Source organism: Myotis myotis, unplaced genomic scaffold (assembly GCF_014108235.1).
Source record: "Myotis myotis isolate mMyoMyo1 unplaced genomic scaffold, mMyoMyo1.p scaffold_m19_p_17, whole genome shotgun sequence".
NCBI lineage: Eukaryota > Metazoa > Chordata > Mammalia > Chiroptera > Vespertilionidae > Myotis > Myotis myotis.
Window position 1 is genome coordinate 12,664,027 of NW_023416321.1, and position 141,795 is coordinate 12,805,821.

Sequence of the window (141,795 nt, forward strand, 5' to 3'; positions counted from 1 at the left end):
TTGTTCACAACTTAAAATAATGCCAGGCACATAATAGAGCTCAATAAGTATCTGTGGAATGAATAATACCCACATAGCAGAAAGTTGCTTGGAAAAGTGGTAAAAAGACCAACCTGACTCTTGGAAGTCAGAACCAGAACAAAAGTCCATTGAACAGCTTAAAGGACGTAGAAATCTTTTCCTGGCACATGAAGCCCTGACCTATTCTGAGGGAAGCAGCATAGAGCGTACACAACAGGCCCTCACCTATAATGGGCCACATCTGCATCTAGCAGCTAATAAGAATTCCTCATGGCACCGAACAAGCAAAGAGGGATGTCCATATGTCAGCGGGAGCTAGTGGGCAGTTCTGACTGCCTAGAGGCCTCTTAGTGGAGAAGAGGAGGAATAAAGTGAGTCAGTGGCAGAGTGAGATCAGAGAGTCAGCAAGTACACATTGCCTCCCAGCTGCTCTCAGTCCTCAGTCCCCTTCTCTGCCATCACCATTTTGTTTGGCTCATTTTGCCTGTCACTTGGCAGAGCACTCAGCCATCCTTCAATGAAAGCACTGCCAGTCTGTAGGAGGAAGGGGTTCCATCTGGCGGCACATCCACTTTACTAACAGCATTTGGCAGGCTACAAGCGCACTGGGGAGCCAGCGGTCACCTTTAGGGGAGTTCACAGGACCACACTGGGTGGTTGATGATGGTGGCTATTGTTTTTGGGGTGTGTGTGTGTGTATGGTTTGTTGCTCTGCCAAGAGTGATTATAAGAGAATATCAACCAAGGTTGTCAGGTTATTAATAATAGTTACCACTTACTGGATTCCTACATGTGTCTGGCAGTATGCTAGGGCTTGACATACACCCTCTCTGATCCTCACAACCACCTTGTATATAACCTCTTCATTTTACAGATGAGGAAACATGCTCAGAAGTGAAGGAACTTGCTCAAGGCAACAATTCGAAAGTTCCTACTATTACCCTCATCATTATTTAACATTATTTATATTTTCAAATCTCAACACCTCCAGAGTAAGTAAAATAATCATCACCTCTGTTAGGTTGCTGAAGGAGGAGCGCATAAGGCCAAAAGTGGTAAAGAATTATAAATTGATTAGGTCATCTGAAGGCCAGATGAGCTGAGCCCAAAAATGGTTCCAGCACCCAGGGATGAGGAGTCAGATTTTAAAGGACTCTGGGCAGGCTTTTTCTGGGCAGAGAATTCTCTAGGCTGGTCCAGATCCTGGGAAGCCGGTGGGAGTGAGGGGAGAGAGAGATAATGGTCTTAGGTCAAGTGGAATGTGGTCTAAGCGAAAGGGAATGCTGGTTGTGATGTAGTTTAAAGGTCAGCTCCCAGGGGAAGGGGTATTGATTCAATTATTTGATCAGAACTAACAGCCTCCATTTTAGACATCTTGTCAAAGGTCACTCAGCAAATTCATTGCTAAAGTAGGACAAAGATGTAACTTGATTCCCAGTCCAATAGTGTCTCTACTATTTAATAATAAAATGTGGAAAATGGGAGAGGATCCCCCCAAATAGCAAGAATTAAAATTAAGTTGATGCCAAGTTTAAGGGTGCTGTTCAGAGACTTTAGCTGAGTTGGAACTCTCTGCCGTCTTCCCCTGTTTCACCAGCAATAAATTTTACTCCTAGTAGTCTCTGATGGGAGCAAGAATAATGACTTCATTTCCCAAACATGCCAACTGGGAAACAACAGTTACACCGTGCCCTGTGCTCCACCACTTTTTACATGCCTTTGGGTAAGTTCCTTCACCCTTCATTTCCTCAAGTACAAAACAGGGAGAGTAATAGTTTCTACCTTCTGGGATTACTGAGAGGATTAAATAAGTTAAATGCATGTAAGTGCTTTTATTTTTTATTAATATTTTTTAAAATATATTTTTACTGATTTCAGAGAGGAAAGGAGAGAGATAGAAACATCAATGATGAGAATCATTGATTGGCTACTTCTTGCACACCCCCACTGGGGACTGAACCTGCAACCTGGGCATGTGCCCTTGACTGGAATCGAACCCCGGGACCCTTCAAGTCTTCAAGCCAACACTCTATCCACTGAGCCAAACCAGCCAGGGCGCATGTAAGTGCTTTTAGTACAGACTCTCTAATAATACTAGTTGAATACATGAATGAAGATCTGACCCTAGAATCCGGTTGTGTGTCAACAGTATAAGAAATTGGGCACCCAATTATTTAATTATTATTAAATAGGGCTGACCACGTCTGGAGTCTGACTTCCCTCTCCCTAGCTATGTGGTGTCTACCTAGTCAGTTTATTCTCTGAACCTTAATTTGATCCCCTCAGGGCATTACGCTCTCTGGGTACTCCCTCCCTAACAGCCCTCCCACCTGTGTATCACTGTGATACTGTGATCTGTAATAAAAAATATCTGTATTTTGGCTTTCCTCTGGTTTCTGTCACAGAGCTCCTAAAACCCTTGGAATTTCCTAAACGATTAGAGTGGTGAGAGTGATAAAGGTGTCATTTGTTATTCAAAACAAGCCCCTTTCAGCCACACTGGAGTTTATGTTAATGAGGTGACCTTTGGAAAGCCCCTATGGGTGGGTGCTGGTTGCCAGTGAAAACTGTCTGATTAGAGGGTTAGAACTTTCAGCCCACCACCACCACCTCCCTCTGGGGAGGGGAGGGCGCTAGAGATTGAGTCCAATCACCAATGGCCAATGATTTAAACAATCATGCCTGCATGATGGAGCCTCCATAACACCCCAAAAGCATGGGGTTTGAGCTTCTGGGTTGTGAACATGCAGAGTTGCTCTGTGCCCCTTTCTACATACCTTGCCATTTGCATCTCTGACATCCGGCTGTTCCTGAGTTATAGCCTTTTAAAAAAATATGTATTTTTTATTGATTTCAGAGAGAAGAGAGAGACAGAAACATCCATGTTGAGAGAGAATCACTGACTGGCTGCCTCCTGCTCGCCCCCTACTGGAGGTGGAGCCCACAACCTCTGGCATGGGCCCTGACCTGGAATTGAACCTTGACCTCCTGGTTCATAGATCAACGCTCAACCACTGAGCCACACCCACTAGGCACTATAGCCTTTTTTAACAAACCAGTGATCTGGTAAGTATACTGTTTTTCTGGGTTCTGTGAGCTTCTCTAGCAAATTAAACCCAAGAAGGGGAGGGGGGAGCTCTGGCCTATAGCTGGTCAGTCAGGAGCACAAGCAACATCCTGGACTTGATTATCATCTGAAGTGGTGGGAATGGGTACTCTTGTGCGAGCCCTTAACCTATGAAGTCTGACATTAACTCCAGGTAGATAGTGTCAGAATTGAATTAAACTGTAGGACACTCAGCTTGTGTCACAGAATTGCTTGGTGTAGGAAACTCATGTCTGGTGTCAGAAGTTAAGTAGTATTCAGAGAGTGTTGTATGTAATGGAGATGGAAATGAGTTTCTTCCCTTACAATCACCGAGACCAAGGCTGGAACTGAAGGCAGGAGAAGGAGGGCACACTGGGCTGCACAGCTGGAAGGCTTCAGTAGGAGGGCTTGGGTGGAAGCTCCGAGAAGGAGAGAAAAAGGGTAGGGGTTCTCCTGGTAAAGGAAATGGTGTGAGGAAACAGGAAGGAGTGTGCAACCTGATCTCCAACCTCTGCCACATCAGAGCTAGAAAACCAACTGTCACCAATGATACCTAGCAACCAGCCCGGAGTCCAGTGGAAGAGACAGAACTGAAGTTTGCTTTCCAAATAGGCACATCTCTGTGTAAAAGACATTTGCCCTTTGAAATTGATTAACCTGCTTCCTAAAAAATGTAACCACCAGGACTTCACACCAGAAAACCCAACCTAGAAATTCAGGGGAGATGGTAGCAACTTTGCCTCCCTCACTCCATTTCTGTGACCTCAACCCTGCACTAGAAGCCCGTCCCTGTGCCATAGCAGCTATTCCCAAAGGCATACTGGACTTGATTCCTCTCTGCTCTGTCCTACCTCAGCCTGGCAGCCGCAGCACAAAGATATTCACAGGAGAGACCAAGAAACCGCTCTGGTTAAGAACCAGCCTCAATAGCCTTTATTAAAAAAGCCATGGGCGCCCTAGCTCATTTGGCTCAGGGGATAGAGCGTCAGCCTGTGGACAGGGGGGTCCCGGGTTCGATTCTGGCCAAGGGCACATGCCTGGGTTGTGGACTTGATCCCTAGTAGGGGGCATGCAGGAGGCAGCCGATCAATGATTCTCATCATTAATGTTTCTATCTCTCTATCCCTCTCTCTTCCTCTCTGAAATCAATAAAAATATATTTAAAAAAAAAAGCCATGGGCTGCCCGACCAGTGTGGCTCAGTGGTTGAGTGTCCACCTATGCACCGGTAGGTCATCGGTTCGATACCCAGTTGGGGGCATGCAGGAGGCAGCCAATCAATGATTCTCTCTCATCACTGATGTTTCTATCTCTCCCTCTCCCTTCCTCTCTAAAAATTAATAAAAACATATATTTTTTAAAAGCCATGGGCTGATTTGAATTATACATCTTTCTACAGTTGTTCCCTTTTAAATATGTATCCTGGCAAACACCCCCACCATTTTTTACAACGTATTTTAATTGTGTGACTATTAAGCAAACCAAACCATAAAATCAGTTCTCGGTGTTGAGATTTACATGATTCATAGACCAGAGCTTATTAAAAAGGGGATTCGCCGAGAGCAAACTAGCCTCATGAGTGTCCTGCATCGTCTCTCCAAAGATCTGCAGCCTTTTCCCTATTCCTGCCTATGGCTGCCGAGCTTCCCAGAGTAGCATAAAAAATAAACAGAATCTACCCATTTTCCAGTGATTTTTTTTTTCTTAACAATTCTGATGAATCTAAACTGGCAGTCACGTCATGCTACATTCCTAAAGGGGTGGCCGAGGCTCTGAGAGGCTCACAAACAGGATTAGTGCCCTGGAGGATTTGGGATCTAGGTCTGAGGAAAGGACTTAACCCCTTTGGGATTTTGAGTAACTAAGAATTGACAGGAGGCATCCTGCTTATTTGCCATCAAGGTTGTTCTTGATTTGGATCATGAGTCTTCATCTAATAAAACTCCCTTCAAAAATGCACTTACACATAGATGTATAGATAAAACTTCAGGAGGTTCGATACCCCAAAGCCTATCCACAGATCCCCTAGGGGTCCATGAGCTTCACATTGTTTCTTACTACTTTGTTAGCACCCAGTGTCCCTTATTTCTCCCCTACATCTGTACAGTAGCCACTTAACGCATTCCCAATTTCTCTACACAGCCAGAGTGATAGCAATTCTGTTAAACTCTAAGTCAGTCCTGGCCAGTATGCTCAGTGGGCTGACCATCATCCTGTGCACCAAAGGGTTGCTGTTAGATTCTCAGTCGGGGCACATGCGCAGGTTTCGGGTTCATCCCCAGTCGGGAGGCGGCTGATGGATGTTTCTCTCTCACATTGTTATTTCTCCCTCTCTAAAATCAATAAAAACATTTTTTTAAAAAATCTAAGTCATATCATGCTACTTCTCTCTTCAATAAAATCCACTAGCTTCCCATTTCACCTGCGATAAAAGCCAACATCTATAAGACCCTACAGAATCTATCCTGGGATACCTTGCTGACCTCATCTCCACCTCTTCTCAACCTTGACTCCCGCTGCTTCAGCCACACCCACCTCCTTGCTAGCTGCCAACATGAGACACATCTGGCCTTTGCTTGCTGCTCCCTCTACCCCAGAGCTCCACGTGGCTCTCTCCTTCATTCTTCCAGTCTTTACTCAATTGTCACTGCATTCGAAAAAAAGGTAAAAATAAAATTGAAATGAACTCTAATGGATTTTTATTTAACCCAATATATCCAAAATAATCACTTCAACATATAGTCAACATAAATGTTATTAATGAGATATTCTGCAGTCTTTCTTGGGTAACACATCTTTGAAATCGGTGTGTACTTTACACTTACAGCACATCTCAATTCAGACTAGCCACATTTCAGGAGCTCCAGAGCCACATGTGCTGGTGATGACAGCATCTGACAGCACAGAGCTAGGGAAAAAGATACAGTTATGGGGATTTTCAAAACAACACTTAAATGCAGTAATAGTGTGTGTACAGGATCACTCAACTGCCAGAATTAGGACTTAAACCTCCAGTGACCTTCTAATCCCAAAGACCTTGTTCATTCTGGGACACATTAGAGACTACCTCACTTCAAACAACGGGATGGTGGGTGGCCTCAACCCACCAAACTTCCTATCTCCAAAACAAAACTCATCCTCTCACCTTGAATGCCTCCTCTGCCCTTCTCATCTCCTGTCAGCTGATGGCACCATTATCTACCTGCTCACTCAAGTCATCCCCATTTCATCTTTAGGTTAATGAGCACTTTGTCTAGAAGATCATTTAAAATCGAAATGTTTATCAAAAAATGCTCCTTTCTCTCCACCCCAACTGAGCTTGTTCAGGCCACCTTCACCTGTCACAAGAACCTCCCCGCCCCATTCTACTGAGATATAACTGACATACGTAAGTTTAAAGTTTCAGCATAATGGTTTGGCTTACATAATTGTGAAATGATTATGAAAATAGGTCTAGTTAGCATTCATTATCCCATATGGATACAATAAAAAGGAAAAATGTTATTTTTCCTTAAAATCATGGACTGCTTCATGAATTTGCTTGTCATCCTTGGACAGTAGCCACGCTTATGTGTTATTCTCATTTTAGTATATGTGCAGCCAAAGCCAGCACCAAGAACTTGCTAATAGTTCCCTTACTCAGCCTCTCCCCTACACCCAGCTCCAACAGTAGTTACTACTCCCTAACGGCCCTCAGGGCTCGCTCTCCATCCCCTACAGATAACAAGGCCCTACATACAACGTGGGCATAACTCCTCGAGGACCTCATCCTGGCTCCCTCTCACAATGCCCAATAGTTTGCCGTTTCTGGAACCTGAACAGGTTCACTGAACCTCCTGAGCCTGCTACTCTTCTGTAAAAATAGCCATCCTAATCTCTCAAAAAGCTGACCTGAGGTTCAAAAGAAATCATATAATACATTTTAAACTATACACAACCGGGATTGCTCTCCCCATCACTTCTTTGCATGTTACACCTGCTATATCTATCTAGACTCTTCTAGAGCCTCTTTTCAATTCAATGTCTGTAGAATACTGACTATGCGCTATGCCCTGTGTGCAAACAAGACAGAGGGTACACAGAAAAGCAGGCTGAATGACATAACCGTTGCCTTCCTCAAGCTCATTACAATGCAGTTTCGCAGCCCGTATCTTTAAAGACTAGACAATCTCTAACATTATCAGCAAATCAGCGAGTCCTCAGAAGTCCAGGCTGGGCTGCGCTCCCGGGGCCACCACGTCCCGGAACCTCCGCCTTCCCGGCCAGACCAGAGACAAGGAGCCCCGCCACGCGGAGCCCAGCGCCGCCCCGCCCGCCTCACAATCCCCCACGTGGCAGGCGCGGGGTGGGCGGGGCCGGGTGGCGCAGGCTGGGCCCGCACCTTGGCGCCTGCGCGCTGCGCCCGGCTCGAGGACCCGGATTTAAAGAGACAGGCGATACCACCGCGGTGGCAGAGCGCGGCCTGTGGGCGCCGGGTCCGCGGCCTGCGCTGTGGGCCGGAGCTGGGAAGGCAGGTGAGCAGCGGCGCGGTGGGTCCAAGCAGTAGGGAGGGAGGCGGCCCGGCGCGGGGCTCGGCGCGGCCCGGGAGGCAGCCCCTCAGCTCCTCCCCCGCCCGCCCGCGGAGTGCGGGGCACACCCTCAGTGACGTGGCGGCCCCCCGGGAGCCCATGGGGTTGGCGCGTGGCTCCCCGGACCCCCACGGGTCCACGCCAAGCAGGATGCCCCGCGGGGGCCGCCCCGGACCCGGCCGCGTCCCTTCCCCAGCCCTGGCTGTGTCCTCGGCCCGAGGGGCTCGCTTCCCCGCGTCCCCGGGCCCCCCGGTGTCCGCCGGCCGGGAGCCCCTACCGACTGCCCCGCAAGCACCGCGGAAGGTGCTCCAGGAAAGGCGGCGGAGGCCGCCACTTCCCCGCCCCGTGCAGCCCGCTGAGCCGCGGCGGCCCGCTGCGTCCGGGCCTCCGGTGCCTCTCGGCCGCCTTTGCAGCTGCTGAGCCGGGACTGGGACCCACCGGCTTCCCCCGAGCAGCGCCGGCTTCCTGGTGGCCCCCGCCCCCGGGGCCTCCCACGCCGAGGGCAGGGCGCGGCGAGGGGCTCCTTCCCCGGCGGGTGTGGGCTGCTTTCGTAAACACTTCGCGGAATGTTCTCCGCTCCTTAGGGGAGCCTGCCGCACATATTTCCCTGCACTTCACCTGCGTGGCTCTTCATTTTAAAAACTATGTTTATTGACTTTAGAGAGAGGGAGGGAGAGGAACAACAATGATGGGAGTCATAGATCGGCTCCCTCTTGCACGCCCCCTGCTGGGGGTCCAGTCGGCAACCCAGGCATGTGCCCTGCGCGGGAAGGAACCGTGACCTCCTGGTTCATGGGTCCGTGCTCAATCAGGCTCTGTGGGTCTTAAACTTTTGGAGATTATTTTTGTGAGTTTCATGAAAATCATAGAGTGCTCAAAAAATAAAGGTGCATTTATGAATATGCACATTTTGTATACATTTTCAAGGCGTTCACAGTGCACCCCTCACAAACACACACCAGCCCATCCATGGACTCATTTTAACTTCCCCCACCATTCTGTGAGGTAGGTTTTATTTGGCCTGTTTTAGAAGTAAGAAAACTGAGACCCAGCCCTAGCGGGTTTGGCTCGTAGCATCCAGGTCCCACCTACCTCGGTTGCAGGCTCCGCCCCCAGCCGGGTGCGGGACTGGGGGGAGTGTGCGGGAGGCAGCCAATTGATGTCTCTCTCACATCGATTTTTCTCTCTCTCTCCCCTTCCCTTCCACTCTTTCTAAAAATAAATAGGGAAATAGCCTTGGGTAAGGATTAACAACAACAAAAAACAAACAAGAAAACTCTAAACTCAGACTCGGGCATTTCTCAAAGATAACATAGCCCCTAAACCCGCGGTTCTCAACCTGGGGGTTGAACGACCCTTTCACAGGGGTTTCCTAAATACATCCTGCATATCAGATATTTACATTACGATTCATAACAGTAGCAACAGTACAGTTATGCAGTAGCAACGAAAATAATTTTATGGTTGGGGTCACCACAGCATGAGGAAGTGTATTAAAGGGTCGAGGCATTAGGAAGGTTGAGAACCACTGCAACTGTAAGGGCACACTTGCACTCTCATCCCCAATTCCCGTCCACCTGCATCACATTGCACTGCGTTAAGTGAAGTCTGTTTTTCATTACATGTCACCCAATAGCAATGTCACACAAAGCAGTGTACAGGTTGGAATGATTTCCAGTATATTTAAAGTCAGGCCTATGAAGATAAATAGGAATCTAAGAAGATGAGGGGATACCATGCACGTATTATTCCTGCTTCCATTGGGATTGATTTATCAGCTCCTTTGATTCTGGCCGCCCAGATACTTCAGCATCCCCTGATGCGAGTTTCTGAAGTATAAACAGGCTAATTGCACCTAGGGAGCCTCTCTGTGTGCCCAGCTCTGTTCTAAGGCTTTACTCTTAGAATGACAAACCCTTGAGTTTGGCACAATTATTCACACTTTACAGTTGAGGAAATTTCAGAAAGGAGAGGTTAAGTAACCTACCAAGGTCACACAGCTAATGAGCTAGGATTTGAACAGTCTGATTCTAGGCTTCCTTCAATTGCTTCTCGAAATAGGGCTTCTGATTAAATCACAGATCTATATAGATGTGGCTTAGTTTCCAAGGGTGACCTATATCTATACTTCACATTAAAAACATGGAGCCCGGCCTGCCTGGCTCAGTGGTTGAGCATTGACCTATGAATCAGGAGGTCACAGTTCAGTTCCCAGTCAGAGCACATGCCCAGGTTTCGGGCTGGACCCCCAGTAGGGGGCATGCAGGAGGCAGCCAATCAATGATTCTTATCATTGATGTTTCTATCGCTCTCTCTCTCCCTTCGTCTCTGAAATCAATAAAGATATTTGTTTTAAAAAACAAAACTTCATGGGCATGTAATTTTTCTTGGTGATTAAAAAAAAAAAGCTTCAGGTCTTGTAATACTTAAGGGTTGTCATTTATTTTGAGTATCGGGTGTTGCTGATGGCCTGAGAAAAGCTTTTATGTTATTTGGATTCTCCTGATTGTGATTTACTAATTATATATGTGTACATTAGGTAATTGAATACCCTTTTGCAGACTGAATTTTACTGTATTAGAACTCTTCTTCATCCTCAGAGGCATTAAATCTTTTATACATTGGAAAGTGTTTGATGAGTCAGCATAGACTATATAGGACCTTGGCCTTTGAGAATTTGAAAGCCTAGCTCCTCATTTATATCTCACCTTTTCTGCCTCTTGCCCTTTCATGCAGCTGTATGACTTTGGCTTTCAAGATCCTCTTCCCACCAACCCTCCGTGTACTCAGCCGAAAAGAAGTGCGTCTATTCCGAGAACATCTCTGGCCAGACGTAAAACAATTCAGCCAGTGGTCAGAAACAGGTTGGCTTCCTGGGCGCTGCCTCCTCCAGAAAAGAAAGCCCATTCTGTCATTTCAAAAAGGCAGTCTAAGACCACGTGCCACCTGCCTTGCCTTCTTGCCAGGGTCGCATGTGGGGCTCTGCAGCAGGCCCTGTGAGATGGCCGAGCAACGGTTCTGTGTGGACTATGCCAAGCGTAGCACAGCTGGCTGCAAAAAATGCAAGGAAAAGATTGTGAAGGGTGTATGCCGAATCGGCAAAGTGGTGCCCAATCCCTTCTCAGAGTCGGGGGGTGATATGAAAGAGTGGTACCACATAAAATGCATGTTTGAGAAACTGGAGCGGGCCCGGGCCACCACAAAAAAAATTGAGGACCTCACAGAGCTGGAAGGCTGGGAAGAGCTGGAAGATAATGAAAAGGAACAGATAAGCCAGCACATTGCAGGTGGGGTGAATACTGCTTTCTCATCTTACTGGTGCTGAGAAAAAAATGATAAGGAGAGTAGAGTCCAATGTTTATCTATTTGTCTTCTGTTAACTTTTCTTGAAAATGACTTCGAATTCAGAGAAAAGTTGCAAGAATAAAAATAGTACAAAGAACACTTACATTCCCTTTACCCAGATTTACCTTTTGTTGACATTTAACTGTCTTTGGTTTATTGTCTATGTTTATGTATGCTCTCTCTGTTACTCTCTCCTTACACACACACAGTTTAAGAATAGGAATATTCTCTTACATGACCATACTACATACAGCTAGCAACTTTAGTAAATGTATTCTTTAGTAAATTTATAATACTGTAATCTACCATCTGTATTCCAGTTTTATCCAATTGTTAAAATAATCTTTTATAGCACCCCCCCCCCCCCTCCAGGATAGAATCCCTATCTTATGATGAGGTATTGCATTTAGTAGTATCTCTTTGGCCTCCTATAATCTGGAACATTCCATAGTCTTTTATTACATTGACATTTTTGAACAGAATATTTATTGGTACATCAGTTTTGTCTATCAATTTATTTTCAGTTTGGACTCATAGATTACTTTTTACTGGTGGCTTATAATTTTATTGTACTTTATTAATTTGGTGCTTTAATGTCCCATACTTGGCCAGTTGGGAGACACTTTGAGCTGGTTTCTATGTCCTGAGGGCCTTTATCTTGTTTTGTAAAATGTTTTCAAGTACTCCCTTACTGTCTGGCATAACAGGATGCTCTTAGGTTTACCTTCTATGTATCCTCTGCCTGCCCTGGGATCCGCCATTTCTCTGAAGAGTCCTGGTTCCCGTTAGTGCGGAGTGACATTAGAGACCAAAATCTGAATGCTACATGTCCTTGTTGCCACAAGTTTTCTTTGCTTTTAAGCCCTTTCAGCTGGCTAGAACTAGAAAATGTGTATGTATAGACATAAAACACAGACACAAACAGATATAAATAGTAAAGGCTCACATACATGCATATTTATATTAATGCCTATTTTAGAAATCATATACTGATACTTCCAAATCCAATTAGTCCTTTATGACCATCAGTGAAGTAATATTTAAAGTAATATTCATATCTTCAATTAAGTATAGTTTTTGTCACTGTAGGAGGACTCTGTGGCTCTAAAAATGGACATCTATCCTTATTTTGTTTTGTTTCTATCCTTGTATTTTGAGAGTGGAAAAAGACATCCAGGAGAGAAAACTTCTTATCTATACCTTTCTCAAGCTCTCCATCCTCCTCTGCCCTCCCTTAGCCATTGGCCTCAGCCTGTTACTCCTGGACCCATCTCATTCCAAGGAAGGAAAACATAGTTGCAGCTCCAATAACTCAGCAGCCACAAGTTTTCTTTGTCTGCCCTTTTCACTTACTTTCTTGTGCGTCTATAAATTGGGGCGAATTCCATGGAACTGAGGTTCCCAAGTATTATCTATTGAGATATGATTTCTGATTTCCCCCAAATAATCTGGAGATAGAGAGTGTTGATGAAAATGTAAGTTATTATAAAGGGTAACTGGGTCTTTGTCCCCAGAACACCCTTTCCCAATACCATATGACCAGGTACCTCCACCTAGGCAGCAACCAGCCTTGGGGTAACTTACCAGGGTGACCAAGCAAGGCTGTAAGAGCCGCTCATAGGTCCTTTGGAAGCTTTCTCGGGGCTCTTCCACTGACGCATATTTTCCTTTCTTTTGGGGTCCTGCAGATCTGTCTTCTAAGGCAGCAGGCACACCGAAGAAGAAAGCTGTTGTCCAGGCGAAGCTGACAGCCACGGGCCAGGTGACATCTCCAGTGAAAGGTGCTTCATCTGTTCCCAATACCAATCCCCGGAAGTTTTCTGGCTTTTCAGGTAAGAGGTTAGGTCTACGTTAGCTGTTATGGTCCTCCTTTTAATTTGTTTTCCTATTTGGGACTGTGGCTAAGAGTGAAATTCTGCCTCAATAACTTGCTTCCGTCTGAGCAGAGACAGATAATGCTATTCGCAATGCTCCACCTATATAGCATTATTTTGTATACTTTATTGTAACAAAGATATTTGCTTTGTGACGATATTTCCCTTTGAAGTAGTTACTTGGGTCAGACAACTTATTATAACTTGCCCTTTACTGCCTTGTTTTTTTGATAATGGAAAGAATTTTGAAAAATTGCTTCCCTAATCTTGCCCAAACTAGAGATGAAAGGGAGCAGGCAGGTATCATACGTGCCTTATGTAACTGATAGCATTGGGCAAGGTAGGGCCTTTACATATGCAGTTTTGTTTGTTCTTCAGTTAACCTTGGGAAGTTCTTTCATTAGGTCTGTTTTATAATGAAAAAGTTGATATTCGGGTTCATTATGGAATTGGTATGTATACTGAGGTCCGTTTAACTCCAACACGCGTGCTCGTTTTCCCTACCTCCTCTTGTGTCTTATTTGGAAACTTTCTGTGACCAGCTCAGGGAAGGAAAATGAAGCCAGAACACACGGACACGGGAGTTGTTTGGGAGGATAGCTTTATGTGAGTAAAAGAAGCCTAGACTTGAGGTCAGAAGACCTGGGTCCTGGTTCCAGCACTGAGACCCAACAGCTTGCTCAGGGGATCGAGTCACTTCACCTCTGAGCCTCTGTGGCCTCATCTGTGAAGTGGGAATGGCAGCACCTGCCTCCTGTATCCCACAGTGTTCTCACGAGACTACAAGAGAGAAGGTTGTAAAAGGGTGCCTGAGTCTGTGGGATCTTGATTAGTTTAAAATTCTGAGGTGCTTTTTTTGTTGTTAATGGTAGGCCGAAGGTAGAGAACAGGTCAGGTGACCATAAAGACAACATGTTTCTGCAAAGGCCCTGGTCCTGGGGAGGGAATTTGGGAGAAGTTGAGGGAAACAGTGTGTTCTGGTTCTTGCAACCTGCTGAACATCGATGCTCTGGAGACTTGTCCACTAACGTCCTCTTTAGGCTCCAGGTCAGAGGTGAGGATGCATTTATAATTTACAAAGCCAGACAAGCAGCAGTTTCCATCAGCAGGGTGCTTGCTAATGACTCTGCCGCAAGCTTGCAACGTGAAATTTGTTTTGTAAGTTGTCACAAAGACATAGAGGGGATCACTGAAGAGTTGTACAGTTATTTTGGGGTGTCTGGAAGAAAAGCCCTGCTCATTGGCAACCTTTAAGAAAGAAAAGAAAGTGGTGATGGGGGTGGCAAAGGGCTGGGAATTCTCTCTTCTCAGGCCTAGGTCTTCTCATCAGGAGGAAGAGATTGAGCTAGTTGATAATATGGCTTCTTCCAGCTCTGACAGTCTGCGGTAGCAAAGATTTCACATTGACTAACACGTCCTTTTCTTCCCCCTTCCTCATCCCAACTTTCCTGGGGTCAGCTTCACATACAATTGCTCTGAGATCCTCCTGGCCACTTTGGCATGAAGGTGGCTTTTGTTCTCTGAGGCGCTCATATAAAGAGGCTCCTCACCTGGTCCTCTGCTTGGGTGTGTAGCCACTGTTTCTTTGCCATTAATAGCTGTGAGATTTGGGAAGTTACTTGACTTTCATTTCTTTACCTATAAAATGTGATATATGTACCCCAAAGAGCTATTTTGTGGGATTAAGTGAAGCTACATATAGGGCACCAGCAGAGTGCCTGTTACTTTCCCTTTCTTCCTTCTCAGCAAAGAAATGTTTCCTGATGTTTCCTCTCCAGCAGCCAAGCCCAACAACTCTGGGGAAGCCTGCTCAAGCCCCACCCTTAAGACAAGTCTGTCCTCAAGCAAATGTGACCCCAAACACAAGGATTGTCTGCTACGTGAGTTTCGGAAATTGTGCGCCATGGTGGCTGAAAATCCTAGCTACAATTCAAAGACCCAGATCATCCAGGACTTTCTTCGGAAAGGCTCAGCTGGAGGTGAGGCCTGGAGCATTCTGGGTGGGCTTTTCCTCAAGAGAGCTCAGAGCCATAGCCGGATTCATGGGCATGTGAACTGTACAGTTGCACAGGTTGAATTCTCTGCTATTGCTGGCTTGAAATTCTTTTTTTCTTATATATATATACATATATATATTAAAGCCCGATGAACAAAATTCGTGCAAGGGGCTCAGCCCCTGCCACTGCGGCTGCCTCAACCTGCCGGGGAGTTGGGGGGGCCCACTGCGGCTTCGTCCAGTCTAATTAGCATATTACGCTTTTTATTATTATAGACTTATTGATTTCAGAGAAGAAGGGAGAGGAGAGAGAGAGAGAGAGAAACATCAATGATGAGAGAGAATCATTGATCAGCTGCCTCTTGCATGCCCCACACTGGGGATGGAGCCCACAACCCAGGCATGTGCCCTGACCAGGAAGCGAACCATAACCTCCTGGTTCATAGGTCAATCACTGAGCCACGCTGGCAGGGCCTGGCTTGAAATTCTTAATACATTTTTAAAAATACATTTTTATTGATTTTGGAGAGGGAGGGAAAGATAGAAACATCAATGATGAGAGAGAATCACTGGTTGGCTATTTCCTGCATGCCTCCTACTGGGGATCGAACCTGCAACCTAGGCATGGCCCTGATGAGGAATCAAACTGTGGTTCATAGGTCGACGTTCAACAACTGAGCCAAGCCAGCTGGGCCAATTCTTAATAATTTTGAACAAAGAGCCCCACATCTCTCTTTTTTCACTGGGCCCCGCCAAGTATATAGCCAGTTCTGCTTCGAGCACATTGGCATCTCTCTTCCCCTGCCCTTATTCCACCCCAGGAGGCCAGAAACATCCATCCCATATGACCAAGGGGAAGATTCACTGTCCTGCATGTTTGATTAGGTTTTTGTGAATCATTGCACAGCTTGGAGTAGAAACTTCCAACTCTGCTTCTTTCATTCATCTAACAAGTCATCATTGAGCATCTATAATGTGCTCATCACTGGGGACACTAAAGTGACAGTCATGGCTCTGCCCTGTGGGAGTTCATCCAGGGGCTACATTAGGGGAGGCAGACACATAAACCCCCCAAACCCTATGACCTCTACTACTGTCGTGAAGTGCATGGGGTGCTGTAGCAGCACAGGCAGCAATGTAGACATCTCTCCGTTCCTTGAGTTTATGTATTTATTTGTTCAAGCTCCTTTCTTCTGTCTCCAGATGGTTTCCACGGCGACGTGTACCTAACGGTGAAGCTGCTACTGCCGGGTGTTATTAAGAGCGTTTACAACTTGAATGATAAGCAGATTGTGAAGCTTTTCAGCCGCATTTTTAACTGCAGCCCAGATGATATGGCACGAGACCTAGAGCAGGTCAGAGGAAAGGGAGGGTAGGCGGCATTCCAGGTGGGGTTCTGCCAAGCCAGGCACCTGCAATCTCTTTTTTTCTGGTTGGGGCACATGCTGTTTTAGGAACCGAAACCCATGTGAGGAAGCTTCCGTTATGAGAGAGCGAAGGGGAGGCCACAGCTGTTAGTTTCGTAAGGTTTTGAGGATTGAAGTCATATTACTGCTGAGCCACGAAACCCAGCACTCGAAGATCAGGATTTGAGACTTCTGCTCTCTCTCCTGGGGCTCTTTTTGGACCCTATTTTTCTTGCTTCTCCTCCTCTCCCCCATAACTTGGGCTTACCATTCAGCTTTAGTGTGTCCATGGCTCTAGCCCTGGCACCATGGAAAGTTTCTATCTGAGCACCCCCCATTATCCGATGACCATATTTGTCTCTTAGTTCCAATTCTAATGGGAATCAGATTGGCTCAGCCCTGAATTAGTCCTTGTGTCACTTTTCAGCTAAGGCAGGTGGCCTGATCCTTTGGTGAATGGAGGTACTCTTTCCAGAAACTGTGGGTGGGATAGATTCTCTAAGAAGCGAGGTCAGTGTGTGTAAGCTGGGGATAGAAGCAGTGATTGGAATCTCCTCAGGTCCTAGGGGATTGGGCAATACACTTGGCCACGTTGGGGTTGCAGCAGTGGCATTTTGGTTTTTGGAGACAGGGTGACGTGTCAGAGACAATCAGAGTCTTCTTTGAGCAGAGCAAGTCTTTCCCCCCAGCTGCCAAGAGCCTTCTCACCATCCAGGAGGTGGACGAATTCCTCCTGCGGCTCTCCAAGCTCACCAAGGAGGATGAGCAGCAGCAGGCCCTGCAGGACATCGCCTCCAGGTCGGGGAGCTGCCCAATGGGGATGGGCTAGGGAAGGTGGAATCACTAGGGAAGGAAGGTTTGGGGATTCAGAGCTCTTCAAAGACCAAGTTGAATGTGCCTCATCCCCTAGGTGTACAGCCAACGACCTTAAATGTATCATCAGGTTGATCAAACATGATCTGAAGATGAACTCAGGGGCAAAACATGTGTAAGTACTAGCTCCTCTGACAGCCTAGGCTGCCAGTTTCCTTTGTTGCCAGCTGGTGTCAGGACTTTGGAGTCCCGATCTGGATTTGAATCCTGATTCTGCCTTCTTCCTTTCTGGGGGTCCTGTCACTTGGCCTAGCTCGGCCTCCATTTCCCCATATGTAAATGGAGATAACAGTACCCGTCTCCCAAGAGGGAATTATGTTCAGTGAGCATAATACGAGTCAGTTACCCACTCCAGCCTCCTCTTGGCTAGAGTAGCGTCCACATAGGCACAGTGTCTCAGAAGAGCTGCGCTGTCCAAGAGCTCTTTTCTCCTGTGATAGCCTTTAGACAGAGGACACAGCCCTTTCCCCTCTCTCCTCTGTGAGGACAGCCTGCTAGCCAGAGCAATAAGGTCAAAGGCAGGGTTTGTGTATCTGTGCTCCTGTCCACATTGGCAGGTTAGACGCCCTCGACCCCAATGCCTATGAAGCCTTCAAAGCCTCGCGCAACCTGCAGGATGTGGTGGAGCGGGTCCTGCACAATGAGCAGGAGGTGGAGAAGGAGCCAGGCCGGAGACGAGCTCTGAGCGTTCAGGCCTCACTGATGACCCCGGTGCAGCCCATGCTGGTGAGGATGCTGCTCGGGCCCTGCTTCTCCCCCTCTCTGGGTACCCTCTCCTTCCTTGGGAGATCTAGGAGGGTAAATGCTGATGGCCTTACGAGGTGATTGAGGAGTTTGGGGAAGGAAGAGTGGAGATGTAGAAGGATGTTTCTCAATGGGGAGGTAAAGGCAAAGAAAGGACACCATGATCTCGTGGGAATACCTGAACTCTAGGCCCAGCTCTGCCATCAGCAAGTTAGTGTTCTTGTCTGAATGATGTATGAAACCCTCTGAAGCATCTCCCTAGGATGGTTTTTCCGTCATCTTTCCTGAAGACAGGTGGGTTTGTAAGGAACTCCTGAGGTTCTGTGACCTGCCTCAAAATAGCTCGTAGCTTCCCATGGCAGGGTGACTTGGGCACCCTTTTCTTCTGGAGAGAGGAAGCTTAGAGAATGAAGTCCAGCTCTGACAGATCATCTTGGGCCTCCGCTCATTTCTAAGAAATAGGGTTTCCTTTCTGGCATCGGTTTTCCCTATATGTGTGCTCCATGCCTACTATGAGATCCTTTGGGTTCATTCGTGCAGTGCTTTTTATGAAACTGTCTTGTGTATTCTACTGAAGCCTAGGTTTAGGATTTTATGTGTGGGGTAGGGAAGTATTCTCTCCCTCCCTCCTAGGAATGTGCGAGGGACAGCCAGCACCAAAATAGCGAGATCTCTATCCCAGGGATGTACCCCGGTCATCTGCAGTAGTGGCTTTCTGACTTTTATTAGAATTCTTCCTGGAGTCTGTTCTACAAACTGTCATTTGAAGAGTGGCGTGGGTTATATAGCTTAGTGGTTAACCACACACCTTTGGAGCTGGGCCCAAGTTCACACCTAATTCCTGCCATTTACTAGCTATGTAATCTTAAGTGAGCATTTAACTTCTTTGAACTTCAATTTTCTGACCCATAAAATGAAAACAGTATTATCTATCACATAAGATACTACATCGAAGATGAAAGGCAATGTGTATGCGATCTGACACATATTAATATCCCCCAAATGGTAGCCGTTATTGTTTGCATCTGGATGGCACAGGTATCTGATAAGCACCCCTGTGTCCTGTCCTGTCCTAGGAACCCCTGGTCACTGCCACCCTGCCAACCTTACTGTCACCTGCACTCTAATCTTATCTCTATGTACCTCCTGTGCTGAGATAACCAGTATGTTTAGTAAGCCAGAGCCCTGCAAGGTCCTAAATTATTGTGGGTGGGGAGAGTGAAATGCTGTTTCAGTGGAATTCTGTTAGCTCTACAATGAATTGCATTCATAGTCCTCAAAGTGCAAGCTCCTATGTCCACTCCAGATAGGACATTACCCAGCCTTTTCCATCCCCATCACCTCGTCAGTGGCCTGCCCTGAGGGTGTGCTTCAGTAGGCATCCCAGGACCCTTGGGCTGTCCCTGCTGGGCACCCCTCATTGGAAGAACACCTGTAAACCTCCAGGCTTTTCTCCCCCACCCCCGAGGCCGAGGCCTGCAAGTCCATTGAGTATGCGATGAAGAAGTGTCCTAATGGCATGTACTCTGAGATCAAGTATGATGGGGAGCGAGTCCAGGTGCATAAGGACGGAGATCACTTCAGCTACTTCAGCCGCAGTCTCAAGCCCGTCCTACCTCACAAGGTACGGTCCCTTCCTTCCTACCAGGACTGTTTTTCCCTTCTGCCTCTTAAGACTCAGGGCCAGAGTGCCGTCGCCATTCCAGCTCTGCTGTGCAATAGGTTTGTTTTGTATTTGTTGAGTGAATGAATGAATTCACTCATTCAGCTTTGGACTCTTCTAATGATGAGGGGTTGCTTGCTCAGTCGGCCAGCCAGAGCCCAGACTTGGGTTAGTCAGCACAGAGCCCCAGAGGACATGGATGCTTCCCCTGCCCACAGTGAAGGTGGGACAGAGAGCCTATCTGGAGAGTGACTTGTGGTTGTTTTTTGCGATTCCATTTCCTGTGTGCTCCCCACTGAGGTAAATTATGGTTCAGGTACAAAGGGGCTATTGGGTTGTCAATCGTGAATTTGTTCAACAAATATTTATCAAGTGCTTAGTCTGTGCTAGGCACTGTTCTAGGGGTGGACATAGAGCAGAAAAAATACAAAATAGAACCAAAGCCCTGGTCCTCTGGAAGTTACATTCTGCTGTAAACAAAGCCCCCTGGGGGGTATCTGGGAGCCCTTAACCGGGGCATTGAGAACCTCATTCCTCAGCCCTCTCAGCTCTCAGGGCCTCTGGGAGGGCTTCCTTCAAGGAAAAGCAGCTGGAACATCTGGCCCCAGTAGCTAGTGAGTATATGGACCTCCTATCCACGCTGCCCCTTCTGTCCTGGCTCAGAGCCCCAGGGTGAGAGGCCGTGGTGTGTGCCTCATCCTTCCCTCAGCGGGGCCTGCCTGCGGCACATGGAGCAATCAGGTGTTTGTCTCGGGTGTCCCAGAGGACAGCCAGGAGCCGCTTCCCCAGGGAGCCTGAGTGCAGGCTCACGTGCGCTGGGCACACAGGGACACTGCTGAGGGACTGCTCCTGGCAAGGTGGCTCAGTGGGCACCTCCTGTTCCCCGGGGAGGAGTCGGAGCCCAGCTCCCCAGAATGCGAGCCCTTTCCCTGCTCTCCTTTATAAAGTTCACTCACCCCTTATTTCTCCTGTGGTTTTGACTTATAAGGGGATTGAAACAGAGTGAAACGGATGTGCAGGCCTTTCCTGTCCCCCCTCTGTAAGAATGACGTGTTTGTGGTCTGCCCCCTGCCAGGGAGAAATTGGACCCCAGTCAAGGACCTCACTGCTGGCATCACTGAGTAGGGCTGCCATGGATAGCAGTGGGCTTCTCCCTCTCAGGAACTGTTGGAAACCAGGGCTCTGCCTTGATCAGGAAAAATCCAATTCCAAGCTTCCTTTCTTACTCTATCTGAAGATGGCTCTGGGTTCAGAGCTCCCACTCAGAGAAGTCTCTTCTCGGGTTTCCTTGCTGCTCCTAAGGGGGTTCATTTCTTCCTTTCCATCTTTTTCCCATCCAGTCTGTTTTCCCCACAGATCTCTGCCTGCCCACCTTTCCTGACTCTCGTCCTGTTGACCTGCCCCCAAGTATTCTCTGTTTCTTCCTTTTCCGCCAAACTCCTCCATAGCCCATAGAAAAGGACTCAGCATGGGCCAGCCTCCTCCTGGGCCTGGACAGGGTTCTCAAACACACCCCTTCCTCTTGTCCAGGTGGCTGACAAGGCCCAGGTCTGTGTCTGCCATTAGCTGGGCTTCCATGTGTTGGTGTTCTGTGTTCCTGCTGGGGCCTGGGCTTTGCTTTCTGTGGCTTGGCTTCAGGTCCCTGCTGCCTACTTCTCCCTCACGTAAGTGACTCTTCTGACTCCAGGTGGCCCACTTTAAGGAATACATCCCCCAGGCTTTCCCTGGGGGCCACAGCATGATCTTGGACTCTGAGGTGCTCCTGATCGACAACAAGACAGGCAAACCATTGCCCTTTGGAACGCTGGGCGTGCACAAGGTACTGGCTCAGGGCAAAGGTGCAAAAATGAGTGTGTGTGTGTGTGTGTGCGCGCGCGCGCGCACTATCGGTCTGAAAGCGGAGGAATCGATCACTCACTTAGGGTTGGGCTTATTCTTCATTTCTGAATTAACCAGAGTTTAAGTCTTTTTTTTTTTTTTTTTGGCATAAAAAGGAGCTAGTATTGGGAACTAACTATAATTGGGTTGGTTTCTATTCAGGACCATCTGCTAAGTGCCCTTACAGACCAGGGACCTCAAAGCACAAATAGGAGTTTTCTATCAGGTGCTTCAGAGGGTCTCCAGAAGTAACCGGTGTTACACATTTCTCACTCCCTCTTACCTATTTCTCCCTCTGTACCTACTACCCTCCTCTGCCCTTACAGAAAGCTGCCTTCCAGGATGCTAATGTCTGCTTGTTTGTTTTTGATTGTATCTACTTCAATGATGTCAGCTTGATGGACAGGTGAGGAACCTATTTTCAGTTCCTGGGTAGGGAGGTGGGGAGTTCAGGTTGGAAAGGAGGGTAGAGAAGGGGCTGGATCGCATACCCCTGTGCCCAGGAGCTGGGCAGGGCCAGGGCCAGCGGCAGGAGAATGCTGAGAGCTAGCACACGTGCAACACAGTCAGCTCCCCATGCAGTGTGAGGAAGAGAAGATCTGCCTAGGCCTCGTTTCTGAGCGCCTAAGTCACCATCCCGCCCCCAAACTTTCTCCGCTACAGCAGCATGGACTGTTGACAGAAACAGACTGTGAGCACAGTAGGGTTTCAGTTTCTTTCTCCAACAGCACCCATGGGGACATAAGGCAGATGGTTTTCAGCTCAGAGGTTTTTGCCTTCAGAAGAGGCTCACAGCAGGAAGCTCATGATGGGGCGGGGGGGGGGGGGGGGGGGAAGGGAGAGCTTGTGTACCAGTGCCACCATCCCCCACACTGGCTGCCATCCTTGAGCGTGGAGGGGAAGGGCAGTGGAAGGGAGAAAGAGGTGTTGGGGGTAGGAGTTGTGGTTTGGGCTTCAGGTCCTGAGGCCGAGGCCTGCTGACCCAAAAAACAGCCAGCCTTGGGCCTGGGATGAGGCAGGTGCCAGGGATAAAAAAAAACAAAGAGTCGGCTTCCTTTTTTGGGTGGGACCAGAATTCATACAATCTGTTTGGGCTAGACACCAGTTCTCCCATGATTCAATAAAGTAGAAACAGGAACTATAGGATGATGTGGCTCTATGCCACAGCTCACACTGTTTTTGGCCACAAAAGGAGCCTCTGTGGCCCTTGATGGGCAGAACTGTTAGACACGAGGGCTTGAAGCTATGGCAGTGTCATGAAGCAGTATGTCATTGTGTCTCTTTCCTCTTTAGAACTAATGGGGGTGGGAGGATCCTGGCCTGAACTCAGCTCTCATGCCCCCTTTAGGCCTCTGTGTGAACGGCGGAAGTTTCTTCATGATAACATGGTTGAAATTCCCAACCGGATCATGTTCTCAGAAATGAAGCAAGTTTCGGTGAGAGAATACCCCACCTAGGCAGCACCTAATGGTTTGAAAGCAGGGCAGAGACCCCTTGAGCCCGATGTGACTGAGAGAATGAGTTATATTATGGGGGCTGCTGATGTGCATATGTTGTCTCCTAGTCTCCACCTAGGAGGGCAGGGCATGAAACCTAGGTGGGCTCCCTGTGTCTCAAAGCCACAGCATCTTGGCAGGGTCCCTGCTTTGCAAACCCTTTGTTCTATATATTCAAGTCAAGGTGTTTCCACATAGCACCCTCTCAATTCACATACCCTCTCGATTCTCAACATCTCTCCTCTTGTCCCTCAGAAAGCATCCGACTTGGTTGACATGATAAACCGGGTGATCCGAGAGGGCCTGGAAGGGCTGGTGCTGAAGGACGCAAAGGTAAGATGGTCACAGGCTTTGCCTTCTGTGTACTGCGCCCTCCCTGCTGGGCCTTTCCAGCCCTGGCCAGGAGATGGCAGTGGTGGCCTGAGGTGTTAGAGATGGGTGCTGAGGGGCATCTTTCCAGGGTTTGGACAGCGCTGTTCTGGATCTAGAGAATGGGATGCTGTGTCTCCTGTAATGCTGGGGCCCAAGAGCTCTTCCCTAGAGTGAGATCGGCAGTGGAAGGTCTGATATGTTGTGTGAAGAGTTAAATCCCGCCCTCATGGCGTTTCCATTCTAGTTTGTGGTTTCTCTCTTGCTTCCCTTCAGGGTACATATGAGCCTGGAAAGCGGCATTGGCTGAAAGTGAAGAAAGACTATCTGAATGAGGGGGCCATGGCTGACACAGCTGACCTGGTGGTCCTTGGGGCCTTCTATGGGCAAGGGAGCAAAGGTCAGGGTGGGCTCTGGCAGATACTTCTTTGAAAGGCACCACTCAGGGTACAGGCTGTCCTTTTTACCAGCTTGACTTGCCAGCAAGGCCAGTATGACTTGCAAAGTTCTGGATCAGCGGTCCCCAACTCAGCCCATGTCACCTCAGCAGTCAGCGACATCTGAGAGCTAAAGACTTGGGCAGGAAGAGGTCAGACAAGAATAGCCTGTGCTAGCCCAACACAAAGAAACTCACCACCACCTACTCAGGGCCTGGCAGCCTTCTCAGAGAAAATCTCAATTTCCTGACTAGAGGGAAAGTTGGGGTCTGAAGAACTAGTACTTTTAGGACCTACTGTGTGTCAGGCACTGTTCATTTCCTTTTAGTCCTCACCAGAGCCCAACAAATTGTGTGATCATCCCTAATTTACTGAAGAGGAAATTGGGGCTCATGAAGGTTAAACTTATACAGCGAGTAAGAGTCAGACCCGAGCGGTGAGCTCGCACTCTGATGCCCGCTGCTCTCCAGCAGGCTGACTCACGGGTGGGTGGGGCTGGCAGAAAGGGCTCCCTCCACCCACAACTCAGCCCTCCCTCCTCCCAGGCGGCATGATGTCCATCTTCCTAATGGGCTGCTACGACCCAAGCAGCCAGAAGTGGTGCACAGTCACCAAGTGTTCAGGAGGCCATGATGATGCGACGCTCGCCCGCCTGCAGAAGGAGCTGGACATGGTGAAGATCAGCAAGGTAGGGAGAGCTGCTGGCCCTGGCCTCTGAGACAGGCCGCACTTTGGGGACCGCAGGTAGCGTTTATCTGTGTTCCTCGGAGCAGTGTTAGGCCTTCAGAGTCTCGGAGTGCCTGCCTACCTTGTGGGAACAGCTGCAGGCCCTCAAGGTCACACCCTCTCTGGGCAGGGAGGACCCCAAGAGCTGAGGGTCAGCCTCTGTGCTGAGTCACCTCTTCTCCTAGTCCCATGACCCGGAGAGGCTTAAGTCTGGTTTTAGCTTGGGAATAGTCCAAGACAACATCTTTTTTCCTCCAGGATCCCAGCAAGATACCCAGCTGGCTGAAAATCAACAAGATCTACTATCCCGACTTCATCGTCCCAGACCCGAAGGTATCAACCCAGCGGCCTGCGGACCTTCAGCCCATAAAATAAGCTCGCAAATCCTCTAGGTCCATAGAGATGCCTTCTCAACCTCACTGGCAGTCTACCCCAGGGCAGGGATCTGGGCTGCGCAGCCCACACTGAGGAATCCTCCTTAACAGAGAGGGAGAGAGACTACCCAACCCCAATCACAGAGGGTCTGCTCTACAAGTGACCTGGCCCAATCCCTGCTCTCAATCAGAGAAACTGAGACCCAAAGAAGACAGTACTTCCTAAGGTAGCGGTAGCAGCAGCAGCAGCAAGACATAACCCACTCCCCGCCAGCCAGGGCTCAGGTTCTGTCTGCACTGCTGGGTGGGAGACGTTGCCTCTTAGCCGCGAGTGACCCAACTTCCTCCTGACAGAAAGCTGCCGTGTGGGAGATCACAGGGGCTGAATTCTCCAAATCCGAGGCTCACACTGCCGACGGGATCTCCATCCGGTTCCCTCGCTGCACCCGAATCCGGGATGATAAGGACTGGAAATCTGCCACCAACCTCCCCCAACTCAAGGTGCCAGCTGCATGTGTGTCCTCCACCCGATTGTCCCAGCCTTGAAACCGTGGGCATTTGGCCTGTTCCCATGTGCTCTGTCTTTTTCCCATTCCACTGAGACAGGCAAGGACAGGTAGAAAGGGAGACCAAACTGCGGCAGGGCCTGGAGCAGCAGCGCTGGGCATCAGGCCCCGCTGGGTGCTGGGTCCTAGAGCGAGAGCTCTGCTCTCACAGCATCTGCTGAGGGCTCGCCCCAGGCTAGTCTCTACGCTGTTAATAAGAACAGGGAATAGTACAGTGATTTGTATGGATTACTCAAGAAAACAGCCAAAGTTTAGAAAGGTGCCCAGGAGGCCAGCTTTTCCCTAGGGATTTTCTCTCTTCCCTGTCTGTTCCCCAGCCACATGTGCCTAAAACAGACCACACAGACCACCTCTGAGGCCATCCTACCCCCTCCTCCACAGGAACTGTACCAGCTGTCCAAGGAGAGGGCGGACTTCACTGTGGTCGCTGGCAACAAAGGGAGCTCCACTGCAGGGGGCAACAGCGGGGAGAATGAGGGCACCTCGGGGCCTGCTGTGCCTCAGAAGGCCAGGACCTCTCCCAAGCAGTCCTCCCCCAGTGCCAAGAAGGCAGGAGGGAAGCTGTGCCATCCCAACAGCAAAAATGGTAAGAAGGGAAGGGCAGTGTGAAGGCAAACATCAAAGGACAGGACCCAGTCTCCCATTCCAGCTCTCGGACCATGATTCTTTGTCCATGCAGCTGACATTGACTGCACTCCTGTTGTGTGTCCAGCCATGGGCCAGAGTCCATTCTGCTGGGCACTCCATTGCTCAGTAAACCTATGACAGGACCCTGGGAGAGCCCATCTCTGGGGATTAGCTACCTCTGAGCTCTCCCTTCTCCCCCTGCTCACAGCAGAGCAAGCCTGGCCCTGTCTGCTGCCCTGACTTCAGGGACCACTGTCAGCTCCCCTGAACTTCTCCTTAGCTCTTACCCCGCGTGCTCTCCTGCAGGCCACAAGCCAACTGCAAAGCCTTCCTCTGTGAAAGTGGGGGAGAAGCTGGTCACGAAGTCTCCTGTGAAAGTGGGGGAGAAGCGGAAGGCTTCTGATGAGACTCCGTGCCACGCAAAGGTGAGGGTGAGGAGTGTACCAGGGGCTGGTTTGGTCCAGGGCCTCATGTTCCCAACACCCTGCACTTGAACTTTGAGAGATGAGCAAAGGTGTTTTGGGGACTAAGGCCTAACCCCTCCCCTCCCGCAGCTGCTCTACCTGTGCCCTCTCGTTGCCTTGCAGAGGCGGCTGGCCAGTGAGCCGAGAGGAAGGAGAGCTGTGTCTGCAGGCAGGAGGTAGACAGCCCAGCTCAGCCGAGAGGCTGCAGGGACCCACCACAGTTGACATTAAAGGGGAGAAAGCCCAGTCTGGGTATGGGAGTGCAGCAGTGTGAGTTTGTGCTCAGGGTGGGTGCAGGGCCAGCCAGCAACGAGGGGAGAGGGCACCATTGGCTTAGTGCCTGTCCTCGCACCTAGAAGCCTTTTCCCTTTGGTGCTCCCTCAGGTTTCGATTACACTCAACCACTTACTGAGGCCGGTAACTAGGCTCAACCCTGGAGGAGCTGGTGGCCCGAAGGGCAGATAGAGAAGCCAGCCTTTGGTCACTGGAGAGAGTGATCACACCACCCACACCCTGCAGGCCCAGCAGACCTGTAGGACCTTTGCCATCTTTTCCCTACCTGAAGCCCTTGAATCCATCCAGCAGTGAGCTGGGCTCCTGGCCCCCGTTCTAGCTATCTGTGCAGTGCACTGCTTGAATGAACAACATCACTGCCCACCAGCCACTGGATGGTCCTTGGAGACATGTACTTTTCCCTTCAGGTTCCAGTGCTGGGACCTGTCCCCTCTCCCTTTCCTCTCCAGTAAGCATGTCAAGCTCACGGCCAGCAGGCCACATGCTTGCTCTGCAGGGATGGAGGAGTGACATGGCCTCAGCCACACATGTGTTAGGTAGCAGGCATAAGAACCCAGCAGGTCTCCATCCCTGTGTACTCTGAAGTGGCTGGAGGGTGGAGGTGTTGATATCTGCGCCTTTTCCCCAGGAAACCTTTTCCAGTCATGTCCTGACCGCTAGCGAGGCTCCCTACGTCTCACCTCCTATTCTAACCCTCCTCTGGTCTATGCTCATCTGCGTGACCTACCTGCCCCCCAGCACAGATTGCCCCACTGCAACCCCTCCCTGATCCTGTGCATTTGCAGGTGCTGCTGGACATCTTCACTGGGGTGCGGCTCTACCTGCCGCCCTCCACACCAGACTTCAGCCGTCTCAGACGCTACTTTGTGGCATTTGATGGGGACCTGGTTCAGGAATTTGACATGGCCTCAGCCACACACGTGCTGGGTAGCAGGGACAAGAACCCTGAGGCCCAGCAGGTCTCCCCAGAGTGGATCTGGGCATGTATCCGGAAACGAAGACTGGTGGCTCCCTGCTAGGACTGCTGCCTTTCCTCTCCCTCCTGCCTACCCTTCCCGGCTGGGGCAGAACCCAACTGAGCAAAGATGGACTTTCTTCTCCAAGCAGCGCGTCTTCCAAAACCCACCAATTGTGCATGGTCTCTCCCCAGCCAGGAGTCAGGTGCTCGGGGTGCCACCAGGGCAGTCGCCCTCTCCTGCGGGCTTGTATAGATCTTCCAGATCTAGGTGCTGGTTTTGTTGTCTTTTAGTGTTCTTTAAAAAGGAGCTCTTCTTCCTTTTTAAAATAAAATATCTTGCAGCTATCTCTGCCCTTCCCCTACTCTCACCCCCTGTAATTTCCCTAGTGATTAAGGAGTGCAGGCTGGGCTACCGAAGGTCTCTCCTTCCTTGCCTGCCCCTTTCACCTCCGTGCTCATTTTAAAGTTGTGTTCCTCGGACTGCCCTCCCTCAGAAATGCTGCGTTTATATTTGTGCATTCAGTCTGGCCCTTTTTGCCAGGAATGAAGCCTCATCTGAAAGGAAACAAAATTAATTTTATGACTTAATTGTCTGGTTCTCCTGGTACAGGGTGTGGGTCTGCTTGAACCAGGATCAGGTAGGAAAGTGGGGCCTTTATGAAAAAAAGGGAGGTTTGGGCTACTCCTTTGGGGGATACAGGCTCCAGGAGGATCAGCCTCCCCAACATCTGGAAATAAGACTGCTCTTTAGGATAACCCCGAGGACATCTACGCAGCCTGCTTAGAGGAAAGACTCCTGTGCCACCCAAGGCTGGTTTTTTTGAATAAAGGGAAACAATTTAGACGAGTGATGTTCAATAGAACTTTTTGCGGCAACGGATGCACACGAGTTAGCCACGTCAGCTGTTGAGCATTTGAAAGTGGCCAACACAGCTGAGGAGCTGTGTTTTCATGCTAACCCAACCTGAAGTGATCACATGTGGCTACTGACTACCACACTGGAGAGTGCAGGTAGACCTGGTTCAAATCCAAGTCCTGATATTTAATAGCTATAACTTTACACAAGTTATTCAACATCTATGCCTCCAAGAGGAATGGGGCTAGGAATTGGCCCTAAATCATGGGGTTACCTTAAAGAGTAAATGAACTCAAGGTAAGTTCTGAAAGCACTTAGCACAGCCCCGCTGAGTTGGGAAAATCAACAGTGGCATGCGTGTTCAGACGCTACCCAGGAGAGGCCTGGCTCTAACCACTTCCACAGCCTCTTGCCTGTGTGACAGCTCAAGCTGGTCTGAATGCAGCTCATCAGGTGGCCATCTGGTTCTACACTGGCTCCTGTGTTCGCAGGCTTGCTGCCTTCTGAGGGTCAGTTCCCTTTTTTCATATTAAGCTAGTAGGCTGGTGTGTCCTCCCCTATGAGTTAGGTGAATAGGACTCAACCTCTAGAACTTTTGTCTGGGCCTGTAGGTTGAGAACCACTCCCTCCCTCCCACCCAGCCCCCCTCTGGTTTGCTCAATGAAGGCAATATACCCTGCTGGGAGGCTGTTTGCCAGTCAGCTTGGAGGCCAACTTTAACCTGATGGACTGGGTCTCCACCTGTTGGTTAAAATGTGTGGGGAGGAAGGAGCAGGAGGGGGAGGTGCTGCCTTGTCTCTGGCTCAGGACAAGGGGTGGTTTTGAATAGGCACCATTCAGTCTGGCTTCAGTATTGGGAATAAGACACCCTTTTTATTCTACCCTCAGTGGAGACAAAAGCTGATCCTCTGAGCACTGACCTACATAAATTTCCACCCCCTCTCCAGCCTCCAGGCCAAACAACTGGACAGGGCAGCAGAACAAGGCACTCCCCTGGAGAATTTGCCAAAGGACACACCACTGCCCTTTGGCCCAACTGACCAGCCCCAACCCCACCTGTCCTTACTGGGTGCTTACACACAAGGCGCAGCCTCACAGCTGAGGGGTGTGCTTGCCGGGTGTGCTCTTCCATTCACTGTTTAAAGAGTTTTCCTTCCAGTCTCTCTGACATGAGATTTTTCTGAGCTGCTGAGATTACACCATATATACGACTTTGTATCCTTTCATATATTTCCATAGACCTTGAGCCTTTGTAAGCTGTTGCTTGGCAGCAGATAGAGGTCATCACAGTGCTCAACGGGTCAGCAGCCCAGAACAATGAGGACAAAAGGCTGTGGCTCGGCCTCAAGCCTTTACACACTGGACAAGTCTCCTCAGTCACAGGGCAGAGCTGCACACAACCTAGCTCTCCCAAAGGCTGCATTCTCACGAGTCCCCTCCCCTGGGCACTTGATCAAGGAGGTGTTTGCAGGCCTGTGTGCACACAGCAGTCTGTCCACAAGGCTGGGCCAACCCCTGAGCCTCTCCAACTACCGCAGCTGCCTTTCCAAAAGCCACCATATCTCAGGGTCACATGAAGACCTGACACACTTGCTGTCCTCAGACTCCTTTCTATACATATCACCTTTTTAAAATTTATTTTTATTGATTTCAGAGAGGAAGGGAGAGAGAGAGAGAGAGAAACATCAATGAGAGAATCATCGATTGGCTGTCTCCTGCATGCACTCTACCTGCACGCACTCTACTGGGGATCGAGCCCCCAACGAGGGCATGTGCCCTGACTGGGAATCCAATCGTGACCTGGTTCATAGGTTGACACTCAACCACTAAGCCATATCGGCCAGGTTATATGTATCTTTAAGGCCCATCTCTCACTAAATCAGTGGCAATGTTTGCTCTCACTGCTTCATATCTGGTCTTATGCTTGGTCCTTTTTCTACCCAGCTCCATCCTCATCTAGGCTGTCCCAGGCCTCTCCCCCATCGTAGCGAGCTCGCAAACAAGTCACAACAACACTTCAGCTTCCGTTTCCTCCCCTGTCTGTCGAACAGGGCTATCCTGACCAAAGCCACAAGACATGAGCCAAGCATCTCCAACAATAATGCGGTCTCAAGTGCATACCTGTGTGCAAACGCCTGGGATTAGCTTGTTGGTTGATCAACTCTTGTCAATCTTAACTATCAGATCTCTGGCAGCCTCACACCAGGTCGGACAGGCATCTATAATGAAACTTTATTACAAAATTAAAAAGCAGAGATCTGTAACAAAAAATACACATTTGGGTTTGTATTACACCCAAGTCTGAGAGAATCTTAATATAAGCCACTTGAAGTAACACATTCACATCCAAAAAATTTCAACAAATTTATACAATATTATTGAGCACTAATTCCTGTACAGCTTATTCTTACTAGTTTGGATCCAAGTATTCAAACATTATGAATCAGTCAGCTCTTGTTTTAAAAGTCTCAACTGAAGTTTCTCAATCACAGCAAAAGCCAAGAAATAACTGGAAGAATCATGTTTCCATGATAAAATTAAGACCAAAGATCCATGAGGGGCCGGAATGAGTATTCAAGGATAAAAATCAAGTTTTCTACCTACATTAGATAGTAACTAAAATGGGATCCTGGAATTCCCAACTTTTATTTGGTGTAATAGAGAAGATACAACAAAAAGAAAAAATCAGGGTTGCTTGACACTATTTTTCTTAAGTGAAAACCGTCACCAAAAGAGGTTAGAAGACTTAAAGGCAAGTTCTTTCTCCAAAATGAGTAAATTACATCAGTTCTAATTCTTACTGAGGTTTCAAACCAACCATCACCATAATATCTTTAACTCATGTTAGGAGGGAAATTGGGAGGCAGGGGAAGGTAAGGCCTGAGCAAGTTTTAAGTAGGAAGAGAACCAGCTTCTACCCTGAAGTTATTGCTAGAGTTTAACTGAGTTGCATATACATTGACCTGCTTCACAATGGAACTGAGTAGCTGAATCCTTTGCTAAACTGGCAGGCATTGTAAACTATAGTATTGACTGTCCAGCAGAAAAATGTCTTCACAGGGAAATCTCCATTCCCCCAGTTCCTACAAAGGCTGTGGCCCAGAATTAAATCATCAGGACTTGGTATAATGTCGAGGTAAGTGGCCCAGTGTTTAGCTGACAACTACTTGATGAAATTTGGTTTTCCCACAGGGGATTAGTGGTTGATGATGGAGGGAAAGCCAAGCATGTCTGTACCAATAAATAGGTCCTCTTAGAGGTTTTCCACTGCTCTCCAGAGTTACGATTGGTTCTTATCTTTGCTGCACTGGGGGGCGGGGGGGGGGGGGGTCTGCCAAGGCCCTTGGCTGTTTAGGGTTTGCATAGATCATCCATTGGTAATGGCAGCACACACAGCTCCTCAGAGCATGTATGTTTGTGCTTGGCCAAGCTGGTCCAGCGAAGTTTTCTTTAGCCCTTTGGTTCTTCCAGTGCTGTAAGCCCCTAAGAGGGCTCGAGAACACAACCTACTCATTGCGCAATCCTTCCTAGAGCCCAGAGAATGCTTCTTCCTCACCTACCCCCAAATCAGGAGACTGAGAAGGGAAATAGGAGGAGGGAGTCCCCACCAAGCTGGGGAATGAAGGCTTCCAGCTATCTGCTCAAGGGCTGAAACCAGCCTCACTCAGTGCCTCTGATGCCTCGAAGGGGCTGTGTCTCACAGATTTGGTCCCAGGAACTTATGAGAAGTCTGGCTAGAGAAGAGCCAGGCTCTTTGCCTAAGTCTTGATGCCTTGAGTGAGACCATGTTTAAACCTTGTGGGAAAGAGAGGGACTTCTTTCACAGAGGGAAGGGGTTTAGAACTCCTGTCTGTTGGAGAAGTTGAAGTTAAGCAAAAGCCTTTGATTCCACCCAACACTTTCCCTTTTCTCCAACTAAAATGAAGGAGGTGCTAAGTCAGCCTCAAGAGAAGCAGAGATGATCCAAGGCACCATCTCACAGAGACACTGGAACTTCCCAGCAGTTTGGGAACCAGATGTTTCGTTGGCTCCCAAGGTCAGGTTGGGAGACAGACAGCTAATCCCAGCACTGAAGCAAGCAGCTCTTAATGACTTGGAAGTTTTTCAATAGCATTTGTGTTTCATTTTTCACCAGAGAGAAGCTGACTGGTCCAAATTCTGTCCTAGGGAGAATCATTATTGGTCTAGTAAGCTAACATCTTTTTGGTCTAAGGAAACAAATGGATTTTAGGCAATGTAGCAAGAAACCTTAGCAAAGGTAGGTTAAAGCAGAGAAAGCCAGCGAAACCAGAAATAAATCCAAATGTGCTGGGGAGGAAGAGAACCATTTCTACCAGGACTTCTGATTGGTGAAACAGCCAGCAGCTTAGGAGGTGGGGTACAGGAGGAAAGGGAGAAGATACGGACCAAGTTCTGGAAAGTCCTCTCTCCATCAGTGATCATCACCCAAGATCACTGAAATGGGACTTGCCCAAGCGATCGACACCAGTCCTCACCGCCTCGGGCTCTGCCAGCCAGGAGGGGCTCCTCGTGGCAAGACAGGCATGCTCAGAGGTGACAGCATCTTTGCTTGCCCTGGTCTTGGGAACACTGCAGGTTTTCTTGTCAGCCTGCCCCTCTGCAAGCTGCCAACCCTGAGCCCAGAAACCTCGCACTGTGTCCCTGTAAGGCACTGAAGAAGCCGGTACCAAGCCCTCAGGACCGGAAGACGTGCACGGCTCGGACCACATACTGCCGACAGATGGGACACTCGTTCATACGCTTGCCACACTTGGTACAGGTTACCATGTGGCCACACTCCAGCAGAACACAGTCAATGGGTGAGTCCATGCAGATCCTGCATAGGTTCTCCTCCAGGCTGGGTGGCACTGCTCCCCCTGGACAAACACAAGGCAGGAGAGGGGCAGAGTAAGTGTGTGGAGGTGGGAGAGCACAGGCACACTATGAACAAACCCTAAATCCACACACCGCCCCTCAAATAGGACTCCAAGGGACCACTCCTCCAGTAACCAGTTCCAGTTGCTCTAATCCGCACCTCCACAGACCAGGCTTTAGATGTGAAGAACAAAGTATCTGTAGATCAAATACCCCCCAGAACAGAACTAAATAAGCCAAGTCCTCAAAGCTCAAAAGAAATCATTTTCAGACAATTGATGCTGTAATACAGAGAGTCAATGGCACTTAGGGACTCATTATCCTCTGAGGCAAAACATGCTGAAAAGATAAAAAATGGTTCAGAAAAGTTTAGGTATAAATGCAACTGTAATGAGTGATTAAGGATCGCAAGGCTTATCTGTAAACATATCCCCAATTTAATAAAGCCAAGGACCAGGGGGCCCTGTGCTATCCACAAACTGCCCCCGCCTCCCAGGCTTCCTCAGAAACTTCCTCGTACAAGAGCCCAACAGATGACACAGGTCCCTCTTCTGGGCTGCACCCACAGGACTGTATGCGAACCTCCATGAATGCTCAGCGCACTGGGTTAGAATGTCTGAGTTTGCCTATTTATCTCTCCCACTACACTGTGAGTTCCTTAATTCAACAAATTCATTCCATTTCTACAATTACATGCTTAGCATTTGCTATGTGCTCTGAGGTCAGGTATTCATCTTTGAATCCCTAAAACGCCAGTCATGTGGTAGGTGTTCTCAAAATGTCTAATAAATTAACATCTCCCCAGGGAATAACAGCTCACACTTACGGAATGCTTGCAGGTACCAGACAAGCACGGTCCTGAGAGCTTTGCATATTTTAACTCATTGAATCCTCACAAAACTACGAAGTACATTCTCTTACTACTCATTTTATATATGAAGCAACTGAGGCCAAAGAGTTACGTGGCCTGCCCAAGGCACACATCTGCTAAATAGAGAAGCCGGAATTCAGATCCCAGGGGGCCTTCTGGGCAGTGGCCTAGGGGCAGGGACTACCACGATGGTATTAAATGCTCAGTGCATAGAGTTCCTAACAGCTCACCCTCTTATCTGAGTGGTGAGATACAGTGGGCATGGGCAGTATCCTAGTTTAGCTGCACAAACAGAAAAACCTTCATGTCCAAAACCCCAGACACCCCAGGCAGGCAGCCTGAACGAGGCAGCCATAAATGGGGAACTGGACTGACCAGTCACCTCTACCATTCCCAAAAGGCTCTGTTGCTTCTGCACTTTCTTTTCCTGTTTCCTGGACTATTCAAAAAGTTAGGAAACACTTGCAGTGGGCTGGCTATGAAAGGTCATGAAACCTATTTACCCTTTTGAGGAGCTATTAGCCCTAACAAGGAAGGTTTGGAAAGGGCTGAACTACACAAACACCTAAAGTGAGCAGGAATAACTTACAGAATTTCATCACTGACTACTTCTCTCAGGAATAACAGTAAACTCATCAGTGCAGGGAATCAGAAAAAGAAAGGAAGACACCAAGGAGATTAGCATGATCTTGGCACCAAGGCGAGGGAGGAGCTCTAGAACCTCAAATGGTTTGGGGGAACTGACAGGAGCTCAACTCTTGATAAATTATCAGCCAGAAGACTGTCCCATTTTAAGCAAAAGACCATTTTACTAAGTAATTTGGAGTCTTCTGAAAGTTTTAAAATGCTCTGCAGTCTCCTACACTACTCAGAATGTTCTCTCCTGGGGAAAAGCTCACAACCATACAGCCTTGAGGCTTTCACAAAGGTATACCAGAGCGTTTTAGAATTATGCCAAATCCACTCAGACTCCCGCAGTGCATTCTGGGAGTACCCAAAGGCTCAGGTGGTCTTTAACACACAGGTGGATGTGTAGCAGCTGAGATGGGATATGCATCTTGTGCCTACAGAGCACCATGTGTGACACCTTCTGATCTGTCCCTAGTGCAGCTGGAGCCACTGCTCAGCCCTGGACAAACAAGGCTCTCTCAGATAATCCCTTCTTCTTGGTGGGTATGGGAACTGTTAAACAACCCAAGTGATTTCCCTAAAGGCACACAGAGACGAGAACCGAGTGTAGGGGAAGGTGTGCCTTAGTACTAGGAGTATGAAAAATGAACCGAATGTGGCACATGCCAGCACTCGCTTTGGTAAGTATTTCACAAATGCTGGCTTCTGAGTTCCGGTAACCCAGAGATGTGCCAATCAGTCTGCTCCCAGATATGCTGTCCTGGGAATTTCAAAAGATGCCAAGAAGCCCTGGCTCTCAGTGAATTTCCTCACACCCTCTGTCCAGATGTTGACATGCTCAGACTTCTTGAACTGTTATCAGGAACTGGGGGGGAAGGAGGGGAAGGAGAGAAGAGCTAAGAGCATGAGCCATTCACAAACAGAAACAAATACATACCATTTTGGTCTTCGGCACCACACACTGAAAAGGAAAGAGAAAGAAGACGTCTGAATATGTGATGATCCCAGGAAAGCCTGCAACCTCCCTGACTTCATTTCTGATCTCTGCTCTTTCCCTGCTGGGAACCAGGGTGGCCGAGAGCCCAGAGAAACACCTGCCCTCCCCACTCACTGCACACGCTGAGGACTCAGAAAGCTCCTGCTGGTGTGTCTGGTCTAGTCTCAGAACAGAGGGGCTCTACTGATTTGATGAACAAAACTGCCAAGCAGGAAGGATACGGCATAAGCACAATATCCCTTGCTATTTTTTTTTATTGATTTCAGAGAGGAAGGGAGAGGGGGAGAGAGAATCATTGATCGGCTGACTCCAGCACGCCCCCTACTGGGGATTGAGCCCGCAACCCGGAATTGAACCCGGGATCCTTCAGTCCACAGGCTGACTTTTATCCACCGAGCCAAACCAGCTAGGGCCCATTCCTATTGCTTTTAAAGCTAGCATTAAGTCAAGAAAGAAGGTACAGTCTGTTCCAGTCAGCCAGGGCATCCTGATGAAGTTCCCCTCCGGAGTTCCCATCTCCTATTCTCTCTGTCCTCACAAGTCTAGGGCGATTCTGGGGACAGTCCCAAAGGAAAGAGTGAGCCTGATCAGGTGACTGGCCAGACGTCCCCTAACTCTGATGAATTTGAGCTACTGGGAGAGGAGAGCCTGAAATCTGACTTCAACTACCATTAGCATGCAAGGAATCGAAATGTTGATTGGCAGGAACTAAATCAATTGGGGAGGAGAGGGAAGGAGGGGAGGGGGAGAGAGTTCTAAGTGACATCATTTCAGGAAATGCAGAGTTCAAAACAGCTAAACACGTTTCTCTTCTGCAGGACTTTCTGCCTTTACTAGTAAAGCAAATTCGTAGTATCTACCACGAATCAGTAACGGGGAGTGGGGGTCATAACAAAGTATTTTTTCCAAACTAACTTGATCACAGACCTAGATACTATACTGGCTGTCACCTGAAGATGATACCATGTAGAATGATTTGGGAAATGAATAAAAGGAAAAGCCCAGGTATGACGGTCTCTTCACAGTGTGCGCAAACATTTGCTTCCTAATCTCCCTGCTGGTTAAGTATTGTTGGAGGTAGTAGGGAGTGGTGGGGCGACATACAGTGGGAAAGGCCATGAACTTAGACCAGGAAATTCTCAATTCAATTCTGGGCTCTAAAACAGAGAGGCGATGAATAATGCCTATGTCATAGGCTGCTCTGAGGACTAAATAAACGTATACAACGCCTAACCCAGTCCTGGCACTCAACTCCAAATGACAGCTATTACTAGATGGGGCAAACGTGTAAGGAGACTCCTTCCTTGGAAGATGCTATAATGCTGTGGAGTGACAGCTGCCACTCAGCCCCTCACCCAGGTGCTGGAGGCCTTTCTGATCCTTGTACAGCCGCGTCACCCTCTCCATCAGCTCCCACTTCTCACAGCAGCCCTTGTAGTTGACGAAGTTACGAGCCAGGATCTCTTTCAGCTGCCGCACATTGAGACCTTCAATGTCTTCCAGGTCGGTCAAGTCAGACAGAGAAGCCCTCCGGCCCGGGACGAAGCTGTCCTCGGAGTCGACGGACTAAACAGGCAGAGATGAGACTGGTAGGCTAAGCTCTGAACTCCCCTGGCTCTCTCCCCAAGGACCCCAAAGCACTCTCACACCATCTCTGGTGACTGACCTCAGAAGCAGGAACAGAGGCAGGGAGAGTGCCTGGCACAGTGCTTTGCGCTGAAAAAGCCCAGTCCCTGCCTGACCCACAGCTCTGTGCTCAGGCCCAACAGCCACAAACCAAGCAGTGCATGTAAGAGAAGGAGCACGGATTGGAGTCTGATGACCCTACCTTTGAATCCTAACTCCTCCACTGATTAATGCTAAATAATATGTGGTGAGCTGCCCCTCTCTCAGAGCCTATCTGCCCCCGCATGAAGGAGAGAGCAGTGCTAGCACACTGGGTTCCTGTGAAGATTAAATGTGGCAGCACAAGAAGCCTCCTCGCATGGTGCTGGCCTTTCTCTCCCCACTGCAGAGATTTCTGCTTTCCCAGGGAAGAGGCAGACTTCCCTGGGAGCACTCCTCTGTAGGCAACCTTGACCGTAACTCCGTGGCCCCAATGGCTGTGTCCTCTGGACTGGCTCCGCCATAGCTGAGGCCTGCCTCCCTCTCAGCTTTCCTCCTGATTATCTGACCTCCTTCCCCTGACAATGGCTACTGTGTGCTTGAAGCAGAAGGACAACGAGATCTGCACAGCAGCACCAGGAGCCTGCACTCGGGCAGCTCTCAGAAAGTCAAGAGACTGGAAACTGAGCCGTAAGGGGCCATACGGCATCCCAGTCTCCGCTGTGACCTTACAACTCCGCACTAACACTCTGATAGTTTCAAAGGAACACTAGCACTAAACCCCAGCCCTGAAACAGAATTTCAGAACTATCATCACAGACTGATTCTTCTCTCCGCCTCAGAGTCTGTTGAGAGGTTCCTAATAACAGCCCAAGAACACGAGGCAAAGGGCAAAGGGCAAAGACAAAGACCCACACCCAGACCAAGCAGAGACCTACCTGGGTCTCATCCTCAGCAGGTGCCCTGGCTGTGCTCTCCGGACGGATGGGTTCTTCTTGGTCCTGAGACACGTGGCCATTGGCCTGTGGGAAGAGAAAGGTGCCATCACATCTGCAGAGATGCCCCAGGGATTAGCAGAGCATTGACCTGTCCTGAGCTCACACCATGTCCCATGACTCCCACCTGCTCCCGAAATCTGTAGTCTGGCACAACAGCCTGACAAAAGCTTGCTCTCTAATACTGACTGTGTTAGGCAGAGAACCAGAGTGCATGAATTCTGCCCACCGCCAGGATGGCATTAGCCCACTCATTGCTGAGGTACCTTCAACACTCTGGTGGGAGGAAGATCCTGTGTCCACTGCAGGAGGCTGCTCGTCAACTGTCACTGAATTGTTTCTTACCACTGACCCCAAACTGCCCTTTCTATAACGTCCACCCTCTATCCTTGGTTTGCCTCTCAGACCAATGTCCACTGCTTTCTTCAAACTGTTCACAGCATGTCTTTCCTTCCTCAATACTAAATCCTCAACTGGCCCAGCTGAAACAGTTTCCGGACCCTCACCACCTTACTCCCTCCCTTCCGGCCCACCACACGCTCACATTCTGGAAATGGGGTCCAACCAGCCCGGCAGGGCACACTATTACTAAGAGCTGCCTGAAACCTGGTCAAGCATTTATTGTAAAGCATCTAAGAGCCGACTAGCCTAAGACTACAAAAGACAAATGCTTATGCTTACAAAGCTTCACTCTGCTTAGAATTCTAACTTCTCAAACAGTTCTTCTTAGGTGCTTCTTCATGTTTCACCAAAGACTACTCAGAACTATGAGTCTCTTAATCCCATCACCATTTAAGCCACAAGTCCCTTAACTAGATCCTTTTCACCCAGTACTCCCTCCGGGCAAAGCCTCCTGTGAGCCCAGGGCAAAGAGTGTCTGAGCCCACAGGCCTTGTCCAGCAGTGAGGCACCAGCAAAGGGACAACCTAGGAAACCGGTCACCCGCTGGCCCCAGCCACTCCTCCGCGATTAGGATCCGTACATGGAGCTAATTAAGAAGAGGCAAGCAACTACAGCAAGAATGGAAAGGAGAAATCGCCGCCACCACCCAAAATGCCAAGAGAGGATACAATCGTGTGTAGCAGAGCAGGTACTGGGAGGCACCCAAAACCATGTCTTTATCAACACTCTCGTTCTCTCTGAGCTTTATGCAGATGTGTACGGACTGGCCTCCTAGTGTCACCTGGGAGTTACAAAACCATCTTCCAGAACCTAACCTGTTTCTAAATAGGCAGCTTTTGTAGGTCCTTTTTTTTTCTTGGAAAGAGAAATTGGATTTCATGCTGCAAAGCATATTGCCTTGGCCCACTGGCTAACTCAAAATCTACAACCAGCATCTGTCCAGTTTTGCTTATTCCATACACTTCCCTCCCTAGCAACGACTGCCAGGGCACTAAAGGTAAAGAACCCCGGTGGAGCAAGCACTACGAGATTTGCACACTAGTGCAGCTCACTGTGGAGCTGTCAGGTGGCCTTGCACAAGTTACTTGACTTCCCCCATGTGTGTTTTTCTGGCTCTCACCAGAACAGAGGATGTGAGCTGACGTGAAGGCCTCCAAGAACATCGGAGATCAGAGAAGTGCCCAATTAGATCTGGCACATACTGTAATCTGTAGGTGCATCTGAAAATTTCCAGTTAATGACAGGAACCTTAAAACCTATTCCTTTCATTGAAAAACCCACCTGAAGGTTCTTTAGGGGAAAATAATTTACTCAAGTTGCTCTCCCAGGTCCCCCTAAACAGAGAGGAGTGCTCAACTAAGCACAGGGAGGAAGTCACAGCAGGAGGTAAAACCTGCCCAGCAGAGAGAGCCAGAAATTAGCAGAGAGTAAAACTCCAGTTGGGTAGAAAACATGCTCAAGCCAACAAAGGAGTAAATGAGTTCACTGCAGGTAAAGTATGCTATCACGCTGGCCTTCATGCCTCAGTGCCCGTCAGAGCTGAACCAGGGGGCCCAGTCCTGGCAAAAGAGATCATCAACGGGCAGCAGCCATCCACTCCCCGGGTGGGAATGTGAGTACTATGCCAGCTCTAAGTAGCTCAAAGCTCTTTGGGCGTGACATCACACTAGTCAATCCTCCCACCATCTGGCGAGAACGAAAGTGGCCTGGGATTACTAACCTCATCTCACTGTTGAAGGCTCAAAGTTCACCCGGGGTGACCAGAGAGTCAGTGACAAATTGGGTGTGGAAACTGCATGGATCTTCTAGGTCCTAATCCCCCCACTAAGGCACTTAAGTTCATCCATAGGACACCATCACTCCTTACACAGTGGTCAACTCCACCTGCCTCACTCTTATCCCACTTAGGTCTGTGTGCCCACCTTTCCTCTTAGAGAGGCTTTCTGAGGGCAGAGACAACGCATTACTCATTTCTGTACTTCCTGTGCCGGTTCATAACTCAGTCAATGTGCTGCTCTTAGCTTACCATTCCCAGGCCCCACTGGGATGATGACAAGCAGTGTATTTTTCATCCGATGCCAACCACCCCTGCCCAAACAGTGAGTGGCCAGAGAAGCAGTGCCCTTGTCTTGGTTACTGTGCTTCCTGCTCTCCCTTCCCTCTACATGTTCCTTTCTTTCCTATGCGTCTTGGGATGGTTACTAAGGAACCAGTTCCCTACACAGCTAAGAAAGCCCACAATAAAGGTGAGTCCGTGGGAGGGCAATTTGAACAGAACTAAATTTGGAGAGTTAACTGAGTTTTCTCAAGTATTTCTGGAACAATGAATTTTTTTTAATGTCTAACTGGGATATGTATGTATTAAAAAACACCAAAAACCTGGGGCTGTGCATTATCACCTCTGAAAAAAGCCAAAACCTGAGTGTGGTGTCAAGGAAATACCACTCATGCAGCAGTAGGCAGAAAAGTTTCACATCATCAAGACACTTAAGCTCACACCCCACTCCCACAAGCAGGCAGGAGGGGAAGTGAGCCCTCCAACTGGCAGAGACTGCAGAGCCGTACCTGCTGATTTTCCTGAGCCTGGGCAGGGGGGACAGAAGTGGCTTGTGAGGGTGCAGAAGGGAGGTTGGGTGAGGTAGGAGGTATTGTGCTGGCATGAGGCTGGGTCAGGAAGGCCTGCTGCTCAGGGAAGTCCGGGGAAAAGGTGGGGGCACGAGTCCTGCCCTCCTGGGAGATCACAGGCTGCTGGCCAAGCACCAAGAGCACCAGCTCCTCTTTTTCCCGGCACATTTCGGTAGAGATGTCATGGAGGTTGAGATAGTCCCGCAGGTCCTTCACCTTCATCTTCATGAGCTCCTCCCGCTGAAAGGCTGTTGCTCGGAATCGTTGGCAGAGAAGGCAGAGGCGGGGCCCATTTCCCACTTGGCTCGAACAGGTCATGCAGAAATTCTTCTTACAGTCCAGGCAGGTCTGCTGCTCAGAGCAAGAGGCAGAGGAAACCACATCAGATTCTGAGAACAAGACAGAGTGGGCTGGGAGCTTAGGGCTGCCAAGCCTAGCGAGACCGCCAATCACGCGATAACTAAGCTATTTCCTATATCTAAGGATGCAAGCTAACTTGCAGATTTCAGGTTAAAAGCACTCAGATGGCAGACCCTCTGTATGCATCTGTGTATCCATGTACAGGACACTATGTTTAGTATCCCATGTGAGGCTTTATTTACTTTATTGAGAGAGAAATAAAGGCTATTAAGATTACCAGGTTTAGAATAAAAAATCCCTACATTTTGCCCTGGCTGGTGTGGCTCAGTTGGTTGGGTGTCATCCCATGCACCGAGAGACTGGGGTTCAATTTCCAGTTAGGGCACATGCCAGGGTTGTGGGCTCGATCCCCAGTAGGGGGTGTGCAGGAGGCAGCTAATTGATGTTATGCTCACATCGATGTTTCTTCTCCCTTCCTCTCTAAAAAAAAAACAACAACAATAAACTATTCTTTAAAAAAAAAAAAATTCCTACATTTTTATTGTCTCCCTCCTCCATTTCTTGTGGTGTCACCTTGGGTGTGTAACTTAGCTTCTCTGGCCCTCAGTTTCCTCATCTGTAAAATGGGGGTAGTAATAATATCTACCTCATAGGATTGTTGTAAAGTTAAGAGATAATGCATGTAGCATAGGGGTCCACAGTAAGTGTAACTGTTTCAATTATTATTATTGCTAGGAAATATAAGCTAATGATGAGAGGCAGGATTCAAATCCTGAACTATGATTGTATTTATTGCTGAGATAAGAAAGCAAACGTAGAAAGGTTGTGGTGGTGGTGGTGGTGGTTATTATTACTATCATTAATTAAATTTACTGAGGGGCCATTATATGCTAGAGCTATATCTCGCTTGTCATTTAGATCTCAAAGCAACCCTGCAAAGTAGGTATTCATGTACCTCCGTGTTTCACAGACAAAGCAACTGAGGCCTAAAGTTCTGTGGGCAGGTAGCAAGCAGCAGAGCTAGGATTCATACTCAAGGTCTGTCGGAGTTTAAAAATGCCCACAGTCATGCTCTTTCCACCAGGCCATGTTGCCTAACTCAGTCCCATTCAAGCTGACAGTGGTACTGGGTCAAGAGCCTGGCTCTCCATCTCCAAACTCCTAACCCAGTGCCCCACCCAGAGGCTGGTGCCCAGGCTCCCCCACCCCAGGAAGGCCCACTCAGAGTGCTGGGAATTCAGTGGGGCAGGAGAGCACATTCAAGACAAACACTGAGATAGCTATGGGAGGCCCTCTGGACCTGATTGAGGGAGCTCTCAGAAGGCAACAAGAAGGCCTGGCAGGCAAGCTGGTACCGCCTGGCAGCAGCAACTCCCGCAATCACAGACAACACAATACACGGTGGCTTGCTCAATTCAGGAAGCAAATCCTCAGCCTCTTGCCCCACAGGCTGAGCGAGCATGGTGACATCTGACTGAGCTTTTGCAGCCAGGAGCAGGTCACACTCCAACAGGAGAGGTCATTCCTGGGCACACTGGGATGATCCTAAAGGGCACACTCACTAATAGTTTATAGAAATAAAAACCTTTTCATCCTGTGGTGACTGAAGTATTAACCTAAACATTTCTGCTCCCCCTTTTCTATTCAAGCCAACAGGAATGCCCAAGAGACTTAGATTCTTGCAGGCAAAATCACAGACACTTGTGTGGGGCTGAAGCACAAGTCTGCATAGCGGAGACAGCTATATTTAGTCTTGTCTAAGTGTCATTCATGTAGTAAGGGGAGGAGGGCATAATGTTTACCACCCAGTTTGACTATAAATACTTAGAAGGCATTGCGAAAGGACACATATCAAGTTCCCTATTCTCCACACAGTTATAACCAGACAATAAAATGTTCAGAAACTGACTTCAAAGGACGCATGGCTGCACTCGCTTCCTAATGGTCTGGGACCAATGGCAACTCAGATGGAAAACAGATATCTTGGGGTTTGGGGGTTCATTCATACCAGAAGCTTTTCTACTGGAAAAATAAAATGTGTTTAGGATGACTGATAGTGAAATGAAGAGGCTTCAATGTCATAACACTGTAGGTCCTGACATGGACCATTACTTGTCAATGCACTTGGACAAGACCTAGCTTGACACAATTAAAAAGCCCTGAGTTGCTCAATCAGCCCAGCTCTAAACAACGCTCTACTCTTTCTTCAAAAGTGTGTGGTTTAGGCCAGCCAGTGTGGTTCAGTGGTTGAGCATCAACCCATGAACCAGGAGGTCGAGGTTCGATTCCTAGTCAGGGCATATGCCCGGGGTTGCTGGCTCACTCCCCATTGTGGGGTGTGCAGGAGGCAGATCAATGAATCTCTCTCATCACTGATGTTTCTATCTCTCTCTCCCTCTTCCTTCCTCTGTGAAATCAATAAATATATATATATTTTTTATTTTTTTTAATGTGTGTGGTTTATTGGGTGCAAGATCAGCAACCCAGCTTCTATGCCCACCACCCTCCAACAGGGACTCTGAAGTCAGCCTGCATCTGCAACACACCCTAAAAGAGAAAGAGAGCTCGAGGCTAAAATCCCAGTCGCAGAGGCAGGAGAGAACAAAGGGAAGGGAAATGCAGCTGGCCATCAACAAATGTGGGCAGAACGAGCCAAGAATCATGCACGTATGAATTCTAGCAAAGTGTGCAAGCCAACTGAGTAACAAGGCAGCATGAAAGATGAGTTGGTGGAGCCAACGTGGCTGCATAAATGCCAAGAGGACACACATATCCAGCATTTAAAAAGCCGGCAGTGGAGCCTCAGCTAGACACTGCCCTTCATGGTCGCCAGGTGAGATGCTCTCCTTTCCTAACCCACCCCTCACTTATTCCTCCTCCTCCCACCACCCATATTCCCTGGCACTTTCTCAGCCTCCCAGTGCCCCCTCCTCCTGGCCCTTCGTATAGGAAGGCATTCATTGCTGCATCCCCCTGGGAGGGAAAAGGGCAGCCAGGAGTGACACACGTAGGGTAAGTCCTGGCTGTCCGCTTTCTAGCTAAGGGAATTTGCACAAAACAGATAACCCCCCCAGAGCATCAGATTCCTCACCTGAAAAGGCAGGTGGTCTGTCGGCCTAAGGACTACTGGAGGTATCACATGAGATCGTGTATATGAAACCTTAGCATAAGGTGATATGGTACTCACAAACAGGTTCCTTTTTGCCTCATCTCTGAGCTTTTGCAATACCTAGGAACCCAGTCCCTCTCTTTCCACTCTGAGATTTGAATACCTCATCCATATTTCCAAACACAAACTCGTCTTCCTCCTCAAATTGATCCAGCTAAAGAGGCTGAATGCCAAACTCGCTACAGAACTGTCAGGGCTGCTAATGCCAGTAGGTATTAGCAATATAGATGGGATATGTGGCTTGTGGCAAAAACAGCCTGCCATTTCTCTACAGGACTGGAAACTCTGGGAAGGCAGGAGATACATCTTTCTTAGGCTCCCTCTGTGAAATCCTTAATGTTATCTGTGCTTTGTACCGAATGAGCATTCAGAAAGTACTGACCACATGAAGAAAAGAAAGGTAGTAGGATCCATGTAATCGTTTCAATTCAACCGCTTCAGACAAGACATTTAAAAAGCCCATGGCTGTTAAATGACAAACCCTTCCGATAAGAATGCTGATCCACTTGAGCATGAAATTACAAATGAAAATTTCTAATAGGAGAAAACATCCTTAATATTCACAAAATTCACTGTGAATCACACAAAATTATTTCTTACTTTTGTAACAAGAAAATATCCAAACTAGAACTTGCCTTCCCCCACCCCCCGCAAAAAAAAAAAAAAAAAAAAAGTATTCTTGCTTTTGCTTTCTTATCTTCTTTGTATGGCTATGCATTTGCTCCCACCTTCTGTCAGACTGCAAGCTCTGTTAGGCAGGCATGACTTACTTCATCTCTGCCTGTCTAGCCCAGGCAACGCCTGACACACAGTAGATATTCAATCATTTATTTTTCCAATAAATAGGGGGGAAGTTCCTTATTTTGATCATTTGCGATGCTCCTAGGCACACTGGCCAATAATATTCTGTCATTTTCAAATTTACCTTCTTCCCCTACATTTCACCTGTGTTCATATTCAAGTAACTTAGTGTCTATGAGTCTCCTATTTTTCATCTGTAAAATGGGTTAACAAGTACTACTTCACAGAATATGGCATGAAGGGGTGCTCACTAAATGAGCTATATGATCAGTCTCAGCCACCACCCTAGACCAGCCTCTGATCACGTCTCGCCAAGTGTCAAATGGGCAAGTGCTACACCTGTTACTAGTGAAGCCATGTCTACTACCTAAAACAGGACTAATCAGGTCTTCCTTTGTTTAAAGTCATTCTGATGGCTCCAAGCTCCTTACTAAGTCAGTCATGGCCCTTCACCACCTCATCCCACCTTCGTTCTACCCTAACTTCCCAAGTATCCTACACTCTGGCCAAACATGCCATTCACAATTCCCAAATAAGCCTTGCACTTGCCTCACATCTGGTACCTTCACTTCAGCCACTGCTCTGCAAATCAATAAACCTTCCTAGAATTATCAGCTAGAATGACCAATTTACCAGCAATGCCTGATTCCCCAGTACTTACCTTACCCAGCTAACTGTTAGTTCTTTGCAAATGTGGGTCTCCTTAATCAGAGAGGAAGCACCTGAGGGAAAGGCCTAGGTCTTTCTTTCCTCTCACCTCTATCTCCACAAGCTAGACCTCTAGCAGCTAGCAGGCTGCCGGTACAGGACTGGCGCTCAATGAAAATCTTCAGCATAGAATTGTCGGCCACAAAGCAACGAAAGTAGAAAAACTCTGGTCTACATTCTCTTTTTGAAATTGTTCTCACCGCAACTGTCCATTATTTATTTAAAATTTTTATTGCCTAACTACTATGTGGCAGTCACTGTTTTAAGCACTGGGGATAAAAGGTGTGAACAAAATGGATAAGATCTCTGTTCCTATGTACCATCTGAGAAGGCAGGCAACCCACAAACATATTTATGTCAGGCGGTGATCACCACTACAAAGAAAAATAAAGTGTCTTCCCTTCCTCACCCAACCATCGTCCTCCTGTCTCTGGGGGAGCTTTCCTCACTCATTCTCATTCTCCCTCTGGATGAGAAATGTCAAGAACTGGCTAGATCCCCTGGTTCTCCCAAGGTTTCAACATACTTAACCCCAAACCTGGATCACCATCACTGTCCTCTGCTCTTTCTCTCTCCATTTCCACGCCATAAAGTATAACTAACATGTTTTAAGAAGGCAGTCACTATCTCCCACAGATACTGAGAAACAGTAGTTAAATTTGGGGTGAGTCAAAAGCTATACATGTATCTAGTATTCATGACTGTACGGAGGATGAGGGGAGGTTGTCAGCGCTCCTAACCCCCACATTGTTCAAAGGTCAACTGTATGTGTGTGTGTATGTGTATATAGAGAGGTAGATAGCTATATATAGATATCCTATATAATAAAGACGTAATATGCAAATGGTCATTACACTGTGAAGCCAACGACCGACCATGTAAGGACCAGATCACGGATCAGCAGGAGGGTGGGGCAGCGAGTTACAAGCAGGCGGCGGAGAGCTACAGGAGGGGGCAGAGCAGCAATCTATGAGAGGGGAGCGGGGGAAGGGGAGGATAAGGGGAGCTACAGGAGGGTGGGGCAACGGGCGGAGAGCTACTGGAGGGTGGGGTGAGTTACTGGCACACGGATTCATGCGCAGGGCTACTAGTTTAATCTCATAAAAGACAAAAAGGGTAATTGACCGTACCTTCACTACGCTTCCCACTGGCTAATCAGGGTGATAATGCAAATTAACTGTCAAGAAAGATGGTGGTTAATTTGCATATGTAGGCGCCAAGCAACGGAACGAAGCCGGCTGGCCCTGGGCAGGAGCAGCGAGCGAAGGCCAGCGTGGCGAGCGAAGAGCAAAGAGGGAAGCCCGCTGCGCCGGCCTCCACCACACCCCTGGGGCCCGCGTGTGGCGAGCGAGGAGCTAAGCCCCTCGCCCACTGCGCCGGCCCCTCCCGGCAAAGAGTGAAGGCCTGGGTTCTGGGCGCCAGAGGAAAACTGGTGCCAGCAGCCAGGGGAAGGGGCCCCCAAGGGGCCCCAGACTGCGAGAGGGCACAGGCCAGGCTGAGGGACCCACCCGAGTGCACAAATTTTTGTGCACCGGGCCTCTAGTAGATATATAACAGTAATGTGGAGGTAACTACCAAAAGAACCAGCCCAAAGAATTTAAAGTAGTTGACTCTGAGAAGAGCAAAATGAGAAGGGGCTTCTATTGTTTGTAACAAACTTTTTGAACAATTTGACTCTAAGTTATATACTTATGTAACTGTAATAATTTTTAAATTGTTGAATAATAAAAAGTTATACACTACCAGGTTAAAAAAAAGGTTCAAATAAGCCTTCTACAAATTCATGCTGCTCATTTACACAAGGGTTTTTCCTATTCCTTCTTGCCAATTACTTTGCCACTTCTATCAGCAGTTGTTCCTACCATTCCTCGCAGTGTAACTGTGAGAACAGCAGCTCTTTGGCTATCTTGATGTACCCGAGGAGTCCTTGAAACTACTACCTTAGATAAAGAGAATAATTTCTTCATCTGTAAAATGGGAATAAACAATAGTACAGATTTCATAGGCTTCTGTAAGGAACCAATGAAGGCATTTGAAATGCCAAACTCAGCACCAGGCATGTGACAAATACCCAAGAGCCCTCCTTCCATCTCAGCTCAGATCCTAACTGCACCCCACCGTCTCCATCACTGAGAAGACTGAGGCCATGTGGCACCGAGTTCCTTCTGTTTTCCACTTCAGTCTCAATTTACTGACTCAACTTTTCATCTGAGTATAAAAGGAGGGGCACCTCTGCCCACCGAGACACGGCTCCCTGACGACCTGCAACAGCCTCTCTGGCTGAGTTCTTGGGTAGCTAAGCAAATCACAATAAAGCTCTGCCAAGTGCCCGCCTTTGCTGCACTACAGTGAAGTGCAGGCAAAATACAACCTACAAGGTAACATGCCAATCCTCCATCATTTACAGACAAAAAGGGTAGGGGGGAGGGGGTCAACACTTCAAGCTACATTCCAAGCTGCAGAAGTTCTGACATGTTGAATGTCTCCTGGGAGACAGCGTAAGGGTCAAAGACTTGGTTTGAATCCTGACTCTGCCATGAATAACTATGTGATCTTGAGGTTCTACCTAAGGAGGGACAAGAAGCAGTATTTTAATGTCTCTTATGCTATTTGTCCGGAACTTCACACAAACACTTTCCTTTTAACTGTGAAACTCTAAGCCTTAGTTTCTTATAAAATGGGAGTTTAGGAACCCTAAAGCCTACATCACAGAGTTATTATTGTGAGGATTAAATGAAACAAATCTAAATTGCTTAAAACAGTCCTGGCATACAGCAGATGGTTTAAAAAGGGTTTCTTCCTCTCAATTTTCCTATTATCACCATTTTAACATCCCATTCTGGATTGCAAACCTCTCCTTCTACCGAGGAATGCAGAATACAGTTCTTTCTCCAGGTCAAGGTTCACCGTCAGCTCTAATGGCGCTTGACCAGAGAGCACACTGCCTCTGGGAGCTGACAAAGGGAGGGCCCACACCCACACACCATTACCCAGCCAGTAAGTTTCCTTCCTGCTCGCTAATCTGGAAAACATGCCATGGAGCATTTCAAATGAAATCGCCATTTGAAATAAGCTCCCGTCTGTGTTGTTAAGGTCTTGATGTACTGAGAAATCCGTGGCATTGCTTTCACTAAAATGAACAAGTTAATCTGCAGTCAGGCTGTTTATGAGGGCAGCTAATGAAGGAAATAGTATGGAGTGCCTGCTACATTCCAGGCATTGTACTGGCCTTTGCAGCTTGTCTCATTTTATTCTCCCAACACTGTGAGATGGGTACAGCTATTACATCCCCATTTTATAAACGAAGAAAAGGATCTCAAGAAAGGTTAAGTCATACAGCTAGTAAATGGCAAAGCTGATATCTAAATTCAGGTCGAGCGGGCTTCCAATCTACACTGAGATGCTTTGATTTTGCTTGGTTAGTTTTTCCTTTATTACTTTTGTGAAACGAATGGGCCTGGGTTATGGGCATTGCATAAGCAGAGGCAAGGCAAGAGGCAGGATAGAAAAGGCAGTGAGCTGGCCCAAGGGCCTGAGGTGGTCAACACTCACCTTCCTGGCCATGTTTGTGAAGTGGGCCCCACAGGCCTTGCAGCTTGGTTCCGAGCCTGTTGGGGAAGGAAAGGAGCTGTACCCAGGATTGGAATAGGCCTGCGCCCTGGCTCCTTGGGGTGGTATGGCCTCCTCAGGCTGTCCATCCACGCAGAACCAGTTGCAACAGCTTGCCCACATGATAAAATCTGGTGAACGGGAGGAAAAGGAAAAAGGTCAGAACTAAGACACACCTCTAGTGCACTCCCATTCCTGAGGGCACAGGTGAGCTGGGACACTCAAACCACTCCTGCTGCCAGAGTCAAGGCACAATATGTTGGGCCACTGGTTTCCTGCCACCTCCTGCACCACCACCTTTGCACATAAGAAGCGACTATAGACACCTGATCTGCCAGGACAGCACGGGCGGCCAAGTTGGCACACTACCTTTGAAAGGTTGCTGATCCCTGTTTGGGTTTAATCTGAGATCTAACTTCAAATAAAATCTCTTGCTGTAGCGATTACAAGGGGCCTAACACCCACTTTATTCAGGAACATGACCTTCCCCTAGAACTCACAGACACACACACTGCATAATTCCATGCTCACATTGACTATGTGAAAGGTTTTATTTCCTGTATATAGGTGAGAAGTCAAGGTCACACACTAATATATAGAAAATCAAGATTCGGAAAACCCAGGTCCTCCTGACTCTAAACCTAAAGTTCTTCTCCCTGCACCATGCTGCTGCCCCTCGGTTTCCCCTCCCACCAGCCAGCAGAACTAACTACTCTTACATTTGTACCTGCAATCCCATATAAGCTTCCATCACAGCACCTATAGCAGCTGGTTGCACAGATACACTCACCCTTTGTTTTCTACCGCTAAACCATACATCCCTCGAGAGAAGTAACCACTTATTCCCGTGTGTACCTTCCCCTAGCAGTGTCGTACACAGAGTAGATGATCAATAAAATTTAGCTTCACTGCTCAATCAGTGCCTCTGTGAGTTTATTAAAAAGTGTTGGATTATTATTCCCATTTGACATACCAAATACAGGTACTAGGGACAAAGGGAATGGTGGTGGTGTTTTTTTTTAATAATCCTGCAAGTCCCCCACTGGGGATGGAGCCCACAACCCAGGCATGTGCCCTCGACCAGAATCAAACCTGGGACCTTTCAGTTTGCAGGCCGATGCTCTATCCAAACTGGCCAGGGCAGGATTGGTGATTTTTTAAGATCACAAAACAACGAGGAGTTAATCTCCCAAATGTCAGAATAACCTAAAGATGGCAAGACAGTCCACTAAAATGCCAAGTAATGCCGTGATAAAGTAAGAGTGTGCTTTTCTCAGTAGACCAAGGCAGTCAACATGGACATTTTGAGCCTGAACTCTATGTTTACCAAGATAATAATGGAACATTTAGTGTTATTACTCAATAATCAGTTCCCATAAAAGAATGGTACTTTCTGCGCTGCCTCCTGACTTCTTGAAAGTGCCTTTGTGAAATCATAGTTCAAAGATATGATAAGCTGGAAGGGACTAAGAAGCCAACAGTTTCAACCTTGGTCCTTTTATAGAGGAAAAGCAAAAGGCCCAGCAGAGGGAGTAACTTCCTGGTTGACACAGCGATAACGTCAGGCCTCTGACTACTCTAGGGCCTTTTTAGCTTCCCAACACTTGCCTCCAATACACCTGTGATATAATTCATTCGCTTTTGTAGGCGGATCCAATTTATATCTGCCCCACCCCAAACACTTGCCTGTGACCCCATGAGAACAGGGACCATTAGTAATACAGTATTCAGCAGATAGGTACTCAACAAGTGCTACTGAGTGAATGAATCACACACAATATTTAAATCTTAACTAAGCACACATTTGCTCCATTTCCTACACATCCCTCTCTGACTCACTATTACTTGCATGAAGACTCTAAGACTCTTACTTTCCACAGACTTGTGGGGTGGGGGGGGATCTGCCTTACTGGTAATTAACAGTTCACATGGAATAATGAAGTAAAGAGCAGTTAGTTAAACGAGTTCTTTGCTGTCAAGAGAATGGAGACAACAGTGGGGTAGTACTGTTGAAGCCCTCTGAAGGAGGGATTCTGTAATTCTTTAAATCATCAGTTGATGGAAACACCTGTGACAGTGTCATAATACAAAGAGCATATAGGATCCGGGTAAAACAGAGGTCCCAAGCCCCGGTGATGGGCTATGCTACCCAAGTCATAACCTTTCTGTACTTCATTTTTCTCATCTGGACATCTCTGGCTGTGAAGCACTAAATAAACATTAGTTGTTGCTACTATCATCATAACAATATTTTAACTACAACTTCTCTGGGAATGCACAGGCAAAAAGCACTATGATTTGGCTTTCTGGGCTTGTCCCAAGATCTTTGCCAGAATTAGCAGTCTGTGTCAATGAATTGAAAAGGTAGGGGAAGGGAGAAAGAAAACAGTCTTGGATGAATCCCAGGGACTCTGACTTGCACAACAGGACAGACAGTGGAATCACTAACTGGGATAAAGCCCTCAGGAGGAGGCATGTACCTGTGTGTGGAGGGGGCAGGTTAAGATGAGGAGTTGAATTTTGTTCTGTGGGACATGCTGATGTATGCACAGCACACAGGGGTTTGGTCTCTGTTGAAGATGAAGGTTTGGGAATCCTTAGCCTTCTACAAGTATGTTAATAAACCCAGAGTGGGGCAGAAGACTGATGGACGGTGAAGGGCAGGAAAGAGGCGGGTCTGTGAGAACCCTTGGGAAGACCAGATCTACAGGGCAAGCAAAGGAAAACTAACAAGCAGGAAAGAGAAAGGAAGAATGCTCAGAGGTGGGAAAACTGAAAGAGTGTTATGAGTTTCAAGAAGAAATTATCCACACTAGCTAATGACCCAGAGGGTAGAACACAATAAAAAATGCAAAACTTTGGACCTAGTTTTAGGAAAATGTGGGTATGCTCTTTGCCTGAGTAGTTTAGGAAGATAACCACAGGTTGGTAAGTGAATGAGAAGTGAGGATTTGCCAGACTCTAAGCATAAATTATTCTTTCAAGAAACTTTTGACTGTGAATAGGAGAGAGAAGGCAGTAGCTGAAGAAGATCCAGGTCACTAAAATAAAGAGAAATGTAGACATATTTGAAGACTGTAGAGGAAACCCCCAAAGATTAGGAAATTATAGAGGAAATAAGCTAGTGATAAATTATGGGAGTAAGGGCCAGAGTAGCAGGAAACATGGCACCTAGTGGTCAGATTCTGGGTGGACACTTCTGGGCAGGAGAAAAGTCACCTCTCACTAGAGAGTGGAACAGAAGTAAAGACAGATATAACCAAAGATAAGCTTACAGCATTAGCAGAGAAAAATGAAAAAAGGAAATAAAAAGGAAAAGGAGGGGAGTGATAGATTTAACCATGAGAAAACACATTTTCTTCCACACTAGGAATACACATGCTGCAATGGTTTCCCCAGAGATAAGAACTCTGCCACAACGGGTAAGTGCACGTGGTGAAGCACAATCTGTAGGAGCCAGTATGTTTCCAGTGAAAGCTGGCCCGCTGTATATTGTTTCAATTCGCGCTTTATTTCAGACGCACCAGCTGTGTGCTAGGCACTGGGGTGACCAAAAGTGATTCTGACAAGGTCCCAGCCCCCAGGAGACTTCAGCCAGGAAGGCACTAGAGCTCCCCCTGATACAAAAGCTAAGAAAGCTCTTCCTCAGTTGGGAGTCAGGAGAATGAATCATCCTCAGCACTACTTTCATTCTAACTTTACATCTAATCTTCACTGCCTCCTCTAGGGAGCCTTGAAAGAATAGCCCTTGGCCTGTTAAGTATCTGGCTACTCTTACAAGGTCTTGGTTCTGTGAGAAGACTTGAAATTTGTCGCTGTTATTCCATAAGCCCCATGTTTGAGTGATGAACAGTCTTACTATCCTGGGGATATGTATGTGTGGGAGAAGGGGTCATTATGAAAAAGGCTAGGTGGAAAGAATCCTCAATGCTAACATACCTCACACCTGCTCACTCAAACAGAACACGTTCACCAGTCAACAGACCAGGCTTTTACTCATTTTGACATATATTTCCATACCAAAAAGACACATGTCCTAATGTGGTCAGTTAAAACTATTCTCTTGCCCCCTGACCAGTGGTTCAGTGGTTAAAGCGCTGGCCTGTGCACCAAAGGGTCATGGGTTTAATATCTGGTCAGGGGCAAGTACCTGGGTTTGCTAGTTCCATCCCTGCCCCAGTGGGAGCATTTGCATGGGCAACCAATGGATATTTCCTTCTCACATAGATGCTTCTTTCTCTCTCCCTCCCTCTCTTCCACTCTCTCTAAAAAATTTACACACACACACACACACACACACACACACACACACACATATCCTTGGGTGAGGGTTAAAAACAAACAAAAGTACTCTCTTGCCAAACTGGAAAACCCTAAGTCTAAAAAATAACTATCTTCAGGGTTATTTTGGGGAGTGAAAGGGTTTATAATTTTAACATTGCCACACAAACTACACATTTTTCTCTTGGGAATATTTTTTCAATCCCTCAGCCCTAAACAGATTCACATACATGGCATCTGATTATGTAACTTAATGGACTGAAAGTGGAACCAATTGTGAGGTGTATAAAGAAGTTTCCCTATGTTGACAACTTTGAAAGTTTCCTTCTCAGATCTGCAAACCTCCTTCTGACCGTGAAAGAAAATTATCAAATCTCCACTGAGGGCTTGAAAATCCCTTCTCCAAATCCCCTCACCCTCTTCAGAAGAGGGACTGAGAGATTTAATCCTCAAATACGGTCTCTGGCTGCTCTCCCACTGAGTGTGTTTGGAAACTGCCAGGCTCGCCTCCTCCACTTTGCCTGCAGGGGAGAAGGAGAGATGTAGGGCTGGGGTGAACAGGAAAACTGACCATTCCCTGGGGAAGAGTCCTGTGGTGTGAGGCAGGACCGGCTAGCTTGCTCACGAGATTTTGTCAGCTTAGTAAGTATTTCTGGGGAGACTGATCCCTGCTGAACAGGAAAATTACAGTGGTAACCCAGGGTAAGATAGAGGACCTATTCCAGGTACAGTCTGTTAGAGGCAGGAGGGGAGGTAATGTGATTTCTTCCTACACCTCTTCACTTGTTCACCTGATCAAGTCAAATAATTTTAAATGGATCAGTGGTTGTCATGGGCTTTACCATGGAGCAGAGAAGGGTCAGAATGGTCCCATGGCCTGGCCGGCGTGGCTCAGTGGTTGAGCGTCAACCTATGAACCAGAAGGCCATGGTCTGATTCCCTGTTGGGGCACATGCCCAGGTTGCGGGTTTCATCCTCAGTGTGGGGCATGCAGGAGACAGCCAATCAATGATTCTCTCTCATCACTGATGTTTCTATCTCTCCCTTCCACTCTGAAATCAATAAAAATATTTTTTTTAAAAAATGGTCCCATGGCCTAGAGGGGTTAGAATGTCAGTGTCCTAGTAAAATTAGTGCTATGTGCAGTGCAACTCCAAAACCATCTTGCTAACCACCAAACTCCACAGCAGTAAAGTCAAGTCCCCAAGGTTCTCATCCAATCTGTTGTAATTTTAATTGACTGGTCTGTGTGTCAAGCCTGAAACAACAGGCTTCACAAGGATGCAGAGACAGCAACATTTTGGAATTAACATATTTATGGTGAATGCACTGTATAAGACTTTATAAAAATCTTTTAAAGACGCCTAATTAAAATGCCCCCAAATCCTCAAAGAAGCACCTTTCTGATCTGGCAAATCAGAAAATGTCTAGATGGCAAGCCTTACAGAATCATCTCATTTATTGAGTGCTTTGGCTACTGTCATACCGTATTCCTGGAATTATTAAAAGCATCTATGCTCCAAGTGCATAAAGAAAAGTGCCCCACGTTATGGATCATTACTACAGAATGGGCTTTGCTTCATCTTGCATATTACCCATAAAAAGCAATTAAAGTACAATTGCAATGGCTTTGAACAGCTATGAAAAGCCTAGCAATATGGCTGAGCTATGCCTCTTTGAAGTAATTGATAAATAATTACATATTTTAACAAGTAAAGAAGAAAGTAGCCATTCATTGGAAGACTGCTCTTATCTGCCCGGCACTGAGCTGGGTACCATCCATTGTTATTTCATGTTATTTCATCCTCACAACAATTCTGGCAAGGCAGATTCGTTCTTCCCATCTTCAGGTGAGACAAGACAGCCAAGGTTTAGAGAAGTCAACTGACTTGCGAAAGGTCACAGCTAACAGATAGTAGCCAGGATTTGAACAGACGGCACTTAAACCCTGAAGCCTATTAATTCATCAAAATCTAACTTACAATTTGTGGACTTCTCTAGTTATATTTCAATTAAAAGTTTATTTAAGAGAGGGTTTTAAAGCATCTAGGGTAATATTGTAATTTGTAAAAAGAACAATAACAAAGAAAACCATATTGAGCCCATGTCCCCACTCCTTGGTAAAGACCTTTTCCTCTGCTCTCCTCTACATCAAAATTTCTCTCAACATTTGACTCCACTTGCTCAACCTAGCTTGGCCTAACCACTGCACCTAATCTCTGCAAGATCACCAAGGAATTCCAGGTGACACTTCTCAATCTCCTGCAGGACACAGGGACCCTCCTTCCCTCCTCCCTGAAACTCTCTCCCTGCTAACCATTTCTGAGCTTCCAGAACTCCGCACTCTTGATCTCCCTCTTACCTTAAAGCTGCTTTGCTGGTTCTTCCCCCTCCCTCTTTTCTTAAATGTTGGGAGTGCCCAGGCTGTCTTTGGTGCCCACTCTCTCTCCCAAGGAGACCCCCAATCAGTGGCTTTAAATACCATGCTTAAGCTGAAGACTCATAAATTCCCATCTCCCCCGCCCCTGACAATGGCCTAAATCACCATCTCTCCTCTATTACATTTCCCTCCTTAGGCCCTTTCAACTTGCTATTTGTTCCTTCTGCCTAGACTCCTCTCCAGACCTTCACATGTTTGGCTCCTTCTTGTCAGTCCCCCCTTAGTCTAAATATCACTTTTTAATCTCATACATGACACTTAGTACCAGCTAGTATTATCTGCTTACTTGTTAACTGCGTCACCTAACTGAAATAAAAAATCCATGAGGGCATGGACTCGGTGCTCTACTGTATTTCCAGTCTAGAACAGCCTCCTAACTAGATTCCCAGCTTCAGTTCCTGCCCCTCTCCGATTCTTCCTCCACAGGCATCATCCATTTCCCTCCTCCCCGCAAAACACACACACTTAAAGCTCTTTAATGGATTTCCACTGCATTTTAGGAGTAGAAGACCCTGCATGTGCCCTCAGGCCCTGCATGTGCCCTCAGGCCCTGCGTGTGCCATCAGCCCCTGCCTACCTCTCCAATTCACCTCATGCTCCTTTCCTCACCACTCACTAAGCTTCCAGCCATGGTATCCTTTCTGTTCTTCAAGCACAGAAGCTCCTTCCTGCAAACTTAAAAAGCTTGTTCTCCTGGCTCCTTGTCATCCTTCAGGTCTCAACTTGAATACTGCTGATTTAGGGGATCCTCCTCAGTCACATACACTCTCATTGACCTTTTCGTTTCCTGCATGATAACTATCATCATCTGTAATTATATTTATTGTGTCTTCACTTTTTTACTGGCATCATCCAAGCACACGACCACTTCATAGCAGACACTCAAATACTTTGTGGACTGAACAAACTGAGACCAAAAGAACATTCGATATTTTATCAATACAGCTGGTGAAGCAAGTACTAGTTATCTCTCCTTAGAGCCCAAAGCGTTTTATCAATATTTATATGACATAAAGTGACTATGGAAAAAAAAAACCCTTATCAAAAGCTAAGGGTAGCTAACCTTGGACAAGTTAGGTAAGCTTTTTAAGTCTGTTTCCTCACCTACATAAAGGAGATAATACCTCCCCTGTTGGAAGGTAATTGTAGGGATGAGAGGTAACATACATAAAGTGCCAATAAATAACTCATTAAAATAAGTTACCACTAAATTGTAAGTTACAATTCAAAAACGGCAACAGCCTAGATGTTCAATAGTGGCGACTGGCTGGAAAGCCAACGTCCGTCTCTATCTTTGTTTACCTAAAGTCTACGTCTCCTACCAACCAAGGGACCTGGGTAGGAGCTCTGGCACCGTTGATCACATCACCCATACAATAAAGAATCAATCATTATTTTGAGCACTCACCTGAAATTTAAAATCATCTCTCCACGTCGAAGGCTGCTTACTTTAAAAAATAAGTTTGTCTTTTTGAAAAGAAACTTGAACGCCCTTTGAAACTGTTTAATTCAATACAGAATCTCAGAATCGCAGTTGGAATTTTCCAGTAAACCTGCCTGAGGTGTCCACCTCGGAAGGGGAAGATTCACAATGCTGGTGGCAACACGAGCATCAAATAGGGCAACTGTTGCATTTGTAAGTAAGCAACCCATGGAGTAAACCATACTGCAGACTGGTCTCACTTGCTGGGTGTGGGACAATGAAGCATGTTCTCTGTGATACTGAGATTATTTCTGAGCTATTTATTTGAGAATAAAGAATTCAGAACACCTAAGTCACAGAGGCTACAAGTATATTGTGGAACTTTAGAACCCAAGGCCTAAATGAGATCCACAGCCCTGCTCAAGTGGTCTATGGGCGGGACATAAACAAGGCTGTTTCACAAGGCTGGCACACAGAGGAAAACAGTCCCCCAGGCTCTAAAACCTAACAGACAATTTGCATAGTCCCTAGATAAGAATTTCACTTTAGGGCTAAATATTTAGAAAACAAACCAGTAAAAAAAAAAAAAAAGTTCCCAAATAAACATTTCACTTTGCTTTTAGACTCAGTCACACCTGACCTTAAATCCTGGCTCTAACACAGTAACTGAATGAGCTTGAGAAAGTTGCCTCTCTGAGCTTTAGTACAACGCGAATGGATGTACCTATTTGTCACAGCGGGAGACAGAGTAGGTGATCAGTAGAGAGCATGCCTTTGCTGGTCAAGCATGAGGCAAGTCACCAGGATTTCAATCTTACAGAAAAAGCAGAAGGCAGTACTTCAGTAAATGGCAGGCATTATCATAGGCATGGGGCTAATCTATACAGTGGGACCTTGACTTACGAGTGTCCCGACTAACAAGTTTTTCCGAGATATGAGCCGTCTCTTAGCCGATTTTTTGCTTTGAGTTGAGAGCTAAAATTCGGGTTACAAGCCAGCTTCAGATACCCCACCGCTAGTTGGCGCAGCGAACGTCACAGTGAACGCCACAACATCAGCCCAGCATCACGTGTCTCACTCGTTCACTTTATGATCTGACATACAAGTAATTTGAGTTACGAACTCCGTCACGGAACGAATTAAGCTCATAAGTTAAGGCCACTGTATATATAAAAGCCTAAGTGACCGTTAGGACTGAATGACCAGAACGACCGGTCGACCAGTCGCTATGACGTGCACTGACTACCAGGGGGCAGATGCTCAATGCAGGAGCTGCACCCTGGTGGTCAATGTGCTCCCACAGCCAACTTCCGTGGCTGGCCAGCAGCATCAGCATCTGGCGTCTGTTCCTTCCACGCCCGACCCAGCAACTGTTGCCTCCTCTCCTGACCCCAGCAGGGCCTTCAGGCCCCAGGCTGGGACAGGGAACTGGGGGTGGGTGGTGACGGACACAGCCCCTTTCCCAGGGGGGCCAAGGGCCGCTCCCTCCTCGGGGCTGACAGCCAACCTCCCATGCTCCATCACTACCCCCATCCAGCAGGTCCTGTCTGGCAGGCCCTGTCTGACCCAGCCCCGATAGGGACTGGGCGATATAGCCCCAATAGGCCCTGATCACCAACCAGACCTAGGGACCCCACCCATGCATGAATTTCGTGCACCGGGCCTCTAGTGTTAAATATGTGCCTCTCGAGAAACTAAGATGGCGACATAGATAAACACCGGGAAATTGCTGCTTCCCACAACAATCGATAAATGCATCAAAAACACAAGGTGGACATCATCCAGAACTACAGGAGGGCTGGCTGAGTGTAAATTCTACAACTAGAAGGAAAGAAAAGCACACTGCGAGCGGGAGGAGCTGCGGAGGTGGCGTGCAGAGGTACGGGGGCTCGCGCGCGGAAAGGGTCTGGCACCTGAGGACACGGCTGTCTTTTTGAATCCGGAGGGAGACACAAGCTCCCGACGGCTCTGAAATCCGGTTCCGGGAAGTCTCTGGGGACCCAGGACTCATACGGGGAGATACTGGACTGTCTGGCAGCGGGCGAGCTTGAGAGCGGCTTTCCCTCAGAGGTGCTTGCAGCCATTGCCGGGACACTGGGACTCGCGACTCCTTAGGGCAGGGCTGAGGCTCCGCCATAGCTGCTTTCTCCGCCCTTTGATTTCTTGAGACCCCGCCCCGCCCAGGCTGTGGCAGAGGCTTTTGCATATGAATGCCCCGGCCATTTGCAACCTGTAATTACCTAACCGAAGCCGGGCCAGATAGACCCAGAGCTTCCAAGAGAAGGACCAAGGCCCCACAGCGGCTTGCATTGCTACACAGCTGAGCATCATCAAGGCAGCTGATTCTCGCTGCCAATTGCCCTGGAGGTCAATTCCTCCCAGTGATCCTACAACAACCAAGGCATAGCTACAACAAGACTGTGCACAAAGCCCACGAGGGGGTGCACCAAGAGTGTCCACCTCAGGTAACTGGGGAGGCTGAGCCACTGGGCCCTACAGGACACCTAGCACACAAAGCCACTCTATCAACACAGGGAAGCAGCCAAAATGCGGAGACAAAGAAACAGGTCACAAATGGCAGAAATGGAGGAAAGCAAACGACTAGATATAGAGTTCAAGGCCACGTTTATAAGGTTTTTCAAGAATTTTATGGAAACCGCCGATAAATTTAATGAGTCCCTCAATAAGTATAGTGAGACCATGGAGGACATGAAAAAGGACCAACTAGAAATTAAGCATACACTGACTGAAATAAAGAATAATCTACGGAGATCCAACAGCAGACAAGAGGATCCCAAAAATCAAGCCAAAGATTTGAAATACAAAGAAACAAAAAATACCCAACTGAAAAAGAAAAAAGAAAAGAGATTCCAAAAATATGAAGATAGTGTAAGGAGCCTCTGGGACAGCTTCAAGCGTACCAACATCAGAATTATAGGGGTGCCAGAAGAAGAGAGAGGGCAAGATATTGAAAACCTATTTGAAGAAATAATGACAGAAAACTTCCCCCACCTGGTGAAAGAAATAGACTTCCAAGTCCAGGAAGCGCAGAGAACCCCAAACAAAAGGAATCCAAAGAGGACCACACCAAGACACATCATAATTAAAATGCCAAGAGCAAAAGACAAAGAGAGAATCTTAAAAGCAGCAAGAGAAAGACAGTCAGTTACCTACAAGGGAGTACCCATACGACTGTCAACTGATTTCTCAACAGAAACCATGCAGGCCAGAAGGGAGTGGCAAGAAATATTCAAAGTGATGAATAGCATGAACCTGCAACCAAGATTACTTTATCCAGCAAAGCTATCATTCAGAATAGAAGGTCAGAGAAAGAGCTTCACGGATAAGAAAAAGCTAAAGGAGTTCATCACCACCAAATCAGGATTATATGAAATGCTGAAAGGTATTCTTTAAGAAGAGGAAGAAGAAAAAGGAACTCTTACCATTTGCCACAGCATGGATGGAACTGGAGAGCGGATAAATACCACATGATCTCACTCATTTGTGGAATATAATGAACAACATAAACTGATGAACAAGGACTGATCCAGAGACGGAGAGGCATTGATTGGACTGTCGGGCTTTGGAGGGAGGGTAGGGGAGGGTGGGGGTAAGGGGGAAAGATCAACCAAAGGACTTACATGCAGGCATATAGGCCTAACCAATGGACACGGACAACAGGGGGGGGGGGTGAGGGCATGAGTGGGGGGGGGGGTAGAGGGTAACGTGGGGACAAGGACACATATGTAATATCTTAATCAATAAAAATATATTAAAAAAAAAAATTCGTGATCAGCTAAAAAAAAAAAAAAAAAAAAATGTGCCTCTCTCCCAAACAGCTTCCAGAGCCTCTATACAAACTGACATGGTAAAGATTTCAAAGACGCTAGAGCTCGGGCTCAGCCTTCTCTCTCCACCTCACAAGTAATCCTATATAATAAAGAGGTGATATGCAAATTGATCATTACACCCTCACACAAGATGGCCTGTAGGGGAGGGCAGTTGGAGGTGACCAGGCCTGCAGGAGAGGGCAGTGGGGGCAACCAGGCCTGCAGGGGAGGGCAGTTGGGGGTGACCGGGCCTGCAGGGGAGGGAGGGCAGTTGAGGGCAACTGGGCCTGCAGGGGAAGGCAATTGGGGGGGGACCAGGCCTGCACGGGAGGGCAGTTGGGAGCAACCGAGCCTGCAAGGGAAGGCAGTTGGGGGATGACCAGGCTGGCAGGGGAGGGCAGTTGGGGGGCAATCGGGCCAGCAGGGGAACAGTTAGGTGTCAATCAGGCTGGCAGGGGAGCAGTTAGGCGTCGATCAGACTGGCAGGAAGAAGTGGTTAGGGGCAATGAGGCAGACAGGCAGGCGAGTGGTTGAGAGCCAGCAGTGTGGATTGTGAGAGGGATGTCCAACTACCGGTTTAGGCCCTACCAGCAGTTGGACATCCCCCAAGGGGTCCCAGATTGGAGAGGATGCAGGCTGGGCTGAGGGACCACCCCCCCCCCACCCCCCAGTGCACGATTTTCGTGCCCCGGGCCTCTAGTACTTTAATAAAAATTATCAAACCTTTAGAACAGCAGTTCTCAACCTGTGGGTCGCGACCCCTTTGGCGATCGAACGACCCTTTCACAGGGGTCGCCTAAATACATCCTGCATATCAGATATTTACATGACAATTCATAACAGCAGCAAAATTATAGTTATGAAGTAGCAACGAAAATAATTTTATGGTTGGAGGTCACCACAACTCAGGGAGTCCCTTTCTCAAATGAGCCATAGAAAATTTCATTTTTTAAGAAAAAAGTAAAAACACTACAACAACACCTAACATGTGCCAAGTGGGTTGTTATGTTTGCATCTATTATCTCATTTAATGCAATAATCCTGCAAAAATCAGAATTGAAATACTCATTTTGTAAATAAAGAAGATTGGGTAGCTGGACCAGGGTCACACAGCTAGAGAGTGACAGAATGTAAGTCCAGTGTTTTAATTAATTTGTAGTCCTACAGAAAGAGGGGTCTTCTTTCACCATCCATACTCCCTACCCTTAGCAATAGGAATTCAAGGGCCTGTGCGCTGGGAGAGCAGATTAATGGACTGCCTGAGAGAGAAGAGACAGAAATCACATAAAGTGGCTAGCAGGGAGGAAATACCTAATACTAATTTCTAGTCCCTTCTAGGGACATCAAAAAGGGATACCTACCCACCAAGCCAACCTTTGAAGACTTGGAGTGGACAGAAAAACCATCCCTAGGAACCCCCAGCATTTTAATTTTTACATCCAGGAAGTCATCTGCATTTCCTACTTTCAACTTCAGGGTACAGGAGCTATAGATAGACCCCAATTTTCTAAAGATAAAGCCCTTAATAGACATTTAGGATGTGTTTCAGTTTCCATTCTGGCCAGCTTTGTTTCAGCTGAGTAGGGGTTTTTGACCTAACTGTGTCAACTACAACTAATGCTCTATTACCCTCCTTTTAATAAATTTTTCACTGGTAACCATTAAGTAAAACTGAAAGGAAATCCTCAGAGCTCAGGGCCTCCCTCTCCCTGCTCTTAGATCCAGCTCCCCTACCTTTTCATTCTTTCAGTCCCTCAAATGCCAAGCTTATTTTGACTTCAGGAACCTCCCTCAAGTTATTTTCTCAGCCTCCCACCTACCTCCCGCAGGTGGCCTTTATTTCCTCAGGAAAACCTCTGACCCTGTCTGCTCTCATGGCATCTTGTACACCTCCCGATAACTTTAATTCATTCATCTGATTATTTAGCAATACTGTCTGCCAAACCTTCTAGGTGCTGGGTATTCCAAGAATAAAAACTGGCAAGGTCTCTGCATTGCATGGTGATTGCATTCGGAGGGGATGAGCATTTAAGTAGCACTATATTTAACAACTGCCTAACAATTTGTATAATTCTTTTTTTGTTGTTAATCCTCACCCAAGGATATTTTCCCCATTGATTTCTAGAGAAAGTAATGGGGGGAGGTGGGAGGAAAACTGACATGAGAGAGACACATCCATTGATTGGTTACCTCCTACACTCGCCCCTACCTGCAACCAATGTACATGCCCTTGACCAGGAATCGAACCTGAGACCCTTTTGGTCCACGGGCCAATTCTCTAACCACTGAACAAAACTGGCCAGGGCTCCATTGATTTTTAGAGAGAGCAGAAGGGAGGAGAGAGACACATTGATTGGTTGCCTCCTGCATGTGCCCAACTAGGGCCAGGAATAGAGCCTGCAACTGAGGTAATGAGGTACATGCCCTTGACCAGAATCGAACCTGTGACCCTTCAGTCCTTGGGCTGACGTTCAAAGTATAATTCTTTTTAAAATATTCATCGCCCATGGTTAGGTGTGGAAAGTGAAACAGGAAACAAGAGTGAGTCTACTTTACAGCATTAGTCCCAGCCTTAGTGCCAGGTAAATGTGATCACCAGGTATTTACTGAAGTATTACTAATGGTAACAGCATTAGAGCTTTAAGGGTGAGGCAGAAATTCATGCTTGAAAACTCCCCAATCATTATTCCAGGGTAATCAGCAAATTAAGGGGTTTAAACACATAAAACCACATAAATATTTGTAAGGAAAAGCCTACCTCATACATGCTGAAGATAATTTTTAAATGTCTACTAAGATTACTTGAGAAGTACCAGTAAGAAAAGAGTGGTAACAGACTACTATCCAAAAGTAACAGAAAAATATTAAAACTGATGGTTCATACAGCATTAGAAAACCAGAGAGAGAGAGCCTCAAAGGTAAACAACAGACCATCACTTCAAGCTTCAATGCCCTCCAGGGGCTTGGGTTTGGAATGGTGCTGTGATGAGAATTGCAAAGGACACAAATAGAACGCTCAAAAAGCAAATGGAGAAGTAAAATAACAGAAAAGAAATCCTAGAAATCAAAGAAACAGACCTCCACCAGATACACCAGGTCTAAGCTGAGCTTTGCCTGTTGCTATTGACACGCACAGCACAAGCAAGGTGGAAAGAGAAACATGACAAAAGGATGTATGAAATAGAACAGAGGGTCTTGGAGCATAAAGTGTTAAGGTGGCACTATGAATAAGGGGAAGAAAAGGAGAGAGATTTCACTTGCCACTGGTAATAAATGAGCTCTTTTCCTGAAGTGATAACTGTTGTAAACAACAGAAAAACATACATAATAATCACAAGTAATAAATGTTCTTGGAAACTCCCTGGTTTCAACTAGTCTATGACAAAGATCTGCAGAGGGGCCGCAGCATCTGCTGTGAAGTTCAGGGAAAAGTAATTCTAACCAATGGAGTTGTGCCAAAATATCACCCTCGGGGTCTGACCAATTAAATGGCTGCTTCTTAGTGTGAAGTTTAGGAGATGACAGATTGAACACTGCAGCAGAGAAACCTACACATTTAATTTCAGCCCAGGCATTTTGCCCCAAAGGGTGAGTCAATCAGGAAAAGAAAGCAGTTCAGAGTAAAATCTCCTAACAATGCTGAAAACAGAATAAACGGACCTGCAGTTTAATTACCACAGGATCCTTCTTCCATCAAAACTGATGACAAAGCTCATCACGAATAAAGAGACTGATCCCCCGCATACTCTCTTGTGCAGGAAACAGGAGTTACTGGATAAGCTTTTATGGACCTTCTAAGGGAAGAAGCTGCTTTCACGAGATATTATCACAGTGACTGACTAATGGGTAACCAGGATAAAAAATGCTCACGAAGCCAGAGACCAGGGGAGAGGATTTTGGCATTCCTGTGCCCTAAGAAAAGGCAGCCTTTCAAAACAGGCATTCGGTCTAGTATCAAAATTAGGCATTTTACCTTTCCAAAGTGGACTGCACGAGTTACTATAGCCAAATGAGCTATAGTATACAGAATTAACAAAGACTAGATTCTAGTGGTATTTAAAGCCTAGCACATAATAGATACTCAATAAAAGTTGGCTATAAATAATTTCATGAATAACTTGTTTAAGGTTCTTTAAAGTTACAAAGTTTATCTGCTATATCCCCCATCTATCTTTTTGTTAGACATGCTGATACCTTTAATCAGACTCAATCTAGTTTTCCAATGATGTTCTAAGAACTAAATGGCTCCAGGCCCCTCCCACCAACTCTTAATTTTCTAATCCCCAAAGAACTCCTCTCTAAAGTCGTCAGAAGTAGTTTATCCTGGATGCAGCCCTAGGCTGTTACATTTCTTCCCAATTCTACCCCAATGCTAAGGAGTTGGCCACTTTTCCCACAGTCCAGGCGGTTTAAACTTTCTCCCTTAGCGCCTCAACCCCTTCTCTCTTACCAAATTCAAAGAACTGAACACATACACCTCTGCCCCCCACCTGGTGCTCCATAACTGCTTGCACTGCACTGAAGTCAGATGGGATTTTGTGATAATCCAGGGTGAATTCAGACTACCCACCCCCTTCCTTCCACAGTCCTTTGGCTTGGTTTGATGTTTGATCTCAATCTGAAAATTATGCTGACTTTCCAAAATGTTTTCTGCTCCTGCCAGGATGTGTGATGCCTAGTACCTATCCCAAGAAGCAGAAATGGAGATTTCTAATTTGTCTAATATCACAAAGGAAACCTCTGTATTCTCACCATATTCTCTCTTGTGACATGTGCTTAACCTGGATCTCTAGGTTTTACTCTTTGCCTATATGTCCCACAACAAAGTGCAAACTGGCTCATCTTTTCTACTCCTTTTTTCCTGAGAAAAAAAAACCTGTAAAGAAAAAAAAAAAGGACACCTGTGCTGATATCAGAAAGTAATGCTATCCTCATCGATGCTGAAATGTGCTACTACTTTGCCCATTTGGTCCTGGAATTACAAAAGTGAAAGGCTTGTCTTCTTTGCAATGTGGCAAGGATACAGAATGCACAAAAAGCAGGACCAGACCTTTTCCTGCCTCATGCTCATTAGTTTATGGTTTGAGACCATCAGAATGGACCTGTTCTGAAATAACTCGAGCAGTTATAATAACCCACAAAGGTCCCAAAATTAGTTATACTATAGCCAATCCAGCCCCCTGATGAACATAATGAAGCAGATTTCACAGTGGGAAACAAGAATGGGAGGGGGGTTCAGGAAATAGGGGTTCCTTAGGCTGTTTACGAGCTTAATGACCCACAAACAGATTACTTATTTAATCTCCTCTCCAGAAACTTGCCTAGGGGTAAAACAATTCAGCATTTAGCTTTAGATCCAGCCTTCAATCCTCAAAGAAACATTTTCAACTCAAAGACTAATTTGTTACATTGCCTAGATTAGGAACTGGAGAAACACTCAAAAGATGTGCTAGAAATCCTGGAATCCAACAAAAGGAACCTATACTTTGAAAGGCTGGTGAACTCTAGGCTAAGATCTTCTACTGTTATTTAAAAAATAATAGCCAAGCACAGCTTGAATCCTACAGCTACCAGACAATCAGTCAATTCAGTGGTTTCATTTTATAAAACACTAGAGAACACTAGAGGCCCGGTGCGAGGATGCAGGATGCATGCACAGGTGGGTCCCTCAGCCTGGCCTGCACCCTCTCGAAATGCAATCCAGGACCCCTGGGGGGTGGGCGCAGCTCCACTGCTGCTCATCCCGGCCCTGCTGCACCTGCCGCCGCTGAGCAGCACTCCTGCTGTGGAAGCCACTGACCACCAGACGCAGCTCCTGCTTTGAGAGTCTGCCCCCTGGTGGTCAGTGCACGTCATAGTGACTGGTTGACTAGTCATTCCAATAGTTCGGTCCTAACGGTTGCTTAGGCTTTTATATATATAGATAGGGATGTAATAATGGTACAAGCTAGGAAAACTCACAATGCCTCAGCATCAGGAAGGAAGACCTGATCCGTAGATGAAAGACATGCTTATAGGCAAGGGCAGTAATGGTCTAGGTACCTTACCTCCTTTTCAAACCAGAAGCAGACACTTCTTCAGCCACACTCAAATACTCGAAGTCTTTTTAACCACAGAAAGTTTCAAAACACAGGCACACAAGTTACAGTAAAGACCAGCACATCCTGTTTGCACTTGACTTCCTGTTCTGGGCTGTCTCTATACAGGGCTGCTCCCTAGCCACAAACAGGTAGGTAAATTTTCATATCTACCAACAACTGGTTCACTGGACAGTATTTCAATGACAATAAAACATATTATCCTGTGAGTCAGGTAAGAGTCACCTGAAAAGCACCAACAAACAAGTATGGGCCTCTCAGTTTCTGGATTTCCCATGCTTCTACTAACATCTGACCTAGAGTAAACAATATAAACACAAAAGTGCTGAGATAAGAAAATTAAGCCTGAAACAAAACTTAGAATATGGGCGCTGGGGAAAATAACAAGAAATAATGGATGTTTTTATTATTAAATGTTGGCCTCTTTTTAAATATAGAAGGAACAATTTTCTGTCAGCCAGTTCCCACTGAGCAATTTCCCAGAAGCAAAACTCCGACAGTGGTCCAACCTGCTACTAACCTGAGTCTACTTTTCAGCATTGCAAAAGCCTTCAGTTTTAGAGACCAAAGTCTCCACTTCAAGCAAAACTTTCATTGCTTTCAAAGAGGAAGTGGTTCCCCCAAGTCACATTCAGCATTGGGAGTAAACACAAGGCAATGAATATCCCCGTTTTATAGACTTGTCATTTAGCCTTTTTGGGTCTATTTTCTCATCTGGAAAGGGTTGGATTACACTAATCTCTTAATGTTTCTTCCAGCTGTAGAAAAAATTTCAGGGATTCAATGCTAACAGTTAGCAGAAGCTTCTGTGGCTTCCTGCATTATTTCTATGGTCAAATACGATGCCTCTAACATCCCAATCCCACAGTGTGATTATATGCATTCATCTACCTTCCAAGTACCCAAGGATGTTTTCCCTTTCCCTTGAAATGTCTGTCAGAACGTTTCCCACTTGAAAGCAACAGGCTAGCAAATCTTAAGGACTGTTCTTGACACATGGTCTTTTTGTTAAGATCTTAATGCAACCACGCCGGTCATATGATTCCTGGAGAGAATAGAGCCAGCCACAAAAGGATGGAGAAAATCTGACCAGCAGCATGTGGCACTCCCACACAGTGACTGCTAATGGGGAAAGAATGAGGCAAAATCTGGGTAAAAAAAGGGAGTGGTGAAGACAAGAAGTTCTGTGAGTCAGTGCAAGAGAAAGCACAGCAAGTTTGAAAGAAAAGGAAATGGAAAAGGAGTGAGAAAAGCAAAGAAAGGAGAAATCTAAACCAACAAGCAGACACTTAAATCTGAAATTCTGTTTGTTCATTCACTCATCCAACAGATATCAAATGCTCACTGTGTGCAGGGAACTGAATTAGACACCAGAGGAGATACAAAGGTCGACCAGATAGACCTGCACAATAAGGTTCTGGTCTAGTAAGAGATAAAGGCATGTCCACAAACAACTAAAATGTATGTACTGTGCCATAAAGGAGACAGAAAATAATCCTTTATTATGAGACCCTGAGGAAGAAAGTGATTACTGCCAATGAGGGATCAGACAAGGAGGCTCCATAGAAAGAATGATATTCGAAGCAGAAAACACAGCAGAACCAAGGACACCCAAGTAGGACAATCAAGGCCATATAGGTACAGTGAATAATTAGATTTGAGTTGAGACATAAGTGGGCACAAAGGGAGGGATGGTAATAATAATAACTAGTGATCCAGAGAGCCATGGCTAAACTGAATAGCTGGAATGGAGTCAGACTGAGTACTTCAAAATCAAACTCGGAATTTGAATTTAAATACAGTGGAAAAGGAGGCAGGGAACAAGGGGAGGTTGACAAGTTAGGAGCTGGAGAAATCTCATAACTTAACCCATAAAATTAAGATAATAAAATCAATACAAAAGCAATATGTATAGATATGTAAAGTCCCTCTAAGAAGATACAATGTCTTCCAAACCAAAAATAAGGAGAGGAGGACAATGGTATTCATATATTTAAATAAAGAATGTGGCCACATCAAAGTGTGGTCAACAAAGAAACTTAGAAAAATCTTTTAAAAAAGAATAGAGGAGGCCATTTCAACTCCAGAATCACCCACGGCAGAGAGATGCTGAAGCTAGGTGACACCCCATTTTCTCTGCAGGGGGATAAGATCCTTCCCTGAAGCTTAAATGGAAACAGCATACAGTAGCAGCCAGGGATATGGGCTGAGTCAGAGGACTTGGTACCCATCTCAGTCCAGCCTCTTACCATCTTGGAGACAGCCCTGGCTTCCTCATTTGTAAATTGAGGATAATTGCGCCTACTTCGCAAGAGGGCCACTGGGAGAATTAAATGTCCTACTGTATGCAAAGCACTTAGTACAATACCTGGCATATAGTAAGCAATCAATAATCTTAGCTTTTTGTAACTGTATCCTTCCCCACAAACTATTTTATCATATTATTCCATGTTCACCAAGCAAGCTTGATATCATTACATTTCATTTCTCAGATCTTGAAAAGCAATATCCTAGCAAAATCCAGAATCCTGTTAACAGGAAAGGAATCCTTCACTCTAAAATAATAAATTGGCATTCCTTTCTCAGCACAGTCACTCAAATCTAAATAGAACCCTGTCTCCAAAAGACCTATCATTTTCAGGTGCAAAACAAAATACATTTTGTGCCCTGAGAACCAGACCTAAAGCATAGTAACCAAAGCCCTCAAGGGTCATCCTGAGAAGCTAGATAGCACCCACCAGGCCAGCCCTACATAATGCCACCCTCAATCTACAACAAGCCAATAGGGATACTACTTCTCCACCTTCCACCTCTATCAGACCCTTCAATCATGGCCTATGGTGAAGCACTATATCTCCCTCTTTAACCATTCTAGTGGTCAAAGATTCCATCTTATCCATCTCTGCATTCTTTCCTCTATATTTCAATATACCTTGCATCAAATAGAACCACAGTAAGTTTATTGTAAGGAATGAATTAAAGCCTGGCTAGTGTGATTCAGTGGTTGAGCATCCACCCCATGCAACAAGAGGTTGTTGGTTTAATTCCCAGTCAGGACACATTTCCTGGGTTGCAGGCTCAAACCCTGGTGTGTGGTGTGGGAGGCAGCTGATCAATGTTTTTCACACTGATGTTTCTATATCTCTCTCCCTCTAAAAATCAGTAATAATTTTTTTAAAAAAAAACTCAAAACAAAAAAGAATGAATATAAGACACAAATTGCAATCTGCCATTCTTGTACCGTGGAGCCTTTTTCTGATTTATTGAACTGTTATTCTGTTTTTCTTCCCCTTCCCTCCCCAACCTCTCCAACACCGGAGCTACCAAGTATTACAGAAAAGTCAGAAGACTTTATTTATTGGATTCCCAACAAATTCATACACTGGGAAAGCAATCACTGGGTTTGAAAATCTTTTATTCACCTCTAGTTGATGTTTCCACATTAACTTTTCAAAGAGCATTGTTGTTGTGAGGGTTTAGGACATGGGGCCTGAAGTCAAAACTGTCTTCCTGAGTGACCTTATTCATGGTGCTTAACTTACCTAGACTTCATTACCTACAGAGTACCTGGAGGTCATTAATGCAAAGCCTTATACACAAAGTGCTCCACAAATGGGAACTGTTACTATCTTCTACTTTATTTAAAGTAATCTTCCAACCCTTATCCCCTCTTCCACTTCTTTGTCAGATAACTAGAAACCTCCTCACCTACTTTACCAAAACAACCAATTCCATCCATTTATTCTGAGGCAACAGTGGTACAGTGGAAAGAACACTGGAATCAGGGGTCCGGTGGTTGTCACATACTAGATATGTGGTCTTGTACTAAGTGTTTCATCTGTGTCAGATTCAATAGCAAAATGGCTATTTTAATATATTTCTTATAGAATCACTGTGATAATTAGTTGGAAAAATATGAAAAAGCATTAGGCAGACAAAGAGGGAAAAGACTAAGTGAGGTGATAAGGTTTTCAAAGGTAACTAGATTTCAAATCCCCATTCTACCACTTAACTCGTTGTATGACTTGGACAAGTTAAATTCTCCAGTCCTCGGTTTCTTGTCTGTAAGATGGAGGAAATAACTTCACAGGGTTCCTAGGAGGTTTAAAACAACATGCAGACTACTTTGCATGTTGATTTCCCATCCTTCTCTCTGCCTCTTTTTCCCTCTCCATCTCAAAAACTCCCCTTTGTTCACTAGACCAATAGAATCCATCATTTTTGGCCATCAGGCTTAATTTTTTTTTAAAATAGCACATCTCCAATATATCTATGTGTAACAGCAAAGTAGACAAGTACTACTATACAAATATACTGCGTTCTATCCCAAATATAACACTAAAAAGAAATTTCAAAGGGTTAAGATAAAAATACAGAAGAACTTACTTTTAATATTTCCTTCCCATTCCCCAAAGGAAGGTCTTACCTTCCCCTATAATTTGGAAATCCATTTTGGAGGTCACTACACTATTAGACAAACTGTTCAAAGACAAACATAAATGGAATAGACTTGGTATAGCTCCTAGCACAGAGTAGATGCTCAGTAAATAGTGGTCCATTACCGTTTTTGAAAAACCTGTCTTGCTTCACACATACTTCTCTGTGCAGGTTTGCACAAAGTGAACACTCTGCTCTGCCTCCCCTTCTGTTTAATTCCTAACTTCCCCAACAGAGTAGCTGATACTCTTCTTCACTTTCACATCATACACGTGTTCTTTCACTCCATTCCACTCTACTGAAAGACCTTTCTCCAAGGTCACCTATGATATTCTGACACCTAAACGCCTGGCTTTTTGCTAGGTCCTTAACCCGCATGACCTCCTCATACACCAATGACCTACGTTCTTCTTTCAGTCTTTCTCACAGGCTCCTTCTTCCCCTTCAGTTCCCACTTAGAGTGCAGTAGCTTGACTCCTTTGACTTCAAAGACCAATCTTCCTCCCTCTTCTTCCCTGGTTCCTTCTTTTGTCCTCTAAATGTCCGCTGGGGCTCCATGCTAACCATTCTTCCTGTCCTTCACTAGTCAATTACGTTGGTCCACGTTTTAAATAAATCCTGCAAATGTGTATCCCCCTCTCACTATGTCCACTGCCATACCCTGCCTTATATGCCACTTTCTTTCTCAAGAACTACAGCAAACACCTCCATAGTTGCCACCTCTTTGCTGCTCTATTTGCTACACAGTAGTCAGGGTAACCTTTTATTTAAAAAATATATCCTCTGCTTTTTACTCTCCTGCTTTAAAGCCTTCAGTAGCTTCCCACTAAGCTTTTTTGTAAAGCCTAGACTCCCTATATAGCCCTCAAAGGCCCCATGTGTTATGGGCCCTGCCTACCTTTCTCACTTTATCTCATGATGTTCTCCCTCTCTACCTGCACCTCACTCTAAGCCCTTGGTGGTCTCCTTTCAGTTCCTCAAAAATAATAAATTATTTACTGCCCCCAGGCCTACACACATGTGGTTCCTTTCCTTCCTGGAACATTCTCCACAGCTCTTTTCACGAAGCTGGTTCCTTTATCAGTCAGACTTCAGCTCACCTTCCCTAAACACAGTTGTCTGACACACAGTGGAAGCTCAAATAAGTATTCACTGAATGAATAGGTTGCATAGTCTTCATTCAGATAACTCCAAATCTAAATATCTGGAATGAATCTCACCCTTCAATTTCAGTACCTCATTTCTAAATGCCTGCTAGATAACCTGACCCCAAATTTAGCATACCAAGTACACTCAAAACCAAACCCTCATCTCTTCTGAAACCAGTTCCTCCAATATTCTGAAATTATATGAGGAATATAACCCACACATTCTGCTTCAGAACTATGATTTTCCATTCATTTGCTCCATCTGTCCAAAATTCTAATCACTCTTTAAAACTGAATTAAACTATCACTTCATTCATTCATGCATTCAATCAACCACTTATTCATTCAACAAATACTTACTGAGTACCTATTATGAGGCAGGCACTATGTTAGATACCAGAAAGCAAAGCAGACCTACTTTGTCTATCACACATCAGCCAAATAATCATACAAATATGTAATTATAAACTAAAAAATGCTACGAAGGAAAAAGTGCTAGAAACTATGAGAAAAAAGTGAAGCATCAAGAAACACTCCTTTATCAAGAAGAAAAGAAGAAACACTCCTTTGATGATGTGCTAACTGAATGAGATGTAACTTACACTAGGCTGACTGGAAGGTAGAGCATGCCAGGTGGCGGGTTCAGCCAAGCCCTGGAAGCAGGAGACCAGCAGGCCTGTCTTAAAGCACCTACGTTCAGCCTTAAATATTATATCTATCCGTCTTGTTCCCTTTCCCAACCCCATTGTCATTTTACTGAGAGTAACCTGAAGGAAAAGACACGGTGTCTCTTATGTGCCAACCCCCTCAGGAGATACCGAGTCACATGTATGGTAACTAAGGAGTCCATGCTTATAAAAAGCTTCCAGATGACTCTGATATGTAGCCAATCATATGCTCAAACTACCTATTCAATAAACGTGTATTGGTTTATTCTCTCATTAAAAATCTCTAAGGTTGGTGTGGTAAAATGTTTCCAAAGTTGGTAACAATAATCCCAACCATACTCCATGCCCTTTTGCAGTGTGACTTTGACCCTCTACCCTTGTCCGTGTCCCCTCCCCTTGGATGTGGGCTACACTTGTGACTTACTGAAACCAAATGCATGGAGCAAAAGTGATGATGTATGACTATCAGACCCAGCCCTTAAGAGGCCCTGCAGCTTCCATTATGGCCCCTTGGAAGCCAACCATCATGTAAAAGGAGCCTGATCTAAATTAATGAATGATGAGGCCAAGAGAGAAATGGACCTCATGGAGGAGAACCAAGATGTCCCAGCCAACAGCCAAGCACTGCGTCCCCAGATATTTGAGTGAAGCCATGATAAATCCTCCAGTCGAATCAATATCACATAGAGCAAAAGTAATATGTCCCTCTTCCCTGAACTACTAAACCCACAGAATTATGAGCAATAAAATGGTTGTCATCTGAAGCCACTAAAAGTTTTAGGGTGATTTGTTACTCAGTAATAGATAACTGAAACAGTCAGAAATTCGACACTCTGTTTTAGCAATCATTCAAACATTTCTCAACTTTGAAGATCAAGAAACACTTCTTCATATTCATTAAAATTACTCCTCCTTCAATTTAAGCCCATTTCCTTTTAAGTCTTTGAAGTACATAAGAACAATTAATCAAAATCCCCCTGGCAGAAACCATTCTTGTATTTGAAGATGATAATCAAGCCATGCCTTAACTTTTCCTTCTCTAGGCTAAAATCTTTCTTTTTTAAAAAACTTCTAATGATGACTTATTTTTTTTTAACTTTTTAATCATCTTTATCCGCTCTTAAGTATATGGGGACCAGAAAAAGATTTCACATACCAGCATCTAACAGATTATTTCCTAGCCCTTATGGTTCATCTCTCTATAATCAAATTCCACATAGTCCCAAATATAGCATACTAGAGGTCCACTGCATGAAATTCGTGCACTTGCAGGGGGGCCCTCCCTCAGCCTGGCTGGTGCCCTCTCTCAGTCCGGGAGCCCTCAGGGGATATCTGACTGACAGCTTAGGCCCGATCCCCATGGGGAGAGGGCCTAAGCTGGCAGTTGGACATCCTCAGCGCTGTCGCAGAGGCAGGAGAGGCTTCCGCCACCACTGTTGCGCTTGCCAGCCATGGGCCCGGCTTCTGGCTGAGCAGAGCTCCCCTTGTGGGAGCACACATTTGAAGCACAAAAGCAAAGCTTAAGAGGTTGGAGTGGGCACACCATTAATTTCCATCAAGGTCTCTTAACATTGTCAGGGCCTTTCCATAGGTGAGGCAGGCTCTGGGTACCTCCTCCTTCTACCTCAAAAATAAAGAGGCCTTGTTAAAGGAAAGAGTTTTAGCATCTACATACCGAGCAAAGGTACCTTTGCTGTAGAACCCAACATTTAACTACAAAGAGACAAACAAGTTGCTTAAGGTAATGTAAAAGCACATTTTCTCTCTGAGTCTTACCTGACTATATGCCTAGATGCCAGAAGTAGCTTTATAATCACCAGTAAAGTAGAAATAATAAAGCCTACCCAACACACGGTATTGTAGGTATCAAATAAAATGATAGAAGGGAATAATTTTATAAAGTACTATAAAAATGTTGAGCCCTAGCTGGTGTGGCTCAGTGGATAGAGCATTGGTTTGCGGACTGAAGGGTCCCAGGTTCGATTCCGGCCAAGGGTACATGTGTGGGCTGCGGGCTTGATTCTCGGTGGGGAGCATGCAGGAGGCAGTTGATCAATGATTCTCTCTCATCATTGATGTTTCTATCTCTCTATCCCTCTCCCTTCCTCTCTACAATCAATTAAATAAATAAATAAGAAAAAGAGATTTTTTTTAAAAAAAATGTTAGGTGACATTATGGAATTCAGTTTTAGCAAGCCCTATAAATCTTTAAACTAACTTTGAATGGTTAGCTAATGGTTTCAGGTGACATATACAGAACAAGGCACCATGGGCTCAAGTTCATCAAACAGAACTCAAAAACATGCCATCTTGTAAGAGAACTTATAAATTTTCTTATACTGCCAAGAGTAATAAAGACATTTGGACTAGTGGTTTGACCCTGAAGACCCACTTCAGCCACTGTCTGATGGAAATAGGTCAGGGGCCAGGAACTCAACAGACTAGTGCCGTGGTCGGCAAACTGTGGCTCACGAGCCACATGCGGCTCTTTGGCCCCTTGAGTGTGGCTCTTCCACAAAATACCATATGCGGGCACGCATACAGTGCGATTGAAACTTCGTGGCCCATGCACAGAAGTTGGTTTTCAGCCTGGATGAGACTATTTTGAAGAAGTACTGTTGATATTTGGCTTTGTTTACTAATGAGTTTGCCAACCACTGGTACTGGAAAAGACCCATAGTGCTGCAGAAATCTAAATAAGAATAACTCTATATGAGAAAGTCAGAAAAGGTGTAACATCTGAACTAAGTCTCCTGGGGGGGGGGGGGGGGGGTGAGCACTTTGCCAGTTAGAGAAAAGGAGGCCACTAGGAAAAAGCAGAGAGTCCGAAAAGGACATTGTATAACCAGGAACTAGAAAGGTGCAAAGTTCAGGAGAGAAATGTCTGGGAAAGGAGGAAATAAGACGGGTAATCGTAACAGGCAGGGCAGGGTCAAATGGTGAAGGACTTTACCTATCAGAGCTAAGCAGGAAATAAGGAACCAATGCCACCCTGAAAACCTAAGACGGAAAAGATTGGATTTGGCCTTTAGGAAAATAACTTTGGCAACAATATGAAGAAGGAGCAGAGAAAGACCTATGGAGTGGCAAAAGTCAGGTCAAGATTTGCTAAGGTCTGAACCAGAAGTAGAAACTCAAATGCCTAGAGGCAGAGTGGGTAAAATCTTTAGTGTACAAGATCTGGGAGAATGGTGGTATCTGTAACCTTTGAAGAGTGCAGGCCCTGCCTAAAAGCATTCGCACACAAAATTGTATGCCACTGGGTTCGTTAAACAAAACATCTAGTTTTCGACCTCTGGTAAATATAGGCAGTACAGTGGGAATAAAGAAAAGACACACCTCAAGCAGTACTTCAATACAGTAGTAAACAAAAGGGTTTAGTAGCTGTGGATTTAGCATACTTACAGAACATGAGGCATAAAAAGAGTAAACAGGAAGATTTTCTGGATATAATTAACAGAGTTCAAACATACAGCAATATGAGCAGATAACAGATACTGGGTAGGGGAGATAATGATATGCATGTGCTGAATTGAAGGTGCTTTTGAACAACCTAGTAGGTTTGTCGAATTAGTCAAAATTTATCAAGATCTGTGAAGTTGGAAGTAAGGCTCTGAAGTTTGGGAGAAATAGCCGAGCTGGTAAGAAATACTGAGCAGAGCTGAATGCATGGGTATATTAGAGATCTTTACAGGAAGGGGTGGGGGAAGAATGAAAACATACTCAAGGCAAGGCCTTGACTCACCTCAACATGTATGGGATAATCAAAAGAGAATGAGAAAGACAAGGGGGCCTCTAAGCCAGATGAAGAGGGTTGCCGGGAACAAAGAATGGTTTAATATTGCCAAGTGCTTTGCAGAGATTAAGTAAAATGAAGGCTAAAACCAGAACACTGGGTTTGGGAATTAGGAATTTACTGGTGATCTTCAGGGAGACATCACTAGGATAATGGAGGTGGGAGCCAAAATAAAGGGTTGCTAAGAGGATCAGAGTTGTGGAAGTAGAGTATGGGCTGTTCCTCATTCTACCCTTATTGAGAACCTACTATTTGCCAAGCACCCTGGATATAATTTTAACAAGAGAAGCTGATGCTCAATATATCATATGACTGGAGTAAACACAGCTTTTCTGAGTACTCATCAGTCTTGGTGAGTAAGAAGAGACTTCATAGAGGAAGTGACTTCCGGGCTGAAGCCAGTTCACTAGGGCTGAGTTGGGGCAGAGTGTCCAGAGAAGGCTTATTTGTGCAAAGACCTGAGGCAAAATAGAACATGGATACTTGAGATCATTGTAAGGAGCAGAAGCAAACTTGGAAGGGGGCAATTACTTAGTGTTTGAAGATTTTAAAAGTTTAGAGGTGAAGAGGAGGGAGATAGGGCAATAGCCTCAATAGAATTAGGGATGATGGGAGGTTCTTCCTGTTGTACCAAACCTGGGTTCAGTAACCTTGACATTTGGATTCTGGCTAGGAAAGAATTCAGAGCCAAGACCCAAACTGTAAGAGAACATTTATTTGGAAAATCATAGAGGTAGAAAAAGTAATTCCTAAAAGAAATGGGCTTAGGAAACAAGTTAAAGAGGTAAAGGAAGGGCCCTTGGAGCTTGGGAGTGAGGAAGCTAATGGCAACAATGTGGAAGGAGGGGGAGCGAGAGAGGGGGTCCTTGGGCTTGCTGCCAGGAGAGAGAGCGCAAAGGGTCCTGTCCTAAGAGTTTTAAGGGTGAGGATTTTAGGGGAGGTCCCAGGGGAAGATCTCAATTGCATATTCAGCAGTTTTCCAGGAGTGTCCTTTCAGGGTTGTGGTCTCCACTGATTGACTGGCCTGCAGCAGGGCAGGGGGTCATTATAGAACGCAGCTGGTCCAGACATGGTTGGTTTTATTGCTTATCTGGGCCTGGAGCTGAAATACAGCTGAGGTCTAATGTTATCTCTAGGTAGGAAAGGTCAGGGGTTCCAAACCTCCTGACCAGCAATATGCTAGGGGAGGAAAGTCACCCTGGGGGTGTGGTCCAACTCTACAATTGTCCTTTGCTAGGCACCTGGGGCTTTCCACCCTGGTGACCTTCTATACCTGACCCATTGTCCTTACTCTGCTCACGTCTGTCTAACTGCCTACAACACTCCTAATACCTCAGAAAAGAATATGGAAACTCACTGGTAGACTGAATTCTCTACAATTCAGTATTCATGATCACTAGGTAGATAAGCAAATATGTTTGCCCTCTTTCTTTAACAATAGTTTAATTTGACTAAACTATTTCTCACAAGACACAAAAAGAACAGAAAACAAGAGCAAAGATATATAAAGCTGTAAATCTCTTTGACTTCTCTAAGGTTGATATAATACATGGTCTAATTAGGTCTAAAACCACATCCAGATGCCAAATGAAATGAAAACTTTCCCCTGTAAGTCCCAAAGAGTTGAAGGTTTAACTTTAAGATACCCAAAGACAGGGCAGTAACTCACTTCTGAATAAGGATTTTCTAGTGCAGCTCGGTCTAGCTAATGAAACTAAGAGAAATGGTCTGGGGTTACCTGATTGTGCCTGTTTCAAAACATTGCCTCGGCAGAAAGCAAGCTGCCTCCAGTTCCTGCCGCTGAGTCCTTGGAGCCATACTCAGATGAGATCATCTCAGGAACCAACAGCAGTGGCTTTCAGGCAAAGTGAATGGTGCCGCCTGGGGACATATCTTTGGTAAGCAAGACTGCCACAGAGCAGGCAGTTACCCCGGCAGTGCTGACTCATGCCAGGCAAAACTCGCATTTCCCAAACAACTCAGCCTGAGCCCACCGCAATCAACTGCAGCCTAGAAAAGAAAAGGTGCCCCACTGATTTTTTTTTTAATCGCATGCTGATTACTGGGGACAGGTAAACTTCATTCCTCTAATGCTGGTCACTCGGTGGACTCTGGAGCCTTTACTCAGGAAACTCCAATGGTCACTTTCTGAAATTTCATCTGAGAACACTGGGGCTCAGGACAGCAAGATTACTGAAGGTAGCAGGTTCACTGTTCTGAGGATTTCCCCCAAGAGGCTGATAAAGAAGTCACTTTGCATTTACAAATTTAGAAAGCCTGGGTCTGAGGACTAGGGGAGCTTGCTCAGGCATCACAGGCTGTTTAAACCACAGGGTGAGTTTTTGTCAGCTCTAACCAGGCTCGTTGTTCTTTCCCCCACTAGGCCTCCTCTGACCTCTATTTCCTTAGACAACTCAAGTTCTCTAATTAAGACTAATACTGGAGGATTTTTTTCATCAGCTGTCACATTCTCTATACTAAAGCTAAATTACCCACCATCAGACCTATTTAGATGCTTAAGGAATATAGGGGTCTGTGAAAACTGCATTAATACTTGCTTTAAAAAGAAAAATCCCTAAATTTATGTTGATTCTCATTTATTGGCCAGCTTATTTTTAAAAAATCAATTCTAGAATGACTGGCTCATCAACAGCAATTATTATTTAATTTGCCCTGACAGGCTAGAATTGGCGTTGATGCTATACAAAGAAAACAAAAGATTAAGTCCTTGCTTTCTTTGTGTTTTCATTTGACAAAAAAAAGAAATTAAAGTTCACATGAGATCCTTCAGTTCCCTGCTCACAATTTCCCATGGTCATTAGCTATTTCTTAGCCTAGTCATTCAAGGCACCAAAGCTAGCCTCAAACTGGACGCAGCTGCCAACCCGATGGTCATTCAATAAATGTTATTAGGTCAATTAAAATATACATGTAGACCATAATTTGGGTTTAAAAAAACTATGCTATTCTATTCCTTCTCAAGGAGTTATTTTAAAAAATGTTTTTTATCCAACTCACTTAATTCCCCTTAATTTATTCCAATAGGTTAGCCATACTGAGCTTGTATAAGGTTTTTATGTTTCCTCTTTTATTTCCTCCTTCAGTGTTTCCCTTTTCAGAAAATGGCTGTGTTTAAAGTTTTCCTACAGTATATGCTAATTAGTCCTTTTCAAATGATAAAAGCATCCTTACAGCAGTTAACAACCATTATCTCATGAACCACACTTTAAAAAATATTGCTGTAGTGGATGATAAGTCACAAACATTCTAACATGGATGGAGCAACTCTCAAGGCACATACAGTATATACAAATATGGAACCTCCACAAGGAAGAAACAATATATATTGTTAGAAGCTCTTGACTCCTTCTGTATTAGTAAGGAAGGAAGAGAAAATCCGGACGGTATTGTGCCCAGGAAATAAATGTAAATTATATTAACAGCAACATGAGGGCCAGAAACATCAGAACTTTCTAACTATACTAAGATAAACACCATTAAGTAGGTGCGGTAAGCTAGCGCACATTATCATTTCCCTGTTTGGGATTCTGTACAGTTCCAATCCATTTCCCCCAAATATAACCATACTCCATCCTAGTTCCTTCTTTAAACTGGAAAGACTGAAAATTACACACTTAGAGCTTTAAAAATATGCTAAATTTGTCCTGACCGGTTTGGCTCAATGGATAGAGCGTCGGCCTGTGAACTGAAGGGTCCCAGGTTCGATTCCAGTCAAGGGCATGTACCTTGGTTGTGGGCACATCCCCAGTAGGAGGTGTGCAGGAGGCAACTGGTCGATGTTTCTCTCTCTTCGATGTTTCTAAGTATCCCTCTCCCTTCCTCTCTGTAAAAAAATCAATAAAATATATTTTAAAAAATATGCTAAATTTGAATTAATGATTTCAGCCACTTGATGTTTTATGAGAATAAATGAAAATCATAAGAACATAAAAGTATATGAGAAATTTTAAAAACTGTGGCTTTGTACTTAAGTTCTTTCAATGCATAATCTTAAAACTCAAACAAATAATTCACCACCCATAGCTATATAAATATACTTTTAATGGGTAGCCACAACAGATATGCTAGAGGGGGTTGTGTGTGTGTGTGTGTGTGTGTGTGTGTGTGTTTTGTGTATTTAGGTATATACACCATACCCATTGTTTTACTTGGATAGGAATATGTAATGCCATTGATAACCCACATGTTTGTTTTTTTCTGCATTACATATTAACATTATAAACAGTAAACAGCTGTCAAAATAGAAATAAAAATATTCATTTCTCAGGATTCTATAGTCTTCCAAATCCATAGAAAATTACCAAAAACATACAAAAGATATGGGAGGATACACACGCCAGGGAGGGAACTGCAATGGGAGCAGATCAAGGAGGAATTTTTGGCTTTATCTATATTTAAAATTTTCTTCTTTTTTATTTTTATTGATTTCAGAGAGAAAAGGAAAGGGAGAAAGAGATAGAAACATCAATGATGAGAGAAAATCATTGATCGGCTGCCTCCTGCATGCTCCCTACTGGGGATTGAGCCCACAACCCGGGGCATGTGTCCTTGACAGAACTGAATCTGGGACCCTTCAGTCCATAGGTCGATGCTCTATCCACTGAGCCAAACCATCTAGGGCTGAAATTTTTTAAACAACAAGCATATATCCAAATATTACTTAGTAATTTAACATTCAGTTGAAGTTTAAAATTATTTTACCATTTATAAGCTACTTTAATCTTATCCCTTTCTCACTTTCTCAATACCTACCTACTTTCCTGTTCCCAACATCCTAAATGATACTGCACATTTCTTCTTTATAATAAAATTAATCTTAACTGTGTCCACATACTTTTTCTGATTCACAGATGGTGAAATGATAAACCAAAAAACCAGTGGCTGTCTCACCATGTTGAGAATTAGGAACATTGCCAAATTCTAATCTTTGGTGTTCTGGGATCTTATAACCTTTTTTTTGTTTTGTTTTTTTACATTAGTGTACCTCCTTCTTCAAAAAGGACATTATGGCCCTGGCCAGTGTGGCTCAGTTAGTTGAGCGTGGTCCCACGCATCAAAAAGTTGAGGGTTCAATTCCCCATTAGGACACATACCTAGGTTGCAGGTTTGATCCCTGTTCAGGGCGCATATAGGAGGCAACCAATTGATGCTTCTCTCTCACATCAATGTGTGTCTCTCTCTCTCCCTTCCTCTCTCTAAAACATATCCTGGGGTGAGGATTGTTTTAAAAAAGAAAAAGGATAATACGCATGTCAACCAAACACTGAAATTAAACATGAAATATGAAGTACATTTTAGGACACTCAAGCATCAACTCTAAGGATACTTAAGAATCAACAGGGGTGCTTATTGAAAATGATCTTTGCCCATCCCAGTCCCAGACACTGAATTCACAAAAGTGCAGGGAGGCCCCAAAGTTGGAATCCTATATAATAAAAGGCTAATATGCAAATTGGCCAACTGGCAGAATGACCGGTAGCTATGACGTGCACTGACCAAAAGGAGGCTGACACTCAATGCAGGAGCTGCCCCCTGGTGGTCATTGTGCTCCCACAGGAGGAGCACCGCTCAGCCAGAAGCTGGGCTCATGGCTGGCGAGTGTAGCAGCGGTGCCGGGAGCCTCTCCCCCCTCCACAGCAGTCGGACATCCTCCAAGGGCTCCAGGACTGCCAGAGGGTGCAGGCTGGGCTGAGGGGCCCCCCACCACCACCCAGTGCACAAATTTCTTGCGCTGGGCCTCTAGTTTTTAATAAGTATCCTCCTCTCCCAAGTGATTCTGATGCAGACGGGCCTTGGATCATGTGTTGAGAGACAGGTCATAGCACTGTTCCCAGTAAAACGAAGTTTTTGTTGAAACACCACTGAACTGAAGAGTAGTCTCACTGAGCCTCTCTTAGACATTAGTCCCCTCACCCACAAGAACCACCATGAACATAACAATTGAACTGAATTTATTTAGTCTGTTGGACCATTATTTTCTTCAAGCCTCCAGAGACAATTATCCTAACTACCTTTAAGGATTTTAGCTGTTACCCACAGTGGTGTGATACTGAGACATTTCCACACCTGGAATGCAGTACAAGGGGCTTAATGGAATTTTTACGCCTGTGAAAATTAAACTTCACTTGACTCAACAGAATAGTCAAATAAAACAAAGAGAAAACCTCCCCGAAGACAGGGGTTGAAAATAGAGGCTTTTGACTTCCTGATGAGGCAGTTTTGCCCAGAAATTCAAACCATGGGATGCTATATAGCTCATATGTCTTGAGAGTACCCAAATGCCAACTTATCACCACAGCATCAGCCAACGCAGGCTTACTGTAACATTTGGAAGCACAAACCTGCTGTATAAAATGGCCTCTCCTGGGAGACAAAGCCTGTCGCCATGGTGGAAATCATTCCATCTTGGGGCCAGAAAGACCAGGCAGTCCCTTTAATCTTTAACGAGCCACTTTCATGTTCAGATACAGAACTGGCACTGTGTGAGGTCCAACCCGCTTCACAGCACTTTGCTGCAAAACCACCCCGGAGCTGCGTGAGGGCACACAGGCTGAGCTTGTCCACGCTGGTGCAGTTACCAGAATCTGTGCTGTAATGTAATTGTAGGCACTTTACTATCCACTATACCACAGTATAATACTTCAGAGTTCAGAAGGTATCCAATATCAAGGGGATAGCAACTGCCTGCTTCAGGTGCAATGAAATACCAGGCTCCTAATGTCAGGAACTAAAAGCACAGCAAGCTTGCAGGAAAAGGAAAAATCCAAACTGTCAGGACACAGTCCGAGGACCGGACCTGACGACAACACTGGGAGAAAGGAAGTCAGCAATATGGCAAACTGCTCACTTTAGACACCTAACAACGGAAATCTCGGCACCATTGGATGGGTGTAATTTTCTATACAGAGCTATTTCTTCATTTTTTTTCCCTGAGCTGCTAATACAGAAAAAGGGCAGGGAAAGGCCCTTGTCATCAAACTCCTTCACCCAAACAACTCCAACACTCCAACAGCTTCATAATGAAATGACTAGTAAGCTCCCGACCTATTCCCCTGTAACCACCCTCTCAGAACAAAGATTCTATAATTCTACTTCAAAGACTCCCTGAATTCTTTACTGTATACCTCTGGATTCTTCTCCTACCCAAGTATTTTCTCTCTCTCTCTCTCTCTTTTTCTATTTCTCTCTCTCTCTTTCTTTCTCTCTCTCTCTCTGTCTCTGTCTCTCTCTCTCCCCTCCTCTTTCATCCCTCACTCCATACTCATACCCTGCCCCTCCAATCAGTCAAACTTCCTAAATTATCATCCACAGGATTAAGTTACCTTCATTCAGGTCCTCAAGTCTAGGAGGCCTTTGTTGACATGTGTTTCATCTGGACGGGTGATGCCTCACCAGGCAGATAAGATTACCTGTTCACCTACAGTTAATCTTCAAACTGACTTCTGTAGGCTATGGAAATAAAAGGATAACACTGTGCAGCTTGAATGTCCCATCAAGGTAATCAAAGTAATGGAAGAGGGAGAGAAGACAGAGAGATTTCAAAATAAAGACTGAACTGTACTTCAGCAGCACTTAAGAAAACACTGTCTGACTAAGCTACTGAGGAGCAGACAAATACCCAAAGGACTGCACATTCTCTAAAGATTACTGTGCTCACAGTTCTTGCTTCCCTCAAGGTTCTGCAAGAGATCACATCATAAAATCACATGCGTTATTTTAAAAATGGATAGGCATATACTAACATCCAGAATTCTACTGATTTTCTTGCAAATAAAACTACAACCGTATTTCAACCCAAAACCCTGAAACAGGAATAAAATATATTTTGTTTATGTCTTTCAAAAGTATCTCTCATCCGTTTTATAAGAAGAAGAAAAAAGTTTAGAGAAAGGAACCCAAAGCTCTGTCTCAGTCATTAAGTGCTTTTAAAAAAAGCACAGGAAAAGTGTCTATTACACATTATCCATTGGAGTAAAAAAAAATAAATAAATAGGCACTATAGAACAGCAGCTGGGGAATATACACACACAAATATATACACAGGATACATATATACATACGAGGATGGACAAAAGTAGGTTAACAGTTGTGAGTGCATGAAACAGAGTTTATTCTTGTATTATTATCTGTTAATTATTTTGTTATTTTCCATGTGAACAACTGTAGACCTACTTTTGCCCACCCCATATATTCAGAGAGAGAAAGATACAAAACACAGTTAAAATGTCTACAATCATTTCATAGTAGTCATTTCCAGTAGGGATGGTGGTTTACCTTCTGATTTTTATTTATCGAGCAGAAGCTAGAGTAAAATTTAAAATATGTAGTAGAATTTAGAGCAGTGGATCTCAACCTTCTGGCCCTTTAAATACAGTTCCTGCCCTAACCGGTTTGGCTCAGTGGATAGAGCGTCGGCCTGTAGACTGAAGTGTCCCGGGTTCAATTCCAGTCAGGGGCATGTACCTTGGTTGTGGGCACTTCCCCAGTAGGGGGTGTGCAGGAGGCAGTTGATCGATGTTTCTAACTCTCTATCCCTTTCCCTTCCTCTCTGTAAAAAATCAATAAAATATATTTTAAATAAATAAATAAATAAATAAATACAGCTCCTCATGTTGTGACCCAACCATAAAATTATTTTCGTTGCTACTTCATAACTGTAATGTTGCTACTGTTATGAATCGTAATGTAAATATCTGATATGCAGGATGATCTTAGGCGACCCCTGTGAAAGGGTCCTGCGACTGCCAAAGGGGTCGCGACCCACAGGTTGAGAACCGTTGTGTTAGAGCAAAACCTCCATTTAGAAAACTTGAACTCTTACCAAAATAAAATATAAAAACATTCACCATAATAGCTCTTTAATTTTGTGCATGAACATTTAATGTGTGATAAATGTAGTAAAATATCAATTATTCAGACTGATCGAAGGCCAGATTAAGTAAATAATTGCTATTTCTTCAAGAAAAAGTCATATTCTTTTAAGTATATACAGTAACTTAAACTACTCTGACAAATTGGTTCATTGTTGGATTTTAGCATAAGCTCTTAGGATTGACACTTTAATGAACAAAGAACAATAAATCTGAAATAATCAAACTGGTTTCTTTGCAATATTTTAAGTACTTCATTTGTGGAGAATATTTTTCTATATAATCTATCATTTTGTGGCAAGTTAAGCTAGTGAACAAATTTTAAGCCAAAATAATAAAGGAATCTAATTTTTTAAAATTTTAAACAATAATCATTTTTAATATTGCCTTAGAACATAGATGCTAATATTTTCTACAGAAATAATAGCACCTGGTATATCTTAATATTTTTATATTAATTATAGCATCCCTCCAGGTATTTTTATCTGAGCCCCCCTAGAGCCATGAACAACGAAATCAGAACGCAGGAAAAGTAACCCATGCTGAATGAACTCACTGCCATTTGAGCTCAGCATTCAGCCAAAAGTATCCGCTTGAAATCAAAAGCATCTAAAAACTGCACCAATTAGACCAGGGGTCCTCAAACTTTTTAAACAGGGGGCCAGTTCACTGTCCCTCAGACCGTTGGAGGGCCGGACTATAGTTTAAAAAAAACTATGAACAAATTCCTATGCGCACTGCACATATCTTATTTTGAAGTAAAAAAACAAAACGGGAACAAATACAATATTTGTATTTGCATGTGGCCCGCGGGCCGTAGTTTGAGGACCCCTGAATTAGACAAATAAATTGTGAAAGCTGTGGTTACCAGGTAGGACACCTCACATGTGACAGGCTTCTTACTGCAAATAGTTTTTCTTCTTACTGCAAAGTCCCAATAGCTGTCTTCAAAATGTGAGGGAGAGGTCAGAGGAAAAAATTTAAATGATACTTCCTCTGTGACTCTCTAACCCAATCCTCACAGGGCCTCACACATACTGAAAGCAGGATACGTGTCTCAAGTCCAAATAGCAAAGTTTTACTTTCTATACTTACTGATCAAGGCTTCTTACTAAAAGTAGTCTATCACCATTTATTTCACTATCACTCACAAGAGGAGGTATCATGGGATGCCAACATCTCTATATCTTAAGTAGAAGCCAATTTATTGAGAAGGCCTATTGACAAACAGGAAAGGAAGGAAGGGAGGGAGGAAGGTAAGGAACAAAAACCACCAATAAATTCTCCTCTAACCCAATGCTGTTTAGCCAAATGTGCTTTTAAGGTGACTAGTTTATACTACAATTATAATTTCAGAATTAGGAATAAACTATAAAACAATCCTTCAGTACGAATAGAACTAAAACTAGCAAAACAAGTAATAAGCATTGCTAATAACATCTTTAAATCACATTTCATACAAGGAGGCCCATGTAACAAAAGGATAATTTTAAGCCCACATTATATGAAATGGAACCTATTTCGTTTCTTTTTAAAAGAAATATATTTTTATTGACTTTAGAGAGAGAGGGGAAGGGAGAGGGGGGAAAGGGGAGAGGGAAAGAGAAAAGAGAGAGAGAGAACAAAAAAAACATCAACTGGCTGCCTCCTGCACACCCCCTACAGGGGCTGGAGCCTGCAACCTAACCATGTGCCCTGATCAGGAACCGAATCTTTCAGATCATGGGACGACACTCAACCAACTGAGCCACTCCAGCTAATCCAAAATGGAACCTATTTCTAAAGACCTAACAGATGAGCTGATGGAGTGTGAGGCAGCTGTAGCCTGGTGGTTGAGAGCTGGGCCTTTACAGTCAGACTACTTGGATTCAAATACTGTGTGGCCTTAGGCCTACTGTTTAACTTCTCTGTGCAGCATTTTCACATCTGTAAGAACACAGATAATAAACCTATACCTCATAGGATTGCTGGGAGGATGAAATGCGTTCACATAGCCCCTGATACATGGTAAGCACACATTAACTGCTGGTAATTCTGTGCAAGTGAAATATAACACAAAGAGAACTATCACACAAGAAAATACATGTCAGTCTTTTGATCAGCCCTATACTAAATTCTCTCATACTTTTATACACAAATAAGCCTTCCACTCCTAACTCCCACTAAAGAATGCATATAACCCTAGCCAGGTGTTCAGTGGTTAGAGCATCAGCCTGAGGACTGAAGGGTCTCAGGTTCAATTCAGGTCAAAGACACATACCTTGGTTATAGGCTCGATCCCCAACCCCAGTCAGGACACACACAGGAGGCAACCAATCAATGTTTCTCTTTGTGTGTCTCCCCTTTCCTTCCACTCTCTAAAAATCAATGGAAAAATATCCTCAGAATAGGGTTAACAACAACAAAAAAAAAGCATACAATTTCATTCAGAAAAAAGTATTATTTTACACAATGCAATGAGTAAACCCTGTTGAGCATGCTTAACACTCCCAAGCTCTGCTTGGCAACATATCAATAGGAAAGGGGACTGTTTTGTAAAGGTGGTTTTATAACATCCTTCACCAAATGTAATGTTCAACGTGAAAATTCAAGACTTCACATAGCAGGCATGGAGATTTTCAAAAACACCTGTACCCTCACTCATGTTTCCAATCTATATGTATAAAAACCTAAGTAATCATTAAGACTGAACGACCAGAATGACTAGAACGAACGGACGAGCAGTGGTAGCTATGATGCGCACTGACCCAGATCTTGCTGCTGGGGCCCTGACATCCCCAAATCTCGTTCAGCCACACCCTGGACCCATACAGGAGGAAGGAAGGAGCCCGATTCCTCGCAGAATCGGCCGTTGGTTAGCTTGCTACTGGGGCCAACCTCCTGCAGTCCCTCCCTCTGGCTGGCTGGCCCCCCAACCACCCTGATGGGGGGGACTGGCCCCCTCATTGGTCCCAATCGTCAGCCGGGCCGAGGGACCCCACCCATGCATGAATTCGTGCACCGGGCCTCTAGTATAATAATAAAAGCATAATATGCAAATCGACCGATGGCTGAATGACTGGAGGAACAACCGGTCGCTATGACGTGCACTGACCACCAGGAGGCAGACGCTCAATACAGGAGCTGCCCCCAGCCCACAGGCCCTAGGCCCTAGGCCAGCCAAGGCGGGTGCCAGTGGGGACACCCCGATCGCCCTGCCGGTCACCCCGCAGAGGGAGGTGACTGGCGATGGCAGGGGGTGGGGCCAGCGAGCACGTGGCACCAGGCCAGCCAAGGTGGGTGCCAGTGGTCTCCACCCTCCAATCGCCCCACCAGTCACCCCACAGATCGGCCCTGATCGCCCATTAAGCCTAGGGACCTTACCCATGCACGAATTTCGTGCACCAGGCCTCTAGTCAAAGTTATAAGAATCAAAGTGCTTTAAGCACAGCCTACCAACATGCTATCCTACTGAATAGTCAGTAACTAGGGAAAAAAGGCTCTGATGGTTAACAGTCCCATAACAGCCCCCAGCCCCACCCACCCTGCCTCAATTAGAAAGATAACTTGTTCTAGAAATGCTTAAAGAAAAAAGGCCTGACTTGAATAACCTAGACACAAACTACACCTTTCTCCATTTCTAGGTTTTCTAACTATTCAGGGAACAACCACAGACATTTTGGAATAGGAAACATAAATTGTTTCCAAAAGTATTAAACAACTAGAGGACCAGTGCACAAAATTCATGGATGGGTAGGGTCCCTAGCCCTGGCCAGCAATCAGGGCTGATCAGGGCCTTCCAGCTGCAGGCCGAGGCCTTCCTTCATTCTGCACTGCTCCCGGTGGTCAGTGCATGTCATAGCGAGCAGTCGAACTCCCAGTCGGTCGTACTTCTGAGAGGATAATTTGCATATTAGCCTCTTATTATATAGGATTATTATATAGGATGCTTGTCCAAAGGCCCCAGTATAGCTAGTAATTTAGACAGCTGTGCTACGAGCCACAGAGCTGCATTTTCTAACTAGTATTGCTTCTGAACAATTGAAACTTTCTCTAGCGCAAAGTTCAGACACAAGGAGCAGTGTCCTTGCAAACATTCAAACAGATTCATTATTGTTTAACCACCCAAAGAATAGCTCCAATAATCTATCAAGTTAGACAATTCATCCAACTAAGCAATTAAACCAGGACATAAAACAAGCATGAAGATATTTTCTCCCCTGTTCCAAATCAACACTCATTTTGACATAGTATCCACACAAATAATGCTTATTCATAATCTATATATATAAAAGCCTAAGCGACCGAATGACCAGTTGCTATGACACACACTGACCACCAGGGGGCAGACGCTCAACACAGCAGCTGACCCCTGGTGGTCAGTGCATTCCCACAGCGGGAGCACCGCTCAGCTGACCAATGGGCACCAGACGCAGGGCTCACAGTTGGCGAGCACTGCTGCAGCAGCGCAAGACTCTCCGATCAAGACTGACTGGGTGCAAGCCTGCAGCAGGCAGAGCAGGGCCAGGATGAGCGGGAGCAGCAGGCAGCATTGGACTGCCAGTTTCGGCCCGATCCTCATAGGGCCTGCAGGGATGGGCCAAAACCGGCAGTCTGACATCTCCTAAGGGGTCCTGGATTGCGAGGGGGTGCAGGCCAGGCTGAGGGACCCCACCGGTGCACGATTCCATGCACCAGGCCTCTAACCTACTTATAAAAGGCTTCTAAAAAGCAAATACCAACTGAAGTGCCTCAAGAACTGCACACCCCTATATTTTATTTTCTGTCTCCCACCTTTAAGTATCTTTTTAAAGTTTATATATATGTTTTTATTGATTTTTAGAGAGAGAGAAAGGGAGAGAGATATAGAAACATCATCAATCAACTGCCTCCTGCACACCCCCTGCTGGGGATCGAGCCCACAACCTGGGCATGTGCCCTCCAGGGAATCAAATCGGTGACCTCTTGGTTCATGGGGCGATGCTCAACCACTGAGCCACACCAGCTGGGCTAAGCATCTTTATGAACTATGAGTAAAGTTACCAGTCAAGAAGTTTAAAGAGATAAATATCATTCCTGATTCAGGCATCCAATGCAAGTTCTATCAATTTATTCTTTAATATATTAAAGGTAAGTGTCCCTCACACCTGATCCCCAAATATTAAAATTATGGTTCTCCGCCTTAACCGGTTTGGCTCAGTAGATAGAGCGTCAGCCTGCGGACTCAAGGGTCCCAGGTTCGATTCCAATCAAGGGCATGTATCTTGGTTGTGGGCACATCCCCAGTAGGGAGTGTGCATGAGGCAGCTGATCAATGTTTCTCTCTCATCGATGTTTCTAACTCTCTATCCCTCTCCCTTCCTCTCTGTAAAAAATCAATAAAATATATTTTAAAAAAAATAAATAAATAAAATAAAATTGTGGTTCTGATCTAGCAAATCACCAAGTGATGGCACTTCTCTCCCAAAGAAGGAATGGGTATTCTCCATTGGTTGCTTCAGTTACAGGTAGCACAAGGAAGAAAATGATTAAAAACCTCTGATATCAAGTTCCTAAGATCCTCAGAACCACCTAGAACAGTGGTTCTCAACCTTCCTAATGCCGCGACGCTTTAATACAGTTCCTCATGTTGTGATGACCCCCAACCATAAAATTATTTTTGTTGCTACTTCATAACTGTAATTTTGCTACTGTTGTGAATCGTAATGTAAATATCTGATGTACAGGATGTATTTTCATTGTTACAAATTGAACATAATTAAAGCATAGTGATTAATCACAAAAACAACATGTAATTATATGTGTTTTCCGATGGTCTTAGGTGACCCCTGTGAAAGGGTCGTTCAACCCCCAAAGGGGTCACAACCCACAGGTTGAGAACTGCTGACCTAGAACAACACTACTCAAAGTGTGCAGTCGCAGACCCTCCAGGGAGGTCCACGGCAAGATTAATACACAAAAAAATCATAGTAAATGCATAGGAACTTTTAGAGTACTTTGATATTGCTGTGAGCTCTGAAAGCATGATTTTTCTGGTAATTTATTTTTCTTGTACTTTATAATATTAGTTGACAACAGATTGGAAAAAACTTTACCAAGCTGGCCCTTCCACAGATAGTTTGAGAAGCACTAATATTTCACAATACTAAGTGCCGATTCAGTCACTTATTGCTCTGAAGTTATCAAAACACCCTTTCCCTCTCTATTCTACAGCTTCTGATTTGAAGGTAATTACAGAAACCAATAAGGACATACCATGGTATAATTTAACTAGAGGCCTGGTGCACGACATTTGTGCACTCGGGGTGCAGGGGGGGTCCCTCAGCCCGGACTGTACCCTTTAGCAGTCCAGGAGCCCTCAAGGGATGTTTGACTGGGAGCGGGCCTAAGCAGCAATCAGACATCCTTAGCACTGCCGCTGAGGTGGGAGAGGCTCCCACCACCACCGCTGCGCTCACCAGCCAGCCATCATGCCTGCCCCCGCCTACCCCTACCTAGCCCCCACCCCCCTTGTGGCTGAGGAGCATTTGCATTGAGCGTCTGCCCCTTGGTGGTCATAGTGACCCTTAGTTCCACAGTTTGGTCAATTTGCATATTATCCTTTTATTATATAGTATGGAAAGAGCACTAAATTAAGAATCAAAAGACCTCTCTGCTTTTCTGCAAGAGGCAACTAATGAGCTGAAGACCCTGGGTAAGTCTGAGGCTCTTCTCTCCTCTGCAAAATAAAGGCAGCCCACCAAGATCCATGTTTATCAACCTTTTTTTTATGTGTGGTTCCTTCTTATAGTAATATTTTCTCCAAGGATGGTCTGCAGAGATGCTACATCAGAATCCCAGCTTCATTCCCAAACACTGATCTATAGGTCTGGGCTAGGAACCAGGAATCTCTTATATGTATGTATGTATGTATGTATGTATGTATGTATGTGTATATATATATGTATATGTGTGTATATATATATATTTTTTTTAATTGATTTCAGAGAGGGAGAGATAGAAACATCAATGATGAGAAAGAATCATTGATCAGCTGCCACCTGCATGCCCCTCACTGGGGAGGGAGCCCACAACCTGGGCATGTGCCCTTTACTGGACTTGAACCCGGGACCCTTCAGTCCATAGGTTGATGCTCTAAATTTTGTACCAATCCCTCCTAAGCAAAATTCATGGCTTATTTTTATAATGTTTGTTGTTTCTAAAAAGATGAGAGGAGAAGACAAGGCTGTCATTTGCAAGTGTTTCCTCAAATAACAGAGTAGGTGTGGCTAGCCTGTATCTCAAACAAAAACCAAATTAGATATAACTGTCATGTAATTTTTTAAAAAATATGTTTTTATTGATTTTTAGAGAGAGAAGAAGGGAGAGGGATAGAGAGATAGAAACATCAATGAGAGAGGAACATCATCGATCAGCTGCCTCCTGCACGCCCTGTACTTGGGACTGAGCCCACAACCCAGGCATGTGCCCAGATCAGGAACTGAACCAGCAACCTCTTGGTTCCTGGGTTGATGCTCAACCGCTGAGCCCCTCCAGCCGGGCTAATATTTGTTTTGGTTGTACATGAGGCATGTTGATGTGCTGTATAAATTTTTTTAAATAAATGAAATTTAGGAATCTGATGAAGATCACCTAGAGGTGAAGCTGCTGAACTACCATATTTGTGCCCCACCTTAATCAGCTGATTCACTGTCACTATTCAAGCTACTGGTCTGCAACTTTGTCAATAGTCAGAGTTGGGAAACACAGAACTAGATCAGTAGGTGCTGGCATGATGATTCAGCGTCACCTGGAGCGCTGGGTCCAACCATATGGTGAAGGAAGGTGGAGTGCCTGTTTGACAAGTTCTCTGGAAATATTATGGCATGCTCCTCCCCACCTGCTCTGTAGCAAATAACTGGCTAAAGTAAACTTTAGCTTTGACACAGAACGATTATGCAAACTCTTCCATCAATATATGGTAAAATTGTTAGGGGCAGGAGGGAAAAATAGAATAGTGAAGAATAGCTATAGTTATAAGAAATATTAATCATGCTCTGTTAACCATGATTGTTTTATTCTGATTAAAGAAAGCACATTCTAACCTGGCTGAGAGTTGTATGCCCCCAGACCTGGATGCGGCCCATTCTCCTCATCTGAGAGCTGCCTATTATCGTGGAAAGATTAACAACCTTGTTGTGGACACCAGAGGCCCCAGCCCTCTGCAAACCCCACCCCACATGGCCTGTAATCCGTAACCATTATACCCGTTCTCATTCCTTCTGCCTACTTCTCCATGTAATATTTGTCCTCCTATCCCATCTAAGGAGCTGGTTTATGGAGGGGTGCAGAGCAGATTTTCGTGGATGACCTGATGCTTTCCCATCCTACCCACATTATTGGAATAAATGCTCATATATACATGATTCAACCCTTTCTCTGCTTATTAGGCTCAAGTAGTGACAGGCAGCCCAGACCCATTTGTTGTCTGGTTTCAAAATGACCACGAATGGTATCTGAAACTAGTCATGCCCAAAAGGTAGAAAATGCAGGACTAATAATTTTCCACTGTGGACTGGTCATGTCCTAGTCCCTTGGTTATTCCTTCCCACCCTGTGCCCCTTGCATAAAATCTTAGCCCCTGTTCCTCTCCATCTCCATAAAATCCAAATTGCCCAAACAATGATTGCTAATCTGCAAAAACAATTCCTCTCTCTTCCAGAACCATTCTTTTCTAAGTATTTCTCAAACTAACTGAACTTCAGTAGACACACTCCTGCTAAAGCCCTAGAAAACATTCTGCCCTCTTTCTCCAAATTAGAATGCTCCTTTTGTCCAGCATTTCATAAAGGCTTATGCTCTAGTGAATCTTCTTCTGCACCATGTAAAATAATAACTTAGCCTGGTCATGAAGTATAATTAATTGGCTATCGGCCCATTCACTCAAGACCTAGGAAAAGGTTGGGAGTCAACAGAAGAGGCTTGGTTATTTCTCAAGCAGACATCTTAATCATTATGAAAATTAAAAACAAACAAACAAACAAACAAACAAAAAAAAACGGTTAGATTTGAAGAAAATGCTGGAGGGACCACACAATTTCCTCTATAATTTAGGATAAAAAAATATTGATTCCATGTGCCTTAAGTCTGTGCGTTCAGGACTAAGACTGGAAAGATTTTCCAAAGCAAATGAAGAGTGAAACAAGCAGGAAGATGGGGTGGGTGAGGGCATTCCATTTACTTACCAAAAGCTTTTTTTCCCCCTTTTTTTCCCCAGTTAACATAATCCAGCAGTTACAAATAAACAAAGTGCTGATTACTAACAAATTACATTTAACTACTCAGAGGCCAGCAGAGCCTCCACTTGGCCAAACTTCCTGTAAATTTCAGGATGAGTAGGCAGCATTTCTTCAAAGAGGATCAAGGCAGTGAAAAGGTTTCAGCAAATCATTCTGGTTCCAAACAGTTCAAATGGGGATGGGCTTGCCATACTCTTAGAACTGGCCTAGTGGAAACAAAGGGCTGTCCCAGGGAGCCCTGACTGCTCCACAGGCTGGCCATAATGAAACCACATTTTCATATGCAACTCTAGAAAAGCCACGTGAATCTTAAACTAGGAGATATAGGCGAACCTGTAGCACTGGAAAGGAGCAGATTTAAAAAGTCAAGTAACATTTGCTTAATGAAAAATTTTAAGTTCAAATTCAGCACAAGTTCAAATTCAGCACACGAGTTATAGCCACTGAGAGAGCAAGGCTTCACTGTTTCTTTCTGTAGGAGAGGACAAGGAGAAATGACCAGACCAAGGTCACTTTCCATTATAGAAAAAAGAAAGGTTAGCAGCCTCAAGAGATAAAAACCTGTGTAGGTCCTAACTCCACGAAATCAACAGCCTGGTGAGAATCTCTCCAAAATCCTGTAGGAAATTAAGAGTGGATTAGAGTAATTAAATGTAAAGTCTCCTTGAGAACAACTTCTGTTCCTGAAGACTAGAGCCTATGATTCCGTGAAATGTATCATAGAAAAATTGTGAAGTGGATTTGCCAGGCATCACAGCCTTTCCACTTTCCTATCAGGTCTGCAAACACTATGATCTAAAAAGAATAGAGCAGTGATTTGAGGAGGGAATTAAATAATACAGCTTATCTGAGAAAACCGCTCCATTCTCTAGTCTCTGCAAAGTTCACATGCTCATGTAACTGTAATATACTTAGGGGTTCCCAAAATTACATACATTTCCTCAAGAGCTGTAGAAAACAATATGATGACAGGGTAAAGGCCAAATACTGTCTCTTCTGAATGCTTAAATAGCCAATTATGTGTCTTAATACATTAATTCTATATAGAGAAAGAGACTATTACAGTAAAGTTGAATAAGACATCTTTGAAAATGTACCCTGGGGCCTACATACATTCAACAGACAGTAAAATCACCCTCAAAAAAGCAGTTTTATGCAATGTCTAGTATTTTAATTTCCCAGCTGCCAACAAAAATATATAAGGAGCAGAAATTAAACTAATTATGTCAGCAGCGCAGTGAACAAAACTTTAATTGTATTACACACTCGTTAGACATTTGTGGAATACAACAAAGGCCCTTAAGGGTAGAACTTCTTTAGAATATAAATGATTCCCAGTCACTACGACAGAAATTAGTCTGTTTGGGCAATAAAATTCATGGTTGGGATGTAAAAATTCAACCAACATCATAATTCAATATACAAAATGTATAGTGTAAGAAACAAATCTTTAGAATGAGCTTTAAGTCGCTCTGTGATTTACATATGCTGTATCCTTAATAGGTCCTTTAAACCAGTATTGTACTAATCAGCTTTTTTAACATTCTGCCCACAAAAGAGCCTATTCATTTAGCTGGGAGACAGGTGTTAGCAACCAGCAACCTCTTAGCCTGGAGTTCCAGGGGCCTGCCTTCAATAATGGAAGGCCAATTTGAAAGAGGGAAAGGAAGGAGAGGGAAAAAGAAACAAAAGAGACCAAACGGGAGAAAGGAGATGAAGAAAGAAATGGATGTCAGGTGCTACCTAATGGGGACTCCCTCAAAGCCGCCCGGCCTAAACTGAGCTCCTGGTACCACCCAGACACATAAGGCAGAATGTGGATAGTGTTAAGTTATTCCTGCAGACAATAACTCTGGATATAAGCCTACATTCCACGCCTAAAAAAAGTCTGACCCATAATCTCTAGTTCTTAATGTTAGGTCTGATCAAATAATTGAATCGATACCCCTCCCCTGGGAACTGACCTTCAGGCCACTTCACAATGGACATTCCACTTGTTTAGGCCACATTCCACCTGCTAAAACCATTATCTCCCCCTCTGGAGTTTCCCAGAATCCGGGACTGCACAGAGAATTCTCTACCCAGAAAAAGCCCGCCTAGAGTCAGTCCTTTAAAAACCTCTGACTCCCAATCTTTGGGAGCTGGCGCCATTTTGGGGCTCAGCCCATCTGGGTTTCCAGATGACCTAATAAATTCATAATCCCTCACCCTTCTGGCCTGAGCATTCCTCCTTTGGTGACCCTAACATTTAACTTTATTCCTCATTCTTTCACACATCTTCTAAAAAAGCCGAATGAAAGATAAATACCATATTTCACTTGTATGTTGGATCTAAAGAACAAAATAAAACAAACAGGCTCAGATACAGAGAACAGACAGATGGTTGTCAGTGGGGAGGGGGACTGAAGGACTGGGTGAAAAAGGTGAAGTCCAGGCCAGTGTGGCTCAGCTGGTTGGAGTGTCATCCTGTAAACTGTGAAAGGTCTCAGGTTGATCCCAGCCTCCCATCTGTGGGAGGCAACCAATCAATGTCTCTCTCTCACACACACCAATCTCTCTCTCTCTCTCTCTCTCTCTCTCTCTCTCTTCCCTTCTCTCTAAAAATCAATGAACATGTCTTTGGTGAGTATATAAAACAAAAAGGTGAAGAGATTCAGAAGTACAAATTGGTAGTTACAAAATCGTCAGGGGGTGTCAAGCACAGCACAGAGGATATAGTTAATAATCTATCTATACATATATAAAAGCCTAAGCGACCTCAGGACTGAACAACCTATGACACACACTGACCACCAGGGGGCAGACACAACACAGGAGCTGCCCCCTGGTGGTCAGTGCATTCCCACAGCCAGAGCACCACTCAGCTGACAGACTCATCCCAGCGGTCCACCAGCCCAGTGGCAGCCACTCACTCCTTCAGTAGTCCTGCAGGTCCAATCTCCGGAGAATGGGCCAGGCACCGACAGACCAGCATCGCTGGCCTGCTGGAAGTAGGCCTTGGGCACTCGTCCACTTCCCTTCCCTAGATGCTCCGCAAGGAAGAAACAATATAAAAGCGGCTACCAGGTGGTTCCCGACAACCAGTGCAAATGTCAGTGGAATGGATCCGGATCCCAGGCCGGCAAGGGCATCCCACCTCCTGCCTGGAGAGCCAATCGCATCCTGGCCTTCCCACCCCCCTGGGGGACCCCACCTGTGCACGAATTCGTGCACCAGGCCTCTAGTATTGTAATAACTACGTATGGTGCCAGGTGGGTACTGGAAATATCAGGGGGAACACTTTGTAAAATATATGACTGTCTAAACACTATAGAGTACGCCTGAAACTAATATAATATTGAATGTAAACTGTAATTGAATAAGTTTTTAAATTAAAAAAAAGCTGACTGAGTAGATATTCCTAGAGATATAGAAAATGCTAGATTTAGCAAGACATCTTAAACCTACAGAATAAATAAAAATCTTATGAGAAAGTAGGAGAAAAGAACATTCACTGATTTGCCTACAATGTACACAGAAAATATTTATCTCTCTTAATCCACATAACAATCCTACCAGGCATTTTTTTCACCTTGCAGATGAAGAGAAAATGAAGCTCACCGAGGTTAAATAACATGTCTAAAGGAGCTTGGCCAGGAGAGGGAGGAGCTGGGATTCAAAACCACAATTATCTATTTCCTACATTGTTTAGCTTTTCCCAAGTTTAATTCCCTAACATATTTAGTTCCCCAATTCTGTTTTAACTCAGATGGTTCTGTATTTCAATAATTTTTCTTCTTTCCATGAACTCAGCAAAGTATTTGTGACTACATTTTACTATGAAGCATTTTATTATTTTCAATAAGCGCTTCAGCTATGGAGAAGTGAAACATCTAGCAAGTTGGCTTTATTTTAAAACCCTACACACAGAGAATTCCCAGGCATCTCTCCTATCCAATACTGACCATAACCAGATTGACTAGTTTTCAGACTTCCAGTTGTTTCCACATTTTCATTCAATTGTCAACTCAGGAAATAAAGGAAGCCACTTTCACCACCCCTCTCTCATGACTCCCACTACATAATACAGCAGAGAGGGCCTCTCCATAAAGCAATTTACATAAAAGTTATAAAAGCTCCTTTTTATCTGTCAGGACTAGGAAATGGGCTATTCTAGCAAATCAAACATCCTGAATACCATGATGCTTTTAAAGGGACTACCAATTTATGAAGAATTTCAAAGCAATACAACAGTGGCTTCCAAACCTGCTACAAATCAGAATCACCTGCGGAGATTTTGGGACAGATGCCAGAGAGGTTTTTATAATGTAGATTATGTGGTCATCACTTACTCAATCAAAGTCTCCAGGAGGTGGGACTAGAAAACCTGTATTTTTAAGGAACCCCTCAGTGACTCAGCTGCAAAGGACTAGGTACCACCGAATCTTTGAAAGAGCACTGGCTTTTGAAAATCCCTTGCAATAAAACATACTAAAAACGCTAAAGCTGCACTGAATACCATGTGACCTTCTTTTGATGATTCAGGAGACGGCAGGCTCTCCCAGTGCCTCCAGTCCATCACTATACTGGCAAAAACAGAAAAAAAGAAGTTAAGATTTTATATTAGTGGAAAGCTGGAAAAAACAACTCTTGTTTTTCTATGAGATTCAAAGAGCTGGTTTTCCTAGAGGAAATGTAGATTTTTATGCTTGCTTTGAAAAGGGAAAATGTTTAAAAAGTACAGAACTCTCTTAACCAACTGCTTAGCTCCAATTTAGAATGTTAACAGGCCCAACGGCATCAAAAATGTGGAATATTCAACCTGAATAAAAGAAAGCAGAGAAGCTTCAGACAGTCTTAACTAAGAGAAAAGAGGACAATGAGTTTAAACTAAGAATGGCAGTAGAGGATTAGAGAACCCACTGTCCTGACCATGGCAACTGATAAAACCTGGAACCCAGGAGAGCTGAGGTCTTTGAACACATGAGGCTGAGGATTCCTACCTACATGGGATGGCTTTCATGTGAGCTCTAACAGGATATCCTATTAAGAGCCCAACTGGATTTAGGATTTTAAAACTTCATGAATAACAAAGTCAAAACATGAAAGTGACCAGACCATTTTCCTATTGAAGAAATGGGAATCTGTGCATTTGGATATAAAACTACTGTCCTTACAATTGCCAAAATCTTTCTTACATTAACACAAGTAACTACTATCAATACGCAGTAACCAAACAAAAATAATAATCAGTAACCACAACCAAAAAATAATGATGATGATGAAGCAGCTCACCCCTTGAGACTACAACAGCAATTTAAAGTATATTTTTTTCATTAAACTCTAAATTATATTTTAGCTCTGTATTGCAGGGGTTTTGAAATCCCAAGGAATAAGGTTAAATCTTTCCTCCCAAAACAAGCACTATGGCTAGCACAAGTCTGATGTCTCTAATCTACCAGTAAAATAACAGCAGTAGCCCGGCCAGCATGACTCAATGGTTGAGCATGGACCTATGAACCAAGAGGTCACCATTCAATTCCCGTCAGGGCACATGGATTGTGGGCTTAAACCCCAGTAGGGAGTGTGCAATGATTCTCATCACTGATGTTTCTATCTCTCTCTCTCCCATCCTCTCTAAAATCTATAAAAATATATACATATTTTTTAAATAGCAGTAGTATTAAAGATTCTATTATAAGGATTAAAAAAAGTCAAGCTGGAATTGGTCCCCCTAACACACCTCAGTTTTATGTAAGTGCTTTCAAAAAGTCCTAGGCACAACTCTCTTATAGATGGGTGTGGCTGTGTTAAACTCCACAATAAACATGCAATTAGGGGGGAAATTGTTCTTTTTTGTTATTGTTGCTGTTTTGTCTTCTTAAATGCTGGTAACTGAAAATGCTTTTTCCACTGCTATTTTAAAGCTCTTAAAATGATATTCCGGCCGAGGCCGGTTTGGCTCAGTGGATAGAGCATCGGCTTGCGGACTGAGGGGTCCCGGGTTTGATTCCGGTCAAGGGCATGTACCTGGGTTGCGGGCACATCCCCAGTGGGAGATGTGCAGGAGGCAGCTGATCGATGTTTCTCTCTTATCGATGTTTCTCTCTTATCGATGTTTCTGACTCTCTATCTCTCTCCCTTCCTCTCTGTGAAAAATCAATAAAATATATTTTTTAAAAAAAATGATATTCCGATTAGATGGGGTGCTAAGCAGAGTTATGTTAATGGGCTTGGGCTGGGAAAAAGTTTGAAAACTAATTCCTAAGCATTCTGAGAAGGGCTCTCTCTTTTTGTGTGTATTATTTTAGCAACTGGTTAAAGTGAGTCACCTTAGAGTTTACAACCCTTGACACCAGTGTAAACAGTCAGGTTAACAGCTGTCTACCTGATCAATATGCAAGTTTTTAGTGAACTGATCTTCATAATTAGATAGAGACATTAAAAAGGGGGTGTCCTAGATTACACGGGAATTTTCTTCCAACACAATCACGTTACTAGGAAGCTCTGCCACATCCATTTGCAATTGTTACATACAATTTTCAAACATTTTCAAACTTAACGCCGCTAAACGAACTGTAATTTTTGAATTGTATTCTGAAGCCTAGAATTATTAGAAAATTTGACAAAGTTTCGGAAACGCACGCCATTACCTATCTCCTTGAATGTGGAAGAGAATGCAATGGGGGGGGAAAAAGGACAGGTTTAGTTGTCCAGCCTGAAATCCCGAGCAGAAAAGAAGTATTCCCGCCAGCTCCCACCCCTAGAACTCTGTACACAAACTCAGCCCAGCACCACGTCCCCTGTCTGCTCCTGTTCCTAGAAAAAGGGTTCAGTAAAACGAACAGCCTTGACCACATTTCAGCAACTTGAACTGTCACTGGGAAAGCCACCAGGCTCCTCCAAAGGGTGGTAGCACCAGGGGGGACCGGAAGTCTTCTCCGTCCTCCCAACCACTTGTAAAATGGATGTAATGCGGCCCTCACTGTTTTCTCAGAAGGCCATCGGCGCCTGGGGTGTTTGCTCATCACGTCACTGGCCTTTTGCCAGGGTGCAAAGTGACAGCCGCGGGTCAAACCCTGTTTCCAAGCAGCAAGACTCCTTCCCTGGCTGCACGGGGAGCGCGTGGGACACTCTTCCTTGATTACACGGGCAAGTTTTTTTCCCCCTGGAACGAATGACAGACCGACAAAAAGGAGAAAACGTGCTGTTCTTATCTCCTGCCAGCCTGAAACCAAGCTCTGAACGGACAGATGTCTGCCCGGCTCGGGCTCCGGGTCTACCCTCCCTCCCCGCCCCCGGTCAAACGCCTCCCGGGCAGCGAGCTGCAGGCAGGCCCCGCTCCCCGCCGCCTGAGCCACGGGCGACCTCACACTCCTCGTCCCCAACGAGCACAGGGCAGCTCCCCAGCGCGGAGCCGTGGACACCCCCAAACTTTTCCATCAACCTTCAAACTCCGGCGCCCTCCTCCTCCGAGAAGCCCGCAGGCCTCCTCCCCGGAGAAGCGGGGGCCGGCTCGTCTCTTTAAAGCGGGGAGCAGGCCGCCCCGTCCTGACTCAGTTTACTCCGCCGTAAAGCAGTCTCTTCCCCCCACCAGCTGACCCGACCTGCCGGTGGGTACGGCGTTCGGAGAGAGTCGAGGTGCCCCGGCCCCCGTTACCGCCCGCACCGGGGAAATGCGTTCTTCGAGGGACTTGTCCTGGGACAGGTGCGGGCTGCCCTGCACGAGACTCTAGCGATGCAGGAGCTGCCCCATCCCGTGCGGGGCGGGCAGAGTCCCAGGCCGCGTCCCGCACGGAGAAGGCGCCCCAGACCACACAGCCAGGCGACACCCACGGCCGAGCAGCGCACCCCGCCCCCCGGCCTCCCCCTGGACCCCACCCCCGGCCGGGCGCCCCGCGGGGCAGCGCCGTCGCCTCCTCCTCACCTGCCGCGGCCGCCGGCTCGGCCCGCACCTGGGAGGGGAGGAGTGGGGCCCGGATTCGGCGGCGGACGCCTCAGGCTGGGGGGCTCCAGGCTCCGCCGCGGCCGCGTCTCCGGGGCTGAGGGGTAGCGGGGGGCAGTCGCGACATCCTCACCGGCTGCCCCAGGAAGTTGGCCCTCCCCTAGCCATCCCCAGCCGGCCGGCCGGGCTGATCCCGCCCCCCGCGTGGCCCCGCCCCCGGCAAGACAGGCCCCCCTCTCGGGAGCGCGCCTCCGCTCCGCCGCGCCCGAGCACCATAGAGAGGGGCGCGCGCCGCCAGTACAGCGCGGCCTCCGCGCGCGCGCGCGCCCCCTGGCGGAGCCCAGCTGCCGGAGCCCGAGCCGGGCCAGACGTGGGTACCCCGGGGTCGGGCGTCTGCTCTCCGCGTTCGGTGCGTTGGTCACCCACCTCTACGCGAGGAGATGAGGGTCCAGGCCCGAGTCTCAGCGGGGCCATTGTCCAGATTGGTGACCTTGGGCGAGTCCCTTAACCTCTTCGAGCTCGTTGCATAATAAAAGTTGGAAAGTTACCGCACCTTCGTATCTCCTTGTTCCCCACGATGCTATCAGCAGGTGATGGTTCCCAAGTTACATTGGAGGAAACCCAGGCCCATCGGGGCTCGCTAGCCTCACTAGTCAAGGTCCCACAGCTGGGAAGTATTATTAGCCAAACCTGTGGGGCCTTGTTAAATAAAAAACTTAACTTCAATGGCTGAAAGCCTTCTTTTTTAAAATATATTTTACTGATTCTTTACAGAGAGGAAGGGAGAAGGATAGAAAGTTAGAAACATTGATGAAACATCAGTTAGCTGCCTCCTGCACATCCCCTACTGGGGATGTGCCGCAACCAAGGTACATGCCCTTGATCAGAATCGAACCTGGGACCTTTCAGTCCGCAGGTCGACGCTATACACTGAGCCAAACCGGTTAGGGCGGCTGAGAGCCTTTTTAAAAGAAAGGGTTTACTGGGCCATAAAGGACCAGGTCCTGGGGCATGAAGTCTAAACCGGCAGCAGCAGCCTAGGTGGGAAAGGCAACACGTCCCGCAGTCCTGGCGTGGACGGGCCTTTTTTTATTTCTCGTGGAGGGGAGGGAGAGGGGGAATGTAAGGTGTTTGGAAAGAATTTACATTGGCCACAGATAAGGGTGGTGCGATAAGGTGAAGTGAGGGAGCAGTTCTATGACAGCAGCCTCTGTAAGAAAGATATTTACTATTTTTGACTGGTTACAGGCAATAGTCCTGAAAGTTTATGCACATGCAAGATCCGATGGCCCAACTAGTAGTGGGCTAGTAGCCCTCTGGATGTTGATTCAAAGCTCCAATATATATTCAGGAATGTGAGCCGTCTGTCACCTGGCTCCAGCTATTAACAGGCTAACTGTTCTGTCTTTCTCCTATTCTCCAGCCCGCTGTAATTTAATTTAAAACATTTCAGAATGTTTGTTCTTGTCAATATCAAAACCCTTGTTTGTCCCCCTCCCTCTATAGCACCTCTCTCAACTAGCATTTCCCTGTCTAAACCCCCAGAACTAGTTAGTTTCACCTTAGGAAGGTAAGGAAGCTGTTCCGAGGAAGGCAGTGGTGCGATGAAAATGGCTGGTGCTGAGAGCCCATCCTGGCCCTTCACCAGCTGTACCTTGTCTGTGGGGTACTTCATCTTTCTGAACTCATTTCCTCATCCCCGAAATGCAGATTGGTAGGAAGATTTTTTAAAAATAATTCTTTACTGTTGAAAGTAATACATATGTCCCCCTTTTTCCCCATTGACCACCTTCAGCCTACCCCCACCCCTGCCCCAGGCCTTTAGCACCCTATTGTCTGTGTCCATGGGTTATGCATATATGCATGCATACAAAGGTCTTTGGTTGATTTTCTCCCGCCCACCCACCCTCCCGCTCCTTCCCTCGGAGATTCCGCACTCTGTTCCATGCTTGGTAGGAAGATTTAAATGAGCTAATGCACAGAAGGTTTAGTAAACTATAAAGCACCAGGGTTGCATGGGGAATCATTAGCATGGGTTAGAAAAAATACCTATCATGAAAATAATATAAATTTGAATCCTCTGATTAGAGGATTTGAATCTATTGACACTTAATTTTCTTATGCTTTAGGTTCCTATGGAAACCTCCCAGAGGTCTTCTGAGCAATTTGTTTTGGGGTTTTTTTTGCATTTTAAATAAGGAATATCACAAGGAAAAGTGAAGTAAAAATATTTCACGTGCAGACTGTCACTTTACATATCATTTACAGTCTTCCCAAAAACCCAGCAAACTGAGTAGTAGTATACCCATGTCATCAGTGAAGATCTGCAGATTAAGTATTGACCCAAAGCCACACAGGAAAAGGCAGAGCTGGATTTTGAAACTGGGTCTTTCCACCACCAGAAACTGATGGAATGACTGGCCGCCTAGACGCCTCCCGCACCTGAAATACATGTGCCCGCCCATCTTTTTCCTACCTGGCTATTTTGGTAACTTTCCTTGATGCAATTCCCTGGCCTCTCTGTTTCTCTCCGGGGTTTTATTTTCCCACATGAAGGCTTTTGTCTCCTCTTTCCCCCTCTCTGGTTCCTTGTCTCTTGAGATGCCAGGGCCTTGTGCAGCCTCTTTTATTGCTGAAATGGATTTGTGATCTGTGATTAAGACACAGCATTCTCTACCTGATCTCTCGGCTCTCTCCTCTCCACGTTAATTACTGTATAGTCATAGAAAGTTAATAGGTCTGTGGACGAAAGGGGCCACATGCTAACCTGACAAGCTCAGGGAAGGCCTGCATGGCGGTCTAGCAGACTCAGAGACCTAAAGTCACCACAAAAGATGGTCTAAAATTAAACTTTAAGTAAAAGCAGTTATAGTGGGCAGTTATGTCCTAGGCCGGTATCTTCACTGACAAGGTCAACCTTTACCTTAACTGAACCTATCTGTCTTTTTGCATCTATAATAACATACCCTTGGAATGCCTGGGTAACTTGTAACTTCCCTTTTTCTGGACCCCTTAAGGCACAACCTCATGTGCCTGGGTGCAAATTATTGTGTTAATTGTTCCTGCACCCACCTAAGTATGTGTCTATCATTTTACTTTTTACCCAATCCCAGGGTGCTCCCCCCCACTCGCACCCCCCCCACCCCCGCTTTGTTTTCTCCCGCCTCTCCAGTCTACCACCAATGGATTTCAAGTAACCCACCTACGGCCCTTCCTTTGATTACAATGTATAAATACTAGTATAGATGTAACCCGCCATTCTCCGAGCACTGTCTCAATTTGTTGAGGTTCTGCTTCCCGGCAATTGTCGACAGTTGGGCTCAAGTAAACTCACAAAACTTCTTTACAGGTTTGAATGTTTGTATGTTAACAGGTCCAAGTCAAGGATGGGGTGGGACCAAGAGATGTTGTTTTGTCAACTTAAGTTTACAAGCTGAGCGCTCAGTTCCTGTAGGGAGTGTGCTTCATCCACTGTTGAGCCCAATCATTGACGTCTGGATTCGAGACACCCTGTGGAAATCAGCTTTCCTGTGGCCTCGGGTCCATATTACAGCTAAAACTTTGGAACGCTGCTAAATAATGTGCCTATCACTGAAGCGGGGAGGTCTCGGGGGGAGCTGCGTTTACCCGCACGCCTCCTTTCTCCACCTTTAGCATTAGCGCCATCACTATTTTTCATCTTTATCGTACGCTTCCAGAGAGACACTCAATAATGTACCCATTGTTTAAGTAATCTGAAATCCTTTTCAGTGAGCAATCGTATTTAGCAGTAATAAAACACTAATTTGTCTACCAAGTGACATATTTATAGGAGCTATTTACTTTGCCATATTTTTATTATTTCTACTCATTTGCTAAGTACGTCCCAATACATATTTATGAAGCCCATGCCTTTCCCCAAACAGTAGTGAAATAATAAATCATATTATTTATTTATTAGCAGAAGCATAGCTTATAAGTCCTAGTGCCCTAAGTTTTGTTTGTTCTGGCAACAGCAGAAGAATTCATGGTGACAAAGCACCTACTATGTGCCTGTGAAAGGCACTTCACAGCAATTATCTGTTTAATTTGCCTGAGATATAGATTTTACCACTAAGACGGAGACATTACCTTGTTTAAGTAACTCAGCGATAAAGGGCCCAGCAGGGTTTTGAACCTAGATCTTGATCCCAAAAGCCTAAATATAATAATGTCTGTACAATATAAAATATTCCTTTCTGAGAGAGACTGCAAAGGTTTCCCCAGAATGGAACAGGTAGAAGTAAAGAGACACAGGATGCTAACCCCAGTTTTTCTATGAGAGGTTACTCTCTGGGGGAAGCCATTCCCTGAGAAATCAGTGGAGGGGCCCTAACCAGTTTGGCTCAGTGGATAGAGCGTTGGCCTGAGAATCAAAGGGTCCCGGGTTCGATTCCCGTCAAGGGCATGTACCTTGGTTGCAGACTCCTTCCCGGGCCCAGGCCCAGGCCCTGGTCAGGGCTTGTGCAAGAGGCAACCAATTGATGTGTTTCTCTACATCTTTCCCTTTCTCTTCCATTCTTTCTTAAAAAAAAAAAAAAAAAAAAAAAAAATCAATGGAAAAATATCCTCTGGTGAGGATTAACAACAACAACAAAATCAGTGCTGGGGGTATTTCCCAAAGAGAAGAGAAGTACAAGAGTTCTATTCATTCTTTTTTTAAAAAAAAAATATATTTCTTTATTGATTTCAGAGAGGAAGGGAGGAGAGAGATAGAAACATCAATGATGAGAGAGAATCATTGATTGGCTGCCTCCTGCACACCCCACATTGGGAATGGAGCCCGCAACCCAGGCATGTGCCCTTGGCCGGAATCGAACCTGGGACCCTTCAGTCCGCAGGCCAATGCTCTATCCACTGAGCCAAGCCGGCTAGGGCTCTATTCATTCTTGGAGACGGGCCTGGCTACATGCTTTGCGGGGCACAGTGCAAAATGTTGGACCCTTGTTCAAAAAGTATTAAGAACTTCGGGATGGCAATGGCAGAGCATTAATCTAAGCACAGGACTGTGCAACTGCATTGGTCACACTACCATGAAGCTGGCCTTGCCTTGACGGAAGGTAGCTGTCACTAGTATCTCCCAGGCATCATAAGTCTCAACGATATGAGTGCTTATTTTATGCTGGAAAAACATTCAGTACTTTCCTAAGCTATATGACCCTAAAGCAAGTCTACGTAGCAGTTTTTATTTTCTCCATTTCACAGACAATGAAACTAGGGCTTAAAGAGGCCCTAGCCAGGTAGTTCCGTTGATGAGAGCATCGTCCAGATATATCAAGGTTCCAGGTTCAATTCCTGGTCAGGGCACATACAAGAATCAACCAATGAATGCACAAATAGTGAAACAACAAATCAATCTCCTCTCTCTCTCTCCCTCCCCCCATCTTCCTCTCTCTATTAAAAAAAAAAAAAAAAAAGCAAAGGCTTAAAGAGGCTAAATCATCCAATGAGATACAGCAAGTGAGTGTCAGCGTTAAGACCCAAGTTATTTGAGATGTAAAAAAATCTTGTCCCTTTATAGCTTTTCAGTACAGTCCTATTGTCTTCTGGCAAAACCTAAGCTTAAATTGAGGCTATTACACCCAGAGACTACAGAGAGTCAGGGGAAAGATAGGACTCAAAGGCTACTCAAGGAATCAAACTTGTGCAGCAGCTAAAGTGCAGCTGTACAGCTTCAGGATACATGGACCTTCCATTGGCTGGGAGAGAGAACTCTATACATGACAAATATAATGGCCAGAACCTGACCTCCCTTCTTTAGGACAAACAGGAAATGCAATGAGGTCTTTACCTTGATTAAATGAGGAACCTACAACATCTTACTTAGTGATAAAATACTGGAAACAGCCCACTCATGTCAGGAACAGGGACAATGGCTATTGTTGCTTCTATTCAACTTAGTCCTGGAAGCTAGTCTAGCCAATGCAATAGGAGAAGAAAAAAAAATCAGGGAAAGCACTTTTTTGAGAGTGGTGTTTGATGAATACTATACCTAGCTCTATTGTAAGCCCCATGCATCACACAGCCTTCTCCAATATTCATCCCCAACACACAGATTTGAACAGTTTTAACTCTATGCAGTACAACTCCGTGACAAAACACAGGAAAACCTAGTGGATATGTATCTAAATCCCTTATCTCCTCCTGGCTCATAACTCAGGGACATTAGACCCTATTGCTTTTATTCAATTATATTTCCCCCTAAGGCTCCAGTTGACTTTAATACCAATGATATATCCCTTCTCTGAGTGTTTGTCATTCTTTCACAGATTCCATTACGGAAAATCGGAAAGAGCTGATAAAATAGATCTCTGGTCCAGCTTTTTATGGTGAGCTAAGCTGAAAAGAGGTTGGGATAAGTAGTCTATACTGCTATCAGGGCAGAATGAAAAAGACTCTTTAAAAAAAAAAAATATATATATATATATATATATATATATATTTGATTTCAGAGAGGAAGGGAGAGGGAGATAAAAACATCAATGAAAGAATCATTGATTGGCTGCCTCCTGCACTTCCCACACTGCCGAGGCATGTGCCCTAACCAGGAATCAAACTGTGATCTCCTGATTCATAGGTTGACACCCAACCACTGAGCCACACCGGCTGGGTGAACAAAAGAAAATTTGACATGGGAGCCCTTAAAGTGGATCTTGAGTTCGTGGACAGATAAACAGAAAGGATGAGAGAATGGTACAGGGGGGTTATGAGAAATGTCTATCTGGCCACCACGGAGGCATAAGAAAGGGAAGATGTCAGTGTGGATGCACCAGCCACAGTGGGGGGTGGGGGTGGGCAGAGGCAGCACATAAGCAGGAAGAAGAGCCAGCCTGGCCTGAGGCATGCTTGGGACTGTCCAATGTGCCCAGAGCAGAGTGTGCAGCGGCAGCACGTGGGGCAAGGAAGTCCTGGTCCAAGAGCAAGGCCAAGGAGGAAGCAAGTACGAGGGGCCGGGTCCTGCAGAAAGTCCACAGGGTGGCCTGGCACAGCAGTGAATGGGGCGCCTTCCTGTGGCCAGAGATGCCACCTGGGCTTGAGGGGTGCCGGGCCTTCAGCTGGAGTAAGTGCCCCAGTGGGCATAGAACTGTGTGGTTTGGAAAGTAAAGGCAATGTGGAGACAGAGGCCTGGCCTAGAAATCAGGAGTTCTGGGTTCCAGCCCTGCTCTACTACTGGGGCTGCCCTACTCTTCTTTGGGGCTCAGTTTCCTTCTCTGTTAAGTCACAGGATGGGACAGGTGACCTTTACAGGCCTCTCAAACCCCATTATTCTAGGGTCCTCAGTCAGAGGCTAAGCACCTGGAAACATGGCAGATCTCCCCAGGGCAGAGGTGGCAACCAGGTTCCACGCTGAATGCCAAGTCCAACTGATTGGCTGTGGTTACCTGGAGTGCTATGTGGAGAAGAACTGCAAAATACTGGGAGCTCCGCAGAAAAGAATGCTTGATTGGTTGGTGATGTCTGCGTGGGCTCAGGATGCCCAAACGGTAAGAGTGGCAGGGATTTTTCAGCGTAAAGTACTGTTTCCTACCACGGCTGCAGAAATGTGCCAACCGCTCACAGGATAAGGATACTGAAAAGCCCTAGCTGGTTTGGCTCCGTGGATAGAGCATCGACCTTCAGACTTAAGGGTCCCGGGTTCGATTCTGGTCAAGGGTACATACCTGGGTTGCAGGCTTGATCCCCAGTAGGGGGCGTGCAGGAGGCAGCTGATCGATGTTTCTCTCTCATCGATGTTTCTAACTCTCTCTCTCCCTTCCTCTCTGTAAAAAATCAATAAATATTAAAAAAAAAAAAAAAAAAAAAGAAACATTGATGAGAGAGAAACATTGATCAGCAGCCTCCTGCACGCCCCCTACTGGGGATGTGCCCACAGCCAAGGTACATGCCCTTGACGGGAATCGAACCTGGGACCCTTCAGTCTGCAGGCTGACGCTCTATCCACTGAGCCAAACCAGCTAGGGCCATTTCTCTACTTTGTCTTTTGTTTTCCCCGTCCCCGCTGTCCTCCTCTCCTTCCAGCCAGGGTGACAGCTCTCAGACGGATGGCTACGGTGCAGGTAACAGACAGGGGGAGTGGGGTGGGGGGTTATTTCAAACACTAGGGCACTACGCCCTGGTACAGCTGGCTGGAAGAGAAGGGTAATTATATTGCATCTCGGAGCCACCGGCAATGAATTTCTGCATGAAGACTAGATTTGCCATGTATTATTTATGCCAGCATCAATTTTCCCAGCTGGCTCTATTGACTGAGCAAATTCTCCTCTGTCTGTTTATGGGCAAGGCCATACATGGTTCGGCACCTCCGGGTACTCTGTCCTATGGAGGGGCCCCACAGGGCATCATGCATATTATGCAAGTGTCTGGATTCACTAGGAGGTCACATCTTCCCTTCATTAGATAATATCCCTGGGACAGTAGCGAGCTCCCTGTCTCACCTGGCTCTGGTGATGCTTGCAGGTGTATGAAACCAAATCAGCAAGAGCCAAAGAGGACTAATAGGGTTCTCCCCACTGGTGGAAACTGGGGGGGTCGGGGGTCGGGAAGGAAGCAACATTCTGGGGGGAAATGAGGTGGATCTGGGGCTCAGGAAATTTCCTTTTTATATTTTTAAGAGCAGGACATAGATGAAGAAGAGTTTTTGCATTTATTTCAACTCAGTAACTCAAAAACAGAGCTAAGGGGAAGAGAGCCTCGTTTTACAGATGGAAAAACAGAGGCAAAACAAACAAACAAACAAAAGAAGCAAAGGCAAGTTTCATGGTTCAGTCACTGTATTCGGATGGAGTTCAGGCACGATGGTGATGCGTGGGGTTACCATCCAGTCACTAGCGTGCCTCTTCAGAGATGCCCCACGCCAGAGTGAATGAACTTGGCTCCAATAGACACACGCATGGTAGAAACCAGGGAAGAAAACTTGGCTCCAGCATGAATTTCTGGGTCCTCCACTACAGCCTCTTGCCATCCTCTATATGTTTCCACAGAGAGAACAAATGAGGAATCTGAGATTCCCTTCTGCCGGGCCGGAGAGCGTGTCCTGCATCCCAAGAGCTGGCTGGCAGTGAACAGCAGGCGTTCCTGCACAGGAGAGCCGGGGCCTCGAGGCCTCTCCCTTCCCAGTCAACAGCACAGTCATGTCTGCTCTCCCTGTAACAGTGGGCTCTGCTCCAGAGCCCCCCAGGTCCCAATGTCTACCGTCTCCTGGGAACCTGTTGGCTGGAAGAAGACAGGAAGGAGAGGTACGTTTTTGAGTTAAGCAACCCAAGCTTTTAGTTGCAAGTTCTCAGCATCCACGAATTCCTCTCTAAGACAGCTATGGGCATAGACACTCCCCTCAAGGGCCCAGATGATTTCTTTTCGGTTTATTGTTATTCGTTTCATTTTTATTTATTGTTATTATTAGTTTTATTTTCTGCTGGGACTGACTCACCAGACGGGGAGATTTGGTCAGACACGCCGTGCGCTGCCTGCCCGGTGCTCCTGCTCCTTCGCCGATGGCCAGGACGATCCGGGTGCTGGGCACGAAGCTCCAGGAGCGACCCAAGGCAGGTTTAAGCTTCCCGCTGTCCCTGTCTCGGGTCATGTGGTTGGTCACCTGCGGCAGAAAGAATCAGAGGCTTACAGATCCATAATGCTAGTCGAGAGGACATCTGTTCCGACGCCTTCGTTTTACAGATGGGAGCGTTGAGGCCTAGCATGGAGAAACTCCTTCCCCAAGACTCCAGAACTTATCCACGCAGGTCCTGAACCAGACCCCGGGCTCCTGACTTGTGCACAGCGCTTTCCACTAAACCACAAAGCCTCAAGCTTGACTCCAACTCAGGTGATGGGGCATGTGTCTGGGAATAAGCAGTGCTGTCTGCACTTTCCCGAAGGGGGGCCAGTGGTGGTCTTGAGTGTACTACCCTTACCCCCACCCCCACCCCCACCCCAGCAGACAGGCTTCCTGAGACCATGTCCAATCAGCCCTTTGTGTCAGGGGGTGCATCTCTGTATATGGAAGGGGAGTAGTTTTGGAAAGGGGTTCCTAATCTGCTTGGCCAGCTCTACTCTGCCCAGGCTCATAGGTAAGCAAACCAAGCCTCACAGCATCCTCTTGATCAGGTTCTCCTCACCCTCCAATCCCCCCCCCCCCACCACCCAACACTCACCCCAGGGCAAGGGTTATGACTTGTTCATCATTGAATCCTCACTGCCTAGGCCAGAGCATAGCATCCAGCAGGTGATCACATAACCGAAAGTCAGGAGAGGGAGGCCCTGGAACCCAGTATAAGAACAAAAGAATAGGGAAACAGATCCTCTTTCACTGCTGGTGGGTATGCAATTATTAATCCTGCCTGGAAATTTGGCAAAGTCATCTCTAGATCTTAAAAAAATATATATATCTCTCACTCAGTAATTATACCTTTAGGTGTTTGAGAAAATAATATGAGATGTTCAAAGAGATTTAGGTATAAGGGTGTTCACTAGAATTTTGTTTAAAATAGGGAAAACAAAATAAAAATAAAATAAAGGAAAACCACTAACAATCTATAGGCTCCAAATCAAGAAATAGATTGTTATGGTACATCAGCAGTCAGCAAACTATTGCTCACAGGCCACATCTGGCCCAAAAATTGTTTTATAAAATCAGGTTTTCTTGGAAGACAGCCCTGCCCATTTGTTTGGTATTCTCTACACCTGCTCTCATGCTATATAGGCAGAGTTGAGTAACTGAGACATAGACCATCCTATATGACAAAAGGGTAATATGCAAATTGACCCTAACAGCAGAACGACCACTTGACCAGTCACTATGAGGCAGCACTGACCACCTCTCGGTCCCTTTCCCCGGCCAGCAGGCTCCCATTGCCCAGTGGTGAACAGGGAACCAGGGGTAGGTGATGGGGGATGCAGGCCAAGGCCCCTACCCTGCTGGTTGCCCCACACACAGAGGGCAACCTGCAGCGGGCGGGAATGGCTGACCTCTTGGTCCCTCCTCCTGGCCGGCAGGCTCCAATTGCCCGATGGCGAGCAGGGAACCAGGGGTGGGTGGTGGCGGGGGGCAGGGCCAGCTGTGGGCAGCTGGGGAAGATGGCCTTGATCGCAGGCCAGGCCTAGGGACTGTACCCATGCACAAATTTCATGTGCCAGGCCTCTGGTCTATATATAAAAGTCCAATATGCAAAGTGTCCCCTCGGGAGTTCAACTGACCGGGAGTTCGATCGCTCGCTATGATGTGCGCTGACCTTCGGGGGCAGCGTGGAATGAATGAAGACCCTAGCCAGCAGCTAGAAGGCCCTAATTGGCCCTGATCGCTGGCCAGGCGTAGGGACCCTATCTGTTATCCGTGCATGAATTTCGTGCACCGGGCCTCTAGTATAGTCATAAAGCCTCAAATATTTACTACCTCACTCTTAATAGAAAAGGTTTGCTGACCCTGTGACATAGGTATTAAACAAGATAATAGGTAACTGCTCAAAATGGCAATCTGGCCCTGTCGGTGTGGCTCAGTGTTGACCTATGAACCAGGAGGTCAGGCTTTGATTTCCAGTCAGGGCACATGCCCAGGGCACCTTTCTGAGGTGATAGAAATAGATATTCTATCTCTTGATTGCAGTCTAGACAGGAGACAAGGCTGTGATAGGTGGGTCCCCTCATGGTCCAGTGCTCTAGATGACCCAGGGAGGTTGGGCTGTGACCCTTCCCTCAAGGGCCATTTTGGGGGTCCAGAAACTGTTGTATACGGCAATAAAGAAACTGCCGTTTAAGGGAAATAAATTTCTGGCCACAGCTAGAAATCAGGTTCATCTTCCCTCTTGGTGAAGCCCAGGGATCAGAGGTAAGACAAGCACGCTGGCCACGCCCCCTTCCTCACCACCACAGCCACGCCAAGGTCCCGGGCCAGGGTCTTCAGCTCCAAGGCCAGCTGCATCATCAAGGCCAAGCCTGGAGGAAAGGCAGAGTGGGAGGGAGCAGGGCATTAGGGACTGGGCTGGCTGGAGACTGGACTCCAGAGCTGGGAGACAAGGTCACGTCTCTGACCCTGGGCTCTGCCACACACATCACTCACCTTCCCTCTGCTGACCTCCCAGAAGTGGGGAGACCACGGCGGTGACGGAGTCCACAATGACCACCTTCACAGTTCCTGAAGAATGGCTCACCTAAGGGGTTGGGGGGAAGCAGGTGTCATCAACCACTTGGCCTCTAGGGGGCGCCCATTACAACACAAGCTTGATTCTAATATAAACTGGTAAGAGCCCAACCAGTGTGGCTCAGTGATTGAACAACCACCCCACCAACCACATGCCCGGGTTGCGGGCTCAATCCCCAGTAGGGGGCATGCAGGAGGCAGCCGATCAATGATTCTCATCATTGATGTTTCTATCCCTCTCTCCCTCTCCCTTCCTCTCTGAAATCAATAAAAACATTTTTTTTAAAGAAACTGGTGAGGCCCTAACCGCTTTGGCTCAGTGGATAGAGCGTGAGCCTGCGGACTCAAGGGTCCCAGGTTCGATTCCGGTCAAGGCCATGTACCTTGGTTGCGGGCACATTCCCAGTAGGAGGTGTGCAGGAGGCAGCTGATCGATGTTTCTCTCTCATCGATGTTTCTAACTCTCTATCCTCTCTGTAAAAAATCAATAAAATATGTTTAAAAAAAAGAAAAGAAAAAAGAAACTAGTGAGAACCTTCCCTGATCAAATACAGCTATGTAGGTATCATCCAATTTCATCAATGTCTTTTTCCCTCAATCTCATTTGTACATATAAGAGATTTTACTGACGTTTTGGGCGGATAGAGAAGGTTTAAATCACAGGACGTCCCAGATACCTTAAAACCATTAGATTTGAGAAATCCCTGTTCAGCGTTGTGACCCCTGGTCAGGGATTTTCTTAGTGGCCACCTTTCTCCTTATGGCGGGCCCCTGACCAGCCGGTCAGGCCCCTCTTTCCCTCTTCTGCTCACTTTTCAGAGTCGCAACTTCCTTCGAGCTTAGCTTTCTCTTCACTTCACTGTCGCCTTCCAGATCATGCTTCTAGGGCCTCAGTTTCTGTATCTAAAATGGTTCCAAATGTGGACTATACAGACAGCCATCTGCTAAATCATAATTTTTTGTCTCTACACAAGCATTAGCATCTTCCTGTGTGTTTTTTTTTCTTTTCTATTTTGGGGGTTTTGTTTTTTTTTGGACCTATTTTTGATGCTTCTCTTCTCCCTTACTCCTTATATCCAAGTCATTTGCTGACTGTTTTCTCAACTTTTTTTTCACTTCACGTGAGCCGAGTCTTAACTAGTAGATATTCAGCATCATCTGCTCTGTCTCTGGCACGTCTTCCTTGGTCTTCCACTTACTGACTCTTGGCCAGTCACCAGCTTATCTAAGAGAGGATGGCAGAAAGAGAGAAGCTACAACTGAAATTGGCTTAGCCCTTCCTTACTCTCTGGGAGAGCAGGTTGAAATCTCTGGTTAAAATGGGACAGCAAGCCTTTCCCTGTTCGTCACTTCCAGGTCATCTGTGGCAGGCAGAGCCTTAAGTGGCCCCCACGATCCCCACCTTCAGGTTCTCACGCCCTTGTATAATCCCCTCCCCTTGACCATGGATGTGTCCTGCGACTTACTTCTGACTAAAATGGCAAAGGTATTGGAGTGTCACTCTCTTAATTAGGCTATGCTACATGGTGAAGGTTATCTATAATAATAAAAGCATAATGTGCTAATTAGACCAGACGTCCTTCCGGATGACCTTCCACATGAAGCTGGGGCTGCGAGGGAAGCCCGGTTCCTGGGTGCCTGCCAGTGGCTGAAGGGAAGCCCGGGTCCCGGTGCCAGAGGTGCCGGCAGCTGGGGAAAGGAAGGCCTACTCTTGCACTAATTTCATCCATTGGGCCTCTAGTGTTATGTAAGATAAGACTGCATGTTGCCCCCCTCCCCCCCCCCGCCTGGTGGACAGCTTCAGACCACGCTGGAGTACCACCCAATCACCTCCACCAGCGACACACTCCAGGGGTGGGCATCACTGGGCACCAGAGCCCCACTGAAGTGAGTCCTATTCACTTCAGGGTCAGCCCCTGGCAAGTAGCTGTTCAACTATTTTATGTTCTAAAGTTTGTAAAAATGATATACAATCCTGGGTATGCCCATAGGAACATGTCATGCTTTGGGGTGAAGGAAAACATTTAAGATGAATTAAACGATTCTAAGGTGTCTTCCAAATCTAATAGTCTATAAATCAGTGCACCAAATCCTGTCTAAACACTTTGCAGGTTTGCAGGGAACCAACCCAAATGCCATTCCGAACCCCACTTGCTTGTTAACACAACTCCAAATGTGGTGGGGTACTGGACACAAATCTTCTGACATCAGGGAAGGTGGGCCCAACCCCTGGTCTAAGATGCACATATAACTCAGTTTTGGCCAATTAGATGCAAGGGGAAATGGGCAGTCTGCTAGCAGGTTTCAGAGATTTTCTTCCCTCATAAAAGGGGAAGAAGTACAAAAAAAAGAGGCATCTCCTTTCACTGCCCTGAATGTGGATGTGATGTATAAAAATATGAGGCTTAGCCCGACCAGTGTGGCTCAGTAGTTGAGCATCAACCTATGAACCAGGAGATCATGGTTTGATTCCCAGTCAGGGCACATGCCCAGGGTTTCGGGCACGATCCCCAGTGTGGGGTGTGCAGGAGGCAACCAATCAATGATTCTCTCTCATTGTTGATATTTCTATCTCTCTCTCCCTCTCCCTTCCTCTCTGAAATCAATTAAAAAAATATATTATTTTTTAAAAATATATGAGGCTTAGATCAATAGCAGCCACTTTGCAATCACAAGGGAAAAGAGCAAGAGAATCACACATACCAGCCTCAAGCCCTACTAATGTGGCCCTGCCAACCTGCAGACTCATGTGAGATAATTAAATGTCCTCAAAGTTTAAGGATCTGTCAGTCATACTCGTTTACGTGCAGCTGAAAACGGATCCATTGGAGGAATGCAGAGATGAGTATGACATGATCCTGGCACTCAAGGGGCTTACTGTTTAGTGGGGCAGAGGAGTGTGTACACAACGAGGCACTCAGGAATGAATTAAGCACTCAGCATCCCATCCTGGGAGTGGCAAGCCCAGCTGCAGTCACCAGATTGCACATCTGCATTTCCAGAGAGTCTGTAGGGGGACACCTGCCCACATATAGACAGCACCCGGCCAGCTGGGTGAAGCTGGGAGGAGCGGAACAGCAGACTCACCTGCTGGGCCACAGCACCTCGGAGGCCCTGCAGCACATCCAGCATCTGGAAGATGTCAAAGGCACGCACCACCTGGATCCTCTGGAGGGCTCCTGCCTGAAGGGGTGGGAAAGAGGAGGGGGGCTTTGGGTAAGAGGGAGCAGGGTCCAGCAAGACGAAGGGGGGTTTTAAGGCTGAGCAGGATATAAGGACTCAGGCCCAGGATGCCAAGTACGCTTTGTCTAATGGGGCAGTTCTCACAGTGGTGGCTGACTGGGTGCTGAGCTGCAAAGCTAAGTCAGAGCACAGTGGGAAAGAGTGATAGGACTGATGGTGGTGTCTGCCCTGGGCAAGAAATGGGATAGGAACACTGACACTGGGTATTTGCCAGCCCTGAATTAAGGTATGCAAGGAGCTGGGGGGATCATGTGTGAACAGCATCCAAGTTGGGATGGTGTTACAACAGGGAGACCGGAAGGATACAGGAAGTATTCATAGAACAGCAAGTTTCAAAGCCAGAAAGGACAACTCCTCCAAGGCTAAGATCCTTATAATGTAAGGGATCATGGGGTCTTTGTTCACGGCTTTAAGGGAATCCAGCAGTCCTACCCCTTACCTGCTCTTCCTCATCTGGGGTTCTGGCCTGAAGTAGCTGGAGGATGCGGGAGGCTGTCAGCCCTCCATTGGAATCAACATATAGGACGTTCTGCTGCAGGCCATGGGCCACATTTGCAGCCACACAAAGACATACCTGAGTAGAGACCGGGCATTGGGTGAACTTGAGCCCTCATATTGCCCAGGATGGGAGCTCTGCATCAAATCTATTCAGATCCCAGTGACATGAATGGGTCAAGTTCAAGACCCACTCCTCACCACCCATCTACTCTCTTCCAAGCTCTGAGTCACAATCTACTGGCAGAAGCTTCCCTGGGGATCCAGGATCATGCACCCACCTCTCCCAATCCTCTGGCTTCTAGCTGTATGTGTTACCTGGGTTTTGCCGCTACCTGGGACTCCTACGATCTCAGTCACTTCTCCAGTATAGAGACCAGCATCAAGCAGTTTGTCTAGGCTGATGGCAGAAGAGGAAGGAAGAGGATCAACCCAGGGTACTACGGAGTAGGGAGGGAATTAGTAGCCAAGAAGAAAAGCAAGACATTACTTCCTAGCACTGGTTCTGTCCGGAGATGTTCTCAATGTCTCTGGCCAGGAGGTTTCTCTAGGAAGAGTTTCCTTTGGGGAAAGGGCATGGCTAAATGTTCCTCCGTGAGCCCTCCTCATCCTTTCGGTGGCAGCTTAAAAATCATCTCTCCAGCCAGGCCAGCGTGGCTCAGTGGTTGAGCGTCAACCTATGAACCAGGGGGTCACAGTTTGCTCTAACAACTGAGCAAAACCAGCCAGTGCTCACCATTCTTACTTTAATCATTCTGCTAAGTGTGTAGTCATATCTCAGTGTGTCTTAATTTACATTTCCCTAATGAACAATGATGTCCAAGATTCCTTTATGTGATTATTTGCCACCTGAATGTCCTCTTTGGTGAAGTATCTGTTCATGTCTTTTGCCCATTTTCTAATTGGACTGTTTGTGTTTCTGTTGAGGTTTAAGAATTCTTTATGTATTCTAGATGCAAGTCCCTTGTTGAGTATGTGGCTTTAAAATATTTTCCCCACTTTATAGATCACCTTTTCATCCTCTTTTGCAGAGGAAGTTTTAAATTTTGATCAGTTTTTCATTTTGACTTTTTAAAAAAATGTATTATCAATCTTTCTATTGCTCATACTTTCATGTCAAGTCTAAGAACTATATGCTTAGTTCCCAAAGATTATCTCCTGTTTTGTTCTAAAAGATGGATAGTTTTAAGTTTCACATTTAAGTCCATGATCCATTTTCAATTTTAGGTTTATTTATTTATTACCTGAGATGTTCACTAGCTCTAACACCATTTGTTCAAAAGGCTATATTCCTCCTCCACTGAAATGTTTTTGCATCTTAGTCAAAAATCAGTCGGACATATCTGGGGTCTATTTCTGGGTTCTCTATTCCGCTCCATTGATCTGTATGCCTATCTCTTTGCCAATACCACATTTGTCTTGATTACTGCAGCTATATAGTAAGCTTTAACATTTGCTAGAATGGTTCCTCCAACTTTATTCTTCTTTTTCAAAATTGTTTTAGCTGTTCTAGGCCATTGGCTCTTCCATCAAATTATTAGAATAAGCCTATTTCTACAGATAACCTTGCTGGGATTTTTGGTAGGAACTGCATTAAATCTATAAATCATTTTGGGAAGAATTGATATCTTTGCTATGTTTAGTCTCCCAATCCACAAATACAATATGTCCCTCTATTTATTTGGGTTCTCTTTGATTTCTTTTATCAGCAATTTAAAAAAATACAATTGATTAATTTTGAGAGGGAGGGAGGGGGAGAAAGGAAGAAAGACAAAAAGAGAGAGAGAAACACCAATTTGCTGTGCCTCTTATTTATGTATTCACTGGTTGATTCCAGTATGTGCCCTGACTGAGGATCGAACCCACAACCTTGGTGCATTGGGACGATGCTCTAACCAACTAAACCACCTGGCCAGGGCTCATCAGCAATTTTTAATTTTCAGCATATCGATCCTATATCTGTTTTGTTAGAGGTAGACCTAAGTATTTCATTTTCTTGGAAGCAATTTTAAACGGCATTGTGTTTTTAACTTCCATTTCCACATGTTCATTTTGAGTATATAGAAATGCAATTGATTTTTATGTGTTACTCTTATGTCCTGCAACCTTGCTCTATTCACGTATTAGTTCTAGGGGTTTGGAATTATTTTCTATTTACTTGTTTTTGTCTGTCTTTCCCATGTGGCCCAGAGCACCCTGGGGCAAGAACTGGCCCTTGTTCAGTATTACATCCAGGCACTGTGCAACACTGGCACAACACTGCCACAATAAATGGTCCCAGAGAAATAAGCTATAGAACATGCTATTTAGTCCTATTATTATTGGAACCCCGGCTGTGGAAGCCTTGGGATAAAACTCAAGACACGGCCAATTCCTAATCCGAGTTCTGTCCCTGAACCACCATGAAACAGGGCACTAACCACCCTCCATGTCCTGCCCAACCTACTGGCTGAAGATTCTCCTAGACCAGAGCCCATCCCAATGCCTCCGGGTCCTGACCACAAGCATCCCTCCGCTCACCCTACAATCACCTTCACAGGTGCCAGTCCTCGGAAATAGTTCTGTGACCTCCCATGACCCCTATGTACATGCCAAGTAGCACCTTAGTAAGCACCCCATCTATTTCAGGTCCAGGGACCCCGTGATTATAGCCACAGGCCCCTGCCAGTCAGAACACTGCAGCCCTGCAGCATCTTAGGACAGCTGTCCCTGCCTCTGTTTAAAAAGGCGTCAGGCTCTGCAATTCCTGGATCCTCCCACTGAGACCAGAGAACCCCAGTCGCATCACAGCAGTGCTTCTCCAGCTGTGGCCCCCAACTGAGCCACACCTGTCAGGGCACCAAAGGAGTTTTAAAAAGAGGCAGGTATTGCCCGGCTGGTGTGGCTTAGTTGCTTGAGCGTTATCCCACGCACCAGGAGTCACCGGTTCAATTCCCAGTCTGGGCACATGCCCTGGTTTTGGGCTTGATCCCATGTGGAGGGTGTGCAGAAGGCAGCTGATCCATTTTTCTCTCTCTCTCTCTCCCTCTCCCTTCCTCTCTCTGAAATCAATGAAAACATGTGTGTGTTTTAAGAGGCAAGTATTAGCGGTTCCCAAACTTGCCTGCACCCTGGAGACTCCTGGGAGCTTCAAAAAATACTGATGCCGGGGTCTCGCCCCCAGAGAGTTTGATTAAATTGTCTGTGGAGGCTTGGGCTCTGGCATATTTAAAGTAAGCACTCAATAAATATTCTTGAAAGAATGAATTACAGCCCCAGCTGGTTTGGCTGGCACATAGTAGGCATTCAATAAATGTTAGTTCTGTATGTTCTTTCTTGTCTTATTCTTAAGTGAAATATGACGTAGGGCCGAAGAAGAGTTGCTCTGATCTGCTGAATGATAATGAAATACTGACATCTTGTGTGTTATAAGACAGCGGTGATCAATCAGGGGCAATTTTGTTTCTCGGGGGTCATTTGGCAATGTCTGGAGACATTTTTAAAAATTGATTTGATAGAGAGGAAGGGAGAAAGAGAAAAAGAGAGCGAGAAAAACATAGATGTTAGACTCTAACATCTCTCTAACAGTTAGAAACATCGAATGTTGGCCTCCCGCACGCCCTGACCAGGGATGGAACCTCAACCTGGTTATGTGCCTGGCAGGGAATAGAACCCACCACCTTTTGGTGTACAGGAGGACACTCCAACCAACCGAGCCACACCTGCCAGGGCTCTGGAGACATTTTTGATTGCACAATTTGGGGAGGAGGGAGGTGCTACTAGCACCTAGTGGACAGAGGTGAGGAATTCCGCCAAACATCCTCCAGCTCACCAGATATCCTCTCCCCACCACCAAATAATGATGCACCAAACCAATGTCAGGAGTGTGAGGTTGAGAAGCCCTGCTATAAGGTAAGAACTCAGGAGCCCTGACCATCAGTCCCTGCTGCCCTCACCCCTGATCTCTAGACCAAGCGTGTCAAACTCAAAGGCTAACTAACACAGGCCAAATAAACGAAGCATGCGGCCCATGGGCCGCGAGTTTGACATGCTTGCTCTAGAGACTCAAGCATCAAGAGCCAAGCCGGAAATATCCATAGCCTCGGCTCTCACCTCCTTCCCCACGGGCACATACACACCTTCCAATGCCAGTGGACAGGATGGCAGTGGCGGTCTTCAGTTCCTCGTAGAGATCGGCGCCATTGCAGGGGAAGGCTGAGAACTGAGCCAGCAGCACCCGCCTCAGGGCAACCAAGGCCTGCGAAGGGGCGAGGCAACTCCAGATGGGCCGGGGCACTTGAACCCCAGCAAGGAGCAACGACCAGGCAAGGGAGGGGGCACCCCAGAGCCCCGCAGGTCCCCGTCCCCTCCTCATGAACCTCCGAGCACCCTGTGCTCGCTCCCTTGGCTCAGGGACAGACATTTGGAGGCACCCAGGTTTGAAGGAGGTCATCAGCTCACCTTGTAAGACAAGCCACACTTCTGCGCGACCTCTTCCAGGTCTGCGGAAGCCAGGTCCACCACTGAAAGCAAAACACGCGTGGTTGATCGGCACGAAGGGCGGGGCTGCCCATGCTTGGCTTTTACCCATCTGCAAAGTGGGGTGACAGGGCTCCCTTGAGGCAGCCTATCTTAGGGAGCCTGGGGAACCCACAGGGCCGCAGGCCCGGGCCTGGGACTGGGCACACAGCAAGGGCTCCGACCCGTTGGAGGCCTGGCTCCCCCGAAGGGTGGGGAGCAGAGGGAGGGAGGGCCGGCCCCCGCCCAGGTCTGCAGGGCGCGGGGCGGCCCCCGCGGTGTGCCCAGCTGGGTGGCACGCACACGCGGTCACCTGTCTTGATCCCGTGGCTCCTCAGGAGCTGGACCACGTCCTGGGTGAGGCCTGGGCAGAGCCCGGCCCTGAGCACGCCCATGTTCCCTGGGGCCCGGCGCCGCCCTCTCCAGACGCCCCGCGGCACCCTTTTCCGGAGCCCGGACGGGCGGCGCCGAGGGTGCCGGTCTCCCGCTCCCGGGGCCGCCAGCCCGGGCCGCACCGCCTCTTCCGGCTTCCAGGCTGCGGAGCCGGCGGGCAGCGCCACCTGCTGGCCGAGCGGGCGGATGCGCGACCTCCCGCGGCCCGCCGGCTGGGGCGAAGCAAGCCCGGAAGGCCCGTGCACACTTGGGCACCCACATTCGCCTCTCCCCCCTTCCCCGAACACGCACGCAGACCCACCCGTGTACCTCTGCTCTAAACGCTAGGCCAGAAGGTTCCCCCAGTCCCTGTGCTCAGGGGCCCTACCTGTTAGTGGGGGCAAGACAGTGAGGAGGAATGAAATCAACCAGGTAGGATATTGCAGAGTCTATGCTGAGTGCTAAGAAACAGCAGAGGACAGACGGCACCTGAGTCTCTGTACTTAATTTTTAGAGAGAATGGGAGGGAGAGAGAGAAACACCAGTGTGAGAGAGAAACACTGGTTGCCTTCGGTACACTCCCTGACCAGGGATCAGACTGCAACCCAGGTATGTGCGCTGACCAGGAACGGAACCCGCAACCTTAGGGTGCACGGGGACAGCACCCATGCGACTGAGCCACACCCGCCAGGGCAGCTTCTCTATATGGAACATTTTTTTATAAATACCGTTTGGAAAAAAATAACAAAAACCCTGACTACATAAAACACAGAACGTAGGACTAGTTATTTTGAATGTCCTTTGCTTTTGCCTCATCCTCTGCAAGAAACAAAACAACCTTACAGGGTTATCTCCTCATGACCCCGTGAGATGGGCGCTGTTTTTACCCCTAGTTCTCAGATGAGGAAACAGGCTGGGGAGGTGAAGTCGGGGGCCAAAGATGACTGAGCCTGTGAGGGCAGGACTGGACTTAGCAGGGGTGGGCAAACTTTTTGACTCGAGGGCCACAATGGGTTCTTAAACTGGACCAGAGGGCCGGAACAAAAGCATGGATGGAGTGTTTGTGTGAACTAATATAAATTTAAAGTAAACATCATTACATAAAAGGGTACGGTCTTTTTTTTTTTTAGTTTTATTCATTTCAAACGGGCCGGATCCGGCCCGCGGGCCATAGTTTGCCCGCGGCTGACTTAGAGCGACAAATTCACATCTAAGTGCAGAGCCTGTGCTGCTTTAACAGCTTCTCTTCCCATCCCCGAAGTTGCGTGCATGTTTTTCTACCGGAGAGTGGTTTCCTTGAGAACAGAAATAACGTCTGGTCCATCTCTGTTTCCCTCGGCAGCATCCTCCGCTGTCACTCAACCCAGGAGCACCCATGTGACACATTTAGAATTCTAGCAGTAAAACCCGGGTATATGGGAGCCATGAATCCCATGGATCATCTCTGTTTTCCCTCTGCCTACAGACTGGACACAGTGAGGGTTTGCTGCCTAGAATTTCTGGACATGGTGCCTCAGCATTCCACAGTCCCCCAGTCCCAAAGACCCGTCCCAGTGTCTCCTCTCTCCATGCCAGGGTGCCTTTCTCCCCACCGTTCTCCTCCTTCCCAGGGCAGCTCCAAAGGGTATCATAGGTGGGGAGCCTTTGAGATCTTTGCAGAAGGCCAGGGCTGCTGAGCCACGGAGCATTGGAGCTGGAAGGGGATGCAGTCTGTTCCTTGGCTCTACCTCGCTCCAGGCCCTGGTCCTGGCCCTGGGTGGCAGCAGCCTCAGATCAAGGGGGAGGCTGTCCCCTAATTGTTACACTCTGCGATGATTATGAAGTCAGCTCATTGCACCCCCATCCCAGCCAAACTAAGGCTGGGTCCCCTGCCCCCAGTTTCTCTCTACTTCCTGTCAGCTTGGTTGTCGGCTGTGGTCCCAAACAAACTCGATGGCATCAGAGGTGTTCTGTAAAGTGGGAGATGGGGAGGAGAACATGATGAAAAAGGAGACTCTCGTTTTGAATCAAATGTCGGAGCCCTTTCTAAACCCCAAGTCTATGAACAGGATGGTTGCCACCAAAGGACTCCCTCTTTCCTCAAGGGGCAGTTTGATTACATTCATGAAGGAAGATACCATCAACCTTCCCAATCGACCGTAAGATACACGCCGGGTTCTGTCCTCCTTGCTAAGGCTGGAGCTGCGGGTGGGAGAGGCTTGAAGAAGAGGTACTTCCTGGACCTGTCACAACCTGGGCCCTGGACTCCCAGGGACAGCATGTGTGCAGGTTGCACCATGGATTCCTGGGCCCATGTCAGTTCTTAGACACATGTAGGCCTCTTTCTCCAGGAGGCCTTCTGGGATTAGTCAGAGATTTGTTGACAGTGCTCCTCATCCCCTTAGTCTAGTTAGGGTCCTCCCCCCCCCCCAAGACACCCCTTCCACTCTTCCATGGCTCCCCTCTCTCAATCCTCCCTTTTGGTGCCTTCCCCTTCCTGATTATGGCCCCCCAATAACCTGTCTTCAGACTGAGGTTAACTGCTTCTCCTTGATAGTTCTGGGTTCCCTTTACTTCATTCCACAAAACTCTTTGAGCTCCTGTAAGGTGTCTGGCCCAGGATTCAAGAAGCTCCCAGCCTGGTGTGTGTGTGTGTGTGTGTGTGTGTGTGTGTGTGTGTGTGTGTGAAGAATCAAGAATAATACAGCATAGTCTGTGCTATGACCAGACACCTTGAGAAAATGGAGGAGGCTTAGTATAGCTTGGGAGAAGATACAGTTAAGGGAGGCTTCTTGGAGGAAGTGATATGTGAGCTGAATGTCTAGGAAGGGGAGAGCCGGGAAGGGTGGTAGTAGTGTTGATATGATAGTAGTGAAGGGGTGGCCTGAGAAGTTATCTGCAGGTCAGTTTCAGTGTGTGTGACCTTTATAGTCACACACAGACCCACATTTAGAAGGCCCTGTGCTTAGTTGAATGTTTTGCTGTTATTCTCTTGATATTCTTAATAATTTTTGAAGGGACCCACAAACTTTGTAGCTGGTCCTGATTATATGAAAGGGGTATGGTGTCCATTTCCTAAGAAGCCTGCAAGTAGCAGGTATGGCTAAAGTGATGGAAACTTCATGCTCTAGTGGGAAGACCTAGGGCTATGAGTCTAAGTTCAAATCCAAGTTCTACTACTTAGTATATGGCTGTAGGTAAGATTAGTCCCTCATCTGGAAATTGGGGCTAACGCTCATCCAGCAGGGCTATTGAAATACCAGAAGAGAGCATGTGCAGCATACAGTCCAGTGCTAGCTGCCTTCCATGCCCACATCAGCACTGGTCTTTTGACAAAGTAAGTCTAAAACAGATCCATTAGGACAACCTGAAGTATAAATGGCATCAGTACTCAGACTCTTCCACCTACAATGACCTTGGTGGGGGAATCATCTATTCCAAATGCCCATCACGGATGGGCTAGCACAGAAGGTTTGGGCTGATCAGGGTCTCTTAGGAGGAGGTCAATGGAGCTGGAGCTCAGGGAGGAAATATTTAGTCCATCAGTCAACCATGAAGCCAGAAGCAGCCCTGGCGTAAGGGACCCAGGGGAGCGTGTTGGTTGCTGACTTGGCCAGAGCAGCTGAGGGTAGGAAGCAGAGGAGATGAGGCAGAAAGTGCCAGGGGCAGATGGGAATTGCATAGCATGGGGAAGGCTGGGGCCTAGGGGATCTGGGTTCTAGTTCCAAGCCTGCCATCAACTCACCGTGGGGCCCTGACTGCTCTTTCTAGACAAGTGCTCTTCAAACTGTGGGTTGTGACCCATTGATGGGTCAGGAACTCATTCTGGTTGGTGGAGACCGGTATCATAAAAATGAAATTAAACAGAATAACAAGTTCCAGAGCACATCACACATAGAGGAAGAACTGGTTTGTGCAGTGTGCTTTAGTGTTATGTGTATGTATGAGTATACTAGGTTGCCATGTAATATGTATTCCTTACTTTGGGTAAAGGTAGATTAAAAAAAAGATATGAAAGCCAATTTGGGGGGGTTCTGCACTTCATTGGTAAAAAAAATATTTAAATAGTGGAAACCTGTACAAGGTTTTCCTTTTTTAATAGCAAATAATTAGTAACAATACAGATATGCCTGTAATGAAAAACCGAAGAACAGTTAAAATGATTAAACCAGAGCTACTGTGTAATACAGATGAATAGAAAAAAACAATGCTGACTGAAAAGACAAGCTGCTGATGGATATGTGCTGAATGATACCACTTATTTATGTAAAGTTTAGAAATATGTCCTGGATGCTGTTGCTCAGTGGTTGAGCACTGACTGTGAACCGGGAGATCATGGTTCAATTCCCAGTCAGGGCACATGCCTAGGTTGTAGGTTCGATCCCCAGTGTGGGGCGTGCAGGAGGCAGCCAATTGATGATTTTCTCTCATCACTGATGTTTCTCTCTCTCCCTTCCCCTCTCTGAAATCGATAAAAACATATTTAAAAATATGCAAAATATATCTTGCTTAGGGATAACGTACATATGCAACAACACATGCGGAATAATAAACACAAAAATTTTAAACTTACTGTACTGGTTATCTCTGAGTAAGGTGGGGAGAGAAGAATCCAGTGGGCTTCAACTATACTGATGAGGCTTTAGTTCTGAAGCTGGATGATGGCTAAATAAAAGCTTAATATATTATTTTTTTAAAATTAAATTTATTGGGGTGATATTAGTTGACACGATCACATAGGTTTAATATATTATATTAATATATTATTTCTTATTGCTTTCAGAGAGAGAAACATCGATGAGAGAGCCACTGATCAGCTGCCTCCTGCACGCCCCCCACTGGGAATTGAGCCCACAACCCAGGCATGTGCCCTGACCAGGAATTGAACCATGACCTCCTGGTTCAGAGGTCGATGCTCAACTACTGAGCCACACTTGCCAGGCTAATATATTATTCTTGCTGTCTTTGGCTATATCTAAAATAGGTCATGATTTTAAAAAATTAGAATGGAAGGAAAAAGTTTTTGAGCATTCATCCCAATATATGTGTATTTGTTAATTTTATATGCTATATATTAATGTTAAATGTTATAAATTCTAAATAAATTAGTAACTACATTAAATATTAGTGAATACATATTAGTAAAGCCTAATTTATTTATTTTTAAGATATGTTTCCAACTTTTCCATCCCTCAATAGACCATTGTGGTCCTTCCCTGGGACTTTGCACCCTACTGTGCAGGGAAGCCTTAAAGTTTTAGCAGTTTCTCATATTGTGGTTCTCAGAACACCTGCATCAGAGTCGTCTGAGGATCCTATTAACTTTAGCAGTTTCCCCAGTTCCATCCCTACCAGGGACCAGGAATCTGCACTTGGCATTGTGCCCCGGTGGATAGATGCACTGCTGCACAGCAGTGAGGATGTTCTGAGCTGTTCAGAAGTAGCTGGGACCCTTGTAAGTCAGGCCCAAGGCCTGGCCTCCGGGAGCTTCCAGGCTGCATGGGCTGGCTGGGTGCTCACCTGTCTCCCCTCGCACTCCAGGAAGGCGATGCCAGGGGAGGAATCTGAATGCAGCTCCGATGACACCAGCATCTCCCCCGTCTCATCTACCTTGTTGAATCCCATCAAACTGGCCGTGACCCAGCCCAACAGCAGCTTCTTTGCAGGGTTGCTGGAAGGCGAGCTGAACAAGCTCAGCATCACCTCGGTGGCCAAGAATCCAGAAAAGGAGGACCTGGCCTTCTGCCCCCGTCAAACTAAGTCCCAAATAGCCCCCGAGGGCCTGCTGGACCTTGACAACCCTGAGCTGGACACAGACACCTCCTCAACATCCTCAAAGTCCTCCGTGGTCACGGATGTGCCAGAGACGCCCTTTATCTGTGAACACACAGTCAGCGATTACACGGCCGTGGTGCGTTTCCTTCCTCATGCATGTGGCAAAGGCTTACTGTCTATCCCCAATGTGCCAGGCACTGAGCTGAGCTCTGGGGGTGTGTGAAGATGCCTAACAACTGCATTCTGACCTCGAGTTCATAGGTTAGGAGACAGGGCATGTTTGTAAGGAACTCCAGCGCAAGCTAGAAAGGGCTCATTGCTGTAGGAAGAGTTCAGATCAAGCCCACCAGGAAGTCAGAGGGGAAGATACATTACTTCCAGGTGCAGGAATTAGCGCTTGGTAACACTGGAGCTGGGGTAGAGGTAGGGTTTAAACATCTAGAGATGGGGGAAAGCCATTGCCTGGAGGGGCTGACACTAGCTAAGGGTCATCGGTGGGAAAGTGGGGGAGCAAACACCCACGCCCCAATGCACACTTTGCTGTGCCTGCAGATCTGACCATCTTGCTGAAAACAAGATTCTGGACCTCATCTGGTTGATTCAGTAGGCCTGGGGGGTGGGGGCTGAGAATCTAACAAATTCCCAGGTGGTGCTGATGGCCCCGGAACCCAGGTGGAGAAGCGCTGTCCTAGCGGAATAGATGGGGAAAGTTAGCGTGGGGTCATTTTCCAGAAGTCCTCTGAAGTCAGACTACTTTAGACTTTTCTGTAAGCAACAGAGAGCAGCTTTTTGCAGAGCTTGATTTCTGGTGATGGGAGCAACCTGAGCTGTGTTTTAGGAAGATAAATCTGGAAGCTCCATTGTTGGAAGGCCTAGAGCAGCATTGCTCAAAAGTGTGGTTCCCAGACCACCAGCAGGGTCAGCATCACCTGGCAGCTAGCTACACATTTAAGTTTCACTCCCCCTCCCACCGGACGGAATCACAGACTGTCAGGGCAGGGAGCAGCAATCTGTCTTAACAAGTCCCCCAGGGTATTCTCACCCACACCAGTTTGAGAACTGCGTACTTGGCCTAGACAGGGGAGAAACTGTGAATGGTACTTGGCCTAGACAGGGGAGAAACTGTGAATGGGAGGGCGGCCAGGAGACAGCAGGCCGGGGATCTGCAGTGCTACTGAAACTCCCTGGGGTCCTTCGTCAGGCTTGCTTGGCAACCGCTGCTGTAGTACCAAGCACATGGGCTCTGGAGCTACTGGTTTGATCCCTGTCACGTAATTGCTATGTGACCATGGGCCAGCCACTTGCCCTCTGAACCTTTAACCCCATATGCAATGAGTGAGGTGGACAAGACCATCTCTTAAGGCCCCTCTCAACTGACGTGTCTAGAACAGCGATTCTCCACCCTGATGTGCTGCAAGAATTTTCAAAACATGCATGTGCCATGGTACCGGTTGACTATTTAGTGTCAGGTATTGCACGTTTTAACAATTCTTGGGGCGCACTGGTTGAAAAAGTGCTGGTCTAGAAGAAATGGAATGAAGGCACACTCCAAGGTGGGTGGGGCTGTGCAGGGAGAGCCGCAAATGCTTTGCGCTGGTGGTTCCACATCCAGTTGGCGCACCTTGCACCTCCCATCAGACTTGCCTCAGCTCCAGCAGGAACAGGGGATGGAAGAGGGCCATTCCCACCCATGTGGGGGTGAGTGGTGCGAGTCGGGATGATGGGAGGACAGCCCGGGCCAGCTCTGAGGAAGCCTTGGGGGCTCTCTTCCCCACTAGATTTCCTGGACCTATGCCATGAGCAGGCAGCCGGTCAGTTTCTACCAGGTCCTGTTGCAGGAGATGGCCAAGAAAAAGGACAATGAGTTTCCCAAGACAAAGAATTGCCCGTGGATCTTCCACAAGATCTTGGGTACCACTGTCAAGCTGATGGAGCTGAAGCCTAACACAAGTTACTGCCTCATCGTCCGTGCCGTCAACACAGCCGGGGCGGGGAAGTGGTGCAAGCCCTACAAAGTGAGCCCTGAAAGATGGGGCCCCCGGGGTTAGGGAGAGGTCTACACCAGGGGCTTTGGAGGTTGGGGACACCCTATACCCCCAAGACATCTCCCTGCTTGCTTTCCTTCTACCTGTGCAAATACACTTCACCTCCGAGTTGCTCTCTTCTGGGAGGCTTGAGGATTAACCCACTTCTGGTGCCCACTGGGAATGCAAACTAATGTACTCAGCAGCATCACTATCACGGGTACCAATGATTGTGAATGGGTCAGGAAGTCAAGGGCATTGACAGATACAGGACAGAGGCTGGGCTGAAGGGGGACAAAGAAGGGAGCAGCCTGGGGTGGGTAGGGGCATGGGGTCGGGGAGAGGCCCGAGTCCACAGGCCTGTGGTTGGAAATATCACAGGTTTGAATCATGCCTCCTTGTACCCGTTTCTGGTGCTGACAGGTAGGTTGGTGATGCTACCTAAGATCCCATTTAACAAACAAACCGGGGGTGGCAAAGAGAGAGGTCAGGTCTGGGAAGGAAGTCTGAGGCGTTCTCTTGTGTGCTTTCAGTTTGCAACCGTGGCCAACGACCTGACCAGCTTCCCGGAGAACAACCCCATCCAGATCACCGTGCGGCGCAAGGAATCGCAGAGGAAAACGGTGACCATGAGGCAGGCTGAGATGCGGAGGCTGGAGGATCTGGAAAACCTGTTTCCCTACTAAGGGAGAGGGTGCCAGGGCACTGCAGGCCAGGTCAGCCACTGCCCACAGCTGCAGGCACCCCTCCCCAGATCCAGGCTAAGTCCAGGTCCCTCATTAAAGAACTGCAGGTCACGCAGCACCTCTCCATTCCGCTTCATGCTGTGCACAGCCACCACCTCCTCCTGCCCGGCTCTGCCAGCACCACCCTCTTTCTTCCCCATGGGAGGAAGAGACCGGCACCCAGACTAAAACACACGCCAGGAAAAACAGCAACGTTGGGCAGAGGTGGCGGCAGTCCGCACACCATCAGCATCAGACGAGCTCTGGAGGGACATGGTGCAAATTACACCATCTTTGGGGCAGTGCCAGATTTAATTCTGGCTCTTCTTGGATGTGAGGGCATGGGCAAACCATTTAAACTTCCCGGGCTGTTTCCTTATAAAAAAAAATACGGGGACGTGCCCTGGCCCGTTTTTCCCAGTGGTTAGAGCGTTGGCCTGTGGACCAAAGGGACTTGAGTTCAATTCCTGGTCAAGGGCACATACCTCAGTTGCAGGCTTGATCCCCAGCCCTGGTCAGGGCACATGCGGGAAGCAACCAATCGATGTTTCTCTCCCACGCCCCCCCCCCTCCCACCCTCCAGGGGGTAAAAAAATCAATGGAGAAAATATCCTCGGGTGAGGATTAAAACACACACACAGAGACACACACAGACACAGACACAGACACACACACACACAGACACACACACACACAGAGACACACACACACAGAGACACACACAGACACACAGACACAGACAGACACAGACAGACACACACAGACACAGACACACACACACACACACACACACACACACACACGAGACCAGCTGCAGGGCTACTAGGAGGGATATATAGAAGCACAGAAGAGGGTGGGGCAGGTGAGGGAACACGAGATTAGAAACGCTGTGGCCTTGAGCAGTACATACAAGGATGGTTTAGAAGTTCAGCAATCTGCCGTAGCGCTGGAACAGGAGAAAGGGGAGGCAGGATGCATGGAGGGCCAGACCTTGGTCAAGAGTCTGTGGGGTCCCTTCATACCTGAAGTCCTCAGGGGACAGAACCATCCTCCCCTAACACACTTCGCCCACTTCTGCCGGAGCTCTCACCACTGCATGCCCCACGAGATAACCCTCCGGGACAGCCGTCACCTGTCTGTATCCTGAGAGCCGGGCACAGTGCTCGGGGATGGCAAGGCCTCGACAAGTGTGCTGGTGCCCCACAGAGCAGCACTGGTCAGCAGAACTCCGTGATGACGACAGTGCTGTCCAATACACTCAGCAGCCTGGAGCTGGAGCGACTGAGAACAGCATCTCTAACCGCAGGGATGCTAGTTAATGGAAATAGCCACATGTGGCTCGTGCATACACATCAGACAGCTCAGCCTTGGCTTAAACTCTGGCCACAATCACGGGTTTCAGCCAGCCTCCCCAGCCTCAGCCAGCCTCTCCCTTACAGGCACAAGCGGGCGGGGAGAGAGGAAAGGTGACTCCCTGGCCCAGTGCAGAGGAGGCTAGACAAACGGACTTAGCACAGACGTTGGTTGAGCCCATGGATTCTAGACCAGGGGTCCTCAAACTTTTTAAATAGGGGGCCAGTTCACTGTCCCTCAGACCGTTGGAGGGCCGGACTATAGTTTAAAAAAAGAACCATGAACAAATTCCTATGCACACTGCACATATCTTATTTTGAAGTAAAAAAACAAAACGGGAACAAATACAATATTTGTATTTGCATGTGGCCCGCAGGCCGTAGTTTGAGGACCCCTGTTCTAGACAAAGGATTCTAACCCAAATACACAAAATATAAGTTATTTATTTGGTCACAGAATCTGGGGTCTGACTCTGAACAGAGCTGACAGCAGGGAAAGGAGGCAGGGCAGCAGCAGGGGTCTAGTCGTTGCCTGGCCTCCTGTCACCACTGATGGTACCAGGAAGGTACAGAGTGACGGCCAAGGGCTGAGCTCTGCGGTAACCACCTGTGACCTCCGATCTGCGCTAGGGTCTATGCAAGGACAGCAGGCCACACTTGTTCTCCGGGTCACCACCCGGCCTTTGGTCTCTGTCAGGGCAGGCAGCTGGCACAGGCCAAGTCCAGGTGGGGGTCATCTCCTCCATCTGTGGAGAGGAGAGGGGACAGATGGGGAGTGACCGCAGGAAAGGGAGGCTGCCATGTAATCCCAGGAGCCCGCCACGGAGGACCTGTGGTCCCCTCAGCCATCCAGAGCCTGGCTACCATCTCAGCCTCATTCAGGCTGGGCATCCGCCGCCTGCCTCACCAGGGCCTCAGACCAGGCCCGGTCCCTCGGGTGCCCAGCAAGCTGTCCAGTGACAGTGATGGTCCTTCACAAGCACACGAAGCTTCTGGTTCCAAGGTGTGCTCACCGCCTACCTTTGATCTTCCTGTCTGCTCAAGTTTGATAACCCCCAAGAGACAGGTCAGCCAAGCTCTCAAGACTGCACATTGAAGGGAGAACCAGGATTTGAGCTAGGTCTGAAGACTCCCAAGTCCAGTGCTCACAAAGAACTATTGCCTCGTGCTGGGGGGGCTCTGGACGGCCCCCACCCCCCACCCCCCTACGCCCTCCACAGAGCATCCTCGGAACAGTCAGGGTCTCCCATAATCCCTGCAATGCCCCGTCCCGGGAACCTGGCAAACCCTCCAAATTCTACACCAGAAGGGAAAGTCACAGAGTGACAGCAAAGCCAGCACACCCATCACCACTTCCCCCAACTCACATCCGGAGGCATTTGTCCTTCCCACCACTTGCCACTCTCTGGCCATCTGGACTCCAGTCGACAGCATATACCTAAACCAAGGAGGAGGAAGGAAAGCCAGTGAGGAGGGTGGAGGAGGAGGGCCAGGCTTCCGTTCCACACCCACAGGGTGGGCTGTACCTCATCCGCATGGCCTGGCAGGTCTGTGGCCAGCTTCTGGGCCTTCACGTCCCACACCTTCAATGTGCTGTCACTGCTGCCACTGACCAGGAGCCGGCTGTCGGCTGACCACGCAATCTGGTACACGGCAGCCACATGGCCACGCAGGGAAGCCAGGTACCTGGGCCAAGGGAAGAAGATGATGATGGAGATTAGATCACCAAGTACGTCTGAAGGGTCCTGGATGCCCACAGCCATAGTTTTCAACCTTGGCGGCATGTTAGAATTAACTGGGAACTTTTACAAAGTCCCACTGCCTGGCCCCACCCCAGGCCAATTTAATCATTACTGCCCATTATGTGTTTTTAAAACTTCTCCAAATGAGCTGCTTCTAAGGTGCCTCTTGCCAGGCCTCCATACCCACTCGACTTTGCATGCCTTAGAATCCAATGCCGCCATCTGCTTAGCCCATCTGCCTGACACCCCCTCAATATGACAGTTGCTTGCTGACAGGTGGCATGGAGTGAAACTGGGCCAGGCCCACCTGGAACTTTCAGACTAACTGTGTCTATTGGGACAAGTTACTAGGCATCTCTGAAACTCAGTTTCCTACCTTAAAAAGGCACCGAATGGCCTATTTCAAAGGGTTGCTGTGTAAAAATACACAACTGACACACAGGTGGTTTCTTGGCTCCTTCCTGCCCATGCCCTTGCCTCTCCTCCAAACTAATTAACCCCAAGGGCACTGTGCCTCATTACACGGTGCTTCTCAGACTTAGGGACAAGCAGAATCACTTGGTGGCCTTATTAAAATGCAGATGCTGTGGCGATCATCAATAAATCAACAAACAAGTGTGGTGAGGATGTGGAGAAAAGGGAATTCTCATGCACTGTTGGTGGGAATGTAAATTGGTTCAGCCTCTACAGAAAACAGTATGAAGGTTCTTCAAACAACTACAAATAAAACTGCCATATGACCCAGTATTTCTACTTCTGGGTTTTTATCCCAAGAAATCCAAAACACTAATTCTAAAAGATATATGCATCTCCATGCTCACTGCAGCATTATTTACAATAGCCAAGATATGGAAACAACTTAAACATCCATTGATAGAAAACAGGTTAGAAAATGGGATACATACACACACACACACGGTGGAATATTACTCAGCCATAAAAAAGAATGGAATCTTGACATTTGCGACAACATGGATGGACCCAGAGGGTATTATGCTAAGTGAAATAAGTCAGAGAGAGACAAATACCATATGATTTCACTTATATGTGGGATCTAAAAAACAAAATAAATGAACAAACAAAACAAACTCAGATAGAGAACAAACTGATTTACAAAACAGTCATGGGGATGTAAAGTACATTAACGGGAACATAGTCAATAATATTGTAATAACCACGTATGGTGCCAGGTGGGTACGAGACGTACTGGGTGGTTACCTCGTAAGGTATCTAAATGTCTAATCACAGTGCTGTACACCTGAAATGAATCTCATACTGTATGCCAAATATAATTGGAAAATTAATTTAAAATTCTGATCGATAAGATCCCGAGATTCTGAATTTCTATCAAATTCCCAGATGTTACTGCTGCCACTAGTCTCTGGACCACACTTTGAGAAAGGCCAGTGTAAAGATCATTTCTCTCCTTAGATGTGGGATGAACTAGCGTTTTCAGTGCCTACTTAACACCGCTGCTAAATATACCATCTCATTCAAACCTTGTAACAAGGCTGACGGGTCAGGTGTCTTCTTATTAAAGAGGAGGAAACAGAGGCTCAGGAAATCCAGACACTCGACACACAACCAGCCAGGGGCAGAACCAGGTCCTTCGGAGCAACGGTGGCCTTCTCCCTCCCACATCTCCACTCACTTGCCCGTCCTGCCGTCCCACAGCTTGATGGACTTGTCGAAGGAGGCGCTGGCGACCACGCGGGAGTCAGGGGAGAAGAGCACCTGGTTGATGAGGGCCTGGTGTCCCGTCATCCGTGCGAGGGGCTTCTTGTCCTCTGCTGGGGACCACAGGAATAAGGTGAAGTCGTCTGAGCCAGACACCAGCCTCTCTGGGCCCTGGCCCTGGGGGAGGCAGAAAGACAGTGGTAAACACGGTCTCAGACAGGAGACTGCGACCTCGGCAACAAACACGCTACTGATTATTCAACACCAGCACGGCGGCCGGGACCCAGAGCAGTGAGGCTGGGGCCAGCTGCCAACTCATAGGAGAGACTTCCCCCAAACCCCAGAAAGAACTTTATGAACATAGGACAATTTCTAAGATATGTAATTCCATGAAAAAGCCAGGTACAGAGTGGTGTGTTAAAAAAGGGGAAGAAATGCCCTAGCTGGTTTGGCTCAGTGGATAGAGCGTCGCCCTGTGGACTAAAGGGTCCTGGGTTCGATTTCAGCCAAGGGTACATGCCCGGGTTGCGGGCTTGACCCCCAGTAGGGGGCGTGTAGGAGGCAGCTGATCAATGATTCCCTCTCATCATTGATGTTTCTATCTTTCTCCCTCTCTGAAATCAATAAAAAACATTTTTATTTTTTAAAAAAAGGGGGGAAGAATTAAGCGTTTGTGCTGTTTAATGATGGGGACATGTTCTGAGAAATGTGTCTTTAGGCAATCTTGCCATTGCTTGAACTTCACAGGGTGCACTGACACAGACCTAGATGGTATAGCCTACCACACACCTAGGCTATAGGGTGCAGCCTATTGCTGCCAGGCAAGGCGCCTGTACCGCAAGCGTGTCAAACTCGCGGCCCACCCACAATGAATATTTTTGCGGCCCAGGCAATATAACGGTAAGAAACCTTTTAATAAAAATTTTTACAATATCCTGTTATACATAATTATTAACGAACTGCAATGTTTGCTAATGACTGATTAGCCTTACGTGCAGGCGCACCATTTCCCTCCACTGATACTAGCAGCAAATATTTTAGCAGCCGACGGCCACGTCATTAGTTTTGTACTGACTTATCTGGTGTGCGCAACAGGAAATATTTTGCTTTCGGAGAACAAGAAAAATAGGTTTATTTGTGTTACGCTTATCAACTTGTGCAGTTATTCGGTGTCTGGTAAGTTAATGTTCAAGAAAAAACATTAATTTTTTAGTAAAATGTTCTATTATTTTATGTTAACAATTACTTGTTTATTTCAGCCCTTTGTATTTAACATGTCTCTATCGAAATAATCCTATATTTCTATGAAAATTGAAGCTTTGTTTTTCTGCAGCCCACATAAGCCTTGTTTATTTGGCCCGTGTTAGCCTTTGAGTTTGACATGCTTGCTGTATAGCATGTTACTGTACAAAACGCGAGATTAACTCAAGCACAAGAGAAAATGATGCAATCAAGAGACAAGGTAAACATGAGACAGACGAATGCGGCTGCTGCTGGAACATGGCCCAATTTACAGCAACTTTTTCTTCTAAGTATAAAGAATACACTCTAAGAACCATGATACAGTAAATACGTAAACTAGTAACAGCTGTTTATTATCACTATCAAGTACTATGTACTGTCCACACTGTACATGCTGTACTTCTATACGACCGGCAGCGCAATAGGTTTGCTTACACCAGCATCACCACAAACACACGAGCAACGCACGGCGAGAGGACGTGGGGACAGTGACATCACTAGGCGACAGTTTTTCAGCTTCACTATAATGTTTTGGGACCACCATCGCACATGTTATGGGACCATCGCAATGTGGTCTGTTGTTGACAGAAACGTCCTTATGCAGCACGTACTGTATACAGTGTACGTATGTATATACATGCACGTGTGTATACATGAAGTCTGGAAGGAGAAACGAGATTCTGGTGGCACTGCATGCTTCTAAAAGGCACGGATGAATGTGCAACAGAGATGAGAGATTTTTCACTATCTGTCTTTTTGTGTTCTTTGAACTTGTGGCCATGTGAATGTGTTACTTAAACTAAACAAAATAAAAAAGAGAGGCATCTTGGGAATGCAATGAATAGAGAAACAAATGAAACGAAACAAAACAAAGTGATCCCTAGCACATGAAGACCTCAGAAGTATAAACTAGGATTTTCAAGAACAACGTTCCAGAAAAAGTACTTTCTGAGGTGGGGCTAGAGGCAGAGGGGCCGAGCGTCTGCAGAGCGCTGCAGGGGCCAAGACAGACGAGCACAGAGGTGCACGTGCCAGCGGCTGGCACATACTCACCCGCACAAGGTTATACCGGCTCAGGGCCCTCTCCTTTAACTCCTGCACTGTGTCCATGTACCGGAGGGGAGAGAAGGTAAGGCGTAAGGCTGATTAGAAAATCCAACATAAACAGCAAACACCCCCCGCCTAGGTTCAACTCTCACACAGTAAGCTAGAGAACTGGCTCTTTACCAAGCAGCTCTCTCCCCTCCTTCTCCCGCTCACTCACAGGACCCCTGGAGGTCTTGGGGGTTAATCGATGCCTCAGCTGGCTCAAACGCCCCTGTGCGCAGGGCATAGTCCGTGCTGAGGGCCATGGTATTCACCCAGTGGCCGTGGCCTTGCAGAGTCCGGCAGAGCACACCCTAGGGGAGAAGGAGACAGGTCAGGCGCACATACCACTCTCTACCCTCGGGAAACTGCACCTCCAGATTAGTCCCAAGAGACTCAAAGTCAGGACCCTCATTCACTGTGATCTTCATCAAACCACCCTTATGGCCTCAAGTCTCTCATTTGTAAAACGAGAGCACTAGCCCAGATCAATGTTTCTGAAAATATGTTTCATGGAAGGAAGTTAGTATGTCAGTGTGAAAAGGCTCTGGTCAAGTAAGGTTGGAATAAGGCAGGCTCAATAGGCTTCTCACCGCAGGAATTTCCAGAGCCTGCCTACGCTAGCGGACACTGGAACCTCCCTTATAGCGCAGCACCAACCACAGGACCCCGTGTTCCCCAAGGGTCTCCTCGACCTGGCTCTCAGAACATGTCAGGAGACACTGGTCCATGTCCCCCCGGCACTGGCTTCCCGCGGCCCGAGATTCAGGGCCCGGACTGGCTTCCGAACCCTCCCAGCTCTTACGTCGTGAGCCCTCCAGACTTTGATGGTGCGGTCCTGCGAGGCAGAGTAGAGAAGCCCGTCTCCTCCCCACCGAAGGCAGGTGACCGACTGGGTGTGCCCGGTGAGGATGCGCTCACAGCGGCCCGAGGTCGTGTCCCAGACCCGCACGCTGCCGTCCTTGGAGCTGCTGGC

The 141,795-nt window shown here is 46.5% G+C and overlaps 5 protein-coding genes across 25 annotated transcripts in view; 2 read left to right on the plus strand and 3 right to left on the minus strand.

Annotated features, from left to right (window-relative positions):
- Positions 1-7,464: 7,464 nt before the first annotated feature.
- Positions 7,465-28,613, plus strand: LIG3 (DNA ligase 3). Of its 12 annotated transcripts, none has more exons than XM_036339394.1 (21): positions 7,465-7,622; positions 10,413-10,963; positions 12,710-12,853; positions 14,677-14,874; positions 16,095-16,246; positions 16,929-17,095; positions 17,208-17,285; positions 17,728-17,896; positions 19,383-19,538; positions 21,265-21,396; positions 21,782-21,861; positions 22,804-22,891; positions 23,207-23,284; positions 23,597-23,720; positions 24,303-24,445; positions 24,742-24,816; positions 25,212-25,358; positions 25,805-26,009; positions 26,357-26,475; positions 26,638-26,690; positions 27,594-28,613. In XM_036339394.1, exons 2-21 carry the CDS (start codon positions 10,417-10,419, stop codon positions 28,228-28,230), a joined length of 3,492 nt encoding a protein of 1,163 aa, XP_036195287.1. In that variant the 5' UTR covers positions 7,465-7,622; positions 10,413-10,416; the 3' UTR covers positions 28,231-28,613. The 12 variants fall into 12 exon arrangements, 10 of the variants coding, with proteins under 10 accessions (XP_036195287.1, XP_036195288.1, XP_036195289.1 ...); XM_036339395.1 differs by having other exon boundaries at positions 10,413-10,540; positions 14,674-14,874; XM_036339396.1 differs by lacking the exon at positions 26,638-26,690 and having other exon boundaries at positions 14,674-14,874; positions 27,594-27,978.
- Positions 28,614-30,832: 2,219 nt separating this feature from the next.
- Positions 30,833-104,662, minus strand: RFFL (ring finger and FYVE like domain containing E3 ubiquitin protein ligase). Of its 5 annotated transcripts, none has more exons than XM_036339405.1 (7): positions 104,445-104,661; positions 50,213-50,400; positions 41,563-41,973; positions 38,539-38,622; positions 37,351-37,561; positions 35,936-35,959; positions 30,833-33,499 (listed from the first exon to the last, which is right to left on the minus strand). In XM_036339405.1, the coding sequence occupies exons 2-7, from the start codon at positions 50,390-50,392 to the stop codon at positions 33,318-33,320; spliced, it is 1,092 nt and encodes a 363-aa protein (XP_036195298.1). In that variant the 5' UTR covers positions 50,393-50,400; positions 104,445-104,661; the 3' UTR covers positions 30,833-33,317. The 5 variants fall into 5 exon arrangements, with proteins under 5 accessions (XP_036195298.1, XP_036195300.1, XP_036195299.1 ...); XM_036339407.1 differs by lacking the exon at positions 104,445-104,661 and adding an exon at positions 103,504-103,699; XM_036339406.1 differs by lacking the exon at positions 104,445-104,661 and adding an exon at positions 80,129-80,300.
- An 8,443-nt stretch (positions 104,663-113,105) lies between these two features.
- Positions 113,106-125,350, minus strand: RAD51D (RAD51 paralog D). 5 transcript variants are annotated; one of them, XM_036341850.1, is made up of 10 exons: positions 125,159-125,350; positions 124,789-124,850; positions 124,467-124,585; positions 120,667-120,748; positions 120,293-120,427; positions 119,698-119,793; positions 116,530-116,620; positions 116,335-116,405; positions 113,908-114,072; positions 113,106-113,693 (listed from the first exon to the last, which is right to left on the minus strand). In XM_036341850.1, exons 1-10 carry the CDS (start codon positions 125,238-125,240, stop codon positions 113,610-113,612), a joined length of 987 nt encoding a protein of 328 aa, XP_036197743.1. In that variant the 5' UTR covers positions 125,241-125,350; the 3' UTR covers positions 113,106-113,609. The 5 variants fall into 5 exon arrangements, with proteins under 5 accessions (XP_036197743.1, XP_036197742.1, XP_036197746.1 ...); XM_036341849.1 differs by having other exon boundaries at positions 124,789-124,918; positions 125,149-125,350; XM_036341853.1 differs by lacking the exon at positions 124,467-124,585 and having other exon boundaries at positions 124,789-124,918; positions 125,159-125,281.
- A 1,799-nt stretch (positions 125,351-127,149) lies between these two features.
- On the plus strand, positions 127,150-133,739 carry FNDC8 (fibronectin type III domain containing 8). Its single transcript, XM_036341745.1, has 4 exons — positions 127,150-127,355; positions 130,738-131,107; positions 132,750-132,986; positions 133,529-133,739. The coding sequence occupies exons 1-4, from the start codon at positions 127,150-127,152 to the stop codon at positions 133,679-133,681; spliced, it is 966 nt and encodes a 321-aa protein (XP_036197638.1). The 3' UTR covers positions 133,682-133,739.
- A 1,757-nt stretch (positions 133,740-135,496) lies between these two features.
- The window catches only part of NLE1 (notchless homolog 1), a 10,212-nt gene continuing 3,913 nt past the window's right edge, over positions 135,497-141,795 (minus strand). For both annotated transcript variants that reach the window (XM_036341933.1, XM_036341934.1), the window contains 7 exons: positions 141,625-141,795; positions 140,998-141,133; positions 140,787-140,833; positions 138,466-138,668; positions 136,599-136,758; positions 136,440-136,510; positions 135,497-135,818 (listed from right to left, as the gene is read on the minus strand). The exon at positions 141,625-141,795 is cut by the window's right edge and continues 22 nt beyond it. In XM_036341933.1, the coding sequence (XP_036197826.1) occupies positions 135,806-135,818; positions 136,440-136,510; positions 136,599-136,758; positions 138,466-138,668; positions 140,787-140,833; positions 140,998-141,133; positions 141,625-141,795 (801 nt within the window). In that variant the 3' untranslated portion in view covers positions 135,497-135,805. The remainder of the gene's footprint in view (positions 135,819-136,439; positions 136,511-136,598; positions 136,759-138,465; positions 138,669-140,786; positions 140,834-140,997; positions 141,134-141,624) is intronic.

Bases quoted from the DNA above. Each gene is read 5' to 3' on its own strand.
- LIG3 (XM_036339394.1), top strand. From the start codon at position 10,417: ATGACTTTGGCTTTCAAGATCCTCTTCCCACCAACCCTCCGTGTACTC. The intron at 24,446-24,741 runs GTAGGGAGAGCT...TTTTTCCTCCAG, and splicing joins ACATGGTGAAGATCAGCAAG to GATCCCAGCAAGATACCCAG. The intron at 26,691-27,593 runs GTAGACAGCCCA...GTGCATTTGCAG, and splicing joins GCTGTGTCTGCAGGCAGGAG to GTGCTGCTGGACATCTTCAC.
- RAD51D (XM_036341849.1), bottom strand. From the start codon at position 125,240: ATGGGCGTGCTCAGGGCCGGGCTCTGCCCAGGCCTCACCCAGGACGTG. The intron at 120,749-124,466 runs GTGTGTATGTGC...TTCTGCCATCAG, and splicing joins CTGTCCACTGGCATTGGAAG to CCTAGACAAACTGCTTGATG. The intron at 113,694-113,907 runs GTGAGTCAGTCC...GTCTTCTTCCAG, and splicing joins TGACCAAATCTCCCCGTCTG to CCAACAGGTTCCCAGGAGAC.
- RFFL (XM_036339405.1), bottom strand. From the start codon at position 50,392: ATGTGGGCAAGCTGTTGCAACTGGTTCTGCGTGGATGGACAGCCTGAG. The intron at 38,623-41,562 runs GTACGGCTCTGC...CTCTTCCCACAG, and splicing joins AGGCTCAGGAAAATCAGCAG to GCCAATGGCCACGTGTCTCA. The intron at 37,562-38,538 runs GTAGGTCTCTGC...CTGCCTGTTTAG, and splicing joins CTGCTGAGGATGAGACCCAG to TCCGTCGACTCCGAGGACAG.
- FNDC8 (XM_036341745.1), top strand. From the start codon at position 127,150: ATGGCATCAGAGGTGTTCTGTAAAGTGGGAGATGGGGAGGAGAACATG. The intron at 127,356-130,737 runs GTAAGATACACG...CTCGCACTCCAG, and splicing joins ATCAACCTTCCCAATCGACC to GAAGGCGATGCCAGGGGAGG. The intron at 131,108-132,749 runs GTGCGTTTCCTT...CTTCCCCACTAG, and splicing joins TCAGCGATTACACGGCCGTG to ATTTCCTGGACCTATGCCAT.